Source organism: Quercus lobata, chromosome 3, assembly GCF_001633185.2.
Source record: "Quercus lobata isolate SW786 chromosome 3, ValleyOak3.0 Primary Assembly, whole genome shotgun sequence".
Lineage (NCBI taxonomy): Eukaryota > Viridiplantae > Streptophyta > Magnoliopsida > Fagales > Fagaceae > Quercus > Quercus lobata.
In genome coordinates, this window is record NC_044906.1 from 13,665,946 (window position 1) to 13,792,463 (window position 126,518).

At 35.5% G+C, this 126,518-nt stretch overlaps 5 protein-coding genes, 1 long non-coding RNA gene and 2 pseudogenes across 6 annotated transcripts; 6 read left to right on the forward strand and 2 right to left on the reverse strand.

Moving 5' to 3' along the window:
- Nucleotides 1-4,396: 4,396 nt before the first annotated feature.
- Nucleotides 4,397-5,535, forward strand: LOC115980365 (annotated as a pseudogene).
- Nucleotides 5,536-24,364: 18,829 nt separating this feature from the next.
- On the forward strand, nt 24,365-29,967 carry LOC115982774 (toll/interleukin-1 receptor-like protein). Its single transcript, XM_031105486.1, has 3 exons — nt 24,365-24,567; nt 24,740-25,263; nt 29,789-29,967. Exons 2-3 carry the CDS (start codon nt 24,761-24,763, stop codon nt 29,826-29,828), a joined length of 543 nt encoding a protein of 180 aa, XP_030961346.1. The 5' UTR covers nt 24,365-24,567; nt 24,740-24,760; the 3' UTR covers nt 29,829-29,967.
- Nucleotides 29,968-32,774: 2,807 nt separating this feature from the next.
- On the forward strand, nt 32,775-39,373 carry LOC115980366 (TMV resistance protein N-like). The gene is made up of 3 exons (XM_031102625.1): nt 32,775-32,785; nt 38,616-39,318; nt 39,365-39,373. Exons 1-3 carry the CDS (start codon nt 32,775-32,777, stop codon nt 39,371-39,373), a joined length of 723 nt encoding a protein of 240 aa, XP_030958485.1.
- Nucleotides 39,374-40,236: 863 nt separating this feature from the next.
- On the forward strand, nt 40,237-42,594 carry LOC115982538 (disease resistance protein TAO1-like). The gene is made up of 2 exons (XM_031105164.1): nt 40,237-41,600; nt 41,648-42,594. Exons 1-2 carry the CDS (start codon nt 40,242-40,244, stop codon nt 42,410-42,412), a joined length of 2,124 nt encoding a protein of 707 aa, XP_030961024.1. The 5' UTR covers nt 40,237-40,241; the 3' UTR covers nt 42,413-42,594.
- Nucleotides 42,595-42,958: 364 nt separating this feature from the next.
- LOC115979144 lies at nt 42,959-43,996 on the forward strand. Its single transcript, XR_004088954.1, has 3 exons — nt 42,959-43,061; nt 43,181-43,338; nt 43,877-43,996. It is a non-coding gene; the product is annotated as an uncharacterized LOC115979144 (long non-coding RNA).
- Nucleotides 43,997-51,270: 7,274 nt separating this feature from the next.
- On the forward strand, nt 51,271-52,147 carry LOC115980367 (annotated as a pseudogene).
- A 14,746-nt stretch (nt 52,148-66,893) lies between these two features.
- On the reverse strand, nt 66,894-74,829 carry LOC115982030 (homeobox protein knotted-1-like 1). Its single transcript, XM_031104500.1, has 5 exons — nt 73,954-74,829; nt 73,647-73,757; nt 73,309-73,453; nt 68,655-68,914; nt 66,894-67,419 (listed from the first exon to the last, which is right to left on the reverse strand). The coding sequence occupies exons 1-5, from the start codon at nt 74,191-74,193 to the stop codon at nt 67,222-67,224; spliced, it is 954 nt and encodes a 317-aa protein (XP_030960360.1). The 5' UTR covers nt 74,194-74,829; the 3' UTR covers nt 66,894-67,221.
- A 21,597-nt stretch (nt 74,830-96,426) lies between these two features.
- Nucleotides 96,427-105,697, reverse strand: LOC115980041. The gene is made up of 20 exons (XM_031102238.1): nt 105,490-105,697; nt 104,744-104,882; nt 103,905-103,979; nt 103,681-103,796; nt 103,153-103,267; nt 102,368-102,496; nt 102,118-102,165; nt 101,193-101,395; nt 100,861-101,057; nt 100,357-100,640; nt 100,127-100,273; nt 99,282-99,686; nt 99,028-99,177; nt 98,747-98,825; nt 98,536-98,660; nt 98,218-98,409; nt 97,993-98,133; nt 97,632-97,769; nt 96,996-97,202; nt 96,427-96,744 (listed from the first exon to the last, which is right to left on the reverse strand). Exons 2-20 carry the CDS (start codon nt 104,876-104,878, stop codon nt 96,628-96,630), a joined length of 3,003 nt encoding a protein of 1,000 aa, XP_030958098.1. The 5' UTR covers nt 104,879-104,882; nt 105,490-105,697; the 3' UTR covers nt 96,427-96,627.
- Between the last annotated feature and the right edge of the window lie 20,821 nt (nt 105,698-126,518).

Consider the following 126,518-nt stretch of genomic DNA (forward strand, 5'->3'; position numbering starts at 1 on the left):
GTTTTTATAGACTCAAACTCATACCATGAGGTCCAAATTATAAGTAAAATTTGTAATAGCTGAAAGGATCCTATATACTTTTCTACAAGGAGGGCAAAAGAATAGTAACCTCACGTAGAAATTTTTTAAACATTACACATCCTCAAGATTTATCTGTGCTGCCCAATGACCTAGTCAAAATGCTTTTTTTTTTTTGGGTGCGTCCATAGCTCACTACGCGACATATGGTGAGTCTAAACTTAAAACTAGTACAGGGAATGGTTGTAATTGCATCAACTAATCTGTATCAAGCTCTAATTTATAAACCAAAAAAAAAAAGGTTCTATTAACTTGGATTTGTATTCGAGAAAGGAGGCAAAAGTGTTAATATAGATACCTTAAAAAATCCCTACCAAAATAAACTTCCATTTTTGAAAAAAATATAATATATATTTATTTTTGTGGGAAAAGAAAAAAGAAAAAAAGAATTAATGTTTTAACAACTTTTTTCATTTCCCATAAAAGTAATGTTAAAATTTTCTTTAACTAGATTCTTAACGAATACCCTAAGGACACTCGTTAGCATTTTCTTTTATTTTTTTATATCATGGTTAACTATTTGGCTACAAGTCACATCTAGTTTGCCAAGTCCCTCAATGAATTTAAGTGAATTAGAACTTTGAGAAATATTGGCTGTAGAAAGTTTAAAATTAATTTGACCAAGATATTAGAAAACTATAAGAAGAGTTTAGAGTGTCTATATTCATTATAGTGTTTATATTCTTTATAATTAGCATCTTAATGAATATTTTATATATTAAAAAGAGCTCTTCTTTTTTATTTTCCTTTTATTTTTTTTAAATAGTCAGTCGACTTTAATATAAACATTGTATCACATGGATATATATTGGGTTTTTTTTTTAATGAAAATATTTATGGTTCAAACTCTTCCTTACCCAACTATTATATTAAAAAAAATAAAATAAAACTGTTCTGATTTTGGCAAGTTGAACAAGGTTACAAAACTTTAATTCCAAAACTTTGTGATGGACACCAAATTAAAAAAAAAAAATCATATTAAAAAAATTTGAGATCGTCTTCATAACCTAAAAAAAAGTGTAAATTCTGAAAATAAATGTATCTCTGTTTAGGACAAGAAATTGTCTTTAACTTTACTGTATCATTTAATGATTACCCTAAAGATTCACCTTGAAATTGTCTAAAATAAGAGAATTATTTGTGCTTGTATATTATAGTAAAGTGCTCTAAGAGCTCAAGACATCGATCTTAATGACAGAATAATAATAATAATCATAATAATAAAGAATAGTAAGCCTCACTAGTGTGTATGTTTGCAATAACATTCCATAGAAGTTCTTGTTGCAAAGGGTGCAAAGATGTCGACATACTTCTTTGTCAGTCTGCCCCATAACCTCATAGTGTCGACATAGGGTGCAAAGATGTCGACATACTCTTTGTACAACCTGTGCAGATTGCTTTTAAATATGGAGAGGCATTTCCTAAGTCGAAATGAAAACCCACTTGACCAATATCTCAATATTTTCCCTTGCTATTTCAGTTCTTTCAAGTTTAGCATCCTTGAACTTAAACTCACCATTCCCTTATCAAATTCATTATGTTCTTCCATAATAGTTATATAAAGAATGTTATTCATTTGGCTAATTACATGGCTCCTGGATCTTTTTTTGATGCTCATGGGGGTTTTGGTTTTATTGATTCTTTTGTGATCTTCTTTGGTTGAGGTTCTTTTGGTGTTTGATTTTCATGCCGCTGATGATGAGGTTATTACTTCTTAACTCAGTTGTTACTTTGCCAAAATATACAATGCCTTGGTCCCATGTTACTGCTTAGTGACAAGAGCTCTTAGATCAAAGGTTTCAGTGATCTCAACCATGGGAATATGTTTGAGGATCAACTAGCCATTGAGGTGCAACTCTCATCAATTATGTCTTTTTGTGATGCTCTCTACATGAGAATAGGGTCATGAAAATTACTTCTTTGATTTGCTCATGCATGTCTAACTTGTTCACCGACTGCAAAACATTGCATTTTTTTTTGTCTTCTTGCAGCTATAATTTCATGACATAAAAGGGTTCAATCTGTTTTTTCCACAAATTTTCTCTATCTGGTTAACTTAGTAATCTGTGCATCTAGAAAAAAGTTCACATGTACCATGACATTATGCACATATATGCGTGCAAGCTTGTTCTTTAGCTTGTTTCATCCTCTTGCTAAGGTCTTATTGTCAAATTTCATAGATTCCTTAAGAGAAAGGTTTTGTATAATTTTTCCAACGCTTACATAGACTTGATAGCTAAATTGGCATGCCAAGCAAGAAATTTATATTTTGACTTCCAATTTAAAAACTTTAATTAAGTTAAGAAGAAAGAGTCTATAATCCTCAATATGTCATCAGTGCTGACGCTTGGCTGGCCCAATTGTTTAGTTGATAGCATGCCCTCTATCTTTTATATTTTTCATTCGAATTCAATGTTTCTTTTATGTCATTTTGGATAACATGTCTTGTTGTCATGGTACTGCAAGAGAGAAGAGAGGGGTGGTGGTGGTGGTCCTTTTTTGTTGGCTTTTGCAGTCATGATTTCCCAGTTATTACTAGGGCAATCATAATTTGTATCATTGGCTTTTTTTCTTTCATCTGTTAATATCTAAGTTATATGGGAAAGCAACAATTCTTGGTTGTCATGTTGTCCATCTGTGACTATATCCAAGAGTTGGATGGCACTAAGTGTATAGTCCAAACTCTACCCCTATTGTTTTTTCCTATCACATCCAATCTGTAACATTGCTGTCAAAAATCTTGAAGCTCCCATACTGAATGCATAGAAGTTTTTTTTTTGGGTTATAAGAAAATGTCCATTAATAGCAGTTTAATTTTCTAGGATGAATTGGAGGTAAAAAAGGGTTACTGGTGGGGAAACATTAGAAAGTGCCATTTCATGAGCTACAAGGTTCTTGGCAGGTTTTATCTATTTCTAACATTTCACAAACTTGACTAACATCAACATCAAGGTCCTATCTATTTCTATATAATTTATGAACAAAGACTAAGTTGCATATTCAATTAGACACAGACTCTATTTATAATAGGCTAGCTAATTGTAATAGATTTAAGTTTCAAAACATGTCCAAGTGTAACATTAATCTTATGTGGAAAATTCTTACTGATACAGTAACTTTGCACCCTTAAGATCTGTATGTGCCCGTGCCTTTACAAAAAGCTTTAATTTGGTGTTATGGCAGAAATCCTAGTTAGCCACTTTTATTCATTGATTAAAAACAATTTTCTTTCTCCTTTTTTTTGGTATACACTAGAAACAACATTGCATAATATTTGCATTACATGATTAATTAAGTCAGCTGAATATTAGTTCAAACATAAATCAAAGCATGTAGAATTAGAGATTCCATCATCTGAGGTGCATAATATCATCTTTTTAGTAACACAAGGAAGCTCTTTTTTTTTTAACCACAATCTTCACATACACTTATCCTGGATATACACAATTAACATTCTTCTTTAAATCCATTATACACATTCTTGAATTTAGAGATCCATCATTTGAGACATGCTAAGATTTTAGCGTCCACAATACAAGCTGGAGAGACCCCAATTCTTTAAAACCGGTTAAGTAAGCCCTGCTGCCAGCTTCCTCCCAAACAAAAAGGGAAACAAAATGATGATAAGATAACAAAATAGAAACCTTAGGATGATTAATATTTAACCGACATTATTAAGTGCACGTATTCACTTTCACTATTTCAAAGGCTTTAACAATATCGTATTCAATTAAAAAACAACCACATCATCTAAAGTTTGATGATTCATACAAAGTTAGATCCACAATTTCTATATATATAATTACGTATGGAAGAAGTTAATCTTCTATGCCTGTATTCAATTAAAAAACAACCACATCATCCAAAGTTTGTCGAGTCAGACAAAGTCAGATTCACAATTTATACATATATAATTACGTATGAAAGAAGTTAATCTTCTGTGCATATGATTAGGCCCACATATGCCTTTAAATAATGGACCTTTTTTTTTTTTTTATATACATCAATGTTATATAATCAAGAAGAAAGAACACGGCAGTCTACCTTACAAGCATCCGTGAGGACAATTGGTAGGCTGTGTTTATTGAAACAAAAGGACTGAACAATATTAATGGAGAGCTTTGCAGTGACGTGAGCAACTGTATTACAATCTCTCTTGACCCAATTAAAAAGACGAGACCCAAGAGTACTAAATAATGGACCATTTGAGGGCAATAGATTGTCTCTAAGTTAAACTTGAATGTTATGTTTTTAATAATTATGAATGAATGAAATTAATCTTCTCTTCGCATGATTGGGCCACAAATGCAGTTAAATAATGAACATGAACGAAGTTAATCTTTTGTGCGTATGATTGGGCCCACAAATGCTGTCAAATAATGAACCTTTCGAGGGCAATATATTGTCTCTAAGTTAGTCCTGAATGGTGTGTTTTAACAAGACCATTCCTTGGAAAGGCTTGGTGTTGTTGTCTTTGTTTGGAAGCCCTATTACCTCATAGTGTCAAAATGGGCTGGGCTTTTGGTGCAAAAAGTTTGTGAGTCGTATGACTAAATCTCGAGCCCTGAGAGTCTAAAGCCCTGCAAAGTTGTCAACATGCTCTTAACCCAACTTGAGCTCGTATGTATGCCCCCAAGTCCCATTGATGTAACCAAGTTGTGTAAAAGGAGTGCAAGAAAAGAGGCTTAAGCCTTTTGGAGAACCATTAAGTACTCGACCATCTTGGGCTCATATGAAAGTCCACTTAACCATCTCAATATTTTACCTTAATATTTCAATTACCTCAAGCTTAGCCTCGAGTTCACCGTCCTTAGCCAACACTACACCAGTGTCCCCAAAAAAATTGCCTTTGTTGGCTCAGGTCCCCTTCCACTTCAAAGGCTATTCACTTAGTTTCATCTAATCCTGACTTATCAAAACGAATGCTTTTCCGTGCCAATGACATAATGGATGTTACAACTTACAAATGCTTTGGAAGATTACGAAGTTGTTTTCTTGGCAGCTTTTGTGGGCATAGACAAGGAGAGGAGAAGGTTCAAAATGTTCATAATTTTGCTAAGTACGTGGCTCCAGGAGGTCTTTTAATGCTAAGGAGTGCACATGGTGCTCACGCTTTTTCTCTATACTGTTATTGATCCTTGTGATTTTCGAGGTTTTGAGCTTCTTGCTGTGTGTGAGGTTATTAACTCAGTAATCATTGCGCGCAAATATCCAGAACCTATGCAGTTCTAGGCCCTATAACAATGTGTTTGAGATTTAACCCTTCAATCCCTTCAGCCAAGGTTCAGTGGACTATTGGACTGGATCATCCTGTTGCTTTTCCTTCATGTATTATTAATTTCTTTACTACTTTCATGTATGCTGGCATCTTAAATTTCACTGCATAAAGTAGAAATCGGATCCCTCATTGCTTTTTATTTGTACTACTTGAAAGAACTTTGTGTTTGCATCCTCAACTTCAAGCAATAAGAAGTACCTCCTCAATAAGTTTCCGAAATTAAGAAACCGTTTGGTAACGTTGTTCTAGTAATGTTGTTTATATTTTTTAGAAATACGTGTGGATGAAAAAATGTGTAAAAATACGTGTAATGTTTAAAAACTAAAAACATGTATTTAAACACATGTATCAAACGGGCCCTATTTTCCTTCCACTATTTTTTTTTTTTTTTTTTTCCATCTAGTGATATTACATGTAATGACAGCACTCTTCCATTACAGGTTCCTTCATGCATCCTCATATATATTCCATATTGCCTTTAACGGTTAACTCCATTGATAAAAACTATCACTTATTTCAAATGTTATAAAAATTTAATCATTTAACCATCATTTTAACACTCTCCCTCACTAAGCAGAGGTAGAGTGGAGAAAGTAATGCTCTTTATTTGAAAAAGAATTGTTGCCTGGGTCTTGATGTTGGGAAAAAATTATATATAAGCTAAATTTAACCAAGCAGATCAGAAATACAACTACACAAGAACACAAAAATTTACGTGGAAACTATTTTTCCTCAAAAGAAAAAACTACGGGACAAACTCCGAATAATTTCACTGTATTAAATAGAGATTACAACACTTAAAAATATAACGTGAGCAAAAAAAACTCTCTTTTTTCTCTCTTCCTCATGTGTATCTCTCACAATTTTCTCTTACTTTTTATTAACTCGTTTGGTAAGAGATTTTTAGCAACGTTGTTGTTTTGTGAAAATATGTATAGGTGAAAAAGTGTATAAAAATACGTGTAATATTGTTTAAACACTCAAAAGTGTTTAAACAACAATACCCATCACCCTCTATATTTTTATCTTCTCTTTTGCTTGCTCTCACTCACGCCATTCTTCAAAACTGTACTGTCCTCAAGTCTCACTGGAACTTCTCCTCTTCACTCTTCTTTTCTTCTTGTGCACCAAATGGCCGAATAGCCTCCTTTTATTTCTTCATCTTTTCCTTCTTTCCTTCCTTCCACATGCTTCACATCAACTCACAATAAATGCAAGCACACAAGCCATGACTTTTGTACATGATATTAAACAAAAGAGATGAATTCAATTCTTCTCTTCAATTCGCCGAATGTCCTTCCTTTCACATGCTTCACATCAAGTCACAATGAATACAAGCACACAAGCCATGACTTTTGTACATGATATTAGACAAAAAGGATGAATTCAATTCTTCTTTTCAATTGGTCGAATGTCCTTGTGATTTCTTTAACCAATTTTTTTGTTTTTTTGTTTGAGCCATCCAATTTTTCTTCTTCCTTCGGCGTGTCCCACACGCCAGATGGTTGGCTTGTGGACTTTAGAGCCAAGCTCATTAAATGAGCTATTCCATCAAGAGTGGGATGGAACCCACACACTCAACACTTGAAGCTCCAATAGTCTCACCCTTATTCAGCAAAAAAAAAAATCTCACCCTTAAACTTGTTTGATAACGTTATTTAACTTTTATGAAAATACATATAAGTAAAAAAATGTGTAAAAATACGTGTTGTAGTGATAATTTTTGTTATATAAAGGTTTTTTTTTTTGCTGATTTTTTTTTTTTTTTTTTTTTTTGCTGAAAGTTATATAAATGGCTTTAAATTATAATTCTTAGCACAATGACAAAAGCTTCTAATGCCAATTGGATATTGGTGCCCTTATTTCTCAATTCCTACTGCTGCCTACACGTGCATATATATGCTCCTTTCTTTTCTTTTTCTTTTTTTTCTTTTTTTTTGTGTGTGTGTGTGTGTGTGTGTGTGTGTGTGTGTGTGTGTGTGTGTGTGCTGAATATGTATATATATGCTCCTGAAGTTAACTTCTAGAAATGATCTGCTAGATATCAGTATGGGACAAGGTGAATAAGAAGCATGGATCTATTAAAATTTATGCATAATATTTCATCCTATTACCATTGAAGTAACGCATGAATTAATATGAGATGAATGGCGAACCGTTGTAACTCAGCCTATTTTTAGGAAACCTACCAACCACATCTTATATATCTTATGATGCTAACTTATAAGTTTACAATCCACTATATTTGTAGGGAAGATAACATTTTGAGGAAAATTAAATTGCTACCTTAATATAATATATTGTGATACTACCTTTTTTTTTTTTTTTTTTTGAGAATCATTATGATACTACTTAAAACAAAATGTTTAAGTTTGTAGATTTGGGCTAAACCATGTTATATTAATTTTTAAGTTTTGTTAAAAAAATTCTTTTTCCATGTGGAATTTTCAATCTCTCTTTCATTAAACGTTGTCCATAAGAACCAAGGATCTACCTCACATGCTTATCTCCACGGAACCCTGTATGTCTTCGTTGATCCGATGGAACTTTGCATCGCCATTGGTTTTCTTTGATCTAACACAATTGACCAATATTGCTTTGTTTTTTTTTTTTTTTTTTTTTTTTGCTGAAGACCAAACCAATATTGCTTTGCTGGACCTTTTATTAGGTGAGGTTGTATTTTTGGGATGCACGCTTGTTTTGTGTTCCAAGTACCTGCACCATATTGCTACTCCAACTATGAAGTGATCATGATGACCTTCCTATCTTGTCACACACCATTATTGCTTTTAATACCACTTCGATTGGACGATTCTATATTAAGAAGATTCTAATTGAGGCTTGAATATAAATTATTGTAATACCACTTAACTCAAAATTTTAAATAATAGTATAGTGTGAAAAATAAAATAAAATAATTAAATTTAGATTTTCAAAACTAATATATACATTCCCTCATCTCCTTAGCCTAGGCTAGAGGATATATAAACTCATAATTTCACTTGCTATTAAAATATTATAAAGAGTTATTGGAAAACGAAAAATTATTGTTGGAATTTTTTTTTAACAACCAAAACACCGTAAACCAAGCTTTTTTAGAACAAAATAGGCAAAAACTATATTTTAGTTCCTATATTTTCACGCGATTCCCACTTTGGTCCCTATTTTTTATTTTCACCGCTTTTACTCATTATTCTGAAAAACACGTCTCGTTTTTGTTCTTGTCATTACATCAGAGACGGAAAATGCACACGTGGCAAATGGCAGAATTAAAAAATATTAAAAATATTTTATTTTATTTTAAAATAAAATAAAATTTTAGTTATCATTTAATTATTTAAATAATAATTGTTCTTCATGTTCTTCCCCCAAGAACATGGTTGCCCAGAAAATAAAAAATTCAAGATTTTCTTCTCTTTTCTTGCATTTTCTTAGCATCCAAACAAACAAAAATATATACAAAATCATGATCAAACTCAGATACTCTAACACAATCAACTAACAAAACCCAAAACACTTAATCAAAAAATAATAATAATAATAAAACAAACAAAACCCAAAACAGGGTCAGATCAAAAACAAAAAACCAAAACTCAAAGCCAATCCTCATCAATAAAATACACTAAAACACAATCATGAGCTAGTCAGATCAAACCACGGTGACCATCAAACCACGATGATCATCTGGGTTTAGAGAGAGAGAAGATTAGATCTCGGTCAAGGTGGGTTTCGGCCATGGATCTTCAACCATGGGGTTTCGGCCATGGGTCTTCAGCCATGGATTCAGAGAAGATGAAAAAAAAATTTAAAACCCAGAAAATTTGAATTCAACCTCAAATTGGCCGAAACACAAAACTCAAAACCATATTTCAAACCCCCCACACCACCAAAGCATCAAACACAAAAATCAAACCCATATTTTTGGCCCCCAAATACTAAATCCAAACCCAGATTTTCGGCCCCCAAACACAAAACTCAAAACTCAAAACCTAAATTTTCTTATTTTCAGAGAAACCAAACAAAAACCTCAAATCCAAACCTTAGAGCCCAAACCAAACCACTTGCAACCTCAAATTCGAAGCTATCAAATCCAAACAGAATCAACCTCAGACCAGCCAAAACGAAATCAACCTCAGATTCACTGCTTTCTTCTTTCTCGTGTTTGCTTGGGGTGTGGATTTGAGAGGACATGGGAGAGAGGAAAAGAGAGACAAAGAGGATGGGATTGTGTGGGTTTTAATGAAAAAGAGAGGATGAAAGACTGAAAAGGAAAACATTTTTCTTGTATTTAAATCTGGGTTGTTGTTGTTGTTGTTGTTTTTTTTTTTTTCTTTGGAGAAACATCTGGGCTGGTATTTTTGTTGTTCTTGTTCTAGATACACTTAGATCTTGATTCAAGTGGTTTTTGATTTTTAATTATGTTTTTAGTTTTTTTTTTATTTAGTTAAAATTGATAAATTAGTTTTTTAAATTCAGATGCTGATGTGGCATTTTTTAATGCCAAATAACATTTTTTTATTATTATTTCAATGGCCACGTCAGCTTTTAGTGTGCCAACAGTGCACTCTGTTTGCCACGTGTGCATTTTCTGTTTCTAATGTAACGACAAAGACAAAAACAAGATGCGTTTTTCAGAATAGGGAGTAAAAGCGATGAAAATAAAAGATAGGGACCGAAGTAGAAATCGCGTGAAAATGTAAGGACGACAATGTGGTTTTCACCAAATATATATATATATATATATATATAAATATGGTTTTTCTCCTTTGTGTCTTTCACTTGAGAATGACTAGCCTTATCTCTATTCTTCTTTTGTTTTCATTTGGCTTTTCCTCGCGCTTTCCCTCTTGTAATTTTCTTTCCTAAATTGATTGATGACGATGCCGAAAAATCAACAGTAAGTCACACGGTCCTCACGTGCTCGAAACAATACCTGCACAACACAAAAAGAGAAGACCCAATAGAGAGCACTGGTGTGATGCCGGCCAAATACCCTCTGAAAGTTAAGTTAGAACTTCTCACAACTCTAGAGTGCCAAAGTTAGGGTGAATTATGCGTACCTTAGTTTATAAGGGTCTTGGGTTTTTATAGTAGTAAAGAGTTGACATCTCTTCCTTGGTTTAGAAGTTTTTTCCTTATAAGAGTCTCTATGAACATATTTTGCGGAACCTTTTTCTTGTAGGAATCCTTTTGATTAGCATTGAGCGTGGGGCACAAGATATTTCCATATACAGCATGCATGGAGACCAAGTAGAGCCACGTCAGAAACTTCAATCTTGCATACCTCCTTCAGCCTATTGGCGTCAGCTTTCCATCTTTGCCTCAAGTTAACTCCGTCAGCTTGGAGCCGTAGACTCCTTACTGTTGCCATGTGTCAATGGATACAAGACCGACGGGTTTGCTTGGAACATCGCTCTATGCCTTTACATCAGTGAGTGTTCATATTTCCAATTTTATCCTTATCAATTGACATGGACTGAAGAGTCTTCACTTTTTCCCCTTCATGATTTTTGCTTCACTTTATGACTTTTGCTTCAACTGGTTGTCTGCCTTTTGAATTAGACAATTATTCTTCAATAGTCATCGTATTATAATGTTGAGAAAGATGTCACCATGTTCACACCTAAACGTAGACAATTGTATCCTATATTCCTTTTCGTACGTATGAGACTATTAAAATAATTGTGATTGGACCTTGGCTTTTTCGACGAAGGTTTGGTTTTGATCACTTGGACTGAACAATTGATTTTGAATCTGCATTTTCAGATCAGCGAGTATGAGGCAATGTTTGGTATCTCTAACAAAAATAACTTTTACAGCTTCCAACTTTTATCCCAATAAGTTCAGAAGTTCTAATATCTTTTTTTGATATGACAGAAGTTCTAATATCCGTTTCAAAATCTTATATCCCAACTTCTACAGCCAGGCATTATTATTTTGCGACATGCAAATGGCAAAGAGCCAAAGAGATATTAATAACTATTAAAATATATGTATAAATACAAAAATTCTTCATAATAGAGACATCAATTCTCTCATTCCCGGAATATTGAGGTTATTACGTCTATGTTTGTAAGTGCGTCAATGATTCGTATAAACTAAGAATAGGGGTTGTGAACTTAAGCATTGTAGTTGTAGGATTTGTTATCAATGAAATAACTATTGTGTTTCGTTGTTCTCATTGTCAACTTGTGCATTATCTCAAAAAATCCTGTTGAGTTAGGTTGTTAATGCCTTGCATAGTGTTTAAATCACTGTGAGCATAGTCAGGAGACAGAAAATTTGGTTTATGCTCAAACTTCCATAACAATTTATGTGTTTAAGATTTAACCCCTTTGATACTTTTAGCCATGATTCAGTGGAATTTAAAACAAATAATTTTTAGTCGTTTTGTTAGGAAGGTACCAGCCTACCAGGAAGAAGGGGAGGTAAAGTTGCACCTACTCAGGTTAAAAGATTTGTTGACCTGAAACCCCACGAAAGACTTGGAACAAAATATAATCTCTCTTTCACTTCATTTTCCTTTGTAACAGCCAATAAGCTTCAATAATTTAAAGTTGTTTTGCTAGGAAGTTGCTTTTTTTTTTGGGGGGGGGGGGGGGGGGTGGGCATTTTCTCTCTTCATGTCACATCCAGATTTCTTTGCCTCTACGCTAACTTATCTCAATGAGTAATGTTATATTTCACAACATTTTCACAATAAATTCTATATAGTAAATTATATTTGGTTTCAATATGAGTTTGTCGTTAAAATTACTTTTTTGCCTACCAAAAACAGCTTATAACTTAGGATTTGTAGCATTTCTTGCTATCTCAAAACCTCCAATTATAAAATATCAATATGTAACGGAATGCTATTGAATCAAATGACAGACATTGTTGAAAAAAAGATGATTTTTCCTTGGATGAAACAAAATTTGGATTTATCATTCCTTAGCCAGAAAGATATGTGGCCATGAAATTGGGATTAAGCAGAACAATATTGACTGGGTGATAGAGTCGGGGAAACACCTCTATTTACCATATTTTGGAACTTAGTTTCTTGGAATATATATATATATATACACACTTAACATACTATTATTCTATTAATGGGTGCCCTTAGGGTATTTGTTAATATACTATTTTAGGAAAGTTTTGATAACATTTTTATGGAAAATATAAAAAGATGTCAAACTACTACTCAATATCCAGTTTCTCAAAAAAAAAAAAAAAAAATACTCAACATTCTTCATCTCAATATATTAAGAGGGTTTAAAAAGTTAGGTTATGTTTGGTAACAGTTTTTGTTTTCTATTTTTAAAACCTTGTTTTGGGGAATATAAAGAAAAAACAATTTTTTTTTTTTTTTTTTTTGTATTTTTGAAATAAAAAATGTGGGGATCGTTCGATTAATGGGCCCCTAGGGTTCAGAATGGGGTCAGGACTGTTGGGCCAGTGGCCCATCAGAGACCGTATACCCGTCCGAGGATACCCTGGTCCTCGGCATAACTCGTCCGAGGACGATCGTTTCCGAGGACGATCAAGACGTGGGCTCATTACGATTAGAGCTCCGAATTCGGTCATCTCAAAGGGTAGAGTAGCCGACTAAAAATGAAAGAGATAAGACAAACAAATATCTGAAGCTACAGCTACCTCCGCATTAATGACCTCTCAACCAACTCTCTGGCCGCATTAATGTGGAGGTGATACTTGAACAGTGGGAAGGCAGCCTTACAGCTGCCCATAGGAAGTTCCAGGAGGTGCCAGATGGGACAGAAAGAAATCCTCCGAACCCAACCTACACGTGTGCGGCAAGGATGAAGCGCAAAGGGAAGTATATAAACTAAAAGAAGAACCTGAAACGAGGGGGGGGGGAAAGAGAAAGGAGAAGAAAAAGAAACGGAGAGAACGAGAGAGAAGAAAGTAAGAAGGGAAAGGGAGAGAGTTTTACTAGTCACTAAAGAAAGACGTTCGTTATACCAACTCTAAAACCTTAAACGGGCTTGAGGGTAAATCTTGGAGGTAGATACCACAGTTAACCTAGTTCTTTACGCCCACGCTCTACAAATCATATTGTCTGGGCCTTTTACGTACGAACCCAATACTGTTTAGGTTCGTCACTAAAATCGTGTCCTTACAATTGGCGCCGTCTGTGGGAAGAGCTTGTGTTAGCTTGTACAACCTCTGATATAACGTTTCCGATGGAAGGAGTGGAACTACCTCCTCCCGCAGCGAGGCTGCAACAGGATGATGTTAACTTGCACCAGGCGGAATCAAGGGGCTCTCAGCATGGTGGTCCTCGAAGGAGTCCCGAACGGAGGTTAATCCGGGAGGGGAGCATACATACCACTCATACCACGAGGAGCCATACACGCGGGAAGAGTCACGTTTCCCACGCGAAGCATGGTGGGGATCTGCAACGTGAGATTGCGGATTTGAAGAGAGAGTTGCGCCATGCACGACGGGAACGTTCCCCACCTCGCTCTGAACTATCATCCGGGGAGTCGGGTGGAACTAGCTACAGGCGGAGGTCGAGAACTCCACGGAGCGAGACTTTCTCCTATGAGGAGGAGCGTCGCCATAGGCGTAGGCGTAAAAGTCCAACTAGCAGGGGCTTGGGAAACGATGCCATGAACAAAGTTTTGAGTCAAATTTCCAGGTCACCCTTCACGAGAGGCATAGATGATGCTACCCATCCTCGGCGGTTCAATCAACCTACGTTCTCTCTGTATGATGGCCATTCGGATCCGGTGGAACATGTAAGCTATTACAGCCAGAAGATGGCTATTCATTCCAGGGATGAAGCGCTGATGTGCAAGATTTTTCCGTCGAGTTTGGGTCTAACAGTGATGAGGTGGTTCAATGGCTTAAGGGCCAACTCTGTTGGATCTTTCAAAGCACTGACCCAGGCTTTTGGTGCTCGTTTTATTACATGCAGCAGGACTCCTTTGCCGCTGGGGTCATTGCTGACCTTGTCTATGCGAGAGGGCGAGACTCTCAAGAGCTATTCGGATAGGTACTGGGAGATGTTTAACGAAATAGGAGGGAAGAATGATGCTGTGGCCATAACTACTTTCAAAGCCGGCCTCCCGGCTGATCACGACTTGAGGAAATCCTTGACGGGTAAACCTGTTACCAGTGTGCGCCAACTGATGGACAGAATAGAGAAGTACAAAAGGATAGAGGAGGATCAGCTTCAGGGGAAAGGAAAGGCCAAGATGATCCCTCAGGAGAGGAGGGATTTCAGGTCGGATCGTTATAATAACAACCGACCAAGGAGGGACTTTGTTGGCCAGTTGGCCTGGGCAGACGCCCAGGTCGTTAATGCGGTATTTCGGGAGCCTGTTCAGCAGGTTTTGGAGAAGATAAAGGACGAGCCATTTTTCAAATGGCCTAACAGGATGGCAGGAGAGCCTACAAAACGCAACCCGAGTTTGTATTGCCATTACCATCAGGACCATGGACACACGACAGACAACTGCAGGAATTTATGGGACCATTTGGAGCAGTTGGTCCGGGAAGGAAAATTAAGGCAGCTCTTGCATCACTCCAGCGGAAGGCCGAGCCAAGCAGGTTCCGAGGTGTGTGGGGATGCTTCATCAAGGCTCCCTCGGGGTACAATCAATGTCATCTTTGCGGCCCCAGGGAGGACTGGATCTTGCCCCATTAGAGTGTTGTCGGTGTCCCGATCCCCGGCCGAGGATCGTTCTCAAGCATGGAAGAGAGCCAAGAAGCGTGTGCCCTTGGTTTTGGGTTTTTCAGACGAAGATTTGGAGGGAACCATACAACCCCATGAGGATGCCTTGGTGGTAACACTGAGGATTAGTGGGTACGATGTCCGAAGGGTGATGGTTGATCAGGGAAGCGCAGCTGATGTGATGTATCCGGATTTGTACAAGGGGCTAGGTTTGAAGCAGCAGGACTTGACAACCTATAACTCCCCTCTGGTCAGTTTTGAGGGAAGGTTAGTCATTCCCATGGGGCTAATCAGGCTGCCCGTACAGTCAGGCACGGAGGTGGTGGAGGTGGATTTTATTGTCGTAGATGTTTTTTCTCCGTATACGGCTATTCTAGGCAGACCCTGGCTTCACACACTTAAAGCGGTTTCATCCACCCTGCATCAGAAGGTGAAGTACCCGTCCGGAGACCAAGTGCTGGAGATAGTAGGGAACCAAGCGGCCGCTCGGCAATGCCAAGTAGCGGCTATACGGCATCGGCCTGAGGCAGAAACCTCGGCTATAGCCGATAATGAATCATAGCAATTAAAGATCCCAGCATCAGGTTTAGACGTACCAACCAATGGGGTAGAGTGTGAAGATCTGGAAAAGGTGATTGTCGCTGATGATCCAGAAAAATTCTTCCGGGTGGGGGCAAAGCTGCCTCTGCCAGAGAAAGCGAGTTTGCTGGAGTTCCTCCGGGCCAATGTGGACGTCTTTGCATGGGACCCATACGAAGCCCCAGGAGTAGACCCAAGTTTCATTTGCCATCGGCTCAACGTGAACCCTGCCATTCCCCCTAGGAGACAAATCCCTCGACGACCATCAAAAGAGCATGCCGAGGCAGTTAGAAGTGAAGTCGCCAAGCTGAAACAGGCTGGGGCTATTAAAGAAGTCTTTTATCCCTAATGGCTGGCCAATACGGTGGTAGTAAAGAAGAAAACAGGGAAGTGGCGAGTGTGCGTTGACTTCACCGATCTTAATAAGGCCTGTCCCAAAGACCCATTTCCTATGCCCAAGATTGACCAGTTGGTGGATGCAACCGTGGGCCACCCTAGGATGAGTTTCTTGGATGCCTTTCAAGGATATCACCAAATACCGCTGGCCGTTGATGATCAGGAAAAAACCGCTTTCATGACCCCGATTGGGAACTACCATTACAAGGTGATGCCCTTCGGTCTCAAAAACGCTGGGTCTACCTACCAACGCATGATGACGAAAATGTTTGAGCCACAGCTGGGCAGAAGTATTGAAATTTATATTGATGACATGGTGGTGAAAAGTAAGGTAGTGACTGAACATGTGGAGGACCTCACTAGCGTCTTCGGGATATTAAGAGAGCATAAGTTGCGCCTGAATGCTTCGAAGTGTTCCTTTGGTGTAGGTTCCGGGAAATTCTTGGGGTACATGGTGACCCATAGGGGAATTGAGGTGAATCCAGATCAAATTAGGGCCATTAACGATTTGCAAGCGCCTCGAAATCCAAAGGAAGTCCAGAGGTTAACGGGGATGACTACTGCGTTGAACCGGTTCATCTCCAGGTCGGCTGAAAGGTGTCGTCCTTTTTTCCGCCTGTTACATAAGTGGCAGGGATTCGAATGGATCGAGGAGTGTGCTGAGGCGTTCCAGCAGTTAAAAGACTATTTATCCAAACCGCCGATTATGTCTAGCCCTGAAGTGGATGAGGTGTTGTATGCCTATCTGGCGGTAGCTCTTCACGCAGTCAGTTTCGTCTTGATGCGGGAAGACAGTGGCGTCCAGAGGCCAGTTTACTATGTAAGTAAATCCCTCCATGAAGCCGAGGTGAGATATCTGTCGTTAGAGAAGGCCATACTGGCAGTCGTCCATGCAACACGCAAACTTCCGCACTATTTTCAAGCTCATACGGTAGTTGTCTTGACCCAATTGCCTCTCAAATCCATACTTAGAAGTGCTGACTATACCGGCAGAATTGCCAAATGGGGAACAATTCTTGGTGCTTTTGACATCAAATATATGCCCCATACCTCTGTGAAGGGTCAAGTTCTCGCCGATCTGGTAGCTGAATTTGCTGAGTGCCCTGAGGAAGTTAGTAGGAATCAAGATCACACGGATGAAAGATCGGTTGGCGTAATATCCGCGCCAGGAGGGCCGGTATGGAAGGTATACGTGGATGGGGCCGCAAACCAACGGGGAGCTGGACTGGGATTGGTTCTGATATCCCCCGAAGAAGTCATCATCGAGAAGTCGCTCAGACTAAGGTTCTCAGCTACTAACAATGAATCAGAGTACGAAGCTCTGATAATGGGAATGAGCATGGTCCATAAAATGGGTGGAAAGGCGGTGAAACTGTTCTCGGACTCGAAGCTGGTCGTTGGCCAGGTGACCGGAGAGTTAGAGGCCAGAGACCCAAGGATGCAAGGGTATTTAAGCCGGGTTAGGCATATGCGAACAGAATTCGAATCTTTTGACGTATTGCATATTCCACGAGGTGAAAATACCCACGTAGACTCCTTAGCGACCCTTGCCACCTCCTCAGTACGAAATTTCCCTCGGGTAATAATCGTGGAAGACTTGTGTACTCCCACTTCACCAGAAAAGGAGGTTTGCCAAGTTCGCCAAGCTAGTTTGACGCCATGCTGGATTGACCCTATATTAAAATTTCTCGACAGTGACGTATTGCCCGAAGATAAGGTGGAAGCTGAGAAAATACGAAGGAGAGCACCTCGGTACTGGTTATTCGAGGATAAAAAGCTATATAGACGGTCCTTCTCTGGGCCATACTTGCTCTGCGTGCCTCCTGAGACAGCGGAATTAATCCTGGAAGAGTTGCATGAGGGTATTTGTGGAAGCCACACAGGAGGGAGATCCCTGTCATGCCGAGCACTAACGCAAGGTTATTGGTGGCCGAATATGCAGAAAGAAGCACAGGAGTACGTTAGGAAATGCGATCAATGTCAAAGATATGCTCCGAATATCCACCAACCCGGAGGAGTCCTTAACCCTCTCTCAAGCCCTTGGCCTTTTGCACAATGGGGGCTGGACATTGTCGGCCCTTTTCCTAAAGCTATAGGAAACAAGAAATACCTGCTGGTCGGCACAAACTACTTTACTAAATGGGTTGAAGCTGAGCCCTTGACGAACATCCGGGACGTAGATGTGAAGAGGTTTGTCTGGAAGAACATTGTGACGCGATTTGGAATCCCACGAGCTCTTGTTTCGGACAACGGACTCCAGTTCGATAGCAATGTCTTTAGGAAATACTGTTCAGAACTGGGAATAAGAAACAGATATTCCACTCCAGCTTATCCGCAAGGCAATGGGCAGGCTGAAGCTGTTAACAAAGTCATTGTCTATGGGATTAAAAAGAGACTAGACGACGTGAAAGGAAGATGGGTGGAGGAACTACCACATGTGCTTTGGACGTATCGGACAACACCCCGGCGTTCGACGGGAGAAACTCCTTTCTCTATGACCTATGGGGCCGAGGCCGTTATTCCGCTGGAAACTGGATTCCCGACGTTAAAGACCAGTGCATTCTCTTCGAGTAATAACGATGCGATGTTGGAAAAAAGTTTGGACCTGATTGAAGAACGAAGGGAGAGCGCGATGGTTCGGCTAGCTTACTACCAGCACAAACTCAAGCAATGCTACGATAGCAATGTGAGGACGAGGCCGTTAGCCATAGGCGATCTGGTGCTGAGAAAGGTCCTGGGGGCCACTAAGAATCCAAGTTGGGGAAAACTGGGACCCAATTGGGAGGGACCGTATCGAATTACTTCTGTAGCTGGAATAGGGGCTTACTATCTAGAGGACTTAGATGAAAAACCTGTACTCCATCCTTGGAATGTAAACAATCTCAAAAGGTATTATTATTAGTAAAGAAGCTTTAATTCAAATATTCTCTTTTAACTTACGTCAAATATGCATCCTATGAATCTCGCATCCTGTCATATCATACTGAATTGTTAAACAGAAACTGGGTTATGCCAGGTCCTCGGATCGCAAACTTAGTGAAAATTAACATCCTATCATACTGAATTGTTAAACAGAAACTGGGTTATGCCGGGTCCTCGGATCGCAAACTTAGTGGAAATTAACATCCTATCATACTGAAGTGTTAAACAGAAACTGGGTTATGCCGGGTCCTCGAATCGCAAACTTAGTGGAAATTAACATCCTATCATAATGAATTGTTAAACAGAAACTGGGTTATGCCGGGTCCTCGGATCGCAAACTCAGTGGAAATTAACATCCTATCATTCATACTGAATTGTTAAACAGAAACTAAGTTATGCCAGGTCCTCGGATCGCAAACTTAGTGAAAATTAACATCCTATCATTCACACTGAGTTGTTAAACAGAAACTAAGTTATGCCAGGTCCTCGGATCGCAAACTTAGTAGAAATTAACATCCTATCATACTGAGTTGTTAAACAGAAACTAAGTTATGCCAGGTCCTCGGATCGCAAACTTAGTGAAAATTAACATCCTATCATTCATACGGAGGTGTTAAACAGAAACTAAGTTATGCCAGGTCCTCGGATCGCAAACTTAGTGAAAATTAACATCCTATCATTCATACTGAGTTGTTAAACAGAAACTAAGTTATGCCAGGTCCTCGGATCGCAAACTTAGTGAAAATTAACATCCTATCATTCATACGGAGGTGTTAAACAGAAACTATGTTATATCAAATCTTTAGGCCACTAATTCGGTAGAATCTTACCTGCTAAGTTGGGTATTGAATTATTAAACGACAAAAAGAGTGGTGATGAGTTTTCTAAATCATAAACTTGGTGAAAGTAATGCCCTATGAACATTCGTCAAGGAGTCAGAAAGAAAGAGCTTCGAATGCAAGATTGGCATACAATGAAAGAGGCGTCTCAAATGAACTCATCCAAAATTACGACGACAAAGTAAGTGAGTGTAAAGATAACTTAGAACTACCAGAATGATAAGAAAGTAAGCGAGAAAGTCCTCTATTAAATGTCTAAGTTAAAATTACAAAATAGTTTCTATCTTTTTACTTTTAATTGATAATGCCCCCAGTTGATTGAACTGTGGAGTCCAATTCTTGTTGAAAACCCTGGGAGACCGTATTTGGCTTCGAAGCAGTGGTGGATTTGTTTGGAGAAGCTCCTGGAGGGGAATTGCGAGGTAAAACTTCCTCGCTAGGGTTAATAGCCGGGGCTGGAGTATCAGCCTGGTGTGGTTGAGGAGCTGAGGAGCGTATCGCCTCGGGGTAATACACGTTCTCTGGCTTACGTAGTTCAGATGAGGCTTCAACCCCAGCACAGTTAAAAGCCTCGCTCCAGGTTCTCGCACAAAAGATGCGGCAAACCTCCGAAACTTCGGCTCTTAACGCCTTCTCAGTTTCAGCTATCCCAATCTCGTAGCCCCTCTGCTCGGCTTCGTCCATTGCCTTCTCAGACTCGATTTTTTCATTCTCGGCTTGTTCTTTAAGCTTTTCGGCTTTCTCCCTTAATTTCTGAGTCTCCTCTAGATGCTTTTTAAGAACAAGAACTTGCTCCTGAGTCTTCTTTAGCTCGGCATTCGCCTCGCGCAGAAGCTTGGCTTGTTCCTCGGCCTGCTTCTGGTAGCCTTCTGAGGTCGATTCGGCACTCTTGCGAGCTTCTTCCTCGGCCTGTAGCTTTTTCCTTGCGACGGCTAGATCCTGTTCAGATTTGGACAAGGTTTGTACAGCCGTTACCCTTCTTTTCCTTTCACCATCTAGCTGGTTGGAACAAGCATTGAGCATCTCATCTAGCTTGAAGGTATTTTGGATGATCTGTAAAAAAATAAAAGGGGAGGGGGGGTGAGTTAGTGTTATAGTTGATGAAAAGTGCGCATTAGTAAGTAACAGTCACAGAATAAAACAGTAGAAAAGACAGCTTCTCACCATGCCCAAATATCGTTTATTGTCAAGGATGAGTTGATTCTTCCTCACATTCTTTAGCTCAGCCATATCCTTTGGGAGCAATAGGGCCTCCTCTATGGCCGAGGCCACATGACACCCAATGCCGCCGTTATAGTCCCTTACAGAGGCATCGTCTCGCAGGGGCTCCCCACCGAGCATAGGAACTGGCAACCACGCTTGCGAATCGAGATGTGGGGAATCGGATTTCTCTTGGCCCCGCGTAGAGGGGTGCCTGGTTTTCTACTGCTTTGCAGCTCGCTGGACATCCTCCTCTTGAGTGGGACGGGATTTGCTCGCAGCTGCTACCCCCTTACCCTTCTGTTCTCTACGCTTCTCTTGCTCGGCAGTACTGGGCGGTGCTGGTTGCGGAGAGGATCGAGGAGGGTGGCGAGGGACTGGAGGAGGAGACCTGGCTGGAAGAGGTAAAACCTGGGATGATACTGTTTGGGCAGGTGCAGACTTTCCCTGTTGACCTCCTATCAGCTCCATCAAACTTTTCTGGGGTTTCCTTTGTACCCCCATCTCGTCAGAGCTTTCCTCGGGGCTTAAGGGCTGATCGAAAATCTCAAAATCGTCCGTGGATGCAGATACTGATACAACGGTTTCCTTGCTTTTTCCCCTTTTCCTTCTCCTATTGGTCTCCTTTTTCTTGAGGGAAGGTGAGGGTGAAGAAGGCCCCGCTGAGACGCTGGCCACAAAAAGGGGCTCTGTGAGAGTTGTGTGTTCGGGAAGTGGAACACCCTCTGGAACGATGAACCCTTCGTAGGCAACACTGATACGGCGAAGCCGAGGATCGCGTGCCCTAATCACGCACTTCGGCGCCTGAAAGCCAAAAGAAAGGGGGGTATATCCAAGAATTAAATGCGCTGCTCGTAGCTGACCATCAGCCTCGTTCACATATATTTCAGCTCTTAATAATCTGTCCAGGCTCGCTTTATTGACCAATCTGAGATTGGGCTTCGTGTAGCGTCTGTCTACAAAACCGTTGATTTTTAAAGTTAAAAGTTGTAAGACGCGAAAGTAATAAAGGTAATTAAAATGTGATCATGAGCTAAGTAGCATAGGTCTATAACTCCGCACCCACCTGGTGTTCCCTCCACTGTCGGGCAAGATAGACCATCATGCCATTCCCCAGATAAAATGAGGAAATCTTCTTTTAGGTGCTTATTTGAAGTAGGGAGGCACTGAATTAACCTTACTTCAGGAAATCTCGACTTGAGATAGTAGTCCTGGTCAGCTAGGCGGTGGAGGCTGTACACCCAATTCACATCGTGATGGGATAAATTTAAACCCATTCTCTGATTCAGAGCGTCTATACTTCCCAGAACCCTAAACATATTGGGAGCACATTGGGTGGGGGATAGCCTAAAGAAATTAAGGTAACCCCTAGTGATACTACCCATGGGGATGGTCATCCCTCCTTCAATAAAGGCGATCATGGGGATAACCACTTCCCCAGCTTGCCTGGCGTCAACCCACTCCCCTTGGGCTGCATACCTCATCCCTACCGTTGGTGGGATATTGTACTTCAAGCGGAAGTTTCTAATACCCTCCTCGGAGTCGACGAGACACCGAAAGGGATTCCTCTGTTTCCCCATTTTTCTAAAGAGACTAAGTAAAGAAAAAACTTTTTGGTGTAGAAAAAAACAATGGCAAAAGCTTTAAGGGAACTTACAGGTTCAAAGGAAGGACCTCGGACAACGTATGATTATTTGTAGTCGCCAGGAGAACAGTGAAGACTGGAAGAAGGCAGGTTCAATGTATAAACTCTGGAACCACGTAACCATTAAGGACAAGGTGCAGGTTAGATTTGGGAGCGCCTTTATAGTCATGTGAAGGTTGTGAGCGGTAAAATTCCCGCTCACAAAACAAGAGAAGCCCCCTACCGTTAGATTTGGATCTCACCGTCGAACGTGGGAGACAAGGGAGTTGTCAGAATTTAATGCTACCAAAACCGGGGTGCTGAAGCGTCAGGGGCATGCCCCAAAACGCGCACAGGTGCAGGCTTATGACGTCAAAATCCACCTCTTCTCCTGAAGAGTCGAAAAGTAGGATTTTGAGGGGCTATTGTGGGGATCATTCGATTAATAGGCCCCTAGGATTCGGAATGGGTTCAGGATTGTTGGGCCAGTGGCCCATCGGAGGCCATATACCCGTCCGAGGACACCATCGTCCTCGGCAGAACGCGTCCGAGGACGATCGCGTCCGAGGACGATCAGGACGTGGTCTCGTTGCGATCAAATCTCAGAATTCAGTCATCTCAAAGGATAGAGTATCCGACTAAAGATGAAAGAGATAAGGCAAACAAATATCTGAGGCTACAGCTACCTCCGCATTAATGACCTCTCAACCAACTCTCTGGCCGCATTAATGTGGAAGTGATACCTGAACAGTGGGGAAGCAGCCTTACAGCTGCCTAGAGGAAGTTCCAGGAGGTGCCAGATGGGACAGAAAGAAATCCTCCGAACCCAACCTACACGTGTGCGGCGAGGATGGAGCGCCAAGGGAGATATATAAACTAAAAGAAGAACATGAAAAAATGGGCGGATCGGGAAAAAGAGAAAGGAGAAGAAAAAGAAACGGGGAGAACGAGAGAGAAGAAAGTAAGAAGGGAAAGGGAGAGAGTTTTACTAGTCACTAAAGAAAGACGTTCGTTATACCAACTCTAAAACCTTAAACGGGCTTGAGGGTAAATCTTGGAGGTAGATACCACAGTTAACCTAGTTCTTTACGCCCACGCTCTACAAATCATATTGTCTGGGCCTTTTACGTACGAACCCAATACTGTTTAGGTTCGTCACTAAAATCGTGTCCTTACAAAAAATATGTTTGGTTAGTTGAAATTAAAAAAAAAAAAAAAGTTTTTTGAAGAAAGAAAAATACAAAAATATGTTGTTATTAGGATTTGAACTTTAATGTTAACTCATTAAATGAGACAAATTTATTAAATCAAATGTATGTTTTCCTTAACTTTTGAAAACTAAAAACTAAAAACAGTCTTTTGTATGTTTCCAGTTTCCTTCACAAATTGAGTTTTGAGAACAATTTTTTTTTTAGTCTATTTTGAGTTGCTAAATAAGTTTTTTAGATTCAAAAATAGAAAATTGTTTTTAAAAACAGAAAATAAGGGAAAAAAAAAAAACTATTACCAAACATACTCTTAGTTATTGCCTTTTTAACTTCTAAAAATACCCTTAATTTAATTAGTTAATCCATTCTAAGAACATAAGAAATGAGGTTAAAACCATAAATGGACCAAAATTAAAAACAAAAAACCTACAAAATAAAAACAAAATTATTATATAATTTTATATTATACGTGAAATGATGTACAGCTGTACAGCACTTCACCATTACAACTAAATTACATTCACCCAGCCAGTTTCTCAAAAAAAAAAACATACACACACACGTTCAGCCGGCCATAGACGCAGACACAATAGAAACTGAATTCCTGGTTGATCTGGTTTCAAGCAGATGCCGTGTGAATGCCTTTTCCTCTCTCACTTACAAACAACACTATCCATTCATTCCTTTTAAAGGGACGCAATATAGAAACTGAATTCCGTTTTTTCAAGAGACTTCTTGAGCTTTTCAGTTAACTTCCTAAACATGTAAGAGTCAATTTTCGAGCAGATCTTATCTCTTCTCCTTTTTTAAATTAACCAACAAAAAAAAATTCACATCAAATCTTTTCTTTCTTAATTTATTTTCTTTGTGTTTTTTGTTTTTTCATCATCATTTGTTTGAATATATTTCTGATACATATCATTATTGTGTTTCCAGATTTACCAATATATATTTCCGATGGATTTTGGCACGGGAAGCACCTCTTCATCTTTTCCATCGACTACCTTTGGATACACATACGATGTCTTTCTCAGTTTTAGAGGCGAGGATACCCGCAATAATTTTGTAGGCCATCTATATACTGCGTTAGATAATAAAGGCATATATACCTTTAAAGACGACGAAAAACTTCAACGAGGAACAATCATTAAGTCTGAACTCTTTAAAGCAATAGAAGAATCCAGATTTGCTGTCGTAATTCTATCAAAAGATTATGCTTCATCAAGCTGGTGCTTGATTGAATTAGCAAAAATTATTGAGTGCATGGAAAAAACAGGGCTGACAGTTTTGCCTGTTTTTCACTATGTGGATCCAAGTGATGTACGACATTTGAGGGGTTTTTTAAAAAAAGCCTTTGCTGAACATAGTGTTCGTTTCAAGGATAAGAAAGATGAAGTGAAGAACTGGAGAGCTGCTTTGGTAAAAGTTGCCGAAATTGCTGGATGGGACTTACGTGATAGGTAAGAATTTCTTCTGAAAACTTTTGGAGAATGATGTTAATGATCGTTATTTACGGTTTCTTGCTTGCACATTTCTTTTTATAATTTTCGAGTCGAATTAGCGAAATCTTGAATTAATTTCCCCTCTATATATTAGATAGAATTATAATAAGCTCAAATAGGCAACTCTTGTGTAACTTGATATCTCCATTCATTTAGATAGAAAAATGTTAATACTAAAAAGATACCAAGATCCAGTCCAATTCTAGCAAATAATTCTTATTTTGCTTTTAGTGTAAATAAAGAATTCTTAATTTTACTTGTATTGCGAGTATTAGAACTCTGGATTACTTCAAGATATGGTATACACACATGGATTAGATCAGGATTTAGTATACATAAAATACAATTCAATGTCTTCAACTCAATAGTAACTTAGTAAACATATATTATAACCATTTGTTTTTTCTATGTTCTCTTTCTTTCTTTTTTGTCTTTTTTATTTTTATCTTCATATTTTCCTATATAATTTTAATAAGGTACCATAGTTATATTTTATTTTTTCTAATAAAAGAAGTCTTAATAATTTATTATGGCATTGTACGTTATATTTGCTAGAAAACCGTTTGTATCTCATACAAAACAAGATCTACTTCCATGATGCTAGAAATCACTAGCAATAATGAGCTTTGGACCTTTTGTCAACTCTTGACATGCTCAGACTTACTATTTATATGTTTTCAACTACTAAAATATAATTGCATTCTAGATTTTATTAATAAAATATTTATCCCAAGGCTCTATTATCAACATTCAACCCCTTTATAAAATCACCTATAGTGAAACAAAATCATAAAAGCTACTATCACTTTGTAAATCACTACATCTTATTTCCTTGAGTCCCAAGTTAAATATTTCAATTGTTCATATATTTATGAAATCTAATTTCATTAAATATAAACTTTAGTAACTCTTTACTAAATTGGTTGGGCCAAACACTTTGAATGATCAATTCCCATTAAACTTATCTCAAGAGGATGTTTTGTGTTTTTAGAAAGAGATTATGGATTTCATCTTGAGAATGTGTGTTCCCACAAAACTACATACGATTACCTAACATGCAAAGCTTTTGACAGTGTAATATCTCACTCCGGTATCGATCGAAGCAACCAACGTTTCATGTTTGAGTTCACCATTCTCTTAGAATTGAGAGTCTATGTAAATAGCAGTTATGAAATTTATTGTTTAATTTAGGTGACAGTAGTTATAGAACAATAAATCTCACAACGGTCCATTTAAGTGTACTTACATACTTAAGACATGAACATATGAATCAAAAGTCTACACTTCTGTGATCAAGACAAATCATCAAATTGATATGTTATAGTCTTCATGAATGAAATGCCTAATTTCGCCATTGACTATGAACTAGGATTTATGACTTTACAAGGACTTGTGATTTAGAACTTTACCATGCAAATCTTATTCCAATACAAGGCCTTTCTCCCCATGAGGGAGGACTCTTGGGCCAAAGTCACAACACTTTTTGTGGTATTTTCTATTTATAAGACTACAACACCTATTGATTGGTAAATAATTAAATATGGAATACTTTTCTTAGTAGACAACGAATACTTTTGTTGGTGGACAAGGAATACTTTCATTGGTGAAAAAGGAATAAACTTTCTTTTCACACCAAGAAAACCCAAACCAAATCAAATTAGGAATTTGAGACAATTTCTAAAATACCCGTTTTTGGATCTTTTATGAACTGATCTTTAAGGTTCAAATTCTATGGAGTTAAATTTACTCTCTTTGGTATAGAAACAGAAAAATGGAGTCTATGGAGAGAGAGAAGTATGTCATATATGGGTTGGTTGGGAAAATAACCATAGTTTTGAAACCCAGCAATCTAACTGAATTAATTGGGAACCAGCTCAAGAGCCGGAACCCCCACCCGGGTGGTTGTCATATCGGACAATTAAAGGAAACTTATGGGCCCATAAGTTTCCTTTAATTGAACATCGTTTTGTTGAACATAGCGTTCGTTTCAAGGATAAGATAGATAAAGTGAACAACTGGATAGATGCTTTGGTAAGAGTTGCTTATATTGTTGGATGGGATTTACGTGATAGGTAAGAATTTCTTCTGAAAACGTTTGGAGAATGATGTTAATGGTCGTTATTTATGATTACTTGCTTGGACATTTCTTTTTATAATTTTCTAGTCAAATGGAGAACTAGAGAAATCTTCAATTAAATTCCCCTGTATATTAGATAAAATTATAATACACTCAAATAGGCAACTTCCTATCAAGTGATTAACTTGATCTCTCCATTCATTTAGATCTATAGAAAAGTGTTAAAAACTAAAAAGATACCAAGATGTAGTCCTAATTCTAGCAAAATAATTCTTATTTTACTTAAAGTATAAGTAAAGAAATCATAATTTTACTTGTATTGTAAGTATTAGAACTCTGGATTACTTCAAGATTTAGTATGCACACATGGATTAGATCAAGACTTAGTATACATACAAATATACAATATAATTAAATACCTTCAACTCAATAGTAACTCAGTAAGCATGTGTAACCAACCATTAAGGACTTTCCACCTTAAAAAAATATGGCTGACCCAAGTTAATTTCATTTGTTTTTTCTATGTTCTCTTTCTTTTTTGTCTTTTTAATTTGTTAATTTCTCTATTTTTTTAAATTATTTTTATTTGGATGGATGAGGCTCTTTGTATTTAGTTTAGTGTCATAATTTTTCACTCATTCTAATTTGAAATTTACACATTTTCCCACTAATATTGCACATCTAGAACTACTAAATGCTAATTTAGTGTTCATTTTTTAAAGCTAGCATCTGACACTCTTGGTTGTATTAGCAGTCTGCAAACACGTAATATTAGTAAACAAATGTGTAAACTTCAAATTGAGATAAATAGAAAATTATGACACTAAACCCGAAAAAAAGAAACCATCACACGCGCAAAGTGCTTGTGATTAGGCTAGTATTAATTTTTCTATATTGTTAAAAGAAGTGTTAAAAAACATTACTCAATTTGAATGCTTCCTAAACTAAGCCTTAATTTATCCAATGACATAGATTTGTGACAATTTTACAATGAACATATTAGCAATTTTAAGCATTATAAAATCTCTGTGCGTGTGCTACACATGTTAAGAGGTTTTTAAAATATTTTTTAAAATAATATTTTGGGTAAACTAAATATTTGGTCCTTATCCTTTACACCATATGTCAATTTAGTTCTTAACCTTTCAATTGTATCAATTTGGTCCCCAACCTTTCAGTGTCGTGTCAATTTAGTCTATGCCGTTATATCTTGGATGAAAATTCTTGACATGGCAAACGGCCAAAATAAAATTTTAGTATATTGTCACATCAATAAAAGCAAATTTTTTATTTTAACCATTAGACGCATCATCAATTTTTATCTAAAAGATAACGGCATAGACTAAATTGACACGGTATTGAAAAGTTAGAGAGAAAATTGACACAATTGAAAGGTTAGGGATCAAATTAAAATATGGTGTATAAAATAGGGACCAAATATGTAGTTTACCCTAATATTTTTCGTTCATCTCAATTTGGGGCTTACACTTTGTCTCTAAAATTTATGCTTTTACCAATCAAAAAACACCTAGGAGTGCGATGAGGTACCACAAAAAAATTCACACCCACAAACTCATACATCTCATCACATTCCTTGGTGTTTTGTACTTTGGATGGAAACACAATGCTTCATATCATATTTTTTAGTACATATATAAAATCAAATTGCCGCTATTTACAAAATGGGTAAGATGATACACACAAAAAATGTCAGCATGTATATATTTTCCAGTTTGAATCTTTGATACAATTAAGCAACTAAAGTAGTTAAGTGTTAAAGCCATCAAATAAATTACCTAACCCTTTAAAAGACTTATACCCTTAATAAGACTTCTAGGAAACTAAATATTAAGTAAGTTTTCATAATATCAAAAAATATATTAAATAAATAAAACTAGTTTTCAGATACCTATAATCAACCAAACTCAAAGCTACAACCTCAAAAATGCCAATGATCATTACAACAAATTTCTGAAACAAAGCTAAGTGAAAAATAGGGGGAAAATGTTCTTAAAAAATAAATGACATGAAAAGAAAGCACCAAAGATGTGATAGGCCAAGAAATGTATTGACCCCTTTTGGTAAATTAATCAATTAATTAACCAGTTAATTAATTAGATTCAATTACATGCAATAAGTGTGATAGTACAAATAAATCACCAAATAACTAAATGTAGTAGAAATTAAATTTGACACGGGTGATTTGTTTACGAATGGGGAAAACCACTGAGGCAAAACCCCACCAAGTGAATTTAAGGTCACCATTCCCGAGAATCCACTATTATCAAAACAAGTAGTTACAAGAAAAAGGAATTCCAGTACCTAATACTAACCTACAGTTGAACCCTTACCCCAATACACAATTGGACTTGTAATGTAGTGACAATCTTTCCTTTCAATGCACAGCTCCAAGTACGTGACTAACCAGTCGATACAAGGAACCTAGTACGTGACTACCACACCAACTTGAGAAAGATGTCAGCTGCAAAGTTCTTTAGTTCATCCACATGATGAAGATCAAGAGGCTCCTTAGTTACAAAACCCTTGGTGCAAAGACGCAGCAGCTTCTACAAGAAAAAGATGAACTAGGGCAAATTGTCTCCAGTCACAATTTGAGTGAATAATCACTTTGCATCAAGTTGCATCACCTTAGACGACCCTTAAAATAATCCTTATATATGTCTAGAGATGTGAGAAAAGAAACTTTACAAAAATAGCTTGGATATGCGTGAAAAATATATCTGGAAATATGAATTTCGTAATTCTCGATAGATACAGCTTCTTTCGAGAGCTGTCAAGAATTATATATTAAATCTCGATAGATACATTTGTCGAGCTATCTGTTGAGCTTTAATGAACAACACTTCTTCACTTGATTCTTGGACAGATTTGCATGGCTTCAATACTAGACTTGAACTCTTGTTCCTTGAAGTATTAAACACATCCTAGATCTATCAATTACAAGTAAAATGTATTTTGTCAAAGGATTAGCCAATTCTATATGACATATATTCTTAACAAGTTCCACATATGTCTTAGGAACGGCAACAGACCGGATTCGGGCCAAGTTTTTTCATACCCGGACCCAACCTGTAGGTTTGCCCCGAAAATCCAGACCCGGCTTGTTTATTAAACGAATTTTTTCTTAACCTTAAACTTGGCCCATCGGGCACCCGTGGGCCCTACCAGCCATGCCACAATTTGGGCCCAAACCGTGGCCCAATCCAAAAAAAAAAATTGCTTGAAGCCTATACCATGGCCCAATCATTAAAAAAAAAAATGTTTGCCTAAATTCATTATTTTTAAAAATGTGTTTGCCAGATTCTTTATTTTTGAGAATGTATTTGCCTAGATTCAAGGCTTGAATTTGGGCAAACATTTTTTTTTTATACTAGCAGGAGTACTTAGGTAGAGAAAATCAAAGAAATCAAAGAATGAAATACCCACATATAGAAATTGTTGAAAAATAATAAAGATTTGAGGATCGGCATAGAAAATCAAACAATGAAATTTAAAAATTGAAAAATAAAAAGACTCACCAAGAAATTGTGGATGAACAATGACCAAAGATTTATGATTTTCCCTTTCAAAATCACAATCACAAACACAAACATAAACACAAACACGCAAACACAAACACAAACACAAAATTTTCAGATTTATGATTTTTCCTTTCAAAATCACAAACACAAACACATACAACTCACATGATTGAGACAAAATGAACCCAGAAAAAAAGAAAAAGAAAAAAAAAAGATAGAGAACGAGGTGGTCTGGTGGAGACACATGGAGGAAGCGAGGTGTCTGGGCTGAGGCAATAAGGTAGGGGAACGAATGGGGCTGTGGCCTATGGCGGTGATGCAGGGATGAGAGTGAGAGTGACTGAGGGTAAGAGTGTGTGAGGGTGAGGGAGGGGGGCACTTGGCATAAGGCTGAAATGAGTGAGTGAGAATAAGAGAGGTTAGGATTAGGTTATAAGATATATATATATATATATATATAGGTTTTTTTGTAATTTTATTTTTATTCTAAACGAGTCGGGTCGGGTCCAGGTTAGGGCCAGGTTTTTACCAAAACCCAAACCCGCTTCAGGTTTTTTTTAAAAACCCAAACCCGATCCTATTCTTTATCAGGCCAAATAAAACCCGACCCATTAGGGTCAGGCCGGGCCAAGTACCCGCGGGTCGGGCAGAAATTGTTATCCCTAAACAAGATGTACTGCTTGAATTTTTATAAATCCAATATTATACAAATAGAAAACAAAATAGAAAAAGAAAAAGAAAAAAAGAAACACCCCCCTTCCCTAAAAAAAAAAAAACCAATTATAATTATACGTCACGTGTGATTTTTTTTTTTTTTTTTTGAATAAGTAATTTACTCTATTGGATCTGTAACAAATCTAGAAAGATATAGGTGTTAATTTCTGTAGGGGTAAAGTCCCCAGATCATACAATGGGCCTTGGGCCCCATATAGAATTCAACCACGTCCGAGGAGAAGGTGTGGGCATCAGAAGGGCTCCCGGCCCAATTCTTATAGGCCCAAAATTGTTGAAAGGGCGTTCCGATGAGGAATGTCTCCTCGGAAGTACCAAATATGGCTCAAACATGCACTCTGCCAGTAATAAAGATTCGCTCCAACAAGTAGTAGTAGTGAGGATGAGTCCTATAAGCCCGTAAGAGGGAAGAAAGTGTAGGATGTCGATTGAAAGACTACGGCTGCCACATTAAATGCATGACAGCTACTTTCCTGGCCGCATTAATGTGGAGAGGACTTGCGAACAGTGTTACCTTGGCTACTACAACTCACAGAAAGATGTGGGAGATGTCCGATGGGACGGGCACTCAAGTGAAGGTCCAGATGATCAACAAGTGTAAGGTTCTGATGACTTCCAGGGGGCTATATAAGAGAGGGGAGTCCCCATGAAGAGGGGGACCAAAAAAAAAAGGAGGAACTGAGAACAGAAGAAGAAGAAGAGAGAAACCATAGCCTTTGATCAGAGACAGAGATACACCCCATACGTCTCCTCGGACCGTATATCTAATGGACATGAAGGAGATTTTCTTATTTTCGATTGTTGTATGGCCCAAAGTTAACTAGCACGCACTTCGTTAGGGCCTAGTTCTGTAACCCACTCTCTACAAATTCATTGTCTAAGGCTCCTTGGGCCAGAACCCTTTAACTGTTGGGCCTGGACCCCGAACCGTGACCCTACAATTTCTATAGCAGAGAGTGTCAAAACAATGAAGCTAGCCAAACACGTCCCTCGTTAATCTAAATATACTCAAATGGTAATCTTCTCACTTCTATTGCTTCTCTATCTCTTTGACTAAGGCCATATATATTAATAATTATGAAATGAAAATATTCAATCGATAAATAATAATTTCAGCAATGTCGATGAAGTAAGAAAAAATTTGTGGAAATCAACTGGAAAAGAGACTTGAGAAAGAGATAAAGAAAAAGAGATTAAAAAAAGGGGTGATTAGTAAAAAACTAAAAAAAATATATATATATATATATATATACAAACTAATAAATTAATAATTTCAACAATGTCAAAGGAAAAAAACCTTTCTAAAATTGGAGATGATAATGAATTGAGCAAAAAATTGATGAAATCCAAAAGTCTATGCAAAGAAACTGAAAAAAATAAAATAAAAATAAAAATTAAAAAAAAAAAAGTGAAATATATATAAATAGAGATAATGTGTGGTTGTGTGCTTATATAATGAGAATAAGTTAAAGATTTGGCTATAAAAAAAAAATAAATAAATAAATAAAAAATAAAAAAAAATAAAGAAGAACAGATATTTTTTTATTAACAAAAAAAGTCAGATTTGGAAGTGATGAGTGTGGGATGTAGGGAGAGTAGAAGTTTATCTAAAATTAAGGATCCTGAAGTTAAAAACTTGAGTCCTAATTTAATTAAGGTGAGAGAAAAAATATATGAGGAAAGAGATAGCTGCCAGGAGGTGAGATCATTCATTGTAGATATTAAAGAGAGACTTGAAATGCTTGAAACCTACGTACAAATTCTTGAAAATTGCAAAATTAAAATTCAAAAAATGACAAACCCAACGAGGAGAACATAATCAGAAAGCAAAAAAACATGTAGAAGTTGAAGACATCAGAAAACCAAAAGACTCTAGAAGTAAAAATGCCAAGAATGGATTTTACTTGCTGATCATGGGACTTCATAAAAATTTAAATTTCCGATATTTTTGAGATATCTGACATTTTAAAGTACAGAAGAAGAGATTTGACCAAAAAAAAAAAAAAAAAAAAAAAAAAAAAAAAAAAAAAAAAAACCGTGAGATTGTCGTAAAGTAAAAAGGAAAAGAAACAGATAAGTATAGTTAAAGTTCACCAAAAAAAAAAAAAAAAAAAGTGATGAATGTGGGAGAATTTTGAGGGATTATATGTAAAAAGAATAAAGAAAAAAAATTAAGTTAAAACGTGGGTGTGGATGGATAAGGAATAACATTGAAACTTCAGCTAACTACTAAAGAAAAAATAATGATGTATTTTAAAAAGAAAACCCCAAAATTTTGTCAAAAGATTGCTTAACTGCTTGTAGTTGGGTTTGACCTTAGAATAAGAGAACTTTTCTTCTTTCTCTTTGAAACCAAACGTACAGTTACCTTACCGGTGAATTATAGAAAATTGTTCTCTTCTGTTTTTCACGTACGTTTCCAGAAGCAATTTTTTCTAATGGTTATTGACTTACTGATCCTTTATAAATGGATTAGCTGTTGGGATAGCTCATTTGGGTTTTAGCATATGGCCTGAGATGGGACCAAAGGAAACTAAAAATACTAGCTTCAATGGGATTTAGGCCTCTTGTCAACTCTTAACAAGTTCAAAATTACCATTTATATTTTATTCAACTATTAAAACATAATTGCACTCAAGATTTTTATTAATAAAATATTTATCCTAAGACTCTATTATTTAACATTCGAACCCTTTATGAAATCACCCATAGTGATCAAACAAAAGTTACAAAACCATAAAAGTTATTGTCACTTACTAAATCACTATATCTTCTTGTTCACTACCCAGGGCCGGCTGAAGCTATAGGCCACTTAGGCAGTGGCCTAAGGCCCCCACTAATAAAGAGGCCCCTAAATAGTAATAATATATTATATAATATTATATAATATCCCATCAAAAAAATTGTATAGTTTGAAAAAAAATTGTCTTAATCTTGAATATTTTCTCACATATGAAACTTATTCCGATATTAATGGCTTAGATTTATTTTTAGAACTAAAAGTTTTAAAAGAAGTTTTGCAAATAAATGAAAACTCTCCAATTAATGTACTAAATTATATAAAGAGGTTAGAATCTTTTCCAAATGCATGTATTGCTTTCAGAATATTACTAACTATACTTGTTACAGTTGCTTCTGCATAAATAAGTTTTTCAAAATTAAAATTAATAAAATTCTATTTAAGATCAACTATGTCACAAGAAAGATTAAGTGGATTAGTCATATTACCAATTGAAAAGGAAATGTTAGCGGAACTTGAATGCAAAAATTTAATTAGTAATTTTGCCTCTCAAAAAGCAAGAAAAATAAATTTTAATTGAAAAAAATATATGAATTTATAATTAAATATAATAAAAGGCTCCATTTAAAGATTTCGCCTAGGGCCCCCAAATTCATTGAGCCGGCCCTGTCACTACCGTGAATCTTGTATTTTGCTTTAGCTTTTTCTCTTTTAATAAAAATTTTTATTACCTATCAAAAAAAAATTAAATATAAATTTAAGTAACTATTACTAAATTGGTAAGACCAAACACTTTGAATAATCAATTCCCATTAAACCTATCTCTAGAGGATGTTTTGTGTCTCTAGAAAAAGAATATGGATTTCATCTTAAGAATGTGTTTCTAAAATACTATACATGTTTACCTAATGTACTAAGGTTTTGACCATATAATATCTCACTTTGGTATACATTAAAGTAACCAACATTTTATATTAGACTTCACCATCCTCTAAGAATTGTGAGTTTATGTCAATAGCAGTCGTGAAATTTATTGTTTAGGTGACAGTAGTTAATAGAACAATAAATCTCATAGTGGTCTAGTTTAATGTACCTTACACACTTAAGACACACTAACATGTCAATTAAAAGTCTACACTTCCTTGATCATGATAGAGGACCCCTAGCTTGGGCCAAAGTCAGAAAGCTTTTTGTGGTATTATCTATTTATAAGACTACAATATCTATTGATTGGTATATATGGAATACCTTTCTTAGTAGACAAGGAATTCAATCTGTTGTTGGTAGACAATGAATAGATTTTCTTTTCACACCAAAAAAATGCAAACCAAATCAAATTAGGAATTTGAGACAATTTCTAGCATGCCCATCCTTGGATCTTGTATGAACTGACTTTTAAGGTTCAGATTCTAATTGAGTTAAACTTACTTTCTCTTTGGCATAGAAACCATACCAAACTAAACAATGGAGTCCATGGAGAGAGAGAGAGAGAGAGATAAGCATGTCATATTTGGGTTGGTTGGGAAAATAAGTGTAGTTTGGAAACCCTGAGCGGCCCGGGTTATATAACCGGGATCCAGCTCATGAAGGGCTGGAACCCCATCCGTAAGGCTCCTTTAGTTGTCCAATATGACAACCACTGGGCCACATGCTTGGTTTTGGTTAGGAATGGAAAACTATTGGGTCTAAATACATTTTAAAGTTTTTTTTTTTTAGAAAACATTTTAAAGTATTAGTTCTTTTAAAATCGTTTATGATACCTACCTATAAAATAATAAAGTTTTTATGTTAGTTTTTATTATAAATAATATATTTAGCGATTGTCATTATGACTAATATACTTTGAAATATTAATTGAAACTTTAATGTCTTTTTTATAATTTATTATTTCTATTTTTTCTTATATAAAAGATGTGAAAATATATTTAAAAATGATTTAATTTCTCTATATCTTTAGATCAATATTGCTCATTTGTACAAATTTGTTTCTTTTTTTGTATTTTTATTTAATTATTAAATTATTTATGATATCATTACAGTTCGACCTCAAAAACGTTGAGTCTCTTATTTTTTTAATTCTTTAAATAGTTCGGTTTTTAAAACATAGATACTAACAATGGCCACACTATTTTGTTCAATTGCGAGTGAATGGACTCCACTTATAAAAGCCACCACCCGTTAACCTTTTAACACTAATTACAAAAACATTTTCAACTAATTTGCAAACGAACGCTTGTTACAAAATTCATTAAACAATACCAACTGTAAAATTGGGAGCTCAGACAGCCACAAAACAACAAGAGATGGTTCTTATTCAACCGTAACATGCCTCTCTCTCTCTCTCTCTCTCTCTCTCTCTCTCTCATTTGAACAAAGCTACACAAATTTTAACTCCAAATTTAGTTTGTAAGTTGAAAGTATGCTAAAACAATCCTAGCAAGTATTTAGAACCTTTAATACCAAATTTTACGGCTAAGTTGATTTTAACACTAAATTAATCACAAGTGAAAGTGTAAGTGACTTAGCAAAACTTCCAAACACACAAACTACTTTACACAAGCATGGTGATATATAACGCTAGATAAAGTAGAGAGAGGAAGACAAGCAAACCATACATAATACCACAAATGTTATGGAAGAGGAAAACCCAAGCCCCAAGTATAAAAACCTCTCTCCCCCAACCACCCATTGGAAATCTCCACTAGGTAAAATAGTTGCAGTACATAAGGTATACAATGAACCCTCTCCAAGCCCACTCTCCTACATGTACTTGAACCCTCCAAGCTCTAGCTAGCAACCGACTTCATCGGGCCCTTTCTCTTCCTAGCTTACCGGAGACCCTCCATTGAATCTCCAATGGAATGACCACCAATGAGGATTGGATTTAGGTTGTGGCTTCTCAATTTTCATTTTTTATTGACTCACTCACAAGTTTGTGTTTGTGGATGAGGAATGTGTTTACAGAATCTCTATCAATGGAGTGAAAGAGATGGAAAAGGGAGATGAAGAAATTAGAGAAAAAACTCTCTTTTCATACAAAGGATTGGCTTCACACTCTTGGCACACTTAGGATTTCTAGGGTATGGTCAATACTTATCTGAAGCCCTTTGCCATGCCTCATAGCTGTGTGTGTGATGGTAGAAAAACAGTGGCTGGTGCATTTTGCAGAGGACAAAGATCCCCCAATTTACATGAAAACCCAGAAACTAATACATCACCAAACAATACATTATATGTAAAGTTTTCTCACTGAATAAAGCTAACATAAAAGTATGACTTCTCATAAGTTGTAACATGTTACTCAAAAATAAATAAATTTGTTAACGAAAGTTCAAAGTTTAATTTGATACCTTTTCAAAAAAAAAAAAAAATTTTTTGATACTTTTGAAAATATATGCTTTAATTTGGACTATCCCTAATTTAGTAAAATTCGCCCCCTTTTTTTCCCTTTATTTTTATTTTTTCATTTAAATAAATGATTGGCATAAATAATCTCACTTAGAAACTCAATAATCTTTATAGTAAAATTTGCTTTCTTCTTTTCCTCTATTTTTCCTTTTCTATTTAAATAAATTATTGGCATCATCTTCGTCATCACATACAAACTCAATTTTTGTAGAGAAAAATCCTCAAGCAACGAAAGTTTAAAGAATTCCTAAAGCTGAATTAGAAAAATAGAGAAGCTACAAGCCTATACTTAATATAATATGACATGCTACAAAGAAAAGAACTAGAAATAGTCACAAAAATATTATGAATCATATTAAAACTGAAATAATGCTAGCTATCTGAAGCTTTATTGAAGGCTGTTAATTTCAGATTCAAAAAGGCAATTGTTTCTTTTCAATCATTCTAAACAAAGGCCACTATGAAGATCTTTTTTCTTTCTCTTTCTATTTTTGGGCAAGTAACCACTACGCATATCACTTTCACCTAATTGGGGCTTTTTTTTCTCCTGCCTTCCACAACGGCACTAACTTATGTTTTCTCTAGTACAGATTTAGTAATCAAAGAAAGTATTCAGGCAAATGATAAGTCCAGATGCCCAACTATGTAGTGCAAATTTTGTTTGGTCTATTTGTTTTATCTTTATTTTTCTTTCTTTCTTTCTTTCTTTCTTCCTATATTGAAATTTAGAATTCCTTTTTTTTTTTTTTTTTGAGCCTTTTGCCTCTTTTTCTGACTCAATAAATTTTTTGTTCAATATTCCTCTTTGTAGGAGTGAGTCACCAGTTATTGAAGAGATTGTCAGGAAGATATTTGGTCAGTTGAATTCTATATACTCAAATGTTCACGAGGATTGTGTTGGACTGGACTCTCGTGTGACAGAAATAAAAAATTCATATTTAGGCATTGGGTTGGAAGATGTACGTTTTATAGGAATTTGGGGAATGGGTGGAATGGGTAAAACAACCCTAGCACGAGTCCTTCATCAAAGGATTCATTATCATTTTGATGCCAGTACCTTTATTGGCAATGTTAGAGAAGAAAGTTGTAAAAATGATCTAACTTCTCTACAAAAACAACTTCTTGATGATATCTTGATTGAAAGCAATATCCGAATACAGGACATTTGGTCGGGAATGAATATGATAAAGGATAGATTACGTAAGAAAAAAGTTCTTATCATTCTTGATGATGTGGATCAACCTGAACAATTAGAAGCATTAGCAGGAAAGAGAGACTGGTTTGGTCTAGGGAGTAGAATCATTATAACAACCAGAGATCAACGTCTATTGGTCACACATGATATGACTGAAGCTGAAATATATGAGGTTAATAAACTGGATAATGTTGAAGCTCTAAAACTCTTTAGTAGGGAAGTCTTCAAGAAGGACTACCCTCCAGAAGATTTCAAGGAGCTATCGACAAATGCTATTCATTATGCTGGTGGACTTCCTTTAGCTCTCAAAGTTTTGGGTGCTAGCTTGATGAAAAGAGATCCGGTTGTTTGGAAACATATCCTAGATAAGATGAAAGAATATCCTCCAAAAAAATTGATGAATGCTTTTGCAATCACTTATAATGGCTTAGATTCCAAAGAGAAAAACTTGTTTTTAGATATTGCTTGTTTCTTCAAAGGGGAGAACAAAGGTTGGGTAGCAAGTATACTACAAATAAGCATAGAAATAGATAGTCTTAAGGAAAAATCTCTCATAAACATCTCACGTTTTGGAACATTGTGGATGCATGATACACTACAAGATTTTGGTAGGGAAATTGTTTGCCATGAATCCCTTTATGAGCTCAATCAACAAAGTAGGTTGTGGCTTAGTAATGATATCTTTCATGTACTGAAACATAATATAGTAAGTTCACTATACCAATTTTTAAGTTTTCTTATCTTATATATTTGGGCAATACAGCTAAGTGTTTCTTATCTAACAATATGCTTATTCTCTCTATCTCTCTCTTTTGTTACTAGGGAACACAAAAAGTTAAAGGCATATTCCTTAGCTCATCTTTTTTAGGAGAAAAGGAACAACTGAAGGCTGAAGTCTTCTCAAAGATGATAAACTTAAGATTGCTTCAAATCAATCATGTCCACCTTCCCCAGGGTCTGGATTATCTTTCTAATGAATTATGTTTCATGAACTGGGAAAAATATCCTTTGGAATCCTTGCCAGAAAGTTTCCATCCAAATAACCTAATTGAACTCATCATGCGTGCCAGTAGTTTAAAGCAACTATGGAATGGAATTAAGGTAAGATTTTCACTAATGCAACAATGTGCTTCTTTTCTTTTTCTTTTTTCTTAAAATAAATATTATGTTCAAAATGATCTAATATTCTTTATTTACTTTATATATATATATATATATATATATATAAAATAGAGTTCAAAGATGTTAAAACACATCGATCTCAGTTACTCCAAGGATTTGATCATGATCCCCGACGTCACTGAAGCCCCAAATCTTGAGAAGCTAATTCTTAAAAGTTGTACAAGTTTGTCTAAGATTCACACATCACTTGGATATCTTAGAAAACTTATTTCATTGAATCTGGATGGCTGTGTATGTCTTGAAAGTCTTCCATGCAAGATCAGCTCAAAATCTCTTGTTATTAATCTTTATGGTTGTTTGAAGTTGAAGAATTTTCCAGAGATTGTGGGAAATATGTCACACTTACCACACCTTGTTTTGGCTAGGACTGCTATAGAAGGACTACCGAAATCAATAAAGCTTTTAACTGACCTTACTCTATTGGATCTGAAAGATTGCAAATCCCTTTTAAGTCTTCCTGATACCATTTGTTGTTTGACATCTTTAAAAACGCTCACTCTATCAGGTTGCTACAGACTTAACAAATTGCCAACAAATCTAGGAAATCTCAAATGCCTAAAGAAGCTGGGAGTGACTGGAATTGCTATAAGAGAACTACCATCATCAGTGGAGCATTTGACTGGTCTGACTTCATTGAATCTAAGTAATTGCAAGGACCTTTTGAGTCTCCCAGATACCATTTGTAGTATGACAAATCTAAAAGCGCTCTCTCTTTCTGGCTGCTCAACACTTGACAGATTGCCAAAGAACTTGGGGAATCTCACAGGCTTTAAGGAGCTAGATGTGAATAAAACTGCCATAAGAGAACTACCATCATCATTGAGGCATTTATCTAACCTTACTTCATTGAATTTAATCGATTGCAAGGAACTTCTGAGTATTCCAAATGCCATTTGTAATATGAAAAATATTAAAACTCTCACTCTATCTGGCTGCTCAAAACTTGAAGATTTGCCAGAGAACATTGGGAATCTCATAGGCCTAAAGAAGCTAGAAATTATTGGAACTGCTGTGAGAGAGCCACCTCCCTCCCTATCTTGTTTGCGTTCTTTAGTCGAACTGGAATTAAGGGATTGTAATCTTCGAGCAGTACCTAATGATATTGACAGCTTGCACCTCTTAGAAAAACTAAATCTAAGCCAAAATAGTTTTGTTTATTTACCAGCAAGCATCGTTCGGCTATCCAAATTGAAAGATATTTATATTGAGAATTGCACTAGTCTTCGATCTTTGCCACAAATTCCATTATCTACTCTAAGTATTTGGGCAAATGGTTGTAACTCACTAGAAACATTACCTAATCAATTAAAACCGGAAAGCTTTTTTGAGCCGAATGTCTATCTTCTCAATTGCTTCAAATTGGCTGACAATCAAGGTTTCAGTGACAAGTTTTCAACATTGCTATCATGTTACTTTCAGGTACTCTCTCTCTCTCTCTCTGAAACATCATGTTTTTTATGTTTCAGGAACTCTGTTATTATGACTTCTCAGGAACAAATAGTTATGATCTCGTTGTTCCTGGAAGAAAATTACCAAAATGGTTTAGCCATCAAAGTGCCGGGGCTTCAGTGACTCTGCAAGCGCCTCACAATTTTGATGAGAAATGTTTGGCAATTGGAATGTGCGCTGCTTTTGAGCATTTTCCTTCTGGCCTAGGTGGTTTGTTTGATAGTGGATCTCATGATAGAATGAGACATATGCTTTTTTGCTCCATTGCGTTGCATCAAAAAAGTGGATCTGGCGGATTCATGTTCTACGCCGACAGAAAATGCATATCATTTCCCTTTCCCGAAAATTTTGGTCCGGTTGAATCAAGACACCTTTGGCTGATTTATGTGCGCAGAGAATTCTTCCATAAGATCAAAGACCAAGTATTTTCAAATGGGTTGCACAAATTTTGGGAAAATGGATTTGATTTTCAAATTGAATTTCAAACAGAAGGTACAGGCTTGACGGTTACGTACTGCAGGGCCCATTTTGTATTTAAGCAAGACATTGAAGATCTCAGCAAAACCAACGAGATGGATTTCGTTTTCTATGATAATCATCTAAACTCGGAGGTACCGGGACCCAAGGCTGGCCCTTCCACTGGGCGAGTTAGGCAATTGCCTAAGGCCCCCAAGTGGAAGGCCGGCCCTTCCCCCTCACTAGTGGAAGTAAGGCCCCAAAATTTTAGAAAAGAAGTGGTAGTAGGGAAAAAAAAAAAAAAAAAAATTCTCAATGCATATTGACAACTGAGAAGGTAAGCTCATATTGACAACCCTAATTTGAGTAGTGGAAATAGAATCCGCTCTAATGAACTTCGTGGAGAAAGCTCAAATGATGGGGCTTGACCTATTGGAGAGGGTAGCTCTAATGGCATGACAGGCACAAAGAGGATATGGCACCCTTATAGAATGCTGCGTTTGGGAAATTGGTTTGGGAATTTACGACGTTGATGATCACTCTGATTGTCAAGAATCCGTGATTGCAAAATACATAAATAATTTTTTTTTTTTTTTTAAATAGTGAGGAATCCTAGTGAAAGTGGGAGCTTTGATGAATTTGGAAGCCTAATAAACTTTTGTAAGCCGCCATCTATCTCCATCTCATTCTTTTCTTTTCTTTTTTTGTTGCTAATTGCTAAACTATAAGCTGCTGCATCTTTCTCCATCTTACCGATCAGGCTGGTGTACTTGAATTTCTTTTCCTTTTTGATCTGTAACTGGGGCCATACTGAATATGATGCAAGTTATTGGACTCTGGGTAAGGAATAACTGTCGCATTGCTAGGACACGATGAAATTAAATCCCTCTATATCCAATGGCAATTGTTCCAACCTTACCTTCACACATCCAAATCCAATTGCATGAACTACCTTAGAAAGCTCCCTTTACGCTGGTAAGTTTGAGATAATTGCTTTCACGTACTTTGATTTTGATTTCCATTCCTGTATCTTTGTTTCTGAAATAACAATAATTCCTTAATCCCAAAGTTTCAAGATTGATTATTTTTTTTAGTTCTCCCGGTTCACGCGCACCAGGTTATTACGTTGAGAAATCTCATATGAGGTGGCCTACAAGATGCTGACAAGAAATTTTGAATGCACAATTCCACGACAAGGCCTTAAGAACCACTTAGCCAACCCTTGGGTCAAGATTGATTATGAATCCTCATGGTCAGTTGTTTATATTCTTTTGATCTTTTTCATAATAGTTTTTCATTTTAAGGAAATAAAATTATAGTTACAATAATAATACTTCCAAAAATTGAAAAAAATTAAAAAAGCAATGAGAGAGGGGATTAGAAACTTTATTCTCCTAATAAAATAGAACATATAATACCACTTAGCTGGCTTTTCCACAATAATTAACTAGCCTAATACTAGAAAGTAGAAACATCTCCATACGATGTTTATTATTAGGGTGAGGTAAATCATTTGGTTGAAGTAATTACCACACTCATCTTATATTAATTAATAGAAGTTCATAATTTGTGCCAGTATTGCGTCTACATATAATAATAATAATAAAAATCTGACAATTATGCTCATAGTTGATTTTCTTTTGTGTTTCTTGAAGTTTCAGAAGAGCACATATGAAACTAACGCATCTAATTAACTAGAAGACATTCTTTGTAATTTATGCTATTAAAAGTTACCCCATCTAGAGATGATATGTAATTGTGCAATTGTTTTCTGATCCTTTCATAAGCAGGTTGTCAATACTACATCAGAGGAACAATCCAACATAGCTATTGAAGCTTCAGTCTGGGATCTATGAGGTGCCTGTTCGTACTACAAAGTTTTCTAGAAACTCTCTACTCCAGACCAAAAAAAAAAAAAACATAGTGCCTATGGTTGAGACGAAGTATCAGCCGAAGTCTAAAAATCCAAAGCCAGTCTACTTCAGACCATGGCATTTTATCTAGGAACTTTTACTGGTTGCATCTGTCTGGTGGAGATTACAAGCTGATGGAGCCATACAGAACCATCAGATGCTCTGTTTTAATGTGTGTATTAGTGTGTGTATATATATATATATACACAGAGCTGACCTATTGTAAATTCAAGTTTTTGATTAATAAGAAAATTGGGAAAATTTCTTGCAAAACAGCTTTCTCTTTTAACAGAAACTATAGCTCACTAAAGTCTGTTGTATTTAGTGATTCTAGTTAAGCTTAAACCAGCTTGTAATGCTTGTAATTGCATAAACTGAATTTTGTCAACCTTTATTACTTTTTTCAATCAATTACTATGTTAATTATTTAGCCACTTTTAGTGATTAATCAATGACAGGTTTTTCCCTTTTTCTTGGTAAACATTAAAGACGACATTGCAATAAATTACATGATTGATATACTCAGTAGAAGATTAATTTCAATAGAAAGAACACATCACATTCTGTAACACAAGGAAGCTGGTTTTAACAAATCATCAAAAGTCTTATTTGGTCCAGTCTGTCCTCTTTGGTCCTATTCGGTCCTATTTAGTCCATTCTGTCCACTATCTACATTGGTCTTACTTAGGTCTTATTTAGTCCATTCTGTCCACTTTGCTCCTATTCGGTCCATTCTGTCTACTTTGGTTCTATTTGGTCCTATTCGGTCTACATTGGTCCTTTTCAGTCCATCTTGTCCACTTTTATCCACTTCAGTCCTATTCGGGCCATTCAGTCTACCTTAGTCCTATTCAGTCCATTTTGTCTACTTTGGTTCTACTCAGTCCACTTTGGTCCTATTCAGTCCACTTTGGTCCTGTTCAGTCTAATTTGGTCTCGTTCAATCCATTCTATCCACTTCAGTCCTATTCAGTCCACTTTGTTCTAGTATGTCCACTTCGATCCAATTTGGTCACGTTCTGTCCATTTTGTCCACTTCGATCCTATTTGGTCCATTCGTTTTTATTTGGTCCTATTAATGTTTTTAACAGAGACATCTAGAATTTAAATCTCCTTCCTCATTATAATTATTGAACTATCAAAAAAGAATAAAACTGTGTGTATGTTAAGAAGCACTAAACTCTACTGCACCTGTGTTTAATGTCAATTTTGCTTAAATTTTATTGCTTGATTGGAATTAGAGAAATTAGGGTTAGGTTAAGTGCTTCCTTAGGAATTTCTACTTTTCATTGGGTATACACACATGTGAGTGGAATTTTAATATAAAGGAAAAAAAATATGACTTGAGGAATTAACATAGCATATTGAGGCCCAAATTCATAAGCTTAAATTTTTGGGTTAAATCCTTATATGTTATATTAATTATTGGTGTATATCTAATAATCTTCCTCTTAGGTGTGAGTCATTGCCTCTTTATAGGTTTTAAGACCTCTTTATGGATCATGAATAAATTAAGCATCTCTTTGTCTATGGATTCTCTTTGTCTATGGATTTTTTCCTTCCCTTGCATGTCATCTATGGGCTTTTTATACATCATTCATGGAATCACGTTTCAAACTCACATGCTCATCAATGGGCAACACTACAATGTTGATCTTTACCTTATGCAATGTATGCTTATTGGGCTGCAACTATATGCACCCCCATTCTTACTCCAACTGTGAAAAAGACATGCTCCTACTCCAACTATGAAAGAGATCATGATAATTTAGGCCGGTCGCTACTCACATTCATTATCTTTAATATTACTTGTTGAGAAGATAACACATTGGAGAGAGGTCATTTGAGGCCATAATATATAACATTTGAACCAATGTAATATATTTAGCTCTCAATTGACCCCTCTCTAAGGTGTTATCTATCCAACAATTTTGATTTAGTTAAGATTTACAAGGTTAAAATTAGTTATGTGTAATCACTAAAAAGTTAAAAAGAAAAGCAAAATGGCTTATTATAATCACACAAATTAAAGAATAGCAATTTTTAACAAATGTATAGTTAACAAAAACAACAACAATAATTAAGTTTTAATCTCAAAAAAAAAAAAAAATTGTTCCCTAAAAAAAAAATCTAAAATTTTTTGGGTAGCTTATGATTTCACACCAACCTCTTAAAATTGGCTAATCTTAAATTTTTTTTTTTTTCCATCATTATATTTCAATATATGAATAGTTAATAAAATAGACAAACTACTGAAATCAAGGAAATTAGCCTTTTTCATCATTTTGCTAAGTTTATCCACATATATATCCGAAAGTATAATCCAATAACAAATCAGTCGAGTTGAACTTGCAATGAGAAAATTATTACTTGTGGCATGCAGCAGCCGGCAGTGGACCCAATTTCATGTCTCTAAATCTCTGATAATAGGATAAGACAAGCTGTGTTTATGTTTTTATTTGGCCAACTAGTGTGAACTGAGTGATACTAGTGATTAAGAATGCTCAAGAAAATATGGTTGACTTCCTTGTCAAAGGAGACTTAATTATTGTATGATTCTTGAATGTGACAACAGAGATGATGAGAATTATAAAATTCTGGCCTCCATCTCACTTTTTTATATTAATTCCACTTTATATTTACCAATTTTAAACTAGAATAGATCTCTAAAATATATTTCTTAGTTTAAATTAAATATTACAATGTATCTAGTGTAACATTATTTAAAATTTCAAATTATGTGATACTTTCTACAGATATGAAAAATAAAATTTTAACCGCATAATGCATAAAAATAATTAAATTATAATATAAATTGAAACTAGTAACCATATTAAGTGAGCGTTTGGGCAGTGCTTATTCTTGCGTTTTCAGTTCCACATTTTGCCTTTTTTTTTTTTTCCTGCACATGAACAGTAACCTCATTGGGTTCATTGTTCATGTACTATTCACGTACTGTTCATATACTGTTCATGCATTAAAAATATTAAAAATGGGTCCCACGATACTATTCACACATTTAAAAATTATTTTGCTATAGTACTTTCAATTTTCAGTTTTCAGTTTCAGCAACAATAAGCTCAATCCAAACGGACCCTAAATAGGTTTAAGCTAGTTCTTATATTGAAACATTATAGTTTAATGTTATTTTTCATCTTTCCGAAGATGTAAATTTAGTTTTCAACCTGTTATTAGTATAAAGAAATTATAAATATAAGCTTCTATTATATAGTTTGCACAAAAAAAAAAAAAAAAGTAAAATGATAAATTAAAATTTTCTTATCAAAAAAATTTCTTAGTTGGCTTATTTTTCAATCCTAATTACAGTAGCTAAAATTAAAAGATGTATGGGATTGAAAGGAAAGAAGCATTCAAGTCAAAAAAGAAAGGAAAGAAGCATTTAAATGATTGCATAATTTATTTTAATTGTGTTTTAGATATTGTATGTCAATGACTTGCTACTTGCATAAACTTACTTTTAGCTAGCACATTTGACTTTTGTTGAAATTAAGGCTGCGTTTATTTTGGTTTCAAACCATTTCAAGAAATCATTTTCCGTAAAACTGTGTGTTTGGTTGCACATGGAAAATAGAATTTTCCGGATTTGCATTTCATTTTACCATAAAAAGAAGCCTTTGACCCGGAAATTATTTTACATTTCTATTTTCCCTTCAAACCATTTCCGGACCGAGCTTCAGACGCGCAGAGAGAGAGAGAGAAAGAGCAAGACCGATCCACCAGAAGCACCGGCAAGTCGCACCCAACACCGGCGAGATCGCACCCATAGTCGCCACTGGAAGCTCATCGACGCCGCCATCTAGATCATCACCACCCAAGACTGATCCACCCAAAACCGATCTTGTCCACGACCCACCCAAGACCGAGCTCGTTCCTTGAGCAATGCCCAAAGCACCGGCGAGTCGTCCCCTTTAGCTTTGTCGTCCCCTCCATTTTTTCTTGTTCAAACTCAACCCGAAACCCAGAAACCCAGAAAACCTACTCCGACGAACCCATTCGTCAAACCCATTTCTCAAACCCCCCACTGGCCGCCGCCGATCTCTCTCTCTATCACTTACAGTCCCTCTCTCACACTTCGTTGCTTTTCTGATTTTTTTGTTTTGATTTTTGTTTCTTTGATTGTTTATATATTTTGATTCTCTGTAATAATATATGTTTGGATCCTAAGAAAATGTAAGAAATATTATAAAAATGGGTTTTCTAGAGCATTTTTAGGAACACAACCAAATACTAGAAAATATTTTCCAAAACATTTTTTGAAATGCAACCAAACATTAGAAAATATTTTTCACCTGAAATTATTTTACACCCGGAAAATATTTTACACTGAAACAAACACAGCCTAATAGTACTATTATTGATAGGTTTGAAAATTGGGCAAAATAAGAATGTAGATGATTTTTTTTTCTTGACAGAGTAGATGAAGGTTTTATTTGACTAAGACAGAGACAGTTGCATTTTTGTTATTGGTCTATGTATAACGAACGTACATATATACTAACTTAGGCTTTTTTATAGTGGTATTTTGGATTAAGTAATGTATTTGAGTTTTGTGAGAGAGTGTAATTAAATGTGTATGTATGTTTAATAATTAGCTTGTTTCTCAACAACAACAAAAAATACATATATACTAACTTCACATATCAAATACACTCAATCGTAGTTGTATTTATTTATTTTTGGTTGAATAAGTTGTAGCTTTTTTTTTTTTTAATGTTGTAGCTATATTGATTCTCCACCAAAAAAAAAAGTTGTATACCTTTATTAATGTTCTATGTAAAAAACAGTGTGTATATATATATATATAATTAAATAAAAAAGAAACAATTAACTTGGACTATAAACATTCTTGCTTAAATGTAGTTGCTTTAATCCTTTACAATAATTGAAACAATGTCCAACAAAAGATAAAAGAAAATTTTAATAACATGAATTCAAGAATATAAAAAACAATTATCTACTTAAGCAAATAAAAATAATTAAATATTTTTCAATTCACTCAATTAAGTAATAGATTACTAATTTGACCTAATGGTAAAAGCTTGGGCTAACATGCCCCAGGGCATCGGTTCAAATAGCCCCACTAGTAGCATGTTGAAATGCCACACTAGTTGCACCCTCTCTAACAATTTTTTCTTCACCAAATTTTTTTTAAAAGTAACAGCTTTTTATTCTTAATTATATTGATTCCAACAATTTGCATTTCCTCTCTTTCTAACAAAATATCATTCTTTTAGAGAAAATCTAGTAAAATGTAATAAAAAGGAAGTTGATTCCTTATTATATCATCATAACACATAATAAGTAACATACATAGGTCATAAGATAATTTTATACAAAATATTTCAAAATGCCGTTCATATCATGCTAGGACATCAGCTAGCGGATAGAAAAGCAAGAATCTCAGTCATAGTGGTCTAAGGTCTGTTGTCCCAACTTCCAAGAGGTGCATCCTTTGAGGAGGGAAGAAAATATACTCTTCTTGTATTAATTTCCATGTATTTACTGAAAATGAATGTATTTTTATGTAATAATTATCCATTAATGGTGCATTAATTACTCGTATAAAAGAATTTATATGTTTGTTTTTAGGATGATGTTAACGGATACTCTTAGAGTAATTATTAATAAATCATAATAAGAAAGTTTTGACATCACTTTTATAGAAAATATAAAAAGCTGTCAACCACATTTATTATTTTATTACTCTCCCAATAAAATATTTTTAAAATAGCTCCTAAACTAATGTCCTAAGAGCATTAGTTAACATTTTCCTAATATATAATTTGAATAAGAAATCATTTATTTGGAATAATAAGACATTTAACCTTATGTTTAGTTGCTTCAAAAAGGAAAAATTGTAGAATACTCTTAGATTATAATAAAATGTGTATGCCCCACTCACAAGTCTTATGATAAATTTAGACCCACAATTATGTGAGAGTGAGTACGTATTTATTATACTCTATTCTATAATTACACCTTTGACAAGAATTAAAACAAAAACCATCAAAAGTCAAAAGAAAATTTAATAATACTTGCAATAAAAAATATAAAATAATTTTATGTTTAAATAAATTGAAATAATTAAATCTTTTTTAATTTATTAAATATAATATATTCATATTTTAAATTATACAAACATGGGCATAACGAAGGAAGTCATTAGTGCTAGGTTATCACTTGAACATTTTGTACAATATTTAACAAACTATTTAACAACATTTTTACAATGTTAATGTAGCCAACTTTTTATTGGTTTTCATTTAAGTTCACCATTAATATCATTTTTTTTTATTTACCAATAACCACTTACCATGTTTGTAGTTTGTAAATTTTTTTTGTAAAAAAAATTTGTATTTATAGCATTACTCAAAGAGTATTACAAGTTTTACTATATAAATTTACAAATTAATGTGATAATGAATATGATTAGTGGACTTCAATTACCTCATAAATAAATATTTGAAGTTCTCTTCATGAAACTTCTATTTATTTAACCTTCCACCTCATCAAATATTTTGCATTTATGTTAATGTATTAATTAATTTTCATGTATTAATGGAGTAATTTAATTTTATTTCATGTATTAATTATTCATAATTGGGCATTAATTATTTATATAAAAAATCATTTATACGGTTTTTTTTTTTAATAAAATTTATATTGCAACAAAAATTATTAGGAATACTTATAATCAAGAATAAAAAAGAACTTCTCAAAAAAAAAAAAGATAATTGTAATTAAACTTAAATTAGTGAAAATAATTAAATATTTGTAAATTTATTTAAACAATTGGCTCATAGCTATTCTTTCTTTCTAATAACATGTAATATAATTGAAGTTGTCTCCCCAAATATTATAACACATAAAAAGTATTATACATGAGATATGATATTATTTCTTACAAAATATTTTAAAACACATCGCACATCACACAGTACATCAACTAGTAGGTTAACTTGGCATGTCAAATGCACCAAATGAGTTTCTATCTTGACACATGCACATAACTGGTCCTTAGAATTTTTTTTTTCTTTTTTTAAAAAGGAAAGAAAGAAAATAATCAAAATATTCTATTAAAAATATGTAAGAACAAGGCCAACCTTCTGTGCCATGTGGGCCCAACAAATGCCCACAAATAATGACCCGGCCCCTTGGAGGACTGGAAGCTGCAACTAGCTCTTGAATTTTCTATCATTCAATTCAATACCCTCCCTTGGAGAGTCTGCCAATTACCTTATAGTTTTGACATGGATTGCCAGGATGAGCCTTTGGTTCAAAAAGTCTGGGAGTTGTATGAGCAAATCTCAAGCCTTGAGAGCCTCAAGCCTTCCAAAGATGTCAATATTATCTTCACAAAACTTGTGCTCACATGCATGCCACCAAATCCTATTGATGTAACCAAGCTGTGCAAAAAGGTGCAAGAAATGAGGTCAAAGCTCATTAGGCTTTGTGGTGAGGCTGAGGGACTTTTGCAAAGTCATTTCTCTACCATTTTAGGCTCATGTGAAAGCCCACTTGGCCATCTCAATATTTTTCCTTACTATTCTAATTATCTCAAACTTAGCCTCCTTGAATTCAATATCCTTAGCCAACACTACACCCATGTCCCTAGCAAAATTGCCTTTGTGGGCTCAGGTCCCCTTCCTCTTACCTCAATTGTCTTGGCCTCCAAACACCTTACCAACACCACCTTTCATAACTATGATATTGACCCTGTAGCCAATTTACAGGCTATTGGCTTATTTTCATCTGAATCTGACTAACCCAAAAGAATGTTCTTCCATACCAATGATATAATGAATGAAAAAAATGCTCTTAAAGATTATGAAGTTGTTTTCTTGGCAGCTCTAGTTGGCATGGACAAAGAGGACAAGGTTAAATTTGTTGATCATTTGGCTAAGCTAGCACATGGCTCCAGGAGCTCTTTTGATGCTGAGAAGTGCACATAGGGCTCGCGCTTTTCTCTATCTAGTGCTTGATCCTAGTGATCTTTATGGATTCGAGGTTCTTTCAGTGTTTCATCCCGCCAATGAGGTTATTAGCTCGGTTGTCATTGCACGTAAATATGCAATGCCTGCAAACTCACTTGAGGAAGGTCTTGGCCCCATTATGCTGCCTATCTAATAATCATATTGGATAAATGTTGTTGCACATAGGCTGTTAATCCACACAGCTTTGTCTGAAATCATGACTTCAAGTCATAGCTTCTATTGTTTCCGGAGGCGTGTGTGCAAAACAGTGTAGATTAGGGTTATGTGTAATAAACACCTCTCCTAGCATTATGACAAAATTTTCTAATGTTTTGTTCTTAAAGGTAATCAATGAATTACTAGTTGGTACTGAAATGAGCTTAGGAGTTTGTAAGCCCCAATTGGATATTAATTGGATTTGGTTTCCCATGTTCTCAATTCTAATGCTGCCTACATGTGTACAGATTCCTGAAGTTAACTTTTAGAAATGTTCAGCTAGATATCAGTATGGGACAAGGTGAATAAGAAGCATGAATCAATTAAAATCTATGCATAACATTTCATCCTATTATCATTGAAGTAACACATGAATTAATATAAGATAAATGGCGAAGCTATGTAATTCAGCCTATTTTTAGGAAACTTGCCACATCTTATGATACTAACATATTAGTCTATAATCTTATTAAAATATATATATATATATATATGAGTTTACATTTTACAAATAGTTATTTATTGGGACAGTTTGAGAAAAATCTAATTGCGACCTTACTATAACATATTGTGATACTACTAAATGAAATGTTTGAGTCTATAAATTTGGGCCAAATCATGTTATATTAATGGTCCAATTAAGGGTGAGTTTGGTTCAGCTTTTTGTAAAAGTGCATAATGAAAAAGTTAAGTTTTCAAAAAGTGCATAATGAAAAAGTTCATTTTCAAAAAACTGAGTGTTTGGTAAAAACTGTTAAAAAATGCTTTTTGAAAAAACTGAGTGTTTGGCTAGCACTTATAAAAGTGACAGTTTAAGGGATAAATTACCAAAAAGGACAATGTATATATAAGGGAGTTCATTTCATACTTTATTTTTTATTTTTTTGGATGTGAGTTTGGATCATACTTAAATCAATTTTTTTCTTTCTAAAAAAATTATTTTTTGCTCACCAATATTAGCTAATAATAACCTACCACTTAAGATTTATTGTGAAAATATTGTGATAAAAATCGATACTGATTTTAATTTTAACGTGCTATTAAAATTATATTTTTCTCTTTCTAAAAAAATTATTTTTTCCTCACCAATATTAGCTAATAATAACCTACCACTTAAGATTTATTGTGAAAGTATTGTGAAAATATTGTGATAAAAATTGATACTGATTTTAATTTTAACATACTATTAAAATTATCTTTTTCTCTTTCTAAAAAAATTATTTTTTTCTCACCAATATTAGCTAATAATAACCTACCCCTTAAAATTTATTGTGAAAAAATTGTGATAATATTTCATTCTTCTTTTTTCCTTTTTTCCCCCTCTTTTTTTATCCTCCACACACGGCATTTCTGTCTTTTTTTTTTCCTTTTTTTTTCCCTCTTTTTTTCTCCTCCACACACGTACCCGTTCTCTTTTCTTTTTTATCTTTCTTTCCTCCTTTTTTCCCCTGCCATTCCTCCAAACTCCATAACATTCAGAGCTCTCCTTCTTCGTCTTTTTTTTTTTTTTTCTCCCTTTTCTCTTAGCACTTTGTTTGTTGGTTCTTGGCGGTGTTGTTGACGTAGAATTGTGGGAGAGAGGCCCATTGCTGGGCAAAGGAGCATTTGGGTCTGTGTTTTTGGCCAAACCCACATCCAAGTTTCGCTCTTTTCCTTCGTTGATGGCAGTGAAGTCAGCGGATCAGTGTTGCTTGGTGTTTTGTTGATCAAATCTCTACCTTCAAAATGTATTTCTTAGATCAAATTAGACATAAATAAAATTTAAAAAAAAAAAATACAGATCAGTGCGCGTTGAAGAAGACGAAGAAAGAAGAAGAAGAGGAAGAAGATTCACGGATGACTTACCATGAGAGACTTGTAGCAGCACAGAGAGGGCAGAGCAAAGAAGAGATGAGAGGCGTTGAGCTTCAGAGCTTCAAGCGTTGAGCATTTGAGAACTGAAGCCATTTATCAAGGGTAATTTGGTATTTTTCGGCAGAGCCCAACAGATACCATTCAAACGCGCATTCGACTTTTTGTTTATGGACCTCCAGAGGTCCATAATTGTCTTGCACATTTATGCCTTCGTCCAAAATGCAACTTTTATATAAAAGTTGCGTTTCTGCTTCACCGAACGGTGATTTCTGTCCAGCTTTTTAACAAACGTGCGTTTCAGCCCCTAAAAGTTGAAACAAACGGGCACTAACAGATGCTCTTAAGGAATTTGTTAATAAAAAAAATTTAAAAAGTTTTAATATCATTTTTATAAAATAATAATAATAACAAGCTTTCAAAATAGTTAGTTTTTTTTTTCTTATAAAAAGTTTCTAAAAATAGTTTCTAAACCAATTCTCTTAGAGTATCCTTTTACTTTTCCTTATATCAATTTTCAAGCCTTTTACTCTTTTCCCATTTGGAATTCACTCATACATGTATATTCGACAATCTTTCCCTCATTGAATGTTGTTTGTAAGAACCTTATGTCTACCCCCACATGCTTATCTCCACAAAACCACCCCATATGTCCACCTCAATCAGTAGGAACCTCATGTTGCGTCACCATCGTTCTTCTTTGATCTAACACTATTGGCCGATATTACTTTGTTGGAATTTTACGAAATCATTTGTGGGCTTGTCTTATGGGATGCACACTTGTAAATAATGTTCCACGTATATGCACCATATCCCTACTCCAACGCGAAAGAAATATTGATGACCTTGTTATCATGTTGCACATCATCATAGGCCATGGCATCATCACCTCTAATACCAACTTATTGAAAAGATAACACTTTGGGAAAATTATGATTGACGCTTTAAGAGCATCTCCAACAAGAGAATTAAACACCAAATGCTCTTTATTTTAGAGAGTAAATTCACAAAATAGGCTACTGTTCATTCTTTAATGGACTCTCTATATCTTGAATTTTTTTTGGCTCATGAACAGTAGCTCAACAAGTCTAATGAGCTACTGTTCATTTTTCAAATATTTTTTTTCTATTATAATAATAAGGTATTGAATAAAAAAATGTTGGAAGATGTGTAGTTGTTAAAAAAAAATAATAATAAATAAAGAAATAATATTTAAATGAGATAGAGAATCTATTGGAAAGTGTATTTGAAAAAGTGGGTAGTTTAAAGGTAAAAGTCATTGTTCATTCTCCAAACAATACAAAAATTTGCCCAATCTGCTGGAGATGCTCCAAGAGCAAATATTACTATACCACTTAACCCAAAAGTTTATATGCAATATACATGTTAAAATTAAAATAATATAAATAAAATAGTACAAATAATTAAGTTTATATTTTCAAAATTTATATATATATATATATATATATATATATTCCCCCATTTCCTTAACCATATTAGACGATATATAAACTCATAATTACACATGCTATTAAAAAATTATGAAGCCTCTTCTCCCAGATGAGTTGTTGGAAATTTGGAAAACATGACAAATTGTTATTGACAACTTTTCTAACAACCAAAACACTTTAAATCAAGCCCTTCTAGACCAAAATAAGAACTCAAAAAGGCTGTTTGGCCTTCCTTGACCTCAACCTAGCCTTCCCCTATCCTCCTTAGTGTCAATGTTATCAAGATTTGGCAAACCTTGGAAAAAAAAACTCTTAAAAAATCACCCTTTTTAACCTATTTTTGTTCTTTCACATATTTCATTCCATCACGCAGACATTTTCAAGTAATCAAGCTTGTTCTTTCTATATTTGATGTCAATTTTCCTAAAATTCTATTAGTTTGGTTGGAATTAGAGAAATCCTAAAGTTAGGGTTATTAGTGCTCACTTGGGAATTTCTATGTTTCAGTTGTATTTTCTTTCAATTGATCATGAAATAGTGAAATTGAGGACCTGAATTGAAGATTTAAACAACCACCAGTTAATCAAAACACAATGGTTGGTTAACATATTATTAGAGATCTCATATATTAGGGTTAGGGTTTTATGCTTAACTTGATCATTTTGTATTATGACTTTCAATATATTACATTTATTGCTTAAAATGTAATTAAGGATCCAAATTAAAAAATTGAAATCCCAATTTGGTCATATATTAACTAGAGTGAAGGGATCTAACAAAATGGGTTTTTGAGTTATTAAGTTCATTCTGAAAATTAGGAATTTTCAATATGGTAAAGGTTTAAATAAACTGGATGAAATAATATGTAATTGGGACACTTAATTAGTGTTTGATAACAAAAATTGGAGAAAAATATTATGGATTTGGGAATAATCAAAGATTTAAAGTCATTAAGGTTAGATTTTTGAATTCTGGGGTTCTTAATGTTTTCAAGTCAAATTGAATGTGCAAATTGGGTGATGTGATTAAGGGTTATGATTAATTTAAATTTATGTTATGCTTAATCTAATGAACTTTTTTTTTTTTTTGAGGGACTAATCTAATGAACTTGACAAGTTAGAAATGGATAAAGTAAAATATTAAGAATTTTGTGACTACTATTATTTCTTGTGTTAGTTGATAGCGTAGACGTGAAATTATTATATATCCTCAATTAGCATTAATCAAAGTTATGCTTTTCGTAATATTCATGAAAAAATTGTTGTCATTCATCGAGCTTGTCAAATAAGCTTGTAGGATATGAAAAAAAAAATGCATGACACAGCTGAAATGATCAATATAAGATTAATAAATAAATTAAAACACATTAAAAGGACCGACTCCCAACCAAAGTATAAAAAATTTGACCTTTGTTATTTGTATCTTCGAAATTGATAGTTAACAAAGATATCTTGTATATCCGACCTACATATTATATCTTTCACATTATGTGGATAAATGGATTCCATAATTATGTAGAGCTCACATGTTGTAAAAAAGATGATGCATAAACCATGTGTATGAGATCATTATTAATTGGGAGGGGTTTAGTGATTTGCTCATGCACAAGGCTTCAACCTCTGTCAGTGTCTGCATAATGCATCTTCTTAAGGCCCAATTTAAGCTAGAGCACTGTACTTTGAAATCCCAAGCATCCTCTTGCCTTTGTCAAGGAGCCCATTGCACAAGGAGAGCCCTTCAAACTTCTATTCGGCATAAATATCTTAAGAATCACATATTAGGCCCAAACAACTTACTGCACTCCAAATTCATGCGGGCCAAGAATTGGTTTCAAAGTTCTAATCCTTCACCATGCTTCAAAGATATCTCGGCTTCTAATAAATGAAAACCAATTCTCTACGAAGCTCAAAAATATCAATAAGTCTAGTGAGATAAAAAAAATAATTAAAAAAAATATAAAATAAATTAAACAATTATTAAGGTGACATATTATTATTAATATATATAGTAAGATGATATCAATGATATGATAATGATACTATGTCAAATTATCAATCACAATTTGCAACCTCAATAAATTGTGCAACAAAATAAAATTTTGTATTTCCAGCATCGCTCACTTAGGCTTGGTTTGGATAGCAACGCAAACGCGTTGCTTTGCGGGTCTGCATTTTTTTCTGTGATCTCGTACATTGTTCATAGGACCCGCAAGTACAGAATTCAGCAAATATAACTTTAAAACTAGGTCTCATGACACTATTCACACATTTAAAAATTATTTTGTTACAATATTTTCAGTTTTCAGCAACAAATAGTATCCAAACAGACCCTTATTTGTTTTCTTTTTTTTGAAAACGTCCTATGAAAATCGAGTTACACATATCTACTACTCATCCACGTATCATGAAAGCATTATGTGTTTACCCCTCATGCTCACTTTTCTATCAGTTTGATTGCAAAATGCACTGCTATAGAAAGGTGAGTTGGAAAGATTTAAAACATGATTGAAGGCAAGTCACTTTTCTCAGCTATCTTGTTGTGCCTCTTAGATTTGGTAACAAGTGGTTCCACGCACACGATGCTTGTTTCACGACAACTTATAAAGCAAGCCATATTACACAACTACAATTCCCATAGAATACGGGTAGCATAAAGTTGTGACATTGAAATTGCTAGAGAAAAGTTATGAGAGATAGAAACCTAGCTAGTGTTTGAATGATGGTCTAATGCGTGGGCCTAAGTGCACAGACTTGCTTTTGTATACTAACCTAACAACAAAGTTGGATGAAACTGTTCTCAACATACCTCAAAATAAGTTACTTTAACCTCCAAGATAAATCTTGTTAGAGATATATTAGCCCATTAGTATAGGCCCAAGCCTAATTCTAATAGGTTAATATATCTCTAACATACAATGAACATAATGTCGGGTTTATATACTAGTCTACTAGAGAATATATGACTAACCCTAAACTAACCATTGACTAATCTAAGATTAATATGCTTGTCCTATAAGTACATGAGTCTACGAAGCTTGGATTTGGAATGTCTATAGCTTAATGCGGCACCTATGCTGCTCGATTCACATGGCAAGATCTTGTGTCGCTAACATGCAAGTGAATGTCTTGGTTGGTATGACAGAATTACTATGGTGATAAGATCTTGTATCAATACCTTGCATAGAATTACACCACTTAAAAACAAGCTATATGTGGGTAGGGCTGACATGGTAGACTGGTAGTGCCTTGTGAATTTTTATTTTTACTTTTTATTTTTGAGATGCTTGAAAGTTGAATCCCTTAGGTTTGTTAAACCAAACATAGTGACGCTGTGAAACCCCTTGTGTGAGTGACTCCATAGTCTATAATATGCTTGCAAAGGCTTGTGGACACATGTAGACAGACTTGGATTAATTAAAAGACGTAGACCCACAATTAGACGTGGCAAAACGGGCGGGTCGGGTCGGGTTCGGGTCGGGTCAATCGGGTTTGCGGGTTAAACGGGTCACGGGTCAAAACGGGTCACGGGTCAAAACGGGTCATTTTTAAAACGGGTCAATCGGGTTGCGGGTCAAACGGGTCGCGGGTTGAGTCGGGTCGTGAGTCGGGTTGAGTCGGGTCGTGAGTCGGGTCGAGTTGACCCGTATTTTTCAAACAATTTTTTTTTTTTTTTTTTGGAAATAGATGCAATCTGTCAATTGTTTATGAGTTCTTTAATTGTGATTAGATTTTCACTAGTGATATTGTTACCAATTACCACTAAACACTTGAATTGATATCCAAATTTGGTGCAACTCCTATTCCAGCTTTCTAGAAACTAATCTTGGTATAATCTTCAATCTATTTAAAGTAGGAAGAGAAAATAAAGGTGGCAAGTAAAAAATAACAAACTATAATGGAGTACATAACATATTAAGTAAAAAAGAATAAGTAAATATTTTATAAAAATTACACCTCAATCTAAATCTACTCAACATTGGTAAACGTGGCAAAACGTGCGGGTCGGGTTCGGGTTCGGGTCGGGTCGGGTTAATCGGGTCGCGGGTCAATCGGGTCGCGGGTCAAAACGGGTCACGGGTCCAAACGGGTCATTTTTAAACGGGTCAATCGGGTTACGGGTCAAACGGGTTGCAGGTCAAACGGGTCGGGTCAAAACGGGTCTGACCCGTTTTGCCATGTCTACCCACAATGTTGTTCAGCCATATGAAACATTGAATAATGTTTCCCCGTGTACCTTGTTTGGTGACCACGCCTATGTGATTTGGCACTGGAAAGTACCCCACCACTACCATACTCTCCACCATATTCTTTAGCCAAATTTGAGAGGGGGTGTTAAAAATATATTAACACCTAAGGTGTTAGAGATATATTAGCTCATTAGTATAAGCTCAAGCCTAATTCTATTAACTCATTAGCTTCATGAAACCTTGAGATTTGATAAGGTTGAAAAGTTCCATCAAGCTTCTATCTTGAGTTTGAGAGGGGGTGTTAGGGATATATTAGCCCATTAGCATAGGCCCAAGCCTAATTCTACTTTGTGTGCAAGTCAAGTCTCCTACTTTTACTAGAAGTCTATTAGTCTAAGGTTTAATCTAATATATATATATATATATATATATATACACATATTATGGTTCATTATAACATAAGATTTATATTACACTCTAATATATTATTGATGTAACCCTTTAGGATTTCCTCCATGGATTTTGGCCGTTAGGCTGAACCACGTAACCCTCATGTGTTATTGTATTCTATATTTTATACTTTTGCTTCCGCATCCATACTAGCATATTCAACATGGTGTATCAATGCTAATATTTAACTAATCTAATTTATTAACGTAAGTTAAAAATTAAAACACATTGCTTTCAAGGTTTTTGTATTTTCTATAGGGTAGTAAAAGGATAAAAAAAAATTATAAACTTTTCTTTTTTTAAAAAAAAAAAAAAAAAAAAAAAAAAAAAAAAAAAAAAACCTCAAAATTTTGTTCCATATATTTTCTTTTGTAATTCCATAGTTACAACAATAAATGAAGGAGAACAAGCAATGCCATTAAGTTACAAGACTTTTATATCTAAAAAAAATAATTTCAAGACTTTTGACTTGTCTCATATCTTTAATCACCTTGGGAGGACAATTGGAAAAAATGGCTAGTGAATTTTGACTTGGTACGAACCCACATTGGTACCCATATCTAGAGAGTATAATATTATTCAAATTCATTGTGGTATTATTGCTATTATAAAAGCATTCAATATGCTAAAATTTGGTCAAATTCTGTAATAAAAATCACTTTTTTTTAGTTTAGTCATCCATTTTTATAATACATTCCACTCTTCATTTTATAATAATTTTTATTAAAAAAAACTATAATACATATCACATATTATTTGCCACCAAAACATATGATTGAATTAAAGTAGTCATGAGATTACATTTGTTGCCTTGTAAGAACCTCATTGTTGATTGATTTTGGTCTTAATGCGCCTCATGACTAGATTAACCATCACGATTAAGCTTTTGGGATATTGTGACTTTAATCACTTTAGTAAGTAAGTGATAAAACTTTGGAAAAATTTAATAAAAAGAAATCTAAAGAACTAACTGTTAATGATTTACAACATGAAATTAATATTGTTAAACAAGAGATAAGCGAATTAAAACATGATAACAATAATTTTAGCCAAGGACATGAGCATAAAGATGGAGGTGAATCCAGTCAACAAGCTCTTCTTTCTAATAAAGGTATTCCTGACGCTTTCACTAATTCTCAACTTGCTCTTGTTAATAAAATAATTCCTCCAAAATGGTTTACAAAAGTTAAAATTTTTATTTCTCTTGATTATCATTTCACTGTTATTACCATGATAGATTCAGGTGCAGATATGAACTGTATCCAAATAGGACTGATTCCTTCAAAATACTTTGAAAAATCTACAGAAAGATTGGTTTCTGCTAATGGTTCTCAGATGAAAATTAAGTATGAATTGAATAATGCTCATGTATGCCATGCTAATGTCTGTTTCAAGATTCCTTCCGTTCTTGTTAAAAATATGACTGATAAAGTGATTCTTGGTTTGCCTTTTATAAATGCTTTATATCCTTTTCTTGTTGAACATGATGGAATTACTACTGATCCTTTTGGACAAAAAGTATAGTTCAAATTTGCTTCAAAGTTTGATATTGATACTAATACTGCTTCAAACATGATACATGCTAAAATTAAACATCTTAAATTCCTTCAGCAAGAAGTTAGATACAAGAAAATTGCTGAACAAATTTCTGATAAATTGTTGCAATCCAAAATTGATAATTTTCAGAAAATGTTGATTGATGATGTTTGCTTGGATGTCCCTAATGCGTTCTGGCATAGGAAGAAACATATTGTTGATTTGCCATATGTTAAAGATTTTGATGAGAAAAATATTCCCACAAAAGCTCATCCTATCCAAATGAATGTTGAAACTGTTGAATTTTGCAAAAAAGAAATCCATGATTTGTTGCAGAAAAAATTAATTAGGAATAGCAAGTTCTCCTGGTCTTGTTCCGTTTTTTATGTCCAAAAAAATGCTGAGATTGAAAGACGAACCCTAAGATTAGTTATTAACTACAAACCCTTGAATAAGGTTCTGGCAAATTCAGATTAGTGAGAATGATAGGTACAAAACTGCTTTTACCACTCCTTTTGGCCATTATGAGTGGTATGTTATGCCATTTGGCCTTAAAAATGCCCCAAGTGAGTTTCAAAATATCATGAATGATATTTTCAACTCCTTCAGTCATTTCACCATTGTTTATATTGATGATGTTCTTGTTTACTCTAGCTCTATTGACGAACACTAGAAACATTTGAATTCGTTTCCTAACACTATCAAAAGAAATGGTCTTGTTGTCTCAGCCAAGAAGGTTAAACTATTTCAAACCAAGGTTCGTTTTCTTGGCTATGATATCTCTGAAGGACCGATTCGTCCTATAGATAGAGCCATCCAATTTACTGATAAGTTTCCTGATGTTATCATTGACAAAACACAGCTTCAAAGATTTCTGGGGTCATTAAACTATGTCGCAGATTTTTACAAAGATATGAGGAAACAATGCAAACCTCTGTTTGATCGGTTAAAAGTAATCCTCCTCCTTGGTCTGATGTTCATACTTCTATTGTTAAACAAATCAAATCTCATGTTAAGATATTGCCTTGTCTTGGTATCCCTACTGTTGGTGCTTTCAAAATTGTTGAAACCGATGCCTCTGACGTTGGTTATGGTGGTATTCTAAAACAAAGAGTTTCTCCTGAGTCATCTAAACAAATTGTTCGTTTCTATTCTGGTATTTGGAATAATGCACAGTTAAATTATAGTACTATTAAAAAGCAAATTTTATCTATAGTACTATGTATTTCAAAATTTCAAAGTGATTTATTAAACCAAAAGTTTTTGTTACGTATTGATTGCAAAAGTGCTAAATATGTTATTGAAAAAGATGTTGAAAATATTGCTTCAAAACATATTTTTGCTAGATGGCAAGCTATTTTAATCGTTTTTTATTTTGATAATGAATATATTAAAGGATCTCAAAATTCTATCCCTGATTTCCTTACCCGTGAATTTCTGCAATGTCACAATGGCAAATAGAAGACCGAAAGATAATCATCCTGCTGAAACCTCTAAACAAATTGTTAAAAAAGAACCTGCTTCTCCCCTTGACATTACTAACCATTTCACCACTCTAGGAACCATCCCTAGGCTTAATTACTCCATTGTTCTTGCTTCATCTTATGACCCTTATGCCATAACCCCTGTTAACCAGCCCATTAAAACTGTTTTTCCAAAAAATTCCCATCAATACATCAAAAAACAATATTTCCAACACTTGTTTTATATTGAACCCAACAGAGCCTCTATTTCTTATCCTCTCAGATTTGATAGGAGTTATTTCCCTCCGAAGTTTCATTGGATTCCGGAGCATAGAGAAAAGAATTTAAATTATTATTCTGATCTTCTGCGCCATGAAAGATCTATTATTATTAACACCATTTCTGATAATAAAGATACTTCCAAAATTATTTACCACAGTGTTTACTTGGTCAATTTTATTTCTGAAGAAAAATGGGGCTCTTCTCTTACATCTACCAGAACAATGCCAAGTTCCCCCATTCCCTATTCATATTATGATGGCTTGGTCAAGATTCATGCTGCACCAGAATGAAAACATGTCTCATTCCTGGTTTGTTAACTTTGACAAAAATTTCACTGGTGATTTGCCTCTTTGGTTCAACCGCTGGTGGGCCCAATTTGGTCCTATTATTGAATTATTTCCTGCACCATTGCTTGATGCTTTCGAATGTTTCAAGAAATGTTATAGGTGTGATGCTTATGGAGCCAAATTTCCTGCTTTGCTTCATTTTGTTAAAAAATATAAAATACCTTGGATATTGAAATGGCAATATGAGAAAGACGGTGATGTTCTCTCTAGGCATTGGTATGTAAAATGGTGGGGCAAATTCCCTCACACTCAACGTATTATTGCCGCTGTTGCCTCTCTTTCCAGAGAATCTTCATTTGCTGCTGCTTTGCCTATGGCAAAAGATCATTCCCTTGTTCAAACCCCTGCTCCTGCTGATGCTCCCTCTTCTTCTTCCAGCAAAAATGTTCAGTCTCCAGCACAGAATAAAAGCTCCTCTATTGACAATTTGAGAAAAAAATCCTGATGCTCTTCTAGCTTTACTCAAATGGGCAGAAGAAGCTGTTGCTAATCAAGAAGAATCCAAAGCTTCCTCAGAAGAATCTGTTGCTCACAACCCCTATTTCCCATATGATCAGGAGCTGTTTGGACATGATGAAGATAACACTCCAGATCTCCAAGAAGATTGAGCTTATTTGTCTAGCCTGCATAAAGGCCAAATGCTACACTGTTTACTTACTAGTGAACTTTCACTGTTAATTTCCACTCCTGATGATAATGTTCTGAAAAGATAATTCTCCATGTTTCCCATGACTTTTAGTCACACCAAGATTGCTTTCAGCAATTTATTACTATTATCTTTTACTGTTAACTTTTACTATTCACAAGTACTGTTTACTCAAAACTTTGCCTATTTAAGGGGGGATGTCCCTTAGGGTTTTTTAAGTCAAGTTTTAGTTCTGATTTCTCTTCCCTTAGAACTAGCCTTCTTAGAGAGAGAACTCACCCTACTTCTACTACTACTACCTTGTTCATCCTTGTTCACTACAAGCCTTGTAATCCTACAAACCTTGTAACTAGGACTAGTTCAAGTTTTGTAACTGTTAACCTGTAACTGTTGAGATCTTGTATTCACTACTACTGTAAGTGTTTATTCTACTTTCAATAACAAGTATTTTCAGTTTTATGTTCATTATTTTACTTATTGCTACCGCCACCTTGGACGGATTACCGTCATACCGGACGGTTCTAAATTGCTTTCATTTACTTTGAACTATTATTTTCATTTACTTTGAATTATTTTGACATATATTCTCTTGGCTGGTTCTACCACCTTATTATTGTTCTTACATTCAAGTTATTTACTTTCAAGTTACTTACTTACATTAACACTTGTTTTATATTGAACCCAACAGAGCCTCTATTTCTGATCCTCTCAGACTTGCTAGGAGTTATTTCCCTCCGAAGTTTTACTTAAGTGATTATAGTCATATTTCTTAATACACAAAACCTCACAATAACGACTTGACACCTAATGATGCCCCACGCCTAGTAACAATAGCAAAGCCCAACGCCACCAAGACTCCACGGCTGAAATGATTGTGTATAGAACTCTCTTTTTCTGCTTCTGAATAGTTGGATATGAATGCTCTTAAGACTAGTATTTGACCAAAATGAGAAAATAATGGGACCAAAAAAATTAAAATTAAAATCAAATAACAAAAAATGCCATAAATGTTTTCAATAGTCACAACAAACTTTAAATTATAATGATGATTTTTTTTATATAATTTAATAATTATAATAGGAAGGGATATTTGAATCCTAAATAATTTGAAAATATTAAAAGATGCTAACTAGTTAAGCTACAAGACTCTTGACTATAATAATGGACTTGGGCACATGTTGTAACCGTTTTTCCATCCAAAAATTAGAGCTATAAATGAATCGTGCAACCTGCTTATGAATGACTTGGGTTTGGTTCATTTGCACCATATATGGGAATCATACAAAAATGCCTAGTATGGGAAGAATTTCACGTCCTACAAGTGGGTACTGCTATACTTTCCATTATAAGAACTTTTACTGACTTCATTGGTGTCCGTATGAAAATGAGAGGCCTAGACATATCAAGTTTTAACCAAAACTTTGAAATCCAATTTTGAGGCAAAAAAAAGTAGGTTTTCTACTGAAAGGGTGCACTTCTTAAGTTGAGGCTTCTTTTGTAGGGTCACACTCACACTAAAGGCACTTTGTATGGTCACCCTTTTCAAATGTACTACACTCAACAAGAAATTTCAGAGTTAAAAGAGTTCAAGGATTTAAGCATTTAGGAGATTTTTTTAGGGTTGGAACTTATAGACGTTACTACTGAACTCTTTATAGGGGCACATTTTGCCTTCACACTGCTTATTCTCATTCATAACGTAATATTGCCGTGTTTTTTTTTTTTTTTTTTTATAACATTTGAGGGAGTTTAAGTAATATTGCCGTGTTAAAAATAAGTTTTGTTAGGGCGAGAGCTTCACAAGTTGATTTTCGTCGCCATAAAAACTGGTAAATGAATGCTAGAAACAAAACTTGCTGATGCCATAAGTTCTCAACTTTGCTTTTTTTGCTCAACCTGCAGAAAGACTTGTAAATGTTACAACCACAACTTGCTGGCCCGTGTGCTGATCAGGATATGTATTGATTGAGCTGCAGGGGGGAGGTTTGAAGAGGTGGCCGTGCCTAAGCTTATTATAGTTTATGGCGGTGAGGACGCAGTGCACAATCTGGCGACTGTTATGGAGCTGTACAAAGACGCCACAAGTAAGGATAAGACGCTTAAGATATACCCAGGATTGTGAAGGAAATGGAAGCAGACAGGGTTTAAGGATTTTGTGATTGAAAGAGATGAGTAGTGCTTGTAATTTTTTGGGGGCTACATGTTAATTTTGATTTTGATTTTTTTTTTTTTTTTTTTTTTTTTTTTTTAAGAAGAGATGGTAATGTAACATTTTTTGACATGTAAGGGTTACGTGGCAGGTCCTATATGGCACTTAAAAACAGGAACCAAACCTTAAGGGTCAAAATGAAACTTTTGAAACACTATGGACCAAAATGAAAGTAATTTCATGATCTCATCTTGCAACGGTGGTGGATAGATAACTACGATCTCATCTTGCATTCTTTACATTTGTAAAAGTAAATGATTGGTAATTGAAATAGCCACTATAAGTTATAAAATCTACTAAAAAAAGGAAAACTAAAAAGAAGAAAGAAAGAAGGAAAAGAATAGCTATGCACCTTTACATGTAGAATAATGCTAGAAGCACTACAAATTTTACTACATAGATCTAACAAACTCATGTGTAACCAATCACCAAAAAAGAGTTCAAACATTCAATTGCAAGGTGGTTGAATCCCACCAACCACATTGATTGCCACATTAGTTTGAAAGTTTTATGTAGTAAAATTTGTAATAGTTTTAGCTTTTCCCAAACTAGATAATTAAGCTTGGACTACATCCAAATTGTTAGATCAAATCAAATATCATCTCCTCCTGTTCCACCTTCAGTATCAAGGTACATAGGTTCACTAGCACTGCTTGTAACACCCTCCATGAGAGCAAATCTCATGTCTTCAGACGGTTTCCAATGCCGCTTTCTCTGATTTATGAACCAATTGTTGATCTGTTTTTGGTCTAATCCAGTAGCCTCTGATAGCTTCAATTTCTCCTCCTCCTGTAACATCATCCATTCTTTTATGATTTGAAAAAGGGAAAACAACAAAATGCATAACCTTTGTCTCTTTGAAATTATATGACATTACGAAGTCCAACAGGTTTATTTTAATTTTGAGCATTATGTTATATTTCAAACATCTTCTGCAGACAAAGAATACATAAATCTTGGAGCTAATTTCACTGAAAATGTGCAAGGTTACAATACACGTCGTATAGTAGATGTACCTCATCTGCGCTATACCCTCAAAAAGCTGATTTAAGTAATAATTAAAGCTCCTTGTTATTGCTCATATAGTTTAGATCGACCTAATAGACAATCAATTTGAGACTCAGCACACTCACGCATAACCATCTCATCTGCTTAATTTGAGTATCACAATTCTGGCTACTTTAGTCTAACTAGAATTTAGATAGTACAAACTAGGCAATATGGTACAATGGGTTTTGGCCTTGAACCCAGAGCAAGTTATTGCATTAAACTACCGTACATTGCTTAGTATTTATAATAAGACTAACCCTAAGGAGACATTATATGTATTAAGGACTATACAATGGGCTGAACCCGAACCCATATCTCTATAACGTACATAGATATTTGGAACTTCTTTGACAGCACATGGATAGATTAAGACTTCAATCTTCCAATACTAATCTGACTAATCCAGAGCCACTTAATTAGTTCCGTAAGAGCAATGGCCATAAATTTTATCAAAATGGTATTAGAACTTGAATTCATGTAATTCTTCCTTGTTTAACTGCAATTGAAATCTTGCATATCAAATTAGGAACAAAAATATTGCTATTATATTCATTGAGTTGAGTTGAAATTTCATTCCTATAAAACATTAGCACAAGGATTAGCCTCTATTGTTTACAAAACAACCTTGTTTCCCTAGTTTTGTGAGCTTAAGAGTTTCATGAGTCACAGGACCAGAAATATTTAAGCTTCAAAGTACTTTTCTTCTGGTGTCTTTAGTTTTAAGAATATCTTTGTTATACCAAGTATTGTCAAAAGATTATTGGTAAGTTAATTTTTCATTTCCAATCTTTTCCATATATATATACTTTTTTGCACTCTCAGTCAGCCAGGAAACGTATTGTACAATGTTATAGTTTTAAGAAAAGTCAGTACTGATCTGTGAAAATATGAAGGGAAAAAGAAGAAATTAACTAAATAAGGATAAGTTGTTCCATGAGATCATATATATGTGTGTGTGTGTGTGTTGAAATTACCGTAGGATATGGCCATCTATAATGAGTATTCCACCAGTCCATCAATGTAGTTCTTGCATCCTTTGGTAGCTTTCCTTTCTTTCTTTTCTTTAGAAACTCTTTCCTCAAGCTGCTAAGATAGCCACTGTACTTACGAAGAAGCATTCCTTTAAGGTCCTGCTCACCTGAAGTTCCAGCACCAGAAGAGTACTCTTGACTTTCAGGTGCATCCACCTCCCCACAGCTTAATTCCTCCTCTGAAGTCCCAACTGCACCTTCATCTGAATAGACATAGAAAGAAAGAAAAGTTACATGGTAATCGGAAAAAGGTTCAAATACATCCATACCCCAATTAGGTCGTCAGAGATATCAAGACTTACGGTCACAGCCCGTTGTAATTGTAACAAGTTTAGATTCAAGTACTCAATGTACTAGGACTGACTTGTAGTGCAAGCAAAATAACATCCTAATTCCACTTCTACTATCTATCTAGGATCAATTACAGTGGACTCAGGCATAGGGTTTTGATATATATGACATAGATAAATAGAAATTATTCAATCTATATACAAATTATTGGAAGTTTAACTTCAGCAGTAATCCATTAAAGAGGGTAGAAAAAAGAAAAATGATTCAAAGTTTAAACTCTAAAAGAATTTGCAAGTAGAAACAATTAAACATGACTTTCAATAATGCTACGCAGCATGTGGCTAATTTTAGTCATTTTGTCTCTACTTTCACCACATTAATTAATACATCAACTAAAAACCCTAATGGTTCATTCGGATTAAATATTTGAAGAGATATTTGGATTTCAGTTTTTAGTTTAAATGGTTTCAATAAAGTATGAAAGTGCAATTTTTTTGCTATACATGAATAAATTTGTGACGTTAATTTGTAGATTTGATTAGGTGGAAGACGTTATTGTTAAAGAAAAACCCTTAAATAATATTACATCATGTTAAAATTCAAATCAAGAAATTTATACTGATAAATGTTCTTCAAATATCTTGATTTTAAATCCTTAACTTCTTGTGTAACCTAATAGGGATATTTCATAAAGAAACACTGCCTCCAGAAGTTAAAACTGCCATTTTTTTTTTCTATTTGCCCATTTTGTTTAGCACTAAGTTCTGAACATGCTAAGAATAGCTAGTGAAGAATGAAATTTCATCTTCAGTTCCAGCTTTATATAAAGAAATTAAGAAGGTTCATGGACATGACACACTTCACTACAGAATTACCATTCAAACAGTTCAAGCCCTCGTGAAGAAGCACTCAAACACAATCAGACAAAATATTTAACTTTTCCACATTTGTTAGTTTTCTGGTTGGTTTTTTGGTATGTGTTCACTACTGGTACCAATGTTAGCTCTAAGGAGCAAAATATAACCAATAGATGCACCGATGGAGCCGGGACTTGGAGTTAGAAGGGGCGGCTCTGCTGCTAGCTGTGTGCGGCAGCTCCGGCCCTCAACTCTACTACTTTATCACTAAGGATTTCTGTTTAAAACGTTTTAAATGGCTAAGTTGCTTGTTTTGGGTAAAATAGATTAATTGGGCTTAAATTTTTTTAGCTTATTATTGCTAATTTTTGTTGTTGGGCTAATTTTTTTGGACTTGTATATTTTGTTTTAGATTTAATCTATTAATTTTTATGGCCTTTAAAAGATGGAAAATGAAAAAATTACAAAATTTTTACAAATTGCTAATGTGATAAGTGGTTATTGATAAGTAAAAAATGATGCAAGTGTGCGAACAAATAAGAATTTGCTACCTCAATAATTTGTAAAAATGTTGTAAAAAAGTGTGACTATAACATTATTCTTAAAAAAAATTGATGGTATTGTTAAGGGAGGCAAGATGTAATTTTATTGAACAAAATTACTAAAATAAGTACCTATTAAAATATTAATATTTTTATAAATAAAAAAATTTAGGAGGGGCCATTGCCCCCTAGTCAATATATAGCTCTGTCCTTGAATAGGCGTTAACGAGTTAAGGTACATTTAATATTTTTTTATGTATTTATTAAAAAATAAAGTCAAACTGTTCATAAATATGAAGAAAAAGACATACGCAATCACAATGAATTTGTGCATGCATGCAGTGATGTGCACATTTGAAAGCCTATTTTCCCTAGAAGGCAAGTTTCATCAATGCTGGTGTTGCATTTTTACCAATGTTGATACAGCACACTTTAAATAACAAAAATAAATAAAGAAAAATGCTAACGAGTGCCCTTAGAGTACTGGTTAAAAATCCAGTTAAAGAAAGTTTTTAGGGGGGAAAAAAAATTAATATTTTAACAGCTTTTTTCATTTCCCATAAAAGTGATGTCATAACTTTCCTAAAATGAATTCTTAACCAGTGCCCTAAGGGCACTCGTTAGCATGACCCATAAATAAATAACCATAGCCATGAACTATTATGAGTAGAATAGTTAATAAGTTTATTTATTAACTATTAAATATTCTACTGGGTTGTCTTTTTTATTTATTTGATTGAAAATTAAATAGGTTTTTTATGGCATTTAGTATAAATGATTTTCCATTCAAAAAGTGTTTACACTTAAATGCCATATAAAAGAGGATGCTAGTTTTTAATGGTAAAACAAGCAAAGAGAAAGAGTTATGGAACAAGATGGGAGTTCCCATAATAGAATCTTAATTCTTTTGCAGCGAAGATGAAAAGAAATTAACCAGTTGGAATTCTTCAGGACAGTTTAGTTTGAAATAATTAATGTTATGTCTTTGCTATAAGCTTGACCAGGGGAATACTCCTTCCCATTTAAAATCCTCCAATTCTCTTCATATTTTTATTCAAATGCGACACATAGGATATTTATTTGATTTATATGGTTTACATAAATTTTTTTAAGACCATTGAATTTTTTAAATGCTACTCACATCTGTCTAAAATTTGGAGGCAATTGGAAGATTAGATTGGAGGAGAGCCTCTCCCAAGGTAATAAGTTATTCCTAAAATTTTAGTTGGAAACCATCCACATCAGACTCTAAAGTCACCTATCACCATTAAAGAAAGCAAGTGATACAATAAATGAAGCAAAGCTATCACCTTTAATACTAACTTTGGTTGGGATTTTGACCAGGAATATTTAACTCACCAGAATTCTTGAAATTTTAGTTTTCATTTGATAATACAACTCTTATCTTCTAGATAGAAAATACTAACAATTCGTGGGAATCAGTTATACAACTCTTAGATTAATTCTACTTTTTTTTTTCCTTCCAAAAAGAAAATTTTTACTTTTTTTAAACCTTAAAACTGACTACCTAGATTTATAGAATTAATTATAGAAAATAAAATGTCGAGAGAGACTATCAATGTTCAAGGGTATTCTTCCATATAAAAATTACCCATAATGGTCAAGTTAATATATATTTCAAACAATTCAAAGTTATACATATAAATAGTATTGTCTAAAATAGCAGTATAAATCTAAATTCTAAGTATATATAAATGATAAATGTCAACTTTCAAGAGCTCTATTACAGTAAGTTCTTGAGTGAAGTCCAACATTAAATACTAATGAGATGAATGAGTGGTTACTATAACATAGCTGAGCTCATACCCATTGAGCTTATGCCTCTTGGGTTAAATGTGTCTCTATATGTTATATTAACTACTCAATTAGAGTATCACTAAGTCACTAAGGTGTCTGGGTTTCAATTATATTACATAAACTAGGTTACTCAAAAAGGATCCATTCTGATCTACATATTCATGAATACGGTTTAGTATCTTAGCTGATTTTTCCACAGTTTAATAAACTTCATGAATGTTTTATTTGAAAAAAGAAAAAGAAAAATAGTAGTGGTAAGCCCATTACATGATTACTCATCTAAGAAATAAAAACAAAAACACTTTACAAGATTGAGATCTGATAACTGATGAGGTTTTTAGGGTACTCTAAAAATGTTAATCAATCATTGTTAAATAAATGGTCCAAAATTTGCCGCATCATCAACATTTACACAAACATTAACTAGCATTATTTTTGGTATCCATGAAAGATAATGATCACTATGACAACCATGAAGGGTTAGGATTTTAAGAACTCTACAGTGGAGTTACTCTGAGAGCTCTAAAGAATTTATGATTCTAATCCTATGTTACATGATCACAAAGCAGACTGATTTAATAAAATATAACAAGCAAAGCCTAAAAGCTCTGATTCTGGTAGTATATATTTTAGTCCAAGAAACATAAACAAATCAAGCAAGGTGCATTTGAATTCATGATTTGTATTGTGAAAACATGTGTTTGTACATAAGCAAATTTTTTACAGTAGTTTAGTGTGACAATAATAAGATAAGGTGAGGTGGGGTGGGGTGGGGAGCTAAAAGATACCCTCAAATTAATTTCTAAGTATGGACTCAGTCAATAGTGCTCATTTTAGAGGTTTAACGATAAAAAACTATTTATTTGCGTTATTAATACAAATTTTACTGTATAAACCTTACAAATCAAATATATTAACTTCCAAGACAAAATAAATGGTTAGGGTGGCACTAGCTTCAACACTCCAGTACAAAACAACATGACCCATTTATTAACTTCTAGCAATAACTTGAAGGTGCAAATCCATACAGGAAATTATAACTCTCACTGTTTAAAAAAGTTTCAAAAATATAATTTAAAAAAACCATACCAGAGCGATAATCTAAGTTTCTTGTCAATGTTCCTTTACAGAGGTTACTGAGCTGTAATTCAATGCTGCTCAAGAATGTGGTGGCTTCATCAAACGGCTTGGATAGCTCCTCCTTGTATCTATGTAGAGCCTCACAGTACGATTCCTTTAAAAGCAATAGTGAACAGTAAGTAACATGCACCTTTGCCACTATGAGAACATAAACTTTAAAAGAAAGAAAGGAAACAGTAACCAGATTCCAAGTTTTCTTTTCTTACTATTATTTCTTGGAAGCCAAATTAAACAAACATTATAATATGTCTAAAAAGCAAAATTAAAGCAAAGAAAAAAATAAGTACCATGAATTCATCAAGTTCTGGATCAGCTCCTATCTCACTGCAAGTGCTTAATAAGTGGTTTTCTCTGCAAATTTCTTCAAGAAGAGAAGCCATTTCTGGTGGAGCTCCAACCTTTCGTGCCCACAAAAATTAATAAATAATAATTACCCCAAAAAAAAATCATTCACTAATTCACTTTTTCATTAAGCAAAAATATGTTTTTGGAAACAATAAAAGCAATTCTAAAGGGCTAATCAAATAATAAAATAATAATAATATATAGTGCTTCAAAGGAACCAATAAATTATCCAATAAAAAAAGGGGTTACCTTTTGGCATTCTATATAAGCAGAAACCAAATTTGGATAAAGAGGGTGGTTGGAAATCTGGGTCTTGATCAGATCTGTCATCTCTGACTCAGTGACCCCAGTCTCAGCCACTTGAAGCATGTTATCCATAGGGCAAAGAAATCCAGCTGAAGTAGTAGCAGTAGCATCAACAATGTTGTCAACTCTAACAATCTCATCTGAACATGACAACACAGAATTCAACCTGTAAAACTCTTCCATAGATACTGAAATTCAAGAATAGTGCAAGTCCCTATGCTATATATCCCCCTAAAAAAACTCCAACTTCAAGAAGAATCCCACAGAGAGAGAAAGAGAGAATGTTTGAGACAAATACATTGTGGTTTAAGCAAATATTTGATTAATCCACTACTGGGTATTGCTGTAGACTTGTAGTACAAGCTTTAACACGAAAAAAATGGAAACTTTATAAAAGATAGAGACAGAGTTTAGGTTTAAGCAAAGTGAACAAAGAGAAATGACTCTTAAGTGCTTCTTCTTTATGTTGAAGTCAATGAAAAACAGTAAACACAGCCACAAGGAAGACCAATTACATGAGCTAAACTAGAAACAGTAAATCTTTCTGGGATTAGTACAAGCCGCCATTATAACAAAAAATAAATCTTTCAGAATCCTATTGATATAAGAGTACCAAAGAAAGTCAGTCACTATAGACAGAAAGAGATTGAACAATAACTAAAACCAGAAGGAAAAGAGACTAGACCTATGTTCTTTTCCAAGAAAATTTGGATAAGGGAAATACAGAGAGAGAGAGGGAGAGAGAAAGTGATGAAAAATAGAGAGAGCCAAGAAACTGTGAGTCTGTGACTCTGAGAGACTTTGGATGCAGTGAAAGACTTAAACAGTGGGAGTCTTGACAAAGTTGGAGTGAGTAGCCCGTATTTATAGAGGCTCATCTATCTGATAGGGCCAGGTTTTACTCTGACATGACATTCTTGACAGGTTTTGAAACCTTATTGGTTTGAGGTCTCAATCTGTGGGTCCCAAACAGCAACATGCATGCTGGTTAGTTCATACCCATTCGTACTGTACACTACCCTGCTCCTTTCACCCTTCCTTCACAAACTCTCTCCCTCTGGTGAAATAGCACTTTTTTTTATTTGATAGTTGGTGAAATAGCACTTATGCACTGTGGTAAAAATATGAAAAATTTCTCTCTTTCTGCAGTTTTTGTTATCCATGTTAAGTAACTTTTTACCCATTATAGAAATTCAAGGTGATAAAAACGTTGGCATGAACATCAAAAAAAATTTGTTTTTTTGTTCTAGGTGATGAGTACTAACTCCTTTATATAATTTTATCGTATCAAATCCTAGGATTTAAAAATCATGACAATCTAAACATTCAAATATTTAGGTTAAACTATTAAGAGCATTCATATTAAAGCTCTCAAAAGTTAAAAATGTTATTTTTTAGCATTTTATTTCAAAAAAACACACTACAATAAAAGTGTTAGAGCAACTACATCAGCCTCGTGCAAATTTTTTGTCTATTTTACAAGAAAAAACCTACTTTTTCTATTTTACGCATCCACTTTTACAAACCACTCACATCAGTTTATCTATTCTACACATTTATTTAATAAAATATTCATTCTTTTTACATTTTTTATTATTTCCTTCCCTCTCCTCTCTGGCACAAACTCACCACCTCGTCTTCTCCGTCCACACCCACCCCAGCCAGCCACCCTTCAACAAAATCCTGCCACTGATTCACCGATCTTCCACAACAACAAAATCCAACCATTGATTCACCGATCTTCCACAACAACAATCACAACAACAACACAACAACAATCACAACAACAATGATTCACCGATCTTCCACAACAATGACACAATCACAATCACAACAACTCTGACCCACTCGCCCTCCATGTCCGATCAATTCTCCGTCACCGTCTCCGTTTCCAAATGGATTGTTGGATCGGAGAGGCTGATCAGCGTTCTCAACTCACTCACCACCCAAACCCACTCAATCCCAAACCCATTAATCATCCACCCAACCCGAAACCCAGTCAAGCCAAATCATCACCCAATCGGCGGCAAGATCATCAAAACCCACCAATGAACCAGAAAACCCAAGCCGATCAAGATCAAAACTCACCAACCCACACCCACAATCAACCAAAAAACCAGGAAAAAAAAAACCAACAACCAACAGATCGGAGCGAGATCGAGGCCTCCAACCAGAGCAAGATCGACGCCTCGCAGCACTGCCACCTCCTTGCGACGGCCGCCGGCCTTAAGCTCAACTAAAAATGGATTAAAACCCACGAGATTCTAGGCGACAGACCCATCAGAGAACTCCATTCGTGTTGTAGGCGACGAACTCGTCCGGAGACTCGACTTGCTCAACCTTGTTCTCATCGGCAATGATGGCGATCGGCGGAAGCTAGAGGAAGAAAAATTGATGAGATGAGAGAAAGAGAGAGTTGTGCTGTGCGCTTGAGAGAGTGAGAGTGAGAGCAAAGACAAGAGAGAGAAAAAAAACGAGCGAAAATGAGGTTTACTATAGGGATAATAATATTTTAAGGGATAACCGGGCTACATTGCCCGTGTAAATTTACACGGGTACTGTAGCTCGTTGAAAATTTTGCATGATTTTAGACGATTTTAAATGATCTGATGCAGGCCATTTTTTTGTTCAAAATGTGTAAAAATGATCAAAATGTGTATTTTACACATTTATAGAAGAGCTAGTGTGGTTGCTCTAAATATTAAAAAATTTAACATCTAAACTACAGTGGATTTCTATGTATGACAGTCCATTGTAGGTCAATTCTTATAAATATAATAATATTTTAATATTATTTTAATTAAAATATCTTTTCTCTCTCACCATTCCTCTTTTCTTCTCAGTAGACTCTCTCTCATTATCTTTTCTTCTCTCTCACTATTTTTAATTAATGAAGTGGTAAAAAATATAAAACTTTTGATATTGGATGTATTGTAAAGTAAGTTATTAAAATAAATAAAGTATGTTTTTGAAATATTAAAGGCTAAATTTTTAGACATCCTTGATCGAGAATGCTGTAATGAAATAACCTATCTAAATTTACTGTTTATTATGCTCAAATAACACAATTTTTATGGGTTACTGTCCTATTTGCCACATAACTCTAAAAGAGGGAGAGAGCCCAAAACACAAAACACAATCATGAGAGGGAACATCAATAAAGAGAGAAAAGCTTTAAACATATAATTTTATTTTATAAAAAATTAAAAATATTATTTAAGAGAGTGGAAATCGAAGTATGACTCAAAAGCATGTTCTTCTAAATAGTGTTTAGATCACCAATTAAAAAACATATGTAGTGTTCAGATTGTCATGCCTATAATGTTTTCAAAAAAAATTAAACGATTATAAATTAATACAATAATCTGTTATTAAACCTGATACAAAGATATACTTTAATATATCATCTCATTTATAAGTAAAATAATATAACATGTAATTGATTTTGTTTGAAAGTTTGAATATATTTTTTTAATGCATTAAAAATTGAATGAATGCTTGTTTATTATTCAGCAATCTTTAATCTATTAGTATTTTATTATTATTTTTTGTGATTATCCTTAGTGTTTGAATTTAATTGGAAAATCTAGCAAGCTAAAAACCATTGATTCATTCTTCAAAATAAATGAATATGGTAATTCAAAAAATAATAAACTTTTGGATTCTAATGTTGAAACTTCAACTTCCAATGAGCATTTTTTCAAATCTCCAAGGATTGAATCCAAAGAACATTCTCCTGGATTTTCAAAAGTGGAACGTGAAAAAGTTCGTTTTAAATCTTCAGCACTTATTTCTAATGAATTATATGCTACTTAATTAATATAAGATCCACGATTATGCACTCAAATGTGGAACTATCTAGTCAATCAATGTTATGATCAGACGTGCTTATTTAAAAGTTGAACCATATCAAATTCATCTTTTTAAAGTATTCATTTTCTGAAGAAAAACATCTGTCTCTTTCATGCTTCTTGGTTCACGAAATTTCTCTCTTGGCTTAAATTGTATTTACAATTTAGCCTCTCAAAGGTAAATTCCTAGCTCCGTTACTGGACCAAGTTTCTTACACTAGTTTTTGGATATGTGTATGTTGAATTTGTGTAAATTTTCCCCTTGATGCATCTAGGTATTTCACATTGATATGACATAAAGAAAAATAATTAATCCACATTATTTTGAAAATCATATTTACGAAGTCAAAAGTCATCATAACACAATACGACTATGGGGAGGAGAATGGCAGGGCCCTTTTTTTATAAGCCAAAATCATTTTCCTTATTAGAGCCATCACATTAGAGATTTGGCTATGGAGATAGATAACCTATCATGGATTTGGCTTGCTGTTTCATCCCAATTATGAAATGTATTATTTTTAAAATGGATTGCTTTGGAAATCTCAAATGCATAAATTTCTAAATAAAAATTCAAAACAAACAAAAAAAAATTATAAAAAACTCAGTGGTAAGAAATTCTCATATCTCATCACACCTACAAGTTTAAAAGTTATGAGTTCAAATAATAACAAACTCTATTATTGCTCACGACCCCACATTATACAAGAGTAAGGTTTAAGTAGGTAAGTGATAGTGATAATACGGGTACGTACAAATCCCTTTTTTTCTCTTCAGCAAAGAAAAATGATTCTAGCCAAAGGTCCACTACATTCCAAATAGATATGTATTGTTAAGAAAGTACTTGCGTTTATAATTCCACTCATAATTGAAGCCAGCGGTGATATGGCTTGAGCTTGACTATTCCTTGCAGAAAATTCAACCAAAGCTCTGTTTATGTAAATTATATTGTATGAAACTCCAAGCAAATTCGAGTGGATGAGGTTTTACAATTTAGGTTATTGAACCTATGTGTGATTTTCCTCAAATTGGTTAAACGAGTATGTCAAGATCCATAAAATGAAGCTGCAATATAAGGAAAGGCATAGCAAGCTCCATGTGAGACATTATCTGTATTGCCTTTATGGCTCTTACTCAAGTCTCAATCGCTATAGGTGGGGTCTTTGTGTTAAATCATAAATGCATCATTTTTATTTTTTTTATTTTTTAGGCTGAAGATTTTTATTACTTGGCTGAAATCCTATGTATTAATTCCTATGTAAATATTTAGTGCATCCATGACATAGTATGGGAATATATGAAATTCACGTTAGTAAACTTTATTCTTAGGGTCACGTCAAAAAGACTATTATATCTTCTCCTACAAGTAAATAAAAGGGGGATAAACCACCCCCCCCCCCCCCCCAAAGTTAAAAAGCACACTTCACAAACCAAACATGTGTCGCAAATTGAGGGCCCGTTTTCGTTGTTTAAACAATACAACACGTATTTTCACAACACTTTTTTATCCATACATATTTTCACAACACTTAAATAACGTTACTAGAATAACAGTACCAAACGAGCTATGAATAACACAAAGATACCATTTGAAACAAAAGTTTAGAGTTTAGAGGTACATCAAAAAGACTATTATATTTTCTCGTGCAAGTAAATAAAAGGGGGAAAAAGCTTCCCCAAAGTTATAAGGACAATGTCCCAAACTAAACATATGTTCTTGCAAATTAAGTAATACAGAGATACCACTTAAACCAAAAGTATAGAGTATAGAGTTTAGAGGTACATTAAAAAGACTATTATATTTTCTCCAACAAGTAAATAAAATGGGTACAAAGCCTCCCCAAAGTTATAAAGGACACGTCTCAAACCAAACTCGTGTTCTCTCAAATTGAATAATACTGAAATACCACTTGAACCAAAAGTTTAGAGTTTAGAGGTAATAATATATGATTTTCATTATCCTTATATATAATTTTATCTTTCTTTTCTAATTTTTTTTATTATTATAGAGTTTCAACCTATGGCATCCGTTTATATGATTGTACTCTTTATTATCAAACCATAGACAAGGATTGAATATCAAATCTCTTATTTAACCATTAAATATTTGACCAGTTAAACTCACATGAAACCCCACTTGGTTCATTGTGTTTCTTTACTTCTTTTCTATCCTTTATATCGAACAAAACTTAAAAGTGTGTATGGGGAGCCCAATGTTTATCATAACAATGATGCATTTGAAGGATTATCATTGTCTAAAGTGACAATGGAACAAACAAACCGCATATGGTTTTCAATAATATTTATCAATGGTATGTGTTTTTCATTAATTAAAACTCCTGAATTCACGGAGACTGGAAAATTACATAGAATGCTCTAACTTTAATTTTTGACCTTGGGACATTATGTTTCTTTACTTCATGACAAAGCTTTTCTTTTCTTTTTCCTTTTCATCAATCGTTGTCTTCTAATGACAATTTAAAATATTAGGAGTGATAAATATGGACTTGATGGTGCCTCCTTATACCCAATGAAAAATTCTCTTATTGAAAAGCAATTGATTGCAAGACGCTCACACACAAACCAAAATAAGAAAAGAAAACAAAAAAGAATAGTCCCTAATTATCTAGATAGGTTGCCTGCATCTAATAATCAAAATATTTCAGAAAAAAAAATGGTATATAAATATTTCATGTTCAACTACGAAATATGTAAATGAAAATCCTCTATTTTAATTTTTGTGCTCTACATTCTTTTTCTCTTTTTTTCTTTCTTTCTTTCTAAAGAAATCAAAGTTTAAAAGGGGAAACAAAAAACAAATATATATAAGATACTGAAATTGGTAAAGCTAGTATAAACTATAAAATGGAACACTTTTTAAGTAAAATAGATGATCTTTGTTCTACTCATGCTAATTACGTAGCTGTAAGTGTAAATGGTTTTTGGGGGCAAATCTTTGATTCGGAATAAATCAGGGGCGGCGCCATATATAAATTTTATTCCTAAAAAAAAAAAAAAATTCTAAATTAATATGGATTGTTGACCACCCTAAAAAAAAACTTAACCACCCTAAAAAAAACTTGAACATCCTAAATAAAATTTGACTTCTCCAAAATTTTGGTCCATTGAAGATTGAACCAAAAAATTGCGAGAAGTGCTATATTCACAACATGTCCTCAATACTTTCATAACAAATCTTAAGTGGTAGATTGTTATTGGTAAAAAAAAAAAAAAAAAATTTAATGATATGTAAATTAAAACTAGTAACAACTGCCAACTAGGATTTGTTGTAAAAATATTGTAGACGTAGTATTTCTCAAAAATTGTCCAAACAAACAAATTAGCCTAAAAGCCCAAATCAAATGTTTAATTGTGATATTTTAAATTATGTTTACAAAAGACATGTTTTAAAATTGCTATTTTTTTATAAATAAAAAAATGCATATTTTCCAATAGCTAGTCAGTTAGTACTTGCTCTAGTCTTTAGATGAATTTATTGGATTTATGTGATACATCTTGTACATACATGTATGCACTAAAATAATACCTCAATATTTTATTGAACATGATTAATGTAACGGTTTAATGCCTAAGTTGAATACATTGAATGAACTTGTAACTTACCCTTTATTTTTTTGTTATCACTATGGACAAAATTCTTATAAGGAAATCACTTTTATTACAAAATTTATCTTCTAAGCAAATACGTATTCACTTGAATAATCTTCTTTTAGATCCTAGACTATGAGAAAAGTTCTCATCTTTTCATCCTAATAATCGAGAGAAAATAAAAGGAGTATATTTACAAAGATGTTCTTATCAACCTCTTTGCCATGATTTCCCTAAAAAAGACATTAGTGGAGCACTGCATTAATTTAATCCTAATTAGTTTAAAGAATATGAAATATAGGTTGGAACATATCATAAAAAAGGATGATGCATTTTTTTTATATTGTTACTTATTTAGGTACAATGTTGGTAATTGAAAGGAAGATCAGTAGTTTAATGATTACTTGACCGTGTATATTGAAAAAAAAAATGTAGTTGATAGCATTAATAATGAAGCTATCATACAACAATTTCAAATATGAAAAACTTGTAGAATGAAATTTTAAAACTTTATGTATTTGCGATTGTTTTTTTTTTACGTCAATATATTCAAATTTTATTTTTATAAAATTTTGCTTAATTTAGATTTCTTAATGACCATCCTGAACAAAATTTCTAGAGTTGCCACTAAAATAAATGGCTATGTTTTATATCAACTAAGTGGACTTTGATTTCCTTTGGATGTTAATCTTTTGCATTAATTATGTTATAGTTTTTAATTAATTAATTTTTTTAGAATAGATTAATTAAATATTTGGAGCCATAGCAAAGGGTATAAATTGATGATTGTTTTATTTACATGTTGTTAAAAGTAAGAACATGCATAAAGTATTATTAATGGGTAGTCATGATTAATTACTAGTTTCAAAAAAATATAATGTTGGAGATCAAAGAATCTAGGCAAAAGTGCTGATGATATAAAAGCACGCTGGCTAGCAATGATAAGATGAATTCCCCAACTTTTAGGATACAATTATATGTTTCTTTTATTAAGACAGAAATGTGATTTAATGATTGAATTCAGGGTACTATATATTACATGCATATTTTCCTATGAAGAATAGCATCATGACAAACTATAGTTTTTATAAAAATGTGTGTTTGTTATTGATTTGTTTGTCTAAAGATAAGCATATTAGCTACATGCATGCATATTCTGCCAGTCAACTATTCTCATGCATACTTACTCCTCCAAATAGCTTATTCCATGCTAAATATACCTAATAATTATTACGAGGTGTTTGGGGCTGAAATTTTTGGGGCAGAACAAAAGCCCAAAAATATAAATGCATTCATGCCCAAATTAAATCAGCCACACAATAAAAAGGTTGATCTCAAATGGCCCAATTGCTATCAAAACCAAACAAATTGGGAGTCTAATTCCAAAAATTATTATCATCATATTGACCGAGTGCATGTGTAAATTCAAAGGAAAAATGTTAGAGAAATTTCTTGGAGGGCATAAAAATACGTTTTAACAAAAGTGTGTGACGCACTTGAACCAGTTTTTATTTTATGGTACAATACCACTCTCTTGTGAGTGAGATTTGATATATCATCACGATACTAAATACCTTGTCCACTTAAAACCATGGAAAGTGTCCAGTTGTACAATGAGTCAAGGGTAAGTTATCACCCATTCATTTACTGGAATCACATTCAATTAAGCTTTCAAATCACAAGTTCAGAAAAATGACTCATTTTTTGGAAAATTGACTCATTTCTTATATTTGATTATATCCTTGAAATGTCTCCAAAAAAAAAAAAAAAACCATTTTTTGTAGTTTGGTTCAGATAGAAAATCATTTATATTTCTTGTAGTTGTCAGTAACTATATGAACAAAAACTTTCAATCACGAAAACAAACCCCAATTGGGAAGACAAATCTTTTTTCTTTTTTCTTTTTTTTTTCATTCATTTGAGAGCCTTAAATGAGAAAAAATACCCCAAATTGAGAACCTATGTGAAAAGTTAAGTAGGAAGTGACTAGATTAAACAAAAATATTCATTTAAAAAAAAATTCAGTTGTCAGTCAATAGTGATTAATGGTTGGTCAACAACTAGTCAACGATCAATTTATAGAAAGATGGAGTGAAGTGAAAGAAGTTTATTATATAAAATGTTTTTCACACTTAAAAAGCTAAAAAAATATTCCACTATATTTGACATGTTCTTTGTTGATCATAAAAAATGTATGTTGCTGACATATGTTTCCTACCATGCCAAACAACAAAAAGGATGGAGGAGGGAACATTTTCTACCAAATCAAACAAAACGGTAAGTATCAGTAAGTATTATGGCTTGACAGAGCCCTCCTATAATTATATATTCTCCAACTTTAAATAATCATATCTTACTCGTTTTAAATTAAATTGAGTTAAATAAATTTGTGTCCATTTTGAAGTTCCAAATATTTACTTTCTAATGAAATAAGTTTCACTAAAAAATTATTTATAGCTCGAATGATATGGGAAAATAAGTTATCAAAGGCCATTATTTCGATTTTTAGTTCAGTATGGTTTTAAACAATTTTTTGAATTGCATCCACTTTGGTTCTCAAGAGAGATTTTATCCCACCTTATTTCTTCATCATTGGGAACTAGGGGTTCAGATGGAAAATTCTTAAATACTCTTGAAACATGGAGAAATGATGTTCTTCCTCTTACATTCATGATGGATCTCATCATATAAGTATCATTCTCCGTGCTTCGAGAATACTTAAGAATTACTTAGTTCAAATTACTAACCAATACAAAATTAGGAGCCTGCAAATATGAAAGAAGGCAATGGAAGAGAGAGGACTAAAAATAGTGGTAGATAGCAGATAGGGGACGTGTAGGGTAAGACTAATAGATAGCCTAGCAGGTTAAGATATGGTAGGGTCATACACTCATACTCCGATGAAATTAGTTGAAAAAACAAGAAAATGTGTAATGTTTGTGTGGGGATGCGCTCATGCGCTATCCAAATAAGTTGAGTTTGATAAACCTACGGAATTAAGTCTTTGATATTACAAAGTTTACTTTAAAACCCTTATAAATTTTAATTGCCTCAATTTTTAAATATACTATAAAAAATTATTTATTATAGTGCAATAATATCACTCATATTTATTATTGTATCAATTTATAAATCTTTTATAGTAAAATTAATATTATCTTTATCATTTTTCTTAGTACCAATATGTTTAACAATAATTTATTTTGAATATATACTAAACTAGTATGTCCATTCAATGATAATTATTCTTTATCATCAAATCAATATATCAATTAATTTTTTGTATAAGCAGAGTTTGAACCTCAAATCTTTTTTTTTTTTTGGTTAAGAGGGAGCTGCAATAATATTAACTAGCCGTAAACGGTGATGTTCTGGCTGAAAACCTTAGAGTATACAAACCATCAGCATCCGCATTTAAAATATTACAAAGGTCATCATTAGGCGGTGCATTAAGTACAACAAAAATTCTAGAAAAAGAACTGCCTGCTCTAGCAAGGTTATCGGCACATCTATTCGCCTTCCTAAATACAACCTCAAATCTTTTAAAACAATGATTAAGTGTTCTTACCACTAATTAATAAAATAGCCTATAGGCCCTATAGCACTTCATTATTGCCTATGCACTAATTGTATATTTTGTTTGTCCTTCAACACCATCTTGGCAAATATCAATGAAACCCATTTAGGAGATTTTAAAGACTCCCAACCTCTTTTAACTAAAATTCTTGCATCCCTTCTTTTTTTTTCATTTGAAAATCTCTCTTCTTTTTGGAAACAAGGGGGGTTTTGTCATCATGATTCATGACCTAACATCTTGACCCGTAAACATATTTGAACTGAAACCTCTCTGGACATAGCCTGTGGTTGGTATTGCATTGCACCTTGACTGGTATTGAAGACCAAAGAAGGTGAAAAAAAAAAAAAAGGTAAAGGGGACTTCCCACTACAAGTTCCATATAGATGTTAGTGGCCACAGAGCATTGAATCAATGTTGTAGAGAGTACAGACATGGAGAGGATGATAAGGAGAGTTTACTGAATGAGACAATTCGTTGATAAAGACCCCATATAGACCGCAATTCATGGATCATAAAGAGACTTTATTGACCACACTGTACAAGAGTTTGATTTACAAGAGCCCCCATGACCATATATGTTGACACACAAACGTGCACATAGTTAGAACTAGAGGAAAAACCAGGAGCTTCTATGACTTAACAGGTCCTCTATATAATTGTACGTGTTTTGTGTATACACACCTGCATGTGTATATATTTCTTACCTAATTGCTTGTGTTAGCCTGTTAGGTCTTCTTCTATATATTTGAAGGCTTTTCTTTTCTTTTTTGTGGTTATTGCAATGAGAAGTGCAGAAGTTAAATGGCAAGCTGGGACCAATACACATGCCTGTGGCCATGTCAAGCCATTTTCAATGGGTTGGTCAAAATGCCTTGATAATTGCATGGCTAAAGAATCTTCCAATATAGGGTTACTGTTAAAAACATAGACACGCAGCGGAATACAAATAATTGATTTTTCGGCATACCTCTCTCGGACTAAACCGACGATCACACAGGAGCCTTGATTGTTCTACGTTGTCTAGAGCCAGCCTCCACGTAGACCAGCTATTCAAACACGTTTTGAATTCCAGTTTGTGCAACCCACGAGCCAAAAAACGTTTCTCCAACGGTGTTGCACACTACTAGAGTGATGCAAACATAACCCACAACCTAAGAACCTCACAACACTCTAAAAACACTATGAGAAATGTGGAATTCGTTTTCTGTACAATGGATACCACTCTTGGTGTTTATATACACACCATTCCATTAATGCTGAGTGGAATAGTGGGCTTAGTGGGGTAGAGTAATGGTCTAAACCATTACTTCATAACTCCTAGGTGTTACAATCTGAAGTATACAAAAGGACATGCCCACTTTGGGTGTCCATCCATATTCTCTTCAGTTTCTAACATCTCCCACTCATCCACTGTGGGCATGGCCCTATTATCCATCTCTCAATGTGTTTCTCAGTGTGTTCATACTAGCAAATAGGTTGTGCGACCGCCGAGCACATTTGAAAAATAAATTTGGGAGCACTATACTAAATCTCATACCAAGACCAGCATAGCAACATCCCTAAAGTGTCTCGTTATGCCCTAGACATATATTAACACATCAAACCAAGCATCTCTAACCCCTCTTGAGTTTAATACTCAGACTTATGCTTGATCCATCATAACTATCTAGATGTACTCACGATTATTTCACTACCATAAGCGCTATAACCTGTCGACAGTGAGTACAAATATAAGGATGTGTTATAAAAATAGTCTTCCCTTTGTACTCATGTCCTTTAACTTTGGTCCAATCGCTTTCCCAGCAATGTCCCTTTAGACCGAATCCAACATGGCCATAGGTAACATGCCAAAGCAGCAGACATCAAAACCTTAGCTTCATGACATAGTCAAAAGTAACAAGGGCATAAATAGAATCTTAATGAAAGATTCATGGGACTCACACGGTGAAGAAGTAGGGATTTATTCTCTCACCTCCGCTTTTGGTCGAGCAAGCACATGTAGTATGAAATACATGCTACGGTGGAGTTCTCTTAAGTAAGAGTGTATGTCTTAACTCAATACACCGTACAAATCTTAGTCTAGTCGCTACTTAAGCGCCTAACTCGAGTCCCTTATTTGCTTGCCACCTTAGGCATCAAATAAGTTCTCGCATCTGGCTAACCACAGGCTACATGGATCATGGGCTATCCATGTATGATCTAATCAAGATAAATATATTATAGACCTCATCTTAGTCCCAACTAAGGCGACATCTGTTTGTGTCAACCATCTATATATGCTACATAAGCATTGAATGACACAATGTCTCATCTCTACCCACTACTCAAGTGCTAGAGGCGATCGCTCGTGTGAGTGAGCCGACCTAAGCCTGCCGACATACCTTTCATACCATAGAACTCATCATATGGTTTATGTGTGTGTAAACATACATATTATTAACTGAATAACATCATATGTATTTAAAACAAAATATCCCAAAAAAAAATACAATAAATGGTAACTAAAAACAACATATTATCATATTCTACGTAGCCCTAAACTCCTAACATGAGCCTGAAAGACATCCCTTCCTATAGGCTTTGTAAGAGGATCAGCAATCATGAGGCTTGTAGAAATGTGTTTTAGAACCACTTCATTGTGAGCAACCATGTCTCGAATGTAGTGATATCGTATATCAATGTGTTTGGTTCTACCATGATACTTAGAATCTTTAGCATAGGCAAGTGCTGCCATGCTATCACAATGTACCGTAACGGGATCCGAGGCAACCTTGACAACCTCAAGATTCTGAAAGAACCTCCTCAACCAAACTGCTTCCTGAACAGCTGCTGAACATGCTACATACTCTGCTTCCATAGTTGATAATGCTATACAGGGTTGTTTCTTGCTACTCCAAGTGATGGCGCCATTATTCAGCAAGAAAGCATATCCAGATGTGGATTTGCGTTCATCTAGGTCACTACCCCAATCAGCATCACTATAGCCAATCATACGCAAATCTGAGCCCTGATAACAAAGGATGTAGTCTGCTGTCCCTTTTAGATACCTTAATATCCTCTTGACAGCTTTCCAATGAGCAAGTCCTGGATTAGACTGAAATCTGCTGACTAATCCAACAGCATAACATATATCAGGCCGAGTACACATCATTGCATACATCAAGCTTCCAACTGCATTAGCATAAGGAACACGTGCCATCTTTTCTTTTTCATCTTGAGTCTTAGGACACATATCCAGGCTTAAGCTCTCATTTTTGGCAACTGGAGTATCTATGGGTCTGCAATTATGCATTTGGAAACGCTCTAGAACCTTCTTAATGTAGGTTTGTTGTGATAAACCTAAAAGTTTCTTTGAGCGATCCCTAAGGATTTTAACCCCTAGAATATAATCTGCCTCACCCATGTCCTTCATCTCAAAGTTAGAGGACAACCACCCTTTTGTGGCGATAATCATCTCCATGTCATTACCGGCCAGCAATATGTCATCGACATACAATGACAAAATAATGAAACTTCCCTTGGATCGTTTTACGTAGACACAATGATCTTCTTCGATCATCGTAAACCCATTCGTTAGAACGGCTCGATGAAATCTCAGATACCATTGTCTAGACGACTGCTTCAAACCATATATGGATCGTTTAAGTTTGCACACTTTGTGCTCTTGACCTTTGGTCACAAAGCCAATAGGTTGATCCATATATATTTCTTCATCTAGTTCTCCATTGAGAAAGGCTGTCTTAACGTCCATTTGGTATAATTCCAAATTCAAGTTTGCAACAATGGCCAAAATGAGTCGAACAGAGGCAAACCTCACAACCGGAGAAAAAGTTTCCTCGTAATCAACACCCTCCTTTTGAGTGTATCCTTTTGCCACTAATCGAGCTTTATACCTTTCTATTGACCCATCCGCCTTACGTTTGATTTTAAGAACCCATTTGTTCCCAATTGCTTTACGCCCTGACGGTAGGTCTACCAGATCCCAGACCTGATTAGTCCTCATAGACTCCATTTCATCATTCATTGCTTTCATCCACTCATTACTAGCAGAAGATGAGAGAGCCTCTTGCACAGTTTTTGGCTCATCATCATCTTGTGAAGCAATCATGAAAGCTTCCCCCTCAATCTCAAAACGACGACGAGGAATATTTCCACGGTTGCTTCTACGTGGCTGAGGTTGTTGTGGATCAACTTCTAGTGGTGTGCTCCCACTAGGTTGTGAGTCGCTCCCACTGTCTCTAGGAGTTTCAAGAATTTCTTCCTTGTCCTCTACTAGTCTACTTGGGGCGTCTACCTCTTGATCCATCATTTCATAAAGAATCAAGTTCTTTTCAACCTCACCTATGTTAGGGAATTCACTTTCAATGAAATCAACATCACGTGACTCCAATTCAGTTACACTTCCATCAAGTTGTTCACCTATCAACACATAGCCTTTGGAATGCTCAGAATATCTTATAAAGATACACTTCTTTCCTCTAGGCCCTAACTTCCCATATCTATGAGAAGTATTGTGAACATAACCTGTTGAACCCCATGGCCGCAAGTTATTCAAATCAGGTTTCTTGCCGGTCCATATTTCATAAGGTGTGGAAGATACCGATTTAGAGGGCACTCGGTTAAGTATATAGGCTGCAGTCAAAAGTGCATCCCCCCAATACGAAATTGGTAAGTTTGCTTGCGCCATCATTGACCTAACCATCTCTAATAGTGTTCGATTTCTCCTTTCCGCCACACCATTTTGTTGCGGTGTATAAGGCATGGTTAACTGCCTTGCAATTCCCTTTTCATCACAGAGCTCCTTAAATTGCTCAGATAGATACTCACGCCCACGATCAGTTCTAAGAGCCTTAATGCTCTTGTCTAATTGATTCTCAACCAATCTCATGTATCGTCTAAAGCAATCTAAAGCCTCAGACTTATGAGAAATCAAATAGACATGACCGTAACGTGTATAGTCATCTATAAATGTGATGAAGTAGAAACCACCATGTCTTGCCCTCACATTCATTGGACCACATATATCAGAGTGGATTAGTTGCAATGGAAAAGATGCCCTTGTGGTTTTTCCAAATGGTTTTCTTTTTGACTTTCCCACAAGACAATGTTCACATGTGGACAAAGTGACTTTAGCGAGATTGCCCATAAGTCATTCTCTAGCTAACCTAGTCATCCTCTCTTGCCCTATATGACCAAGCCTAGCATGCCATATACTTGAATTATTAGAAGTATTTTCAGATGAAGTCAAAAAAACTGAACTATCATTATTATAATATTCAATGTCCAAAATTAAAAAACCATTTGAAATTAAACCACGGCCATAATAAACTGTTCCCAAATGCAATAAAACATAATTATTCTCAAAAATAAATCGGAAACCAAGTCTTAACAAAGTAACTACGGAAAGTAAGTTCCTCCGGATCTCTGGAGCATACAACACGTCATGGAGCAACAGAGTGCGACCACCTCGCAATTCTAGCTTGTAGGTACCAATTCCAAGTACCTCCACGCTAGCTCCGTTTCCCACCTTGATGTCTCTACTGCCAACAGGAATCCGGCGGTACTCCACAAATCCCACTCTATCTCTTGCTACATGTTCTGTTGCCGCTGAGTCTACAGTCCACATAGGAGCAGAATTAGCAACAAGGACATGACTAGTTACAAAAACATGATGAGATGTAGGATTAGGTGTTACCTTTTTTTGGCTCAGCGCATTCACGAGCAAAATGTCCTTTCTTTCCGCAATTATAACAAGTCAACTTAGACTTGTCCTTCTTTGCGCGCTTTCCCCTAGTATTGCGCTTGACAAACTTAGCCTTCTTAGGCGGTGGCCCATTAGGTCTCTCTTGTCCAGGAGCGTAATCAGGTTGCTTGCGTTTAGGCCTAAATGCCTTACGCGAGCTAGTCTCAGCCATGTGCACAGAACTGATCGGCTTGGCTGCTTCAAGGCGCTCAGCTTCAAGTTCCAAGTGACGAGCCACATCATCAAATGTTTTGATGTTCTCATTATGTGTCAAGTTTTGACACATCGTCTCCCATGAACTTGGTAGTGAACGAATCACTGCCTGGACTTGTTGTTCGTCAGTAAGATTGTTTCCAGCTGATTTGAGCTCTCGAATCATGGAGGACATCGCCCTAAGATGCTGCTTCATCGTATGTTCAGAGCGCATCTTATATGAATCAAATTTCATTGTTAAGCCACGCAGTCTAGTGGCTGATGTCCCTCCATATCTTAGCTTTAGAGCTTTCCACATGTCTTGTGCAGTTGTATACTGCTCAAATTCACCAATCAAGTCATTGTGCATGCTGCTTAGCATTGTAAAGCGCGCACACAAATCCTTCTTACGCCAACTTTCATAGGCAGCAAGATCACGTTGGTGTTGCTCAGTGCTTCCCTCATCCGGTTTACTCAACGAATGAGTTAGAGTCTCTAGGACTTCTTGCTCATTCAGCACATACTGGATTTTACGATGCCAAATATTATAATTTTCACCATCCAGTTTCTCTCCTTTATTGAGATCAGCAACTATACCTTTGGAAGCCATTTCACTACAAAATTTCACAAATTGGACATTACACACACATTTCAAAAATTTTGACGTTCGATCTAAAATAAACTTAGATAATCAACACATGTCACAAAATCGAAAATTCGCTAAGCTTCTTAATCATCTCTTGCGCCACTAGTGTCCATTACTAAGCTTAATTTTAATCTATTCGTGCAAAATTATGTATGAGAGATAACGCAACTCAACCATACTCCCACTATTCTATATTTCATATTTACAAAAAATATGTATTAAAAAAAAATTCACCAATTTTATCAATTAACTATTGAGCCAAACATGCTATCACAATTTAAACTCATGAGAACAATTCATATAGGCATTACATTATTTCACTAAGAAATAATTATTTCTTTGTTGCGTTAAATATAATATTTAACGTTGTGTAAATATATATATATATATATATATATATTCTTAATACCATATTTCACAATAATAATGAAATTAAATAATTTACAAAATTAAATAAATTCCATATCATTTAAACATATACCTTTCATGTTTCATGAGAAATAAATACTAAATTGAACCGTGCGTTTCACTTAAAAAAACTCAATTATAAATATTAAATAGGCTTAATACGCATAAAATAAAATAAAAAAAATCTCACAAAGAGACAAGATCCCAAAAGTGGCGGATGGGCTTACTTTACAGTGCCGTTAGCAGAGCAAAAAAAAAACATAATAATAATAAAATAATAATAATAATACTAATAGGTGTTTAAGAAGTTAGTAATTGTGGGACCTCCTCTGTATTCTTCTTTTATTATTATTATTATTATTATTATTTGCTATCACTAAAGCCCTTTAGGCAAGTGAAAGACACGTGCAGGTTGTCTTCAACCTTTCTTCTTTTCAACTTCTTTCGGCCATAAAACACGAGTTTCAGACATTAAATTCAAAGTTTTATATCTTCTTCATTTCAAGTCCGTTTTTAACGTACCATATACTGATTTAAAGCTTATAACATATAGATTTATAACATGAAATCATATTTTGTAAACAGAAATCATATAAGAGCAGTTTTGTCTTTAAAGTTTCGGTGTTCTCAGCTTTGTGAAACTATATCTCATGGCACACTTAGAGATTCGCTACGAAACTTAAGGTACATATTAATACATGTAATATAAACAACATATATTAATTTCAAGGCACGAAATGCTCAGAATCAAAACTTGCCATTGAAGGCCATGTGAGGTGCATAGAAATTCATAGCATATCACAGAAGCATAAAACGTATTAAGAACTAATCATATATGCCTATGACATCGAGAACAACCTATGAATGCTCTGATACCAATGTTAAAAACATAGACACGCAGCGGAATACAAATAATTGGTTTTTCGGCATACCTCTCTCGGACTAAACCGACGATCACACAGGAGCCTTGATTGTTCTACGTTGTCTAGAGCCAGCCTCCACGTAGACCAACTATTCAAACACGTTTTGAATTCCAGTTTGTGCAACCCACGAGCCAAAAAACGTTTCTCCAACGGTGTTGCACACTACTAGAGTGATGCAAACATAACCCACAACCTAAGAACCTCACAACACTCTAAAAACACTATGAGAAATGTGGAATTCGTTTTCTGTACAATGGATACCACTCTTGGTGTTTATATACACACCATTCCATTAATGCTGAGTGAAATAGTGGGCTTAGTGGGGTAGAGTAATGGTCTAAACCATTACTCCATAACTCCTAGGTGTTACAATCTGAAGTATACAAAAGGACATGCCCACTTTGGATGTCCATCCATATTCTCTTCAGTTTCTAACAGTTACTATACTATGTCACAACAGTGTCAGGTTCAAATACCTGACCTCTTGAGTCTTGACCCATTCTTTTATAACTTTTTTATTAAAATTCTAGGTAATAAAGTGGAAGTAATAAAGAAAAAATAGTGAATTAATGTATAACCAATAGAAAATCATTCATAACTTACCACGTCAAATTTATAACAAAAATATTTATAAAATAATTTGTGGTTCTAAAATCATTCATTTTTCTGGCAATGGTAGTCAATTAAATGCTTCATTCAAAGCAAAGTAAGAATGGGGTACACCGTACACAGGAATTTATTTCATAAGGAAAAAAAAAATGAAACGTGAAGTTAACAGTACCCACGAGCAAATATTTTTATTTTTATTTTTATTTACCATATTTAGTCATATTGAATATTAGAGGTTCAGTCTTTTCAACAATTTTGGCTCAAGAGACAAAAAAAAAATGGCCGACAAGTCCCACCTATGTTACTTTCCGGTACATCCATATTATAATCTGTTTGTGTTCAGTTAGTAGAGGACCAATTTTCAGGGTTTCAAGGCTTATAATTCAACGTACCATTTTAACCTATTTTATTATAAAGTAATTCCCAATTCCAAATAAAATTCTATAATTTTTGGCAGAACTAAGACTATACTTAACTGTAAGTTATTTTCACGTAAATTCATTATTTTTTTTTTATTATTTGCAATCTATCACGTGAAAAATTATGACCAAAGTTGTTGTATTTTATATGTTGTTAGAATTATTGTTTATAATATGATCATATAGCTAGGCAGGTGAAATTCTGGGGAAACAAAGGATCTTTTTAGTTTGAAAACTTACCTCATGTTCTAGTAAAAACGTCAAGCTTTTACGTGAGTACAATAGAAGGCTAAGGAATCTAAACCTTCATAACTTCACTACACAAATAGATGTTCCCTAAAATAAAATAAAAACCATGTCTTTCTCAAATTCCAACATGAGCAAACATTATTATGGTGCTGTCTTTAACAGCCTAGCATTAGCAAAAAAATGCTGCATTCAACGTTGCATAAAATGCTAACAGTCTTGTAGCCCATCTATATAATATCTAAAAATTAAAGGATTACATTTATTGTTGCTAGAATTTCAATCAATTTGATCCACTTTAGTCGACTTTGGTACATTTCTGTCAATTTTGTCCACTTCAGTCCATTTTGATCTATTTTAGTCCATTCAGCTCACTTGGGTGGTGCTTTTGGACGAGAAGTTCGTGTAGAAAGATGAGTTGTTTTATTGAAAATTATGCTACTTTCTTAGCGTAATGTTAGTAGGTTTTTAATAAAAAAAAAATTTCTTATGCAATTGAAGTCTTTTTTTTTCCCTAATATAAGTGAAAGATTTACTTATATCTGCTTTCTCTTAAGGTCATTCAAAACTTATAGAAGATGAACCATTTGTAAGGGTGATGCTTTGGGATTAAAGGTTTGTACATTACAATATCTACAAAATATCTCGTCTTAAATAATAATTAGATATAAAATGCATTATGCTTCCTTTAAAAAGAAAAACTTACAACTTTTAAAACACTTTCAATTAACAAATATAGGCAACTTAATTTAGAAAATATAATATATTGTATCGACTATACTTTGTTAAAAAAAAATCACATCATTTTAAGAATGGTTTGAGACTAACACTTATAAGTCTCATCTACTATACTTCGCGCTGGTCTGTAACTAATTCAAGTAAAATGTCAAATTCTGCAGATTGAAATTTGGGCATACCTAGGCCAACATACTCATGTGAACAAGAGGGGAAAGAAAGAGGCTAAGATCCAGTTTTCCAAAAGAAAAAAAGCAATTTATTTAATGGATTGACTAAATGAGCACCAAGTTGGACCAGGCTGCCTAAGGTTTGCTCAACCCAACTGAGTTAGGCCTATGAGATTTTGAAATTTGGACTAGATAGGTAAAAGAAAAATGCTCATAACACCAAGGTGTTTTTTTTAGTTTTTTTTTTTTTTTTTTTAATTTTGAATGCCATAAAATAAAGTTCTGAATTTTGAAACTAATTCAAACTGCAAAGCTGAATAATAAATTTTTCTTATATCGTTCCCCCTTTTTTGGTCCATATGCAACAATGAACTACAGAAGTGAACTCATTTTAAGAGCCTAAAGTAAAAGTCACCATCTCTAAAATTACATAACCGTAGCCTGAAGTGGAAAAGTAATAGTATTCATTTGTTGGTTTTTTTGTTTTAAGCTTGAGCCTTCACCATCTCCTCCACCGTTTGTCATAAATGTTTTGAACTTGAATAATTAGAAGGATAGCATAAGCATAATCTAATTTAACTATATAACAATGGGTCCAAGAAAAGAAGGCAATTTGGTTCAATTATGACCTATGGCACAGCAAGTGTGATAATGTTCTAGTGAGTTCCCTGCCTTGGAGTGTTATAGAAGTTGTAGTTCTTGAAACAATTTGTCCTTCATAGAAGCATTCTTATAAAAGTTCAAAGGTTCTGAAGTTGCTGTTATTACACCAAGAAGTCATGATCCACTAGGTCATAGATCACCTGCTAAGATGTGTTACTCCTTGAATGATTTTTTCGTTGAAGATGCGTTTCATTGGTTTCTCACCATATCACCAAATCCTTCATTATTGTTTTCATATTTCTCACTATATGATTGCTGCTTGTAATGTAGGCTACGTGAATTACTTAACTGAGGAAATCCATATCTAATTAATAATTCCGCAGCATATTTAACAAAAGGGTCTAAACTAGATTATTAATTATTTTATTGTGATTGGATGAATTTTTTCAATGGTTTGTTTCATTTATTAATTATGTTGTGTAGAAGTATAATTATACTTAGAAACTGTGAGATTTTAAAAAGATCTACATCTTGTTTTCCATTAAGTTTAACTGAACTTTTAGTTAGCAAATAAAAAAAAAAATAAGAACTTTTAACTTTTTAAATTTTACTTGGTTGTACTTTTGCCTAGCTGATCTTTTAATCTGTCATTTTTAAACTTTTAAAAAAATTAGGGACCATGGTATAATATGAGAGAGAGAGAGAGCTGAATTCTGCAAGCTATGCTGTTCCTAGCACTACATTTAAGTACAAAGAAGACATGGTAAGCTGGCATTGAAGCCCACAAATAAGTTCAAATTAAAGGTTAAGCAGCTAAACCTAGTTACTTCCTAGAAAAGACTTTACAAGATAGTTAGCACTAAATAGACAGAATGTGGCTTCCCTTCTAACACCCAGCTGCCTTGAGGAAGTTGTCAAAGGGGCTGGCAGGAGGCAGCCTCATAGACAACCATGGGTCCTGTGGCAACACAGCTCCCTGAGCACGATGATCGATACTTGTTATCTACATAAACAGAATAGATAATAGTCAAGATTACACATAAATAATTGACAAAATACGCAAACAAAGGTCAAATTATTAATACTTAGTTATTTACAAGATTCTCTTAACCCAAACAACATGACTGCTAGAATAGGATAACCTTTACTTTCAATTCCTAGAAGCCGTACTGTTTCAACTGAAAATTCATTTTAACAGCCTAGTGGAATGTGTGAAAAAAACAAGGCAATTAATAAAATGAATAGAAGGCTGACCCTTTTGAGTGCTAAGTGTCCATCTGCAGGAAACGCTGGAGATAATTTGTCAACTAGTCTGCTTTGGTGATTTTCATGTGCCAACCAATTGGAGAGTTTCTTCCTTGTGCCTGTGCCAAGCGCTTCACACTGGCTAGCCATGGTATTGTATGGTAGGGGTGATGTAGTCACAGACGTTCCTACCACTTGCCCAGCTACCTCAAGTGCCTGAAAACAACACACTTTAGCGCTTACAAATTATTTGCATAGAGAGATATAGATGCCATGATGGATAAGAAAGAAGCGCACACACTGTTTCTAACCAACAAGAACAATCATTCTAACTCTTGAATGAATGCTGATATATTGGAATGACACATACAACTTAGTTTATATTCTTGCCTAATCTACAAAAGCACATTTAACTAGGTAGGTGCACCGCAACAGACAAGAACATTTCCAAAAAATTTCACTACATTGCTCTAGGTTAATAAAGTAATAAAGATACATAAATAACTTTAGCCTTTCTTATAAGTTTGCTCCATTTTTATCAGACTATTTTTCTCTTGGATAAAAAATCTTATAGAAATTAAGTTAATTTAGTAATCTTGTTTCATCATTGGCATATATATATATGCTTGTCATAATAGAGGTTACCGATTCCAGAAGCTGTCCAATGCTGATAACATGGGGCACACATGGAGAAGGCGGCATTCTGGGGATGAAGCGAGAGATGTCTAAAACAGATGCTTCACTTATTGCATCATCCTCAACTAATGAATTTGTTGGATAATCCTGCATCATAAGCAACAAGCAAGGCCAATAGTTATGTAGCACAAACATATTGTTTGATGAGCTGAGGCAGGTCTGAGGCAGGTTGGGCTGTTGAACAGCTAATTGACTAAATCGTTGTTAACAATTGTCATCTTTTTCCCAATTAAGAAAAAGACAGTTTGTCAGAATGTAATGAACTCCATACAAGGTTATTAACTGGAAACAGTGATGATAAAGAGCATACCCCATCAAAGGACAATGATTCCTTGGAATGGGAAACTGTTTGACTGTGGTCGAATTCAAGTATTGATCGTGGACCAAACATGAATGCATCATCAGGTGTGAATGATTCTGACAGTTGCTTAGTCAGGTCATCTGCAGCCACCTTAACAAGCAGAAACAGACAAATCAGAGACAGAGAGAGATTACTAAGTCAGCAAAAGCCTAGTCCATTGATAATATGCCATACCTCAGTAATGCTAGACAGATTCTGAACTAAAATGTCCATTATGATATTTTCAGATTCATATATCTTGTTCCTCAACTCCAGGAGCAATGATGTAGCGAGTTGATTATCAGTAACAGATCCATATCCTCTGATATCCATCTGAGGCCTTACATATACTTGAAGGTCATCGCTAATACCCAGATACGGATCAACCTGAACTTGTAGAAGACATTTTTTTGTTAAGAAAACTATCAAAATCAGAAGTTTTGATTCTACTGTGAGCATCAGAGACTACCCTAACATTCCCACCCACACACACATACTGCAATCAGAACTCACATCACATGGAACTAATGACTTGAGCAAATCATTCAGATCAGGAATGTGATATATCTTTGCAGCAAACATCAACATGCCTGTTGATAATACAAAAATAGATCTTTGGCATGCTGGAGACAACACCCCTGCATAGAGAGAAACACATCAGTTAAACATTTGTAAATTCTCCAAAATTTAAAGGCTGTTTTGTATTTCTACTGCTTAGACATACCATTGTTAGGATCCAAGGATATATTCCTGAGAGACAGGGGAAGCTGAAAGAATCGGACCACAAGGCTGTCGTTTGGGTTCTGCAGCATTGTAAGTTTTAGATATCAAAAGTGACTAAAGTATGCAAACCAAGCCCATCATTCAATTTATGCTCAGCATGGTCAGTCTGATGAGTCATAAGTAAACATGACAACATGAAGCAACAGAAATGAAAAAGGGGAAGAAAAGAAAATTGAGGAAAGAATAAGAAAGCAGACACTGTGTTTATTGATGAACTTTCACCTTTAAGCCTGAAGAAATAAGTGTTAAAACAAAAGAATGTGCTATAGCTTCAAAATTTGAAGGTAAATTATCTGGAAGATTGGCTTGCATCCAAAAGGCAGATAGCAACTGTGCTACTTGATCCTCACTAAACTTCATAATATGTGGTTCCTGAGCCAATCATAGACAAAAGTTTATATAAATCTTGTCAAAACAAATAAGTACTACAACAGCACACAAATTAAACCATTTATGGAAATGAGCATTCTACTTACAGCCTCAGACAGGCTGGTTGCCCCAGCTGTCCTGTCGATAATAGAGCTAATTTTGTAAAAGTTAGGAGAATTTTTGCGGACACGGCCTTGCTTCCAGTCTTCTTCTGAAATGTCCCTTTCTTTAAAATCATCATGAACACTATTCCCACGCTCTTCTGCTTTGATGCCATCTTTTTCTCTCCGGAGCTTTTCAAGTAGAGCTGTAATTGATGCAGATGCAGTATTTGAGTGCCATCTTCTTGGTTGGTATAAAAAACCACTTCTCAGAGAAGCAACTTCATGTCGGGGATGATTAGAGCTGGGAATTAGAAGAGCGGAAAATATATGATGTGCTCCAACTCTTGCCTCAACATCTGGGTGTAACATTACTTTCAACAATTGGATAAGAAGGGTTTCTGGAAAGACCTACATGAAAATATTTGAAATAATTTAACAAGGTGAGCCTGTATGCAAAAATGTACTTCAATTTAACATTGTAAAAGCCTTCAGTCACTTTCTGAATATGTAGCTTTCTAACACAACACATAAAACATGTTAGAATTAAAACCTTCAAACAAGTTGTATTGGGGTTATTTTGAATCCATAAAGACATTATTTTGTGGAAGTTACATTAATAACTATCTTATCAATGTATTTTTGTTTCAAAAGTATGAGATACAGAATACAACAACCAACAATACCATTTTTTTTTTATAGGACAACAACCAACAATACAATTTTTTTTTATAGGACAACAACCAACAATACCATATAAAAGTACTTTTAAAGGAAATAATATGATACAAGGGAGCAGTGCAAAGAAATCCTTGGTAAAGGATATTCAATTTATATCAAACTCCTCTAACCTGCTGAGACCGTGAAGAGACTGATGCCACTGAGATCACATGAGCAAGAATCATTAATGATCCAATGGTTGCCCTGGCAACAGCTGCAGATGGCAACTTCTCCAGGGTTATAGCCATCAGGTCAAATAGCGGCCGTGCATCACCAATCTAGAATAGACCAGAACACACTCATTTAAACTGAAAGCACAATAGAAAGCAACAACCATACACCAAAGAAGTATCAAACTTACCCCTTTTGCAATTTCAAGCAGACAGCCTTCAATGGAATTCTGCAGTAATATATTCGAGTTTGACTCTTGGTCACCAACTGATTCAACTGTGGCTTGAAGACTTTTTCTCAGATGCCTGCATAGGTCACAGACAAATCCAATTTCTGCCAGCACAACTCCTGATCTAATTTGCCTAGCTAAAGCAGTAGCCACTTGAATGACATAAGACTTGAGCTGTGGATCATGTGCAACATTTTTGTGGTCTAGATGACGGATCAAAGAAGCTAAAATCAACTGCTGATTCCCTGGAATGAGAGTAAGCATTAGCAAAATACCGTCCCAACATAGGGATTAAAGTACCATACAAATATGTATTGCACTAACAAATATTTGGCAACCTACTCTTTGAAAGTAGAGGAGAGAAGGTAAAAAAAATAAGTCATCCACTCAAGGTTACATATTGAATTACAGTAGTATAACAAAGTCACACGCATTGAGGAAGAAGTCTAAGAGGGCTCAATATACCTGAACTGTCCATGAAATACAACACATCGGACAAAACCATTATAGCCAGCCCCTGCTGAGGCACCCAGTGACGTCCAGAATCAAAATAACCAAACATCGGATCAAGTACCCTGCGCATTGTTGAACTCTCCTTGGCTAATTCAGCCATTCTTTGGATGCATATTTGTGCCCATACTTTTGGCATCTCAATCTCCTCTCTATAACAAAGGCAAGAAAGTATTAAAAAGGAAATAATTAAAACAAAGAAAATTGTGATACTGCATCAACATAAGTTGCCAGTACTCTCATATGGCCTAAAAATTTCTCCATCCTAGGCTTTGAGTAACTACTACCTTGTCAAAAGAGAAGGATCCTTCTTTTCTGGTCTTGGCCTCAAGTTCATGCAGCTAGGGCTAGTATCGCAACTTGCAACTGCACCACCTCTGCCCTCACATCTAACAATTTCATCCACCCAATTATGATGTGGCTCCCCTCTCTCAACATCACCGTCATTATGAGTATCAGGCTCATAGTTATCTAAAGTGACATGTACAATCTGCGGTGTGGATATATCAACAAATTGTAAGCCAACACCAAAATTACTACCCCAAAGAGGAATGCCACATTCTGGTAAAATAAACAGAGAAGCGCCACATAATAACAAGGGATAGGCAAAACTGAAGGTTGCAGAATTTTGTACTAGACCAATTCTCTTATAAGTTAGTCATATCAATGACAGTGGACCATGCACATATTGCTTCATAGTTCATACAATTAATACAATAATTAGAAGAGTTCTAACAGATTGTTTGGGCAGAAGGAAGGGAATAATATGGAACATAACTTTAAGAGATTCCATATAATTTCTCTATCCACTGCTTTGAAAGTTCATCAAAATATGTTTATTTTTACACAAAGGCATCAAGATATTCATAAAAACAAAAATTGACTGGTTCTCATCTCATAGGGAACTTAAAAGGAGTCCCTTGAGTTTTAAATGCCACTTAGTTTTCCTTTTTTTCATATAATTATTGTTTAAAAATACAAGGACTTAAAAATTTTCAACACATCACCAGATTAAAATTTCTTTGGTTACTGTCATGACATCAATCAATTAAACAGCAACCCCTTCTGTTAAAACACCATTGGGAAAAAAAAAAAAAATCAGTGCTTGAATGTTAATATTATGCATAAATGTCCGCCAACATTTGTAGAATCTAACAGATTCCATAGAATCATTAAATAGCTTCAAAAAAAGTAACTCAAAGAAAAACTAACCTCATCAAAATCCGCAAAAATATGTGAGAACTGTGCCATAAACCACACCTGCCAAGGAAGACATATCAAATAACCAATCTTCCAGCTAAAACATTGGTGTGATTAGCAATTACATATTTAAAAGTTACTAAATGAGACATAATGGGAAACAAATACTAAAAACTGTTGGCATTTTGACTTTCTAAAAGATTGTCTTTCTGAATCCATTTAATAAGAAACAACAAAGAAAAACATCAAATCATAAAACTACCATGGCTGATAGGCACTGCAAGCTTGATGCCCTTAAGCAGGGGCTTTGATGTTCTTCCCCTTTCTCACGAACCAGAGCGCATACTTTTCGAACCAACTTTTCAATGTTATGTGCGTAAGTGCCATCTGCCTGTTCATAAATCAGGTCAACAGCCAAAAATATGAAAGAATATAACAAAAATACTACAAAAACAAATAAATAAATACTAACATAAGAATATGCATCCAATCTATGGACAAAACTCGTACATCTATCAAAATTCTTTTACATCAAAATCTTTTCTTATTCTATAGTTTTTGCTGGGCACATTGACCATTGACCTATTACCTAAAGAGATACTGCTGTTGTTTTCAAATGAGATGTGTATGCCCATACCTCTGTTAAAATCTACATAATAACATTATATATTTATATATTCCAGATGTATTTTCATAGAAAACTTGAGATGACAATGCTAATCTATACTCTCACCCATCTTTGAATTTTCATCTCTGTTAGTCCAAATAATCTTAAACATAAAGCTCAAAGAAATAACCGTAATGGACCATGAGCTACATGTGCATATTAAGATGTGAATCCTTAGCCATATCATGTTAAAGATTTTTTTTCCTTGTTTAATTCTGTTTTCGGTCATAGCATAGGGAGTGTCTGTATGTCCAGGAAGCTGGATGAGCTCCATGTTTCTTAATGTCCATCAAAGTGTATACAAAAATTTAGTTCCCTGTTTGCCATATTTTGATGGTACTTACAAAAAAAATAAAGGTTAAAGTTATTTCCAAACTCACCTGACTGTAGATGAACCTTGTTAAGGTTTGGCATCCAAGTATACGCATAGCATCTTGCTTAGAGTTATCCAAAAGTGCAGTAACCACATTCAGCAGACTAACAGCAAAATATGCCCTGCATTGAAGTTTATAAAAATATATAATAAGGAATATTCATGCAAAACAATTTATCATACTTAAATGTTTAAAATATTAATTCGATAGACTCCCTAAAACAACTCAAAGCACTCCATGGAAAAGCAACATGCAGTAAACCTCTCAGTGAAATATCATATACTGGATGCATCAAATATCAGTAAGTGAAATAGAATATACAAAGTTTTAGAAAACGAAATAGAATATACAAAGTTTTAGAAAACAACGGTCTGTGGAATGCAAAATATAAAGAGTTTATTTGCTAATCATACACATATATTGGCTACAAATGAGCTGTTTATTTGTAAAACTATAATAAATCAACTTAGGTGCTAAATAATCTATATAAGTTCAGCAATAATATGAGGGAAAAAAAAAAAAAAAGGTGCTTACATCTGTTTCTTACAAATACAAAGCAACTTATTGTAGGCCTCCGTAACAATATTGATGAACTTGATGTGTTCAACTCGCAGTTCTTTGTAGCACCTTTCTTCAAGATACTTCGCTATCTGTTTAAAAAAAGTACCAAAAATATTCAGCACTGGGCTCACTAATTTCAATGAAAGTCACTTTTACTGGGAGACACACAAGTAGAACAACAAATTTAGGGACCATACCTTAGGGATCCGAACCGGGTTTTTTGCAGCATATTCACATAACTTAACAATTTTTCTTTCATTTGGAGGGCCATCCTGCCATATATTTTGATCATTTTTTTAGTTACTGATAGGTGGAAATAGTAAATAGACTAAATGTCCAGGCAAAATATCTATTAAGAAACACTTTAAGTAGCTAAGTACCAAAATCATAATACTTAAACTCAATTTAATTTCCTATATAACTAAGATAGAGTAGGACTAAAGACTCAAGCTTTCTTTGACCAAACAAAAAAGAAAAACTTGTGGAAAGAAGGATAATGAAAGATAAAATATAGACACATTTATGTCACACAAGGATGAGACAACGCACATATTTGCTTCAAAGACTAGCATCATTCTTAAGCATATTAACCAGTTTCAAATCCTATTCTGAGATCCAATGATCCATTCAGAGAGCTAGCATTCCAAAACAAACAAATGGCAGCGAAGGACAAGGCCAGCTTTTCTTTTTTAAAAAGCCATTCCAAGGGTGATATGCGAAAAAGACATGCATATTCTTTGCTTCAAAGAAGGAAGCATATTGTCCTAGTCATGGGAATATAATGGCACTACAACTAACTTTTGTTAAATAAGAGCATAAGCCACAGCGACACTTGTACTACATAATCTAATAGTCACATTGACAACCACTAGTTAGATTTAATCTTAATCAAGGCTTAGCCACCTTGGATGTCTGTTAGTTCAACCACAACATACACATAGCACCTTAGAGGCTTATATTACAGTATCAGAAATTAAACCATAAGAATATTAAGAAATTAACACATTTAGGCAACAGATCAGAAAAAGATACTCACAAGAGACTTAGGAAAGATCTCTGCAAGCAGTTTTTTGTAACGCTTAACGGGTTGTCGAGAGCTTGATCTCAAAGCAGGACAACAAACACACATGCTCTCACATGCTGGGAAAATCTTTCTGGAGAGTAACCCCATTTTCCTGCAAATTTTTTTAAGACAAACAAAAACATAATGAAAAAAATAGTCAAAAACCCCAAGCAAATATTAACCCACTAGTCCAGCAGAAAAGCTTAGTGGAACACAAAACAAAGATAAATTAGCACATTCCCAGAAACTGAAAGTTTTCTTTTTTATTAACAAAAAAGAGAAAGGAAACAACCCAACAAGAAATGCAAAAAACAAATGAAGTTGGCAGCCATTGGGGCTGTAAAGGACAAACATTGAGCTACACATTTCCAGAGATATAAATTATAAACCCCCAAAAAAGGCCAAAACAAGAATGAAGAAAAGAGAGGTAAAATCACCAACACAAAATAAATGAATTAACTAAAACATCTGAAGCTACACAAGAACATGAGAACAAACATGAATCATACATATTCCAAAGTTACACCAGCTAAAAGCGTTTTCAGAAGCACCCGGAACCAAATGTGAAGCAGTTAACAGAGAAAATTCATAACTTTCCTAGATTAAAAACCCAACTAGAAAAGCCCAAATAAAAACTGATAAAAAAAAATCCTATCTTTAGCAAAACCCAGAACACCCATTGGAGTGAAAAGCATAGAGAAAACATGAACTACACGTACCTAGCACTGTAGAGACAGATCTGGCGGTTTGAAACTACAAAACTCCAACTGGGTTTTTGTTCAAAGAGAGAGCGTGAAAGAAAATAGCAGTAAAATGAACAAACGAAATTGAAAGAGAAAGAGACCAAATGGCGCGTGGATTAAGACAAATCAAACAACATGGGAAGAGAGAGAGAGAGAAAGAGAGCATGAGCTAGAATGATAGATCACTGATCACGTGCTTTGTGTCAGTAACTCTTTTACTGTGCGTATTTATTAGCTGAAAAAGTGAGTAAAATTAAGGAGTGGCAACAACAGCAACAACAATAACAGCTGTTGAGTTAAAGGGTTTTGTGTGTCAGAACTTGGAAAACTGAAAAAGTAAAACCACCTCCCCAAGTTTTTTGTGTGTTGGAAAAAGGATATAAAACTTGGCTTAGAATTTTTGAACTCTTTTGGAGGGATTGCATGAGTAGCTGGTGTGAACTCAACTTTGCAATCATAGTGAGCACCAATCCACAATAAAATAAAATAAAACCGTAGTGTTTAGTTTGATTTTTAAATTGTGAATGGCTTTTTGTCTACCAAAATCGAAAAGGCTTTATTAATTAGTGCTTCTATGGAATTTTTCTAAAGTTTTTTTCATAAAGACACAATATTTACTTAACTTTTTTTTTTTTAACTGTTGATATAATTATTGTGATTGATATATAACAAAAATAATATAAATAATAACCTCAAGTAAAAGTAAAATTACTTTAAACATAACAAATCATACTCATATTAATTATATATATCTTTAAGGGGAGTATTATTTATTCACAAACCTTAAATATGGCAACATAATTCATTCATAATCATAAACCTCAATTAAGGAGGAGAAGTAATTTCGTCTATAATTTTCCAAAAATTAAATTAGTTTAATAGTACTTTTTGTGTGATTTTGGAACAATTATTTTTTTATGAAATTGAAGTTAAAAGAGATAGGAAGTTCAAAACTTAACGAGACATTAATGACGTCTATAAGTTCCAACTTCCAACTAGTAAATGAGATTTGCCTCTTTATTTTCTTTCTTTTTTTATTTACTTATTTTTTTGGTGGCTGATTGGGCAAATAAATAGTTCCTTGTTTTGCAAGTTAAGTAAGATAAAGAAAGCTATTTGTCATTATTATAATCTACTTCATTATGATAAATAAAACTATTTGTCACTCATTATGATAAAGAAAGCTATATGTTATTATTATAATCTACTTCATTATCATGTTACAAATTAAGGGTTCATTTAGGATCGGTATATTTTGTTGAAATTGAAATTTTTTTTATTGAAATTACTGTAAATAAAGGTAAAATTTAGCTGAAATAGTACAGTAGGACTCATGAATAATACCAAAATGTGCAGTAAGACCCAAGAATAGTAGCAAAAATAAATTCAATAATAAAATAAGTTGGCAAAAATAATTTTTACCAAACGCACATTAAGTGACCTTTTTATCAATAGTCATGTAACTCAACATGCATTTTTTGGTGTTTTCAATGTAGATATTAAATGGTCAAGTTCAACCCCTAATTATCAAATTATCAATTAAATAAAAAGTGAAATTTTCAGTTTTCACCGTACAATCAACCTAAAGAAATCAATGGAAAATAAAACATTTTGTGTGTTAAATAAAACCCAACCATAAGAAGGTTTTGCATTCGGAAAATGCATCAACCTTCTTGTAATATATGAATTCTACACAATTGTAGGACTAATAATAATATATATATGGGATGATTTTCTAAATGTTTTTTTAAGATGTCATTGGGTAATAATTACCTCATGAGTCATGAGCAATGTTACTGTAGTTGCACGATTTTCCTGGTCCAAATCCTACTGATCAGGCCTTGACCCAAGGCGCAACACACAATAAATCTTTGTAGAGGATGGGTCAAAGAACTTAGCCTCAGTGAGCTTAGTCGGTCTGATGCATGGACAATGTTATTGCAGAAACAAAAATCACAAGAATGGATGTCTAATAAAAGATTCTATTTCCTGGGCACAGATTATACATTTTTCGTCCCCCTCTTTGAGGGACTCCACTACATTATATAGGCCTCTCATTCTTATCTGAACCTTACACTTGTTGATCATCCAGGTCCCCACTTGAGCACCTGTCCTATCAGACACCCTTATCACTCCTCTGTGAGTTGCAGTGGCCAAGGTAGCACTGTTCAGGGGTTTTTTCCTCATTAATGCGGCCAAGAGAGTGGTTGTGACACATTTAATGTGGTGGTGACAGCTTTCCCTGAGATATTTTGGGTTTTATTCTTTTTTATATGCTTGGAGGGTGAGCTGCAATGGTTGGGGCGAGCTCTTGATCCGGACTTCGTAATGTCCGAGGAGGAGTTATTCCTCGGACAGGTTTCTTTTATCGCGACTGGGCTTAAACAATGTTTGGGCTATGACTTCTCCTCGGACAGGATTCTTCTCGGACGGGCCCGTAGTTCAATTAGCCTATTATTTTGGGCCAGACCCCCACAATAGCCCCTTAAAACTCCGGTTTTTTATCTCTCTCCGATGAGAAAAGCGGAGTTTTGATGTTAGTGAGAGGATGGAAATAGGGAGGCTTTGGGGCGCACGTGCGGGCAGTTACTTTGGACGCGCTACAATTTACGAGGCGCGGCCATTTACTCCTGGAGGCTTTATGTCCCCTTCATCCAACGATGAGGCGTAGATCGGATGGCCAGCATTTTTTCTCGGACTTTTAGGCAGGAGCGATCTTTTCTCTCTCCTCCCGGCTATATAAGACGTCAGAGAGGCTCAGTTTTCTTTTTACCGGCATCTCATAAACTCCAGAGGATTCCAGAGAACTCCATCCAACTCCAGAGATCTACGAATATTTTCGTCTGTTAAGCCTTCATAGTCGTTTTCGTGAAGCGTTTCCTCCAAGAGAGATTTCCAGGCATCCTATCGAGCGTTTTGTGAAGGTATCAATAAATTTTGTCCATTTCGTTTCGATTTCCTCCTCGGACTTTACTTTTCTCCTCGGTCTTTATTTTCACTCCTCCAGTTCAGCTCAGATGGGTAGATTCAAAAAACTAGTAGATACTCCGGCTGCAATGGAGGCTTTTAGGGCAAAATACCACATTCCCCCGGGGGTGGGGCTGCAGTACTGTCCTCTTGAAGGAGTATTGACAGATAGAGGTGAGGGAGAAGTTGTTATCCCCATGATTGCTTTTATAGAGGGAGGGATGACACTTCCCATACGTAGGATTACAAGGGATTACCTGTACAACCATAGGTTGACGCCGCATCAGTGTGCCCCAAACATGTTCAAGATACTAGGCTGTGTAGATGTCCTAAACGAGCGGATGAACCTAGGCCTTACCTGGCACGATGTGGTTCATCTGTACGAGTGTCACCACGTCGAGAAAGGGGGGTATTACCTTAAATCCCGATCCGAGGATGTTAGGTTGATCTCGAGTCTCCCAGTATCCAATAAGACCGTGAAGAAGGATTTCCTTATTGCTTCAGGGGAGTGGAGCGATGGTATTCATTGTCCAACTCGGGCAGGAATCCCAGGTGCGGCGTCTTTAGGGCCAATCCTTTTCGGGAAAGGGTTTAGTATTGGGGGGTTATTCTTCTCGCTTTCTTTATAATTAAAAATTTTCGTGAACTAATCCTACTCCTCTTGGATGTTTGCAGATAAAGTCCATGTCGCTCCTCGGCTAAGCCTCGTGAACGTGCTGGCGTTGAACTACCTTCTAAGGTCGGAAATCTTCATTACTGCAGACGGGCAGTTACGTGTATCTCATCTAGTTCTGGGCTATCAACCTTTAAACCGCTCTTTCCAAGCTATTGGTCACGCCATAAAAGCTGGCAGTCCGAGGTTGGCTAGGATTGACGTGTCTAAGCCTGGGTTCCTAACTCGACGTGATCTTCCACCAGTCGTGCTACCTGGCGTTCGAGATCCCTTGCTAGCAGAGCAACTACCTCCGCCAGACGGCCCTGACGTTGCTGTTCCGGTTGAAAGGGAAAACGAATCATCTCGTCTTTCCCTTGAGGAAGAGATAGACGAGTTTTACTTTGAGGAGGAGGTTCAACAAGCCCCCTTGATTGAGCTTTCGGATCCTGAAGGAGAGCAGGATCGAAACTCCGCAGTTGGCACTCCCTTAGTCATAGCCTGCTCGGACGACTCCTCGAACGAAGAAACAGTCCCCATGACCGGTGAGGGAAAAACTTTACGGGAGTTGATGGCCTCCCGAAGGAAAGGTCAATTATCAAAAGGTCAGTCATCAAAGGGACCAACTCAGTCACAGGTCCAGACCCTTCCTCCTGTGGTCCATTAGGCTCCCTCGGACCTCGGCCTCAAGGTTAACCTGGACCTAACGAAGAAAAGGCCGGTTGATGCTCCTGAGGAAGGTGAGGTGGTTGCCCAACCGACCAAGCAGCAAAAAACTACCCGGGCGCCGAGGAGCAGAAGGGGTGACTCCGTGGAAAGCCGAGATGAGGAGAACCGTGCTGAGGTGTGCGCTACCCCGCGCATATGGAGCCCTAAGCTGGAGCTAGATGGGGTACTATCCCCTACAATGCATCGATCCGAGAATATAACCGGGGCCGAGCAGGGTACGTAGCTGATGCCTTGGAGCAACCCCTACTCCTTCCTCGGGATATGGAGGCCTACAGGCGGTTCTCTTTGCCCGAGATTTTCCTATCCCTCAAGAGGGATCTCGCCATGGTAAGCGACCCTTTTACTATTTTATTGGATTAATTTATTTAACCCTGTTAAATTCTAAACTAATCTTGTTTTGTTGGCAGATTATTCAGCAGGTATTCGTGGCTGAGGAGTTTTGTCACGACAACCGCAGTCAGGCTGACGCTGAAACCCAGTCTCGGATGGAGATGGAGAAGGCCTTGGGGTCCCTCAAGCACGACCACTTTGAACTTACGGAGAAGTTCAAAGAATCGGAGAAACGGCGCAAGAATGCGGAGGCTGGTTTAAAAAGTGCCGAGACCCAAGCGGAGGATCAGCGCAAAGAGCTGTACGTGACTCAGACCAACCTCGCCACCGAGAAGCAGGTTGTGCTGGATCTCAAGGCTGCCTTACAAAAAGCCGAGAATGAGCTACGGCGTGTCAAAGAGGAGGCTCAGCTGATTCGGGAGGCTACAGAGGCTGAAAAAAAGCTGCCTATCAGCTTGGGGCTGTGGAAACTGAGGCCAGGTTGTCCGAGGAGATTCCTGAGGTATGCAGGGAATATTGCAGCATCTCATGGGCTCGCGCCCTTGATGCTGCAAGAATTCCTGCGGATTCGGCGTTGAGACTGCCTGAGAACGTCTTCTATCCCCAGGAGATCCGAGAGAATCCCGACGGCGCTCAAGCAGCTTGCGTGCAGGACCTGGTGGCGCCTGATGCCGTCCCTATGCTTGATAAAGCGAAGGATCCTGCCAGTGACTCTATCTCCGAGGCTCCTCCTCCTCAGCCAGAGCAGAAGAAGGATCCTCCTGCCAAGGCGTAGCTTTTAGGCTTTTAATTTTTGTACTTCCTTTTTTTTTTAAATGAGAGTCGTCATGTTTTTGTGTTCTTTTGTAAGAACCTCTCCTTGTATTGACCTCGGAATATTAATATAGAATGTTTGCTTTGCTTTCTATGGATGTATGCTAGTACCACTCCTTTTTTTTTTTTCCTTATCGTTTGTAACGACATAAATAAATATAAACGGTCGAGATAAAAAGGACGTTGTGATGCGAATTTGAATGAGGGTTGCAATGATGCTAGACTGCGCGCATGCCTTAAAATGATTTCCCTTAAGTTATAATTTCCCAAACTGTCATAAGTAATAATTTTTCCCTGAGTCTGTGGTCCGAGGAGCCATGAAGGACTTAGATTCTGTTTAAAACTATGAACAGTTGTCATAAGTAATAATTTCCCCTAAGTCTGTGGTCCGAGGAGCCATGCAGGACTTAGGTTCTGTTTAAAACTTGGATAAATTGTCATAAGTAATAATTTCCCCTAAGTCTGTGGTCCGAGGATCCATGCAGGACTTAGGTTCTGTTTAAAACTTGGATAAATTGTCATAAGTAATAATTTCCCCTAAGTCTGTGGTCCGAGGATCCATGCAGGACTTAGATTCTGTTTAAAACTTGGATAAATTGTCATAAGTAATAATTTCCCCTAAGTCTGTGGTTCGAGAAGCCATGCAGGACTTAGGTTCTGTTTAAAACTATGATAAATCGTCATAAGTAATAATTTCCCCTAAGTCTGTGGTCCGAGGAGCGATGCAGGACTTAGGTTCTGTTTAAAACTTGGATAAATTGTCATAAGTAATAATTTCCCCTAAGTCTGTGGTCCGAGGATCCATGCAGGACTTAGGTTCTGTTTAAAACTTGGATAAATTGTCATAAGTAATAATTTCCCTTAAGTCTGTGGTCCGAGGAGCCATGCAGGACTTAGGTTCTGTTTAAAACTATGATAAATCATCATAAGTAATAATTTTCCCTAAGTCTGTGGTCCGAGGAGCCATGCAGGACTTAGATTCTATTTAAAACTATGAATAGTTGCCATAAGTAATAATTTCCCCTAAGTCTGTGGTCCGAGGAGCCATGCAGGACTTAGGTTCTGTTTAAAACCATGATAGTTGTAAATAGACCAGTAGGCACAGGATAATCACGAAACAAAATATGGGCTAAGCCATTTTCATTAATAATAATATCTTCTGAGGTTACTTACATTCCATGGTCGAGGTACAGTTTTTTCATCCAAATCTTCTAGATAGTAGGCGCCTATCCCGGCCACAGATGTGACGCGATATGGTCCTTCCCAATTGGGCCCCAACTTGCCCCAAGAGGGGTTTTTTGCGCTGCTAAGAATCTTTCTCATTACGAGATCACCCGGACCTAAAGGTCGCAGTTTAACATTGGCATCATACCCTTGTCTTAGCTTCTGGTGATAATAGGCCATATGGATCGTTGCTTTTTCCCTTCTTTCCTCGGCTAGGTCCAGACTTCTTCCCAATAACTCGTCGTTACTGTTTGGGGTAAATGAGTTAGACCTCAGCGTGGGAAAGTTGTTCTCGATTGGGAGCACGGCCTCAGCCCCATAAGTCATCGAAAAGGGGGTCTCACCGGTTGACCGTCGAGGCGTTGTCCGATAGGTTCATAAGACGTGTGGGAGCTCTTCTACCCATCTCCCCTTTGCCTCATCTAGTCTTTTCTTCAGTCTGTTCACTATGACCTTGTTCACGGCCTCGACTTGTCCATTTCCTTGGGGGTAGGTAGGAGTGGAATATTGGTTAATGATCCCAAACTCGCGGCAATACTCCCTAAAGCTCTTACTGTCGAATTGAAGACCGTTGTCTGAAATGAGTGTACGTGGAGTTCCGAAGCGAGTGATAATGTTCTTCCAAATGAATTTCTGGGCATCCACGTCCCTAATGTTGGCCAAAGGTTCAGCCTCCACCCATTTAGTGAAGTAATTGATTCCGACTATTATGTATCGCTTGTTCCCCGCAGCTTTGGGGAAAGGTCCGACAATATCAAGACCCCATTGTGCGAACAGCCATGGGCTAGAGAGGGGGTTGAGGACCCCTCCGGGTTGGTGGATATTTGGGGCGAATCTCTGGCACTAATCACACTTCTTAGCGTATTATTGGGCCTCTCTTTGCATGTTCAGCCACCAATATCCTTGGGTGAGTGCCCTGTGTGCCAGCGACCTTCCTCCGGTGTGACTTCCACAAATTCCCTCGTGTAACTCTTCAAGTAGAGACTCGGATTCTTCTGGATGTATGCAGAGTAGGTACGGCCCAGAGTAGGAGCACCGATAAAGTTTGTGGTCCTCTGATAGCCAGAACCGAGGAGCATTCCTACGTATCTGCTCGACCTCTAATTTTCCCTCTGGTAAGATGTCGTTTCGGAGGAAGTTTTTTATGGGGTCCATCCAGTTGGGACTCCTTCTGATCTGATGGACCTAGGCCGAGTTTCTTCTAATGGGACTTGCCTGGACTAGATCTTCGACGAGGATCATTCGCGGCAGATTATGCGCCGAGGACGTGGCGAGAGTGGCCAGCGAGTCTGCATGGGTGTTTACACTCCTGGAAATGTGCGTCAGATTGAAGGACTCAAAGCTCGTCCGTAGGCATTTGACTTGTCCTAGATACTCTTGCATCCTAACATCTCTGGCTTCCAACTCACCCATCACTTGGCCGACGACCAACCTGGAGTCCGAGAATGCTTCTATTACTCTTCCGCCCAATCTTTGAACCATCGTCATCCCTTGAAGTAAGGCTTCGTATTCGGCTTCATTGTTCGTAGCCGAGAATCCGAGTCTCAATGATTTTTCAATGGCAGCACCGTCTAGCGATACTAAAACTATTCCAACTCCGGATCCTCTTTGGTTGGCTGCGCCATCCACATAGACCTTCCAATGCAAGGTTCCCCCTGCTGAAATTGTGCCAACCGATTTTCCATCCATGTCTTTTTGCTCGGTTATTGTTTCTACGGAGGGTTCAGCAAACTACGCTACCAAATCCGCGAGGACCTGACCTTTGATGGAGGATCTGGGCATATATTTAATATTAAAGGCCCCCAAAAGCGCACTCCACATGGCGATTCTTCCTGTGTAGTCAGCGCTTCGAAGCACCGTTCGAAGGGGAAGCTGAGTTAGAATGATGACCGTATGCGCCTGAAAGTAATGAGGGAGCTTCCGGGTGGCATGTACTATCGCCAGAATTGCCTTTTCTAAAGGTAGGTATCGCACCTCGGCCTCATGTAATGATTTGCTCACATAGTAAACCGGTCGCTGCACCCCATTATCTTCCCGTATCAATACCAGGCTTACAGTATGGGGAGCTACAGCGATGTACGCAAACAGCACCTCGTCTGCCTCAGGGCTGGACATGATGGGTGGTCGTGACAGGTATTCCTTAAGTTGCTGGAAAGCCCGAACACAATCCTCCGACCATTCAAACCCTTTTCGCTTGTTTATCAAGAGGTAAAAAGGTCGACATCGATCCGCTGATCGCGATATGAACCAATTTAATGCTGCAATCATACCAGTGAGCTTCTGCATTTCCTTCAGATTTCGAGGAGCCTGTAGGTTGTTAATTGCTTTGATTTGATCGGGACTTACTTCTATTCCCTTGTGGGTTACCATATACCCTAAGAATTTCCCAGACCCGACCCCGAATCAACATTTGGAAGCATTGAGCCGCAGCTTGTGCTCCCTCAGGACAGCAAAGATTGTTTCAAGGTCTTTCACGTGCTCGGACACCACTTTACTTTTTACGACCATATCATCTATGTATACCTCAATGATTTTGCCAGCTGTGGCTCGAACATCCTGGTCATCATCCTTTGGTAGGTTGACCCCGCGTTCTTCAGTCCAAACGACATCACCTTATAGTGATAGTTTCCGACGGGCGTCATGAAAGCTGTCTTCTCTTGGTCTTCTAACGCAAGGGGTATCTGGTGATAGCCCTAGAAGGCGTCCAGGAAACTCATTCGAGGGTGACCCACGATTGCGTCCACCAATCGGTCGACTCTAGATAAGGGAAATAGGTCCTTTGGGCACGCCTTGTTCAGGTCCGTAAAGTCCACGCAGACTCTCCACTTCCCTGTCTTCTTCCTTACCACCACCGTGTTTGCCAACCATTCAGGGTAAAAGACCTCTTTGATAGCCCCTGCTTTTTTCAGTTTTGCCACCTCGTCTCTTACGGCACTAGCATGTTCCTTTGAGGGGCGTCGGGGTGGCTGCTTCTTCAGAGTGGAAGAGGGGTTAACGTTTAGGTGGTGACAAATAAGGTTAGGATCAATTCCCGGAGCGTCGTAGGCGTCCCATGCAAACACATCGACATTTCCTCTGAGAAATCTGACCAGTTCCTCTTTTTCTTGAGAAGGCAACTTGGAGCCGACCTGAAAAAACTTCTTCGGGTCGCTGTTGACAGCGAATTTATCTAAACTTTCACACCTTATTTTCTCGGCTAGTCCATCGCCTTGCCCTGCCGAGGCCGCTGGTTGCTATAAGCTCTCAGGGGCCGAGGACTCAGCACGGGGCCGATGTAAGATGGCGGCCACCATACACTGCCTGGCCATAGCCTGATCTCCTCGGATCTCTTCTACTTGTCCTCTGGATGGGTATTTTACTTTTTGGTGGAGTGTGGAGGATACGACTTCTAGGGCGTGGATCCATAGCCTGGCAACTATCGCAGTGTAGGGCGAGTAAGCGTCAACCACGATAAAATTTACCTCCACCACCTCCGACCCAGTCTGTATGGGTAGTCGGATCTGCCCCTTTGGCATAACAATCCCCCCTTCGAAGCTGAGAAGGGGGGAGTCATAAGCTGCCAAATCTTCCAGCTTCAGGTTCAGCCCCTTGTATAGATCAGGGTACATTATCTCTATCGTACTTCCCGAGTCTACTAACACCCTTTTCACATCGAAGCCTCCAATTCTTAACGTAACCACTAAGGCATCGTCGTGAGGTTGAACAGTTCCTCTCTTATCCTCGTCCGAGAATCCCAATATCAAAGAGCTTCCCTTTTTCGACCTTTTGGGTTCCCTTTGCCTGTCCTTGGAGGGGAGCCGATCAACAGCCAGTACCCTGGGGGGGTGGTCCAGTTCTTCCTGGTGCGGCGAGGATAACATGTATCATTCCGGTGAGGGGTCTTAAGGACACATCCTTTCGAGATTCTTGTATTGCTTGTTCGGGATGGCCGCTCGAGGGGTGCAGAAGGTGACGCAACTTCCCTTCTCGGACCAACTGATCTAGGTGATTCCATAGATTCCTGCAATCTTCAGTGGTATGCCCATGGTCCTGATGATAGTGGAAGTACAGGTTCTGGTTACTTATGGAAGGGTCTCCAGCCATCTTTCATGGCCATCTGAAATAGGGCTCGTTCCTTACTTTCTTCAGCACCTGTTGTACTGGTTCCCTGAATACAGCGTTCACCATTTGCGTGTTACTCTGTCCAGCCTGTCGCGAAAAATCTCTCCTCGGCTGGCTAGGGTTATACCGTTCTGACCTCAAATCATTTGCTTTGGAGGGAATGACCTTCTCCTTTCCCCTTCCTTGCAACTGATCTTCCTCCACCCTTTTGTACTTGTCGATCCTATCCATCAACTGATGAACGTCGGCAACTAGTTTACCAGTGAGGGATTTCCTCAAGCCGTGCTCGATGGGGAGACCGCTTTTGAACGTGCTGATAGCAACATCATCATGGTTGTCATCTAAGTCGTTATACACCTCCCAATATCTATTCGAGTATGCTTTCAGGGTTTCTCCTTCGTGCATGGATAAGGACAATAGCGAACTGAGGGGTCGAGGGACTCTGGTGTTTGTGATAAAGCAGGAGCAGAAAGCCTGAGTGAGCTGCTTGTAGGAACCTATGAAATTTATCTTCAGGCTGTTGAACCACCTCATCGCCATTGATCCCAAGCTGGATGGGAAGATTTTGCACATTAGGGCTTCATTTTGCAAGTAGATTGCCATTTTTTGGTTAAACTGACTCACATGCTCTACCGGGTCTGCTCGGCCGTTATAGATGGCGAACGCTGGTTGGTTGAAGTATCGAGACAGCTTAGCCCCTTCGATTCTATACGTGAAGGGTGACCTTGAAACCTGGTCCAGCGCCTTCTTCATAGCATCGTTTCCCGAACCCTTGCTGGATGGGCTCTCGTACTTTCGTACAGGGCGTGGTTCCCTTTCGTAGGAAAAGGTTTCACTTGGGGGGGTCCTTGACCTCCGTTGGTAACTCGCGTCCTCCGCATTAGAGGACTCGTCTGAGTCAGAGGGAGATCGTTTTCGCTGCACACGTCGTAACTTCCTTTTCAGGTCATCTATCTCTCGCTGCATGGCCTGATTACTATTTCGCCTCTAGGACACGTGACTACCTATCTGAGTGTGACTCTGGCTTGTCCGGATAGTGTGCACACTTCCCTCACGATTCCCTCTACCGCCTGGGTTGGCAGGGTTATTTTGCCTCTGGGGCTCAGCGGGTTGTGTCTGTTGGGAGTTAGCCTGGTGAGGATGCTCCTGGTGTGGACCTAGTTCTGCCATGCTCGACCGTTGTGCTAGCTGATACCCTAATTCTTCCCACAGACGGCGCCAATTATAGTTGCACGATTTTCCTGGTCCAAATCCTACTGATTAGGCATTGGCCCAAGGCGCAACACACAATAAATCTTTGTAGAGGATGCGTCAAAGAACTTAGCCTCAGTGAGCTTAGTCGGTCTGATGCATGGACAATGTTATTGCATAAACAAAAAACACAAGAATGGATGTCTAACAGAAGATTCTATTTCCTGGGTACAGATCATACATTATTCGTCCCCCTCTTTGAGGGACTCCACTACATTATATAGGCCTCTCATTCTTATCTGAACCTTACACTTGTTGATCATCCAGGTCCCCACTTGAGCGCCTGTCCTATCAGACACCCTTATCACTCCTCTGTGAGTTGCAGTGGCCAAGGTAGCACTGTTCAGGGGTCTTTTCCTCATTAATGAGGCCAAGAGAGTGGTTGTGACATATTTAATGTGGTGGTGGCAGCTTTCCCTGAGATATTTTGGGTTTTATTATTTTTTATATGCTTGGAGGGTGAGCTGCAATGGTTGGGGCGAGCTCTTGATCCGGACTTCGTAATGTCCGAGGAGGAGTTATTCCTCGGACAGGTTTCTTTTACTGCGACTGGGCTTAAACAATGTTTGGGCTATGACTTCTCCTCGGACAAGATTCTTTTCGGATGGGCCCGTAGTTCAATTAGCCTATTATTTTGGGCCGGGCCCCCACAGTTACATATACAAAATTTTAAACATTTTTCATAATAATTGAGTTGACAAATTTTTACTATTTCTTAATATGAGCCACTACTAACATCATTTTTTTTTTTTTTTGTTAATAACACTTGGTTATTTGATCAATTTAGCAATTGTGAGTGAATGAGTATGACATCCAACTAATCTTATATATTAATTAGTACAACTTTTCTTTTTGATTTACGGTGGTAATAACTAGAGCCAAACTTAGACATCACAACCAGGACCATGTCCATGAGAGATACAGACGAGTGAGAATGACATGATCTCCTTCTTTATCCTTTTGTAATAAAGTATTGAGAACCAGATCTAGGCAAATGCCCATGTTATGAAATCTGAGACCAATGTTTAGAAGTATCTTCATGTTGTTGGAATCACCAACAAATGACAAACACAAACGCCCAAGTAGTTTACAACCCATTGGTTACTTTCACAAGGCATTTAATGTTTGGACATTGGAGAAGGTGTTGGAAAGCTTATCAAAACTAAAACAAAGTAAATAATTAGAAGAAAGTGGATATAAATCACAAAATAGTTAGAAGTTGGTGGTTGCTTCTCTATGAACAGTACCTAAATGGAACTACTATTATAAATGTCTGGTAGGGTATAGTATTGTGATCTAATGATGAATTGCTCGAGGACACTATATAGGTCATTTTCATAATTCTGTTTACATCTACGTACAAATTCTTTATATTTCTTTTTTCTTTATTAAGAATTTATTTCTTTGTCTATAATAAGTCTATATCAATTGTTTTTTTTTTTTTAACTAAAAGTTTTAAGAACCTTTTGTTTTAATTTAAAATCACAACTTATTTTTATCACCGACTTATAAAGGCTTGTTTATTATATTAAATATAGTTGTATTTGTATATAATTTATATTTCAAATAAAATAAATTCATTCAAATACACTTTTTTCGCAAATAATTAGCAGCACAATCACAATTTAATATTTCAATTAATATGGGGTATGTTGTTGTGACCTATGATTAATTGCTCAAGGACATGTATAGGTCTTTTTCATAAAACTTACAAATTCTTTATATTTATTTTTTCTTTGATAATCAATAATCAGTTTCATTCCTATAATAAGTCAATATCAATTGGTTATCGTTTTAAGGTCTTTTTTTATTTGTTTATTTATCGTTATCCAAAGAGAGGGTTTTTTTTTTTTTTTTTTTTTTTTTTTTTTTTTTTTTTTTTTTTTTTTTTTTTTTTTTTTTTTTTTTTTTTTTTAACTAAACGGTTTAAGAACCTTTTATTAGTTTAAAATCACAACTTATTTTTGTCACCGACTTATAAACAATTTTTAAAGGCTCGTTTGTTATTATTATTTTTTATTTTAAATATAGTTTTATTTGCATACAATTTATCTTCCAAACAAAATAAACCCATCCAAAAATTTATTTTATCACAATGATTAGCAATCTCTATGTAATGTTGCCAGATATAAAAATATTTGTATCAATCACAATTTAATATTTCAATTAATTTTAAAAAAAAATTATGATTTTTTTATATATCTAATATTGCATTCCCCCCCCCCCCCACAACAAATCCTCTAAAATTCTTAATAAGTAACTTTGGTGGGCAAAAAGTAAGTCAGGTTTATGTCAGGCACAAACTTACTACTTTTACTCACATAATTAATTTTTTAAGAAATGGAATGCTCAATCAACCTTAAATACCCTTAACAAGATGAAAATATTTAAAATGGATGTGTTTGAATTAATTCTAAGTGTAAGCTAATGGGCACAGATAGAAACATAGCCTTGAAAGGCTTATATTGAGTTCCTCGGGTTTAGTCCGAAATAGAGATTACAAATGATTTTCAAGTCTCAAAAAGTCCATCCCTTCCTCCAAGGGCTTCTTCGCTTTATATACTCAGCCAAGATGTATCCGAGCCCTACATTTGGAAGTTTAGGGTTAGACTTCTCTGATACTTGTTCCATCAAGACCTTACTACACAGCCTTGAAAGGCTTATATTGAGTTCCTTAGGTTTAGTCTGAAATAGAGATTACAAATGATTTTCAAGTCTTAAAAAGTCCATCCCTTCCTCCGGGGGCTTCTTAGATTTATATAATCAACCAAGATGTATCTGAACCCTACATTTGGAAGGTCAATGTTAGATTTCTTTGATACTTATCCTATCAAGACCTTACTAGAAGGCTTTCACACTGGGGTATGAGATGGGTTGAAACTGTTTATAGGTCATTTTCTCATTCATGCGGCCATCAAAGTGGGTGTAGATCATTGAATGTGGAGGTGATGGGTGTTTTATCCATCCTCTTTTCTTTCTTCCCAGCTTGGTGACAAATCTTCCTCCTTACCCTCGATTTGCACAAGACGACGCTTATCCTTGGTTCTCAATTTCCCAAGGGCATGTTGGCATCCTCAGAGTCCTTGGGAGTTGTAGTCTCTTTGCACTTACATAAGGTCGCTTGTATTTTTTTGAGGACATTCTACTGGTACTTTCCGAGGTTTGTACTCCTGGCATTGTCATTAATCTATTTCTATCTATATTCTCGAATCCTCGTCCCTCCACAGTAACAAACTTGGTTCCCTAATTGATTTTTTCCTAAGTAATTAAAGAGAATGAGGAAGTAAAAGAAAGCCTTATTGGTATTAGGTATTAGGTATAAGCCCCAAGCCAATTGTGGTTCCCCAATTGAATCCAATCACATGATTTTATCATTCAATAATAAATAAATAAAAGTGTTACATTTTTTTAGGATAATTAAATTCAATTTTTTCTTTTCTTTTCTAAGATCACGTTGTTCAATAGTCAATGTAGTTACGTAATTGAATTTAAAGCCTATTTGTTACCCCTCTTTAAAAACAAAAATTAATTGATCAAAACTATTTGGCAACATGAACAAAACCGTTTTCAAAAAAATGCTCTCAAAATTACTTTGCAAAGTTTTTTTTTTTTTTTATTTGCTATTGTTCACATTATAATAAGGGCAATAATTTGCTACAAACTAAGTTGCAACAACTTCGGCAAAATGTACACGTGTCAATGCCTCAAATAAACCCTATTTAGTGAAAAATTCAATCTTGACATAGAAAAATATAAGCCTAGACAGGTTTCTATTTGAGGCATTGATATATATACATTTTTTAGAAATTGCTACAACTTAATTTACAGCAAATCATTGCCTTATAGTAATAGGGTTTTGCTCTTTGCAACAAGTTTGGGTTATTAGATTGGATTTGGCTGTTCAATTGACAAGGGGCTAGGCAGCCTAGGTGCAGTGAGCTTGTGGGCTTTTTGTTTGGGTTCGGTTTTTGGATTGGGTCGGGGTGTTCAACTGGCAACTGGCAAGGCTAGGCTTAATATTTTTTTGAAGATAGTATAAAAATAGAAAACATATGTCAAAATAGATTTTCAGAGTGAGAAAGTCAGAAAACACTTAAAAACTGTTTTTGAAACAATGTCTCCAAACAAGAAAAAAAAAAGTGTTGAAATCACATGATTGGAAACACAACCTAAATCCGCATTAGTTTGTACAAAAAATTTTGTTTATTTTATCATAAAATTCTTTTTTTTTCCTACTTTACACATTCACTTTTAAAAAACACTCATATAATATTATTTATTATATATTCTATTTTATTTAAATAATCATCTTCCATTTTTTATTATTATTATCTTCAAGAGAGAGAATCTGATGAGACATGAGAGCAAGAGGAGAAATCAAATAAAATAAAATATTGAAATCCAATATGAATAGTGCTCAAGTATATATCCATGGTTAACCATGTAAATTTACATGACACTATTCATTTTTTATTTAATTATTTATTATTTCTTTGTGTATCTTAATGATGAAGGAAGATATGATGTATACTAATGGTTGTGTATGAGAAAATAGAAATAATTAAAAAAATTTGATATTCTAATGAAATAAAAGTTTAGAATAGATAACATGATGTAAGTATTTTTGAAAACTGGCTATGTAAAATAGAAAAGGTAAAATGTTATGCTAAAATAAACATGAATTTGTGCATGAGTTGATATGAATGCTAATCATGTATTTTTACATAACTTTGCATGGTCTGATATGTGTGCATTTTGAGTTTGGCTGGTTAAAATGTAATCCTTATTCTATTTTTAAAAAACACTAATGTGAATGCTTAGTATAGCAACAATGTAAAATAACATATTTTTAGACTAATTAATGTGGGTGATTTTTGAGCTTAAATATGTAAAATTACTTCCTTATGCCATTTTACGAGAGCTCATTAACGATTCTAAGAGTGTTTGCATTAGCTAGTACAAAAATTTATGTTTATTTTAGCATAAAAACTTACTTTTTATATTTTATATACTTACTTTTCAAAACACTCTACATCAGATTATCTATTTTACACTACATTTTATTAAAATATCAAATTTTCTTGATTTTTAAAATTTGTTCTCTTTTTTCACAATAACAATCAACATCTTTTATTTCCTTTTATCCTTAGGAATGTAAAGAAAGAATGCAAATGAACAATATCAGTATAAATTTACATGATTACTATAGTAACCATTTATTTTTAAACAATTTTGTATGACATGATTGTAGGGACACGGTTTTGGAATCCAAGCCCAAGATGTATGGGATCTTGGCCCAATGAGCCCGGTACAATAAATTTGTAAAGAGTGGGTTAAAGAATTAAGCCCTAATGAGTTGGACAACGACTAGTACTAAATTAAATGACAATCGAACACACATAAGAGGTTCTGATACAATGGACCTTCAGTCTGAGGAGGTCAGACTTGTATGAGTCAATCATAATTAGGTACAATGACAATTTAGATTGCTACAACGTTCTCTCTCTATTTTTTTGGATCCCCTTTCTCATGAAAGGTCTTTCACATTATATAACTTCCCATGGATCATCTTGATCCTCTACTTGTTGATCATCTGAGCTCTTACTTAAGTACTTGTCCCATCAGACACTTTTTTTTGGCTTTCTGTGAGTTGTGGTAGCCAAGGCAGCATTGCTCAGAGATTTTCTCCACATAAATGCGGTCAGAAAAGTAGCTGCAGTGCATTTAATGCGGTGGTAGCAGCTTTCCCTTAGATATTTTCATGTTTCCTTCCTTCTTATATGTTCACGAGGCACGTTCCTATCATTGGAACTTCTGGGAAGGCCATTTTAATTGTCAGGACACATACTTAAGTTGCGTTCACCATATCCGAGGAGGAGTTCCTCCTTTGACTACTTTCATTCGTTACTTACACATGAAATTTTAAATTGGAACCCTTGATAATTATTTGTCTTTCCTTGAACTAGTTGACGTTCTCAGACCAAGGCCCAATATATGATTTTGGGCCTTATCCCTTCAACATGATTTGAGTGAATTTTGAGTTCTCAGATAAGGCCCAAGACCCAATATATGATTTTGGGCCTTATCCCTTCAACATGATGTGAGTGAATTTTGAGTTAGTTTGCTAAAATGTGATTTTTTTTTTTTCTTTCTATTATACAAGTTCTTATGGGTGCTCTAATAATTTCTAAAACTTCTAAATAAACTTTTTTATTTTAGAGATAGATCCAAATTTTTTTGAAAAAGTTTAGGACGATAAAATTTTTCACAACTATAACTCTGTAAGTGTGATTAGTAAAAAAAATAAACATAAATGATGGTTAATCACTTATATTATGGCAAAAATATTTGTGTTACTAGATAACTCAATTTTTTTTAAGAGATATAAATAAAGTAATAAACTAATCCACCCATATTGGAAATAAGGCAATATATTAGTTTTTGGCTTTTTGCACACACAGTCACCCTCCTCAGTTCACTCAGCTCTCCGAAGTCCGAACCATACTCAAAAGGAAAAATCGAAGCTTTTATTCCTCAAGAATGGCTCTCTCTCACACCAGAGCTCCCATTTTCTCTAAGCTCCATGTCCACACTACCGCCACCTTCTACTCTCTCACCAAACCTTTACCCATCACCATCTCTCGCTCCTTCTTTGCCACCAACAAAGAGGACAAGAAGGACCCAAAAAGAGAGCCTACTGAGAAGGAACTAAAAGAGGTAGTGGGGTTCCTTGCTTGGGCAAAGACACCTGAGTCACTAGCATCCATGGAAGCTATAGCAGAAGGAAATAGAAACAATGGGTTGCAGATGCGTGAGATGAGAGAAATGTTGAAGGAGGCGAAGATACGCATGGAAGCAATAATTGAACAGTCAGATGCAACAAAACGCAATGCTATGGAGGTTGTGGAAAAGCTTCGAGCTATTCGAGATGGAAGGCCTAGTGCAGGTAGCCCATAAAGGAAGAAACATTGTTAAGAGACACAAAAGTTTCAAACTTTCTTCATAATTTGATGTGGGTACCAAAAAAAAAGTTTCAAACTTTAAAATTTGCTATTACTATGAAACAATGTCATCGATTGTGAAAAAAGTTGTGAAATTTTTTATGTGTTATCTCCGTGTTTAATATGTTTTTTTTAAGGGTTTAATGGTTGGCTAACTTGGCTTGGAATGTAAATGTCGGACCTATTTAGTTGCTTATGTAGTCTAATCTTTTGATGAGACTACTTCTTATAAAGTGGAGGTCACTAGTTCGAACGTAGGATTTTATAATCATGTGTTTGAAGATGTTTTATTTAGTATGTTGTTGCTTTGTCGGAAAGGTTACGATCAAAGTTCTTCTAATGCTTATAAGTCCTTATTGGATGACGTATGGCTTGGACTTGTTTGCGTTGGAAAATTCCTTGTGGACTGGCTTGGTTCTTATTTTGAGCTGAGAATTATTTTTTAACTGTTTTTACGATATGATTGGGTGATGGGTTCATACAAAGTGATGGATCCTCCAATCAGGACAATGGCGGTGAAAATTTTTATCTCTAGCATTTCCATTTTATGATTGGATTCAAATATAAAAATGGGACGCATTAAATTGCACATCTAGTACAATTTATCGGTGACAATGCCTAATGAAAGGGAGGCAACTAATTTGAATTGCTAGAATGGATGTTTAGGATTTTAGAATGATGTGCTCATAATGATTACGATCAAAGTTCTTGTAGTACTTATAGGTATTGATTAGATGATATATGGCTTGTAATTGTTTGAGTTTGAAATTCTATGTGGATTGTGGACTGCCTTAATTCTTATTTTGAAATCAAATGTGAAATTCTATGTGGATTGGAATGGTTTTTCCAATCCTGGAAGAGTATTTGTCTTTGTTCTCCCACTCTCATTCTTGGCTAATATACCTTAATCCCAAGGATTTGTCTCAGATACATAAGTTTCAGCATAGAATCTTCAGTTCAACTCTGGTTACTAACATCTAGCTTCTTTGTGATCACACTCAAGTTCTCAAAATGCTATGTACACACACGCACACACAAACACAATTTTTCGCGGTAGACCCTTTAGTTTAACTCTCATTACTAACAACTAGCTTCTTCAGGATTTTACTCAAGTTCTCCAAATTCTAACTCTCTCTCTCTCTCTCTCTCTCTCTATATATATATATATATATTCACAAACACACGTATATATATCCTACAACAAAAGAGGAAAAAGAAATAGGAAGGAGATGCTGGTTGGTAATTGAAGGAACGATCAAAGTTCAATGCTTTGGCTGGACTTAGAAGGATTCTAAAGTTAGTGGTGTTAGAGTGGCTAGGAAATATGTTTGTTTTCCTAAAAATGAGGGTGTCTTGGATGTGGTAAACTTATCTAATTGGAATAAGGCTGCTGTCATGAGGTGTTTTGGTATCTGTTTGTTAAGGCAAGTTCACTTTGTTTAGCTTGGGTTGATAAGTTTTTTCCATTCCTCAGTCTTATTCTTGGAGTTGGGAGGAAAATCCTTCAATTGAGAGAAATGGTAAGGCATATGATTCATTTCAAAATTGGATCAGGTGACTCTATATTTCTGTTAGGATTCCAGCTTGAGCATTGTAGCTGCTATGATATCTTGAAGAGCTGTGCAATTGTAGGATTTGTGGTGATGTGTAGAAGTAGTTGATAGTAGTTGGTATGCTAAGCTGAGCTCTCATGATAAGCAGAATAGCTTTTTTGATAAGAGCAAGTGCTGAATATTGTGCAACATCGAAGATAAGCTGAGATCACACATTCTTGTATTCCAACACGTGCAGATTTTAATTCAGCATGTGAGAGATTAGAGTTAGTTAGCTGTTAGGATACTTTTAGTAGTTTGAAGGATTTAGTTAGTTACTTGTTAGTAATGCAATGTATAAAGGTCCTGTATAGTAAATCAGGATAAATATATATTTTTGGATAA

Coding starts and splice junctions, on each gene's coding strand:
- LOC115982774 (XM_031105486.1), top strand. CDS start 24,761: ATGGATTTTGGCACGGGAAGCACCTCTTCATCTTTTCCATCGACTACC. Junction 25,264..29,788: donor GGATGGGACTTACGTGATAG/GTAAGAATTTCT, acceptor TTCAATGCACAG/CTCCAAGTACGTGACTAACC.
- LOC115982538 (XM_031105164.1), top strand. CDS start 40,242: ATGTTAAAACACATCGATCTCAGTTACTCCAAGGATTTGATCATGATC. Junction 41,601..41,647: donor TGCTATCATGTTACTTTCAG/GTACTCTCTCTC, acceptor TTTATGTTTCAG/GAACTCTGTTATTATGACTT.
- LOC115982030 (XM_031104500.1), bottom strand. CDS start 74,193: ATGGAAGAGTTTTACAGGTTGAATTCTGTGTTGTCATGTTCAGATGAG. Junction 68,915..73,308: donor AAACTTAGATTATCGCTCTG/GTATGGTTTTTT, acceptor ATGTCTATTCAG/ATGAAGGTGCAGTTGGGACT. Junction 67,420..68,654: donor ATAGATGGCCATATCCTACG/GTAATTTCAACA, acceptor ATGATGTTACAG/GAGGAGGAGAAATTGAAGCT.
- LOC115980041 (XM_031102238.1), bottom strand. CDS start 104,878: ATGGGGTTACTCTCCAGAAAGATTTTCCCAGCATGTGAGAGCATGTGT. Junction 101,396..102,117: donor TTTTTGCGGATTTTGATGAG/GTTAGTTTTTCT, acceptor TCCACACCGCAG/ATTGTACATGTCACTTTAGA. Junction 98,134..98,217: donor ATCTGTCTAGCATTACTGAG/GTATGGCATATT, acceptor CTGCTTGTTAAG/GTGGCTGCAGATGACCTGAC.